The 121321-nt window shown below is 39.8% G+C and overlaps 3 protein-coding genes across 4 annotated transcripts; all 3 read right to left on the bottom strand.

The window, feature by feature from the left end:
- Positions 1-9636: 9636 nt before the first annotated feature.
- kcnj11 (potassium inwardly rectifying channel subfamily J member 11) lies at positions 9637-11473 on the bottom strand. The gene has a single exon (XM_077211388.1). The coding sequence runs from the start codon at positions 11222-11224 to the stop codon at positions 10055-10057; it is 1170 nt and encodes a 389-aa protein (XP_077067503.1). The 5' UTR covers positions 11225-11473; the 3' UTR covers positions 9637-10054.
- Positions 11474-12935: 1462 nt separating this feature from the next.
- On the bottom strand, positions 12936-105166 carry abcc8 (ATP-binding cassette, sub-family C (CFTR/MRP), member 8). The gene is made up of 40 exons (XM_077211307.1): positions 105125-105166; positions 101070-101232; positions 98027-98168; positions 96186-96307; positions 94911-95077; positions 93878-94120; positions 79492-79680; positions 74207-74371; positions 73944-74099; positions 70863-70997; positions 70520-70682; positions 59698-59738; positions 59471-59616; positions 57876-57984; positions 57307-57423; positions 57128-57200; positions 56579-56684; positions 49287-49319; positions 46553-46585; positions 44872-44970; positions 39832-39916; positions 39314-39394; positions 39100-39237; positions 37405-37530; positions 36650-36746; positions 28479-28726; positions 24113-24279; positions 21895-21964; positions 21619-21776; positions 20351-20443; positions 20114-20216; positions 19241-19354; positions 19028-19148; positions 18509-18639; positions 17237-17315; positions 17039-17147; positions 16570-16673; positions 15043-15176; positions 13331-13393; positions 12936-13198 (listed from the first exon to the last, which is right to left on the bottom strand). The coding sequence occupies exons 1-40, from the start codon at positions 105146-105148 to the stop codon at positions 13061-13063; spliced, it is 4785 nt and encodes a 1594-aa protein (XP_077067422.1). The 5' UTR covers positions 105149-105166; the 3' UTR covers positions 12936-13060.
- Positions 105167-110467: 5301 nt separating this feature from the next.
- LOC143721150 (uncharacterized) lies at positions 110468-114323 on the bottom strand. 2 transcript variants are annotated; one of them, XM_077211384.1, is made up of 7 exons: positions 114054-114323; positions 113912-113955; positions 113578-113762; positions 112505-112659; positions 111952-112382; positions 111655-111860; positions 110468-111553 (listed from the first exon to the last, which is right to left on the bottom strand). In XM_077211384.1, exons 2-7 carry the CDS (start codon positions 113943-113945, stop codon positions 111371-111373), a joined length of 1194 nt encoding a protein of 397 aa, XP_077067499.1. In that variant the 5' UTR covers positions 113946-113955; positions 114054-114323; the 3' UTR covers positions 110468-111370. The 2 variants fall into 2 exon arrangements, with proteins under 2 accessions (XP_077067499.1, XP_077067500.1); XM_077211385.1 differs by having other exon boundaries at positions 113912-113975; positions 114054-114138.
- Positions 114324-121321: the final 6998 nt, after the last annotated feature.

Below are 121321 nucleotides of genomic sequence, written 5' to 3'. Positions count from 1 at the left end.
GTAAACCATTTACCAGTGGTTTTGGCACTGTGAGCAGGTGCCAGGTCGTGCTGAAAAATGAAATCTTCATCTCCATAAAGCTTTTCAGCAGATGGAAGCATGAAGTGCTCCAAAATCTCCTGATAGCTAGCTGCATTGACCCTGCCCTTGATAAAACAGTGGACCTACACCAGCAGCTGACATGGCACCCCAGACCATCACTGACTGTGGGTACTTGACACTGGACTTCAGGCATTTTGGCATTTCCTTCTCCCCAGTCTTCTTCCAGACTCTGGCACCTTGATTTCCGAATGACATGCAAAATTGGCTTTCATCCGAAAAAAGTACTTTGGACCACTGAGCAACAGTCCAGTGCTGCTTCTCTGTAGCCCAGGTCAGGCGCTTCTGCCGCTGTTTCTGGTTCAAAAGTGGCTTGACCTGGGGAATGCGGCACCTGTAGCCCATTTCCTGCACACGCCTGTGCACGGTGGCTCTGGATGTTTCTACTCCAGACTCAGTCCACTGCTTCCGCAGGTCCCCCAAGGTCTGGAATCGGTCCTTCTCCACAATCTTCCTCAGGGTCCGGTCACCTCTTCTCGTTGTGCAGCGTTTTTTGCCACACTTTTTCCTTCCCACAGACTTCCCACTGAGGTGCCTTGATACAGCACTCTGGGAAAAGCCTATTTGTTCAGAAATTTCTTTCTGTGTCTTACCCTCTTGCTTGAGGGTGTCAATGATGGCCTTCTGGACAGCAGTCGGGTCGGCAGTCTTACCCATGATTGCGGTTTTGAGTAATGAAACAGGCTGGGAGTTTTTAATAGCCTCATGAATCTTTTGCAGGTATTTAGAGTTAATTAGTTGATTCAGATGATTAGGTTAATAGCTCGTTTAGAGAACCTTTTCATGATATGCTAATTTTTTTAGATTTTTTGAGGAATTTTGGGTTTTCATGAGCTGTATGCCAAAATCATCAGTATTAGAACAATAAAAGACCTGAAACATTTCAGTTGGTGTGCAATGAATCTAAAATATATGAAAGTTTAATTTTTATCATTACATTATGGAAAATAATGAATTTTATCACAATATGCAATTTTTTTGAGAAGGACCTGTACATGGTGTGCTGTTGTTGCAATCAGCCCCACTACCGGTGTAGATTGTAACAATTAGACAAAAGAAGCAAAAACAGGTTTATTAAAACAATCAAAAAGGACAATACGAAACAACTCAGTAGTTTGGACTCAGTAGTTTGTGCATATGTCTGCATTAGTCTAAATTAGTCTACTAGAACAAACTTACTTTGTTCAAAGAACATGTAGATCTAAAAAAAAAAATGTGTAAATTTGTGATTTGCGCATCTTTTGGGATTTTTTTTGTAGATGTCGACAAAAACACATTGTGAAATGACGGCGTTTCCATTAACCGATGCTACTAAAACGATACTCGGTTACTAACGTAACCTCGGTTCTCTCTAGAGAGGGAACGAGTATTGCGTAAGTTTAGCTTACGCTACGGGAAAGATTCATCTTCTCGAGATACTGAAGCCAAAAAATTATCCTTAATTTTGTATTCCTTGTCAACGCAGTGCAGCAGCTAGCAGACCTAGAGCAGGCCATCTCGCGTGCTCATTGGCTGCCCTGCGGGCAACTGCTGCAGCCTACCAGTGAGCCCGGCGTGACGTCACGCCCAATGAAGGGCGCCCGCGCCTTCATAGCGTCACAGCCCGCCAGAATGGGCGTGGCTTAGCGTATAACACTAGGGGCTGTAGGCTGAATTCCCTGGTTTTCGTCGACTGAAGCGAAGTCGCTCGTGGCGCGAGCACGGCCGGTTACGCAATACTCGTTCCCTCTCTAGAGAGAACCGAGGTTACGTTAGTAACCAAGTATCGTTCTCTTACGAGAGGTTCTCTCGTATTGCGTAAGTTTAGCTTACGCTACGGGAACACTTTGTCAACGCCGTGCGCGCCAAGCATCCACATGAGACCCCGAGCTTTCAGGGGAACCCCATAAGTGGAAAAAATAAGGTGGCCAGCCACGCGGGCCATCACTTGTACATAAGCACACATAGGGAATACAGAGCAGCGCGCCGGTCTGTATAGGCACATGGCACATACCCTACTTAGTGCAGCTCAACCAGGAGAGCTGAGTCATGTGAGAGTGATCTGAGCAGGAGATCTGGGCAGAATACACCTCTCCTTCAGACTGACAACAGTTTAGCCTGCAAGGCAGGAACTTCTAGGTTATAAAACCTGACAAAGGTAGACGGGGAGCTCCAGCCCGCCGCTACACATATGTCATGGATAGAAATTCCACTGGACCATGCCCACGAAGAGGCCACGCCTCTCGTGGAATGAGCCCTGATGCCCAGAGGGCATTGCAGACCTTTTGACGCGTAAGCGGCCGCTATAGCGTCTACTATCCATCTGGACAGGCTCTGTTTCGAGGAGGCGAGACCCTTGGTGCGCCCACCAACGAAACAAAAAGCTGTTCCGAACGCCTGAAGGAGGCGGAGCGCGTAATGTAAAACCTCAGCGCTCTGACAGGGCAGAGGAGATTCACATCACCTTCGCTGTCAGATGCTGGGAGAGCTGACAACGAAATAACTTGCGCTCTGAATGGAGTGCCCATCACTTTAGGGACATAGCCATGTCTAGGTCTGAGGATGACTTTAGAGTCATTCGGTCCGAACTCAAGACACGACGCGCTGACAGACAGCACATGCAGGTCCCCTACACGTTTTACTGACGACAGTGCAGTCAGAAAGACGGTTTTCAGTGATAGATATTTCAACCCCACGGTGTCTAGTGGTTCAAATGGAAAAGCTTTCAGGGCCTCGAGGACCAATGAAAGATCCCACATGGGAACCGACGGGGGGCGCGGCGGATTCATCCTTCTAGCTCCTCTAAGGAAGCGGATGGCCAACTCGTGTCTTACCAATGACTGGCCGTGCGTCGATTCTGCGAACGCTGCCACGGCCGCCACGTATACATTGAGCGTGGATGGGGAACTTCCCTTATCCAACAGCTCTTGTAGGAAGGTGAGCAGATGCGCCACCCCGCATGTCCGCGGTTCCAGATCTCTGTCGGTGCACCATCCAGAGAACACCGACCATTTAGACGCGTAGAGCCTTCTCGTGGAAGGGGCTCCAGACTGCGTGATCGTGTTCATCACTCCTTCTGGCAGGGCAACGAGTACCCGTTGATCAACCATAAATGCAGAGACCAGCGCTCTGGATTGGGATGCCAGATCGTGCCGCGAGCCTGAGAGAGGAGATCTGCCCTCACCGGATTCGGCCATGGAGCTGTATGTGACAGCCCTGCTAGTTCCGGGAACCAAATCTGATTCTCCCAACGCGGGGCTATGAGGAGCACCGAGTGGCGCGTTTCCCTGATTCTCTTGATCACCTGTGGCAACAGATAGACCGGAGGGAAAGCATATAGCGGGAGGCTGGGCCAAACCTGGGCCAGCGCATCCTCATCCTTCGAACAGACCGTCGGGCATTGAGCGTTGTCTTTTGACACAAATAGGTCGACTTCCGCTCTGCCGAATAGGCGCCACAGTTTCTGGACCGTTTGGGGTGCAGGGATCATTCCCCTGGGGGAACGTTGTCCCTGGACAGTTTGTCTGGGCCGTCGTTCAAATGGCCAGGCACATGCGCCGCCCTCAGCGAGCGCAGGTGCATCGGAGACCAAATAAGGAGGCGTTCCGTCAGATTGCAGAGATTTCTGGATCTGACACCGCCCTGACGGTTTACATAGGATACCACAGACATGTTGTCCGAGCGGACAAGAACATGCTGGTCCTGTATGAACGGGAGGAAGCACTTCAGCGCGTTCTCGACCGCTATTATTTCCAGACAGTTTATGTGAAAATCCTTCTCCTGGTCTGACCACTGGCCAAAGGCCGGTCTGCCCTCGAACAGTGCGCCCCAACCCGAGTTGGACGTATCTGACGAGATGACTTTACGATAAGAGATGGTTCCCATCATTACTCCCTGCTGGTACCAGTCGGCCACTAACCAGGGCTGCAGAGCTGCTATGCAGGCCTGAGTCACTCTGATTTTCTGGCCGCCAGACACCCGGCGGGACACGCGAGCATTCAACCAGCGTTGGAGCGGGCGCATGCGCAGTAGGCCCAGCTGGAGCACCGCTGAAGCTGATGCCATACAGCCCAACATCCTTTGAAATGTTTTCAAAGGGAGAAAGCTGCCCTTCTGGAAAGATGCGGCTAGGTGGCGAACACGGCGCGCGCGCTGTGTCGATAAACGAGCCGTCATGGTCACCGAGTCCAGTGCTATTCCTAAAAGGAAATTGACTGGCTGGGCAGTAATTAGCTCTTGGTCCAGTTGATCGTGAGGCACAAGCTTTCCAGATGACTGAGAAGCACTGTTCTGTGAGATAGCAGTTCTGTCTCTGACTGTGCCAATATCAGCCAATCGTCCAGATAGTTCATTATTCGCAGCCCCTGACTTCTCAGGGGGGCGAGCGCCGCGTCCATGCACTTCGTAAATGTACAGGGTGCCAGGGACAGGCCGAACGGCAGGACGGTGTAATGATATACCTGACCGTCGAAGGCGAATCTCAAAAATTGCCTGTGACGGGGTACTATCTGAATCTGAAAATAGGCATCCTTCAGATTTAGAGAAATAACCAGTCCCTCGGGCGAACGTGCGTGAGGATTTTCCTGGTCGTAAGCATTTTGAACGGTCTTTTCGCAAGCACTTAGTTCAAATATCTCAGATCTAGGATAGGTCTGAAGGCTCCGTCCTTCTTGGGTACGAGAAAAATATCGGCTGTAAAAGCCTGACTCGGTCAGAGAAGGCGGTACCTTTTCTATAGCCCCTTTGCACAGCAGCTTTGCTATTTCTGCGTGAAGTAGGTGTGCTACTTACGCATTCACAATCGTCGCGGTCCGGGCTTGAAAGCGCGGGGGACGGCGAATGAATTGAAGTGTATAGCCCTGCTTTATTGTGCTCAACACCCATTCTGAAATCCCTGGGATAGTTTCCCACGCAGCTATGTGAGCCGCTAGGGGGGAAATCGCCATTTGCGGGCTTGTGAAACTGAACCGGAGCCGAAAGCGCGGTGCGCGCGCTCTCGGTTCTGGGCAATGGCTGCTCGCTGAAAAGCCGAAACCGGCTGATTTATGTGAGATGTCCCAATCACAAGGGATGGGGAACAGTCTTTTGTCATTTTTTGACGCGCGAGCAGCGCTCCGGGCGGGAAAGCTTCCTGTAAGCGTGAGCGCGTGTGCGCGGGCACGAGACTTACAAGTGTATTTGACGCCCCGATCATAATGGATGGGGAGCGTTTTATTAATGCCCTGCGTTTTGTGATAACACTTAAAACGCGCGGGCGGAGCCCGGGGGGAGGTTTGTGTTAGCAAGCGTGAACGCACTCTGGCGGGCACGAGACTTACATCCATAACCTGCTTTCTTTTGTGAAACTGACCCCTTAGCCGAAAGCGCGGCGCGCGCGCTCTCGGTCCTGGGCAATGGCTGCTCGCTGAAAGCCGAGACCGGCTGATTTATGTGAGATGTCCCAATCATAAGGGATGGGGAACATTCTTTTTTCACTCTTTGACGCGCGAGCAGCGCTCCGGGTGGAAAAGCTTCCTGTAAGCGTGAGCGCGGGCACTAGACTTACAAGTGTATTTGACGCCCCGATCATAATGGATGGGGAACGTTTTATTAATGCCTTGCGTTTTGTGATAACGCTTAAACGCGCGGGCGGAGCCCGGGGGGAGGTTTGTGTTAGCAAGCGTGAACGCACTCTGGCGGGCACGAGACTTACATTCATAACCTGCTTTCTTGATCGTGTAACAGAGCGGGCAGATAGTGGGCACAGACTTGTGGACACATTTCTTACATTCAACACTCGAGCGGCTTTTCTGCGCTTCATGAGATTGTGCTCTGCGAGGTTCGGAGTGCTTATGTGTAGTGGTGAACACTGGGGCGTGGGCACTTTCATTACACTTACAACACCGACGGCATGAGCCGGACCAGACATTTTACTCAATTTGAGATTTTTCTGGGTCGCCGTGAAAACGGCGTTTGTGTGCAGGCGAGAGGGTCAACAGACCGGCTCGTTGGCTGCTAATTGAACCACTGCAGTAGCCTGTTTGAAGGGGACTGACAGGGAATAAACTCAAACACGCACGCCTTTTCGGAGGCGATGTGTCTGTTAGTAAGCGTGAGCGCTCGTGAGCGGGCACGTAACTTACATTCTTAATCTGACATTATACTCACTTGAGATTTCTCTGGGTCGCCGCGAGAACGGCGGATGTGTGCAGGCGAGCGGGTTGCATTACCGGCTCGTTGGCTGCCAAATACACCACTGCAGTAGCCTTATCTAAGGGGACTGACATGGCGAGACATTTCGACGGCGGCGCGCAAGCCCGTCCGGGTCATGCAGAGAGCTCGAGAGGGCTCTGCATGTCGCGCGAACGGGGACGCGAGGGCGGGGTAGCTCTCTTGTAACGTAAAGAGAGCTAGCCGCGTGCTCGGTGGTCGAGCAGAACTGGAACAGTGTTTGTACGAGGGCGCGCACACGAGTAGTGGGCACGGGACCTACATGTAACACAGATGATGCCCGTCTGGGTCATGCAGAGAGCTCGAGAGGGCTCTGCATGACGCGCGAACGGGGACACGAGGGCGGGGTAGCTCTCTTGTAACGTAAAGAGAGCTAGTCGCGTGCTCGTACGTGTCCCTCGGCCTCATTCTCAGATGCGACGGCAGTGAGGCTCGTGAGCGGCAGCTGCGCGTCGGTGAGGAGAGGCGGGGGGTGTTGAAGGCTTCGGGTCGAGCCCGCAGGGTCGACAGCGGAAGCGCTTCACAGCCGGAAGTGCGAGGCGTCTTAAAAAAGACACTCGCTGCTCTTTTAGAATAGGTTTTAGAATAGGTTTTAGCAAGGTAAAGGATACGTCGCCGGATAGCGTAGCTCGCACGGATGGCTGAAGGTGGCGAAGACGGCCGGCTTCCTCAGCGCTCTCCTAAGCTGGCTGTCCGCTGTTCGACGGCGGCGGTGGCTTCTCTCAGATCCAGCGATGCGAAGAGCTCGCTGAAGAGACGAAAATCAGGGAATTCAGCCTACAGCCCCTAGTGTTATACGCTAAGCCACGCCCATTCTGGCGGGCTGTGACGCTATGAAGGCGCGGGCGCCCTTCATTGGGCGTGACGTCACGCCGGGCTCACTGGTAGGCTGCAGCAGTTGCCCGCAGGGCAGCCAATGAGCACGCGAGATGGCCTGCTCTAGGTCTGCTAGCTGCTGCACTGCGTTGACAAGGAATACAAAATTAAGGATAATTTTTTGGCTTCAGTATCTCGAGAAGATGAATCTTTCCCGTAGCGTAAGCTAAACTTACGCAATACGAGAGAACCTCTCGTAAGAGAACGTCATTTTTCCTCTCGCGATAAGTCTTTTCCAAAATCATGGCGACGGATGTTGGTAGGTTTACGAATATCCCAGCCACTGCACCGGCCATTATTAATAATCGAAGGAGACGTAGCCTATGTGTGTGTTATCCAAGCAGTAAAGAAAGAGCCTTATGGACCGACTGGTGTTTCTGGGTGTTTCTGCCTCATATCTGCTTCGAGGTCTTGATTGTGGCATTTCTTTGAGGTTAAGAATCCAGTATTCTCGTATTCTGTCCAAACGTACCGTCCCTTCTACGTCAGGTGACCTGTAAATGCGCAAAAACTGTTTCCATTGCAGTCTTGCGAAATATTTATGGTTCGAATTGGCTGGAAAAACCACCTCATGCGAGCGTCAAAACTTTTTTTTGCGACAAATGGGAGTTTCCATTGGGCGTATTTTCAATTCACAGTTTCAATGTGCGCAATTTGAAGGGTTTTCAACCATATATTTTAATATTTTCTTTCAACTTCCATGTTCTCTAATCAACTATTTACAGACTCTGACTCCTGTTATTTGAGGTTCAGGTTGAAGAGTACACAACACTACAACAGAATCTAACCCCTAACCCACAATTTACCAGCTTTCACTGCCAATTGTAAAGACGTTTCGGCACGACCAATACTCCGACCTGCAGGCATCTCGATACCCAGGGCCCAGTTGTTCAAAACGTTTAATCTGGATCAGAATTATCTAGATTTGGAAATCACATTTTTACTCTCCAGGAACAGGGAATCCATTTTACTTTTGTGCCGGTTTTTCAAATCAAAATAGTATAGGATCATCCATTCCTGATCCAGATACACACATTTTCAGATGATCAAATCTGGATTAGCAGTGCTCCAAATGGCCTTACATTTCACAATGTAGGCTGCTGGCTAGCTAAACAACAACAGGTAGAAGAATGTGGATCACTTTAAATGTTCTATTTGAAAAAAAGAAAACATGAACAAACAAACATCATGTATTTGGTTGTGTTGTGAGTATTTGCAGCGTGTTTCTGTATTTGGTTGTGTTGTGAGTATTTGCAGCACGTGTTGTCAAACTGATGAAGATGCAGTGTGGTTCTGTATCTGGTTTCGTTGTGAGTATTTGCGCAAATTTCTGTATTTGGTTGCATTGGGAAAATTTGCAGAGGGTGTTTCTGTATTTGGTTGTGTTGTGAATATTTGCGGCACGTTTCTGTTTGCATTGGGAGTATTTGCAGCAAATTTCTATATTTGGTTGCATTGGGAATATGTGCAGGATGTTTCTGTATTTGGTTGTTGTGAATATTTCCAGCACGTGTTGTCAAACTGATGAAGATGTTTTCTCATGTACTCATGTGAGCCACAAAAAAAAAAAAAAAAATACACGACCAATAAGGGATTGATTTGTCAGAAACCATACTTTTGACTTTTTCATCTCTGAGGATTGTGCCAATGTAATTTGCAGTGATTAAAAAATACTTTAAATTAAATATATTATTTTTGTTTGATATTGACAGCTGATTCGGGAATTATTTTATGGTGCCTTTGTGGTATCTTTTATGTATCTTTATTGTATCTTTATGGTAACTTTCTACTGAAAAGCTTAAAAGGGTTGCCTAATATGTGCTTTGATACGTTAACGGTTTAAACTTATCAATAGCAAAAGAAAGATATGAATGTGCATATATTGTAGATTATACAAATGTGCATCTATTGTAGATTATATACATTTATTTTTTTATTTTGCACATGATACAAATTATTATTATTATTATTATTATTTATTTTATTTATTTTACCAATTTTAAAGTTTTATTTACATATTTGTTCCTGAAATCCACCCTTCTGCTGGGATCAAAAACAAGATTGGATTATGTGATATAATCCAATTTCAGAATTCTTTTTTTTTTACCCATATTAAAAAATAATTCCGATCCGATAGCCGAAATCCGATCAGATTTCTTTTTCTCAACTGCGCCCAGAACTACTTGTCCACAAGGTGGAAGCATTTCTCAAGTAAGGCGCTGTTACGCATGCATGACAAATTTATTAATTCTGGGGCGGGGCCTTGGCTCATGAATATTGATTAAGATAAGTGACTCCCGAGTCACTTCAGGACGGTTGCCACGCAACATAGTCATGCGCTAATTATATTTTGGTAAATCAGAGTAGGATTCACAACACCGACATGTGGGCCTATCCATTAATATTCAAAGGGTAAACCTTTAGCTATACTGTTGCTATACTGTAAGGTCTGTCCAGTGCACTACAAAGCAATTCAATACAAACAATCTGGTTTATTTATAACAAGGCATACAACAGGGATTGTATTAAACGTCATGCGCTTCTTCATGTGCATAGTCATTCAGTTCCCTGAGACCTAAATTCAAACGTGCATATTTCTCAATAAGAGGTCATTAATATAAAGAAAAAACGTAGTTGCAACAGTGCATCCGTATTTATCCAAACGAACATATTATATAATATGAATATATTATCTCTATTGTTTTTTTTTTTCACTATACATACAAACGTAATATTTCAGCATTAACCTACTGAGACTTACTAAATTATTTTTATCCACTCTAGTGGACATATGGACACCGTTTTGTTTTTTATAAATAGCTATTTGGATGTCAGTACTTTTTATTCCAATACAGTTGTTTGAAATAAATAATAATAATAATAAAACGTCTCAGGAGGTTGACGACACAACAGATGCATGTTTCTTTGGTGTGCTGATCTTGATTCTTCTCCTCACTGATGCGCCTGTTCTGTTGGGCTCCTGCAGTTTAAACCTCTCCAATCCTCCCGCGTCATCCAGAGCTCGCGCGCTGCAGCTCGGCGTAGACACTTTAATGGTGTTCCCAAACTTAGAATAGTCCACAGCATACATCCCATCTTCTTGAGACACCGTAGGCACAAACCTCTGACCCCATAATATCTCCTCGGACAGGTAAGAGGTCCGCGCTTGTGTGGTGATGCCGGTGGTCTCCACAACCCCCTCCAGTACGACGACCACCTCAATGTCCTCGTGCAGCAGATCGGCCGCCGATAGATCATACAGCGGGCTGTTTTTGTCAATGACGTGACTGATGATGAGGGGTGACACCAGAAAGATGCTGTTGGTGCCCACCGGGTTGTCCATCTGGATGTCTATCTGATCCAAAGGCACCATCTCGCCTTCATTGGTGACGGTTTTCCGCACCACCTGCATGTGGATGGCGGCACTGATGATCATGCTCTTCCTCAAGTCCCCGAGGCGAAACATGAAGCACAGCTTGTTGTTTCTGACGGTTATAACCGCGTGTTTGCTGAAGATGAGCGTTTCCGCTCGCCGGTTTGCTTGCGCGGTTTTCATGAAGATGCATCCTAACATGATGGCATTGATCAGCAAACCGACTATGTTCTGAATGATCAGTATCACGATGGCCGATAGGCACTCCTCAGTGACCATCCGTCCGCCAAAACCGATGGTCACTTGGACTTCAATGGAGAACAGAAAGGCTGAGGAGAACGAGTGGATGTCCGTTACACACGGGACAAAGTCGTCACCTTTCGGGTCCAGGTCTCCGTGCGCGAAGGCGATGAGCCACCAGACCATCCCGAACAATAGCCAACTGCACAGGAAGGACATAGTGAAGATCACCAGAGTGTGAAGCCATTTTAGATCCACTAGAGTGGTGAAAACGTCTTGTAGAAACCGTCCTTGTTCGCGTATGTTCGTGTGCGCGACGTTGCACGTTCCGTTCTTGGCGACGAATCGCGCCTTTCTCGATTTAGTCTTATATTTGGGCTGTAACACATTCTCCGCCAACCGAGTCAATAAATAGTCATCGGGAATGAGTCCTTTTCTGGACAACATAGCTGGTCCATACTACAGCTTCGCGGCTGCGCTATTAAGTTGTAACATGACAAGTGCGCTCATCTTCAGCGCGCGCCGCGCTCGGTGTCCGTTCACGCGCTCACATGAGGGTATAGGAGGTCCCGTGGGAAGACGACACATTTAGTGATCCGGCTGCCGCTGCCAGTCAACTGCAACCCGATATTTTCTCGCACATCCTCAGATGTGACTTCAGAAAGACTCATTCAGCACAGGGCATGCGTGCTAAACGCGAACTTTACCACAGTGAGAAGAGAACCCACTCTGCGGGTAACAATTAAAAGACATGGGCTAATGTACACTTCTATACTTATGTCATAGTTAGGGCTCCAGTTCTAAAGAGACAAACTACTAGACATCAATGCTGTAGTATACTATAGCCTGCTACACTTTACTCTGCATAACCAATATAACTTTTTACCTATTAAAAAGAGCATTTTTAAAAAAAAATTATTTCTAACTTCGGTAACACTATTTTAAGGTGTCCTTGTTACACGTTACTGTATTTACTATAGTAATAAGTATATAATTAGGCATAATTGCATGCAATTAATTAGCATAGTGTAGTTCAGTTATAGTATATAGGTTATTATATAGGTAACATCGGTTAGTGTAGTTTGTCTCATGCAAACTTGCACTCACACACTGATTTTTGTTGTTAATGCAGAGTGTAAGATAATATATGAACAAGCTATAGTAGAGAGCAGCTTTGATGTCTATAATATGGTATTCTAATCTTTTAAATAAAAAAAAAATGCAATTTAAAAAAATTGATTAAATTTTATTTTAATGTGTCCCTGTTACAGTGTAATTATACATTTAAGTACTTAGTAATTTTAATTAATTACATGTACTGTAATTAATATAGGGTTGGGGTAGGAATAGAGTTCGGGTTAGGGTCAACTCAATTAGCAACACATTTAGCTTTTAAAGACTACAAACTACAGTATAAAATAAAAAAAGATTAATTTCCTAGCCTACTATACCATACTGTGCTATAATTCACTCTTCATTAACAATAAAAAAAAACATATTTAGTGTTGTGGAGAATAATTATATATAAATAATTCTATAGTATACAAATGCATTAGCATACTACACTACAGAAAACAATTCGGTACTTACTACACTATAGCATAGACTACAATGCTGTGTACTAGGCCTACTATACTATGCTCTTCATTACCAATAAACATTTATCATATGGTTCTAACTACAGTATATTACTACAGCTAACAATACTGTACTAAATACATTACAATAATAGTGAAGTAAGTAATAGAATTCACAAAACATTTATTCATGTTTTTTGGGGGGATATGAAGTACATACTAGGTCCTCGTTCACTTAATTTTCACAACTCACAACTTTTAAAATGTTATTTGTCTACTTAAAGCTTTTTTCGGAAATAAGTTTTGTTAGCTGAACAATCAATATTTTGCCTTGTTTTCATTCCTGTCATAAATTAAATAAGCCGCAACCCTATAAATAAGATCTATACTTCAGTAATGTTGTAATGTAAGGTTGTTAACTCTACAAGATGAACTATAAATATTTCTTTTGTCATATTGCTATTAGTCCACTTTAGGATATAAAAATAATATAAATTATTGTTTAAATTAGAATATATAATATTATTAATATATAATCTATATAAAAATCTGTAATTGTTTATATAAAAAAGGGCATACAGGTTGTTTATATATTTTTATTAATAAATGTTTAAGATTTTATTTACAAATGTGATTATGATAAATACAGTTATAAATAATTTATAATTCACGGTACAAGTGCACTTTCAGTAGAGGGTGTCCGGACTCATTTGTCGGCTCGCACGAACGACGCAAACACACTGTTCTCTTTATTCAGGAGAACCTCTGGTTTATCAAACTCCAGAATGACTCCTCTCTTCATCACAATCACCAGGTCTGCATTCAGGATGGTGTGCACACGATGCTGTGGAAAAACACACACACATAATGATGTTAAATGGCTGAGAGCTTGTTTGATCGGACTTAAATGCCTCTTAATCATTAAAAGCATTGAATGGTCGTCCTGCTGTTGCGCTTTAACCACAGCTAGACTTACGGCGATGGTGACCACAGTTCTGTCGGCGAAGGCAGTCATCACAACTTTCTGTAGAATGCTCTCCTATTAAAAAAAAGAGCATTAATATAATATAATATAAAATATAATAATATACAATAAACTATAAACCTAACATATTAAAAAGAACATTATATTAATTATATATATATATATATATATATATATTATTTTTTTAAACGTTTATAATTTATATATATATATATATATATATATATATATATATTTCATTTTATAACCTTACCTTAACTTTATAACCTTACCTATTTAATAGAGCATTATATAATATAATATTTTATATTTTTATTAATTGAAATTTGTTGTTTATATATAATTTAGTATTATAGAAATGGCAGAAAAATGGCTACATTAAATATAATTTCCATTCTAAAAAAAGTTTTATAATTTCAAACTTTTTAACCCAATCTATTAAAAAGGGCACTATATTATATTATTTTAATAATTAAATTTTTTATTTTATATATAATTTTTTATTATTAAAATGATTTACATTATAATATAATGTAAATTAAAATAATAAAGTTAGAAATTATATAAAATGTATATATAATTTCTAACTTTTTAATCTATAATTTTAGTACTTTTTATCAATAAATGATATTATTGTTATAACAATTTAAGTGAAGGATTTATTAAAAAAAATGAACGAATTTTAGTATATATTACTTTATATATTAGTGTTTAATGATAGCTTACATCGGGTTTTCAAAGTGTGGGGTTAGAGCTGGGCGACATGACAATATCAATCAATAGAGGTTTTCTATATAGTTTATCTGAATGTAAATATTTCCATAAAGCGTAGGACTGCTTAAAAAACGATAGAGCAGCAAAGAAACATGGACGAATGAGAAGAAAGAGCGGGACGTAATTTTTGATGAGTTATTAAAATTACAATAAACCGCGACAGAACTTAATTCGCTACATGTGCTGAATTCAGTTCACTTTCACGGCTTATTGCGCTTATGTGTCAAAATGTCTGATTATGTCTAAAGTGAAATTAAACAGTTGGGCGAAATTTTCATTTTATTGGATCCGTGCATACGCTCTTAAAGTGACAGCAGCCTCATATAAGCCAGTCATTAATGTTAATCAAACAACAAAAGAAAATCATTCATGCCCTTGACTGAATATCTTCCATAGCGTTATTAAGAATCTGTGTACATGTAATTTGACTTTGAAAACCCCTGGCTTACATTCAAGCTGGCAAGGAATTTTTATTTTGAATTCTTTATATCAGAAACACCTGTACTTTTCACACGGATGCTTTCCTTTTTATTTGGAATCCATCAAATTGTCCCTCACTGTGTGTCCATTCCTCTATAAAACCCCAGCCAGTGCATTTAGCACAGCCACGGTTCATTTACTCCAGAGAGATGAAGGCAGAGGAGCAGTCGGAGGAGAAGAGTGTTTGAGAATAGTGAGAAGTGAATCGAGGTCGTGGCCCTGGGGGGTCTTCTTCCACCTCTTAGACTCTCTTACTCTTTATTGTACTTCTAAACACACACACACACACACACACACACACACACACACACACACACACACACACACACACACACACACACACACACACACACACACACACACACACACACACACACACACACACACACACACACACACACACACACACACACACACACACACACACACACACACACACACACACACACCGTAGCCATGTCTATGGAAGCAGTCGCCTCGTCCATAATCAGAATACTGCTCTTCCGCACAAATGCGCGTGCCAGACAGAACAGCTGACGCTGCCCCTGGCTGAAGTTCTCCCCACCCTCGGTTATTATAGCATCTGAAATGCAAGGAAAAAGTACCATCAATCATATTTTTAGATTTTTGTTTAAAATTAAATCTTAACCTTAAAAAGACCTGTTCACACCAAGGATGGTAGCTATAACTATATAAATATAAAGTTTTAATAATCGTTCTAATTCTATGAGAATAGGGAAGTCCATACCGCAACCATAAAGATAACACAGAGGACAATTATTGTTAGAATCACAAAAGATTTTGAAGAGTTTGAGCACTTTGGCAGAAGACAGCACATACTTATAATAAACGGAACATTATTGTGCGTTGTGGACGCTAATATAGTTATTGTTCTTGGTGTGAACATGCCTTAAAGCCTACTGTATCATATTTGATACACACAATTTTAAGGCCTCTAAATGACCAACATGATCAAAACCTTTATTCTTCTGTTGTACACAAGCCTTCTGTCATCTAATTGTTAGTTTCTATTTTTAGCAAGTAAAAGGCCTTTTAAAGTATCGTTCTAAAAACGTCCCTCCTCAGGTCATCATTCATGTGTCTTTTGCTTTGAAAACTTTTATAATAAAGGAAATATTACTAACAATATAAAAGTTGTTTTCAGATTTTAAGGAGAACACTTACTGGGCTGAAGCAAATCCATACTTGGTTATCCTTGTATACAGTATGTATATAATATATATATATTTTTTAAATCATGTTAAAATGTGAGTATCAAATATGATACATCAGACTTTTGAGGAACGTTTATTTGTACATCTGTCAATCATCATTGTATTGCATTGCACAAAAACTACAGAGCTTTGATCATAAAATAAACATTTAAATATCATTATATTAAGACATTAATGGGAGATATAGTGGCAACTGATATCTATGCATTTTATGGAAGTACTACTTTTAAAGATCTCATTTACATTAAAAACGATCAGAATGTATTACTGTTTGGCCATATAAATATCAGCAACAGCACCGAATTGCAAATTGTTCAAAATTCACCAAATATTATTTTCCTTCCTTGAGCTTATACTGAAGATCATACTATATGGGACAAAAACCTGATGCATCAAATATGATACTCAGAAAAGGTGGCATATATGTTTTTTTTTTTTGTCAAAACATTCAATAAACTGTTTTATTGAAATAATATGACAGGGTTAAAGCCATTATATAATTCCAAACCTGTACGAACACTGATGCCCATATAGACTTTTTAATGAAATTTTTTCATATATTCATACATTTCAAATATCATCTTCTATGTTCCACAGAAGGGTGAAAAAACCATACTGTAGGTTTGGAATGGAATGAGAGTGATTAGATTGACAGATTTTTCATTTTATTCCCAACTATCCCTTAAACATGTGATTTCTATCATTCTCTAATCATGTTTTATCATGTCTTAGGTGTCTTACCTAGTCCACCAGGCAGGGTTTTAACTACTGGTTTGAGTTGTGCTATTTCTAACGCCTCCCACAACATGCTGTCTGTGGCCTTCATCTCTGGATCTAGATTAAAACTGAACACAAGAAAATGAGATAGTATAGAACTTCTCATTACCAATCCAGTTTGCCCCAGAAATCCTTCATCTCTACAGCCCATACTGATGTGTTCTGGGGCTTTTAAAAACACTAAAACGGTACAAAACCTAAGGTAGATTCAGAGAGAAAACAGCAATGATTAATAATATATATGAATGCTTGTATATCATCCATTCATAATGTAAATCTGGGGGAGTTTGGCCTATGAAATCACATCTCAAGTGTCAAATTTAAACTGATAATGTTGATCAAAAGATTTTTTTTTTATTGTAAATGAATACAATGTCTAGGATATTGAGAGAATTTTATTCACTCATGCAGTATTCGGTTTTAAGAGACGCACCGGATGGTTCCGCTGAATAAGAAGGGATCTTGTAGAATAATAGAGAAGCGTGACCTCAGCGTCTGAAGAGGCATCTTTGCTATATCGATGTCATCAATGATTATTCGCCCTGTTGGAGTATAGAGGCTTATATTATACTCTGTAAATTAAATTAAATTAGCTTGGCCTTGATAAAAATAAAAAAAAATCGGGAGTCACCCTCAAACGTGTCCACCATCCGGAAAAAGGCCAATGAGAAAGATGACTTGCCACTTCCTGTTCTACCACAGATTCCAAGCTGTAACAGAACAACACAAAGTAAAGGGCTTATGCGTAACCTTTAACAATACGCAATCCAAATAATTTCCTGTGTGTGTATATAGAGGGTATGCATTGACGTCACTTTCCCACCAGGACACGCCCCCTCAGTCAGACTGAGTGGCAAAACATCTTGCAACATAACTGGCTTTAATAGGGGAAACTGTAGTTTGACTCGACTTGAGGGTGTTGGACTCGACAGTGATCCTCACACCTCACCGAAGAGGTGGTCCATGGACATTGACATGAGGCCAAGATTCAGGTTTTCTGTCATTTTTATGTACCTGATTTTGACCCCCTGGAATACAAGCAAAGCCTGTGAATGCTTTACCTGCTAGACAACACTATAAATACAATATAGGTAGATCTAAATCTGTCATCGAGCAGCCCTAAAACTTGTTAAAGCACTAAGGCATTAGGCCAAACATAAAATTGTGACTTTCTGTCAAGCTGCTTGGAAATGATGTGTAATCTAAAGCGCTATACAAATAAATCTGACTTGACGCTTGGTCGTACTTCAAGACAGGATTTGATGGTGAAATTAAAATGATGACGTATGAAACTGACGCGTGAAGTCAACTCTTGCAACTTGGAACCTATTTCAAGGTTTGCGTTCTCGAACCACCAAGTCAAGTCAGGTCATCCTCATTTATATAGCGCTTTTAACAATGTAGATTGTTTCAAAGCAGCTTTACAGAGATAAACATATAATTTAAGGTAACAGAGATTGGTTTGGTTTTATAGTGGCACCAGGCACTGTTGTTGGGCAAATGAGCCGGCCGGAGAGCTTTAAGTGTAAATAACTAATAATCTTTGCAACGGAAGTGAATCAATCAAAACTAACTTTAGCTGGACAATAACTTTATTCTAGAGCTGCTGTAAATCCATGTTTCGCTGCCTGGATTCCAGTTGTTTCTGCGAATGGCTGAGTGATCTGGGGTTCTAGGGATTCTGTAGCTTTCAGCAACCTGTAAAAAGATAGCTCAGATTTCTTGTTGAATCTATTTGTATAGTCATTCGCACAGCTCTTTTGCAGCATTCAATGCCAGTCAGTGGGTGTAACTGCAGTGACTCCGCCTACTGTGCATACCCTCTTTATATTTAAATAAGTTGAATATAATTATTTAACTTTATTAAGAAAATGTACTTTCTTACATATGTGTATAATTGTACCTTTTGTCCTGGGCTGATGTGAGCATTGACCTGTTTGAGGACAGGCTTCAGGGTGCTGTCGTACCTCACACTCAGATTCTGGATCTGAATCTCACCCCGCTGAGGCCAACCTTCTGGAAGCTGAGACGCGGCTGAGAGAGAAACATTTAACCAAAGAGATAAGAGGCGTACGATATACAGAGAAAGATGGACAGCATGTGAGAACACTGGATATAGTAGATCTGTCTACTTCTTTTCCACTTCTTTTCCTGTGTTTAAATCAAGTCAAGTCCCCTTCCTTTATAAAGTGCTTTTAACAATATAGATTGTTTCAAAGCAGCTTTACAGTGATATAATAGGAAATTAAAGTAACAGAGATTGTTTTGGCTTTACAGCAGCTCTAGAATAAAGTGATTTTCCAGCTAAAGTTAGTTTTGATTGATTCACTTCCGTTGCAAAGATCATTAGTTATATACTTGGGGGGCCACTTACACGACACCGTTCTAACAGAAAACCCTTAATGCGTTTACTGATACTCACACAGCAGACCCTCGTAGTTTTCAGGTTCTGTCCTCAGCAGAGCTTTTATTCTCTTCACAGCTCCCAGCTGCACCTCCATGTCTGCCAGATTACGCACCATCCAGTTCAGGTAGTTGGACACCTGAGAGATAAAATATAGAAACAGAAGTTGTCCAATATTGCTGAAGATCAGCATGTAGAAAGTTAGATGTATATGTGTGTGTGTGGTCTTGCCATGAGGGCATATGTAAGTCCCAGCCCCACCAGCCCAGTGGACAGATGATTGTACTGGGAGTTTGTGATGGAGGCCACAGCTGCTATTAGGACAATAAAGGCCCCAATGTACTCCTGCACAAGAGATACAATAGTATAACCATTACTGTTGAGTCGTTCAGTCGTTCAATCTATTTTTGCCAGTATTTGATCAAATAAAAAAAGATTTTTAACTGGAACAAACATCTACAGATGTCACACATAAGGGACTTTCACACCGGGTAGTTCTAGGAACTTAGTTCTAGGAACTAGCCACCAGGGTGGTTCCCTGAGAACTAATGGTTCCCTTAGGAACATTTTCCTGGTTGCATATGCACCGCCAGTAGGAACTCTGAAGTGACGTTAGCTGCGCTTGTTGATGTGACTTTTATTTTGACAGTGCTGAGAACGCCAGAGCCTAAGCACACAGGGCTTTCATTCTCCGTGTTAATTAGTTAACGATCTGTCTAACAGTCCTGTCTAATATGTGATTAGATAGAACTGTTATACATAGAAAATATGAAAATGTATTAGCGTATGCCGTGTGGTTGATGTCCAGTGTTAATTATGTTTCGTTTGTCCCCTTAAAATTGCGTTGGATTTTCGTGTAAGGGTCAAAAGGCTGTTGATATTTTGCATGTGTCCGGCCAATCAGCTTTCACTAACGTCACTGGTTGTTCCTATAGTGCTGGTTTAGACACTACTCTGAAGTAGGAGCTAAATTAGTTCCTCCAAAAGGAGTTCGTGCGGTGCGAACACGCCAAAAAATGGGTACTTCCGCTAATAGTTCTAGGAACTATGAAAAGGTTCCCCCAGTGCGATTTAGTAACTGACTTGTGTGGCTTATAAACTCACCATTCGAACCTCCAGCCAGCGGTTCGCTGCTGTGAGGAAGAGAGAGGCCATGTTATTGGCATCTGTGAACTCTAGAAGTCTCTGTCTGAATCTAGGCTCATACCTAAGAGGGAAAATACAAGGAGAATCTGTTTAATACATTTATATGGAAGGCATTTAGCAGATGCTCCCATCCAGAGTGACTGCCACGGTCAACAGATGAGCAAATAAAGCACTCAAACCCATCGTTTTGCCCACCTGAAGGCTCTAATGGTTGTGAGTCCCTCTACTGTCTCAGAGAAGTGTGAGAGCAGAGGAAGCTGTGTGCTGTCTTCTAGCTGCTGGAGATCTCTGGAAATACAAGCACACAGGTCACTGAACATCTCAATAGAAAATAAAATTCTCTCATCATCTACTCACCCTCATGCCATCATCAAAGGACATGTCTTTTGGTGGTGGCATTGGGATAAGGACACGTTCTTCAGATAAATACAAATTAAGATTTTTAGGGGAAAACCCCACCTCTAATTCTATATGAAGTGAAAAAAATAGAATTTATATATATATATATATATATATATATATATATATATATATATATATATATATATATATGTATATGTATATATATCATGTTAGCTGACGCCTTCGCAAAACCATCACCTGGAGTCTATTGCAGATATAGATATTTGTACATGCATCTAACTATGGTTGTAGACGCACAGTCAACTTGCTCTTGAGTGTTGAGGGACCAGCTTTAACCATTCCAATATGTATAGATTATGTATAGCAGCCCATAGAAACGTCCGATAATGCTCGACAATTGTGGTGTCTGCTGTCAGAGCTCTCTGAGTTGCTTATGTTAGTTATTATTGTAATGTTACATGTTTTGAGACATGGGGTAATTTAACAGAGTCTCGTGACGCTTTGTAGACTCTGCTCTGGCTGTGCGTGTTCATGTGTTTTGAAGGAGGCATGGCTCTGAAGTGAGGGTGGGATCTTATGCTTTCAAAGCTAACTTGCTATTGCTATATATTCTGTATATATATATATATATATATATATATATATATATATATATATATACACTACATACCTACAGAGTATTCATATTTTAGTTGTATCGTTTCAGAAGCCACTGGGTCGTAGGTATTACCGTCATGATGGTTGTTTGTGCTGTTTTGACCGTCAACTTTTGGGAGCCCATTGACTTGCATCATACAGACACAAAGATGGATTATTATTCTAAAAATCTTTGTGTTCATCTGAAGAAAGTAAGTCATACTTCTGGGCTGTGGGAGAGTAAATGATTAGAGAATTTTCGTTTTTGGGTGAAGTATCTCTTAGTAGGAATTTATTTAGTATTGATACATTTGTAGCTATAAAGGCATATTTCTTATTATACAAGATAAAACAAATCTGGACAAAAAGTTGCAATGTAGTAATGGATAATTATATGCAATACTGTGGTTGCAATAGAGAAGTAAATGTCTTCAGATAAGTGATAAATTAATCGGATTGGTTACTTTGAAGCGACTCTGAAGTATTTCTGGATGAAGTAGCAGGTGATGGCCAGTGGTGCTAGTACAATGAGGAAAACCGGCGTGACGTATGAGATCACACCCAGAGCCGACACACACAGCAGCGTGGAGCGACTCAAACACTCCAGGGTAGCGGGAATGTGCTGAAACATAAATAGATAGAAATAAAAATCTATTACTGAATGCTGTGTCTGATATTCATCAAGTGAGTAATGCTGCAACACACAAACATTTTACGATTTGGGTATCGTAACATCCTACCTGATCTATCGTATTGGTATCTGAAGAGAAACGGTTTAATATGCTTCCTAAAGGAGTCGTTTCAAAGAGCCTGAAAAAAAAGAAGGGGGGAACAAATTTGGGGAAAATTTCAATCTATTTCAAAGGTTAAATCACTTGACTCAAAGAAATATACTCAGCAAAAAAAGATAATGAACATCCTCCCACTTTCAAATGCCCACACCCCCCAGCAAATGTCTTATGTGTAAATATTTGTATGAACATAAAAAGATTCAACAACTGAGACAAATGGAACAGATTTCAAAATCATTTGACGAACACAAATGGGACAATTAGTCCCTGAACAGAACAGTCAGTATCTGTTGTGGCCAGCAGCTGCTTTCAGTCCTACAGTGCATCTCATTTTAATGGACTGAGCCGGATTTGCCAGTTTATGCTGTGAGATGTTACTCCACTCTTCCACCTCGGCACTTGCAACTCAAACACATCTAAGGGGAAATATGGTTACAAGTGGTTTGCCACTGCAAGGACGATCAGATGTCTCCCTGTAGCACTGTCTCAGGCGTCTTAAGGGGCTTTCACACTGAAGGAGCGTTTTCATTGTTCCTAGAACTATTGGCGGAAGCATCCACTTTTTGACGTTTTCATACCGCAGGAACTGGGAACGAATTTAGTTATAGGAAAAACTCTTGGAAAAACTAAATTAGCTTCAGAGTAGGGTCTAATCAAGTGGGAATCTTCTGGTCTTTCTCTTGAAACCTACACGGAAGTGACTTAAACTGAAATTCATCAACTGGCCGCTAGAGACAGGTTCCAAAAGAGAATCAATCCCATGTTAATATGCCCAACTTTACAGCAGAAAAAAAATGTCTTCACCCTGGTACAAAAAGTGGTATTGGTCTGTAGCTAATTTTGCCCTTCGTAACTGTGAGGGGGGTGAATTGTTTTATAACTCATCCGTTTAAATTTTATTCAGCCTTAAAGTTCTGCATAATTAAGAGCATGGCCACTTGAGTGACAGGTAGATTGCCGCTGCTGTCACTACTAGCCTTTTTTTCTGCTGTCTGTTAGCCATCACGTCACCTCAGCTAGTCCTGCTTCTATGCACATTTTCGGTTATTTGGGAATGACACGCTGCCAAGATGGCAAAGGCCAGCTCCGCCCACTTTGGGCTTCAGAAATGCTCTTCAGAAACCTACGGGTGACGTCACGGACACTACGTCCATATTTTTTTATAGTCTATGGGTCTAACTCAGCACAATAGGAACTACCAGTGACTTAAGTGTATGCTGATTGGTTGAACGCATGCCATACAAAACAGCACCAGCCATTTTTTTAAAAGCTAATGTTTATGGCATTTAACTGTCGCCTTTGTCTGCGCCATTGTGTTCTTTTCTCACACTCAATGCCATGTAGCACTACAAGTTGTTGTAGGAGATTTCATCTCTTAGCCCTCCTTTCTGCTCTTTCCAGGGGACCGCCCTAATGTCTAGTTCCTAGAACTAAGTTCCTAAAACTACCCGTTGCGAAAGCCCCTTTACATTACAGTTTATTGCTCCGTTTACTTCTGCAGTCCTCATGCCTACTGCAGCAGGTCTATGGCAAGTTAATGCAGGTGATCAGGAACCCTGAGCATCCTTCTCCTAGTGTTTTTCAGTAGAAAGGTCTCTTTAATGTCCTAAATTATTGGAACTGTGACTTTAATTGTCTACTGCCTGTAAACGGTTTGTGTCTTAAGGACTGTTCTACAGGTGAGTGTGCAACAATTGTCTATGGTTTTTTTAAACAAGCATGAAAAACAAACACTTTCCAATTAAGATCTGTAAAGCCTATTTGGATTCTACAAAATGATCTTTCAAATACAGGATGCTGAAAAAAGGATGCTTCTTTTTATTGCTGAGTTTAGTTCATCTGTGAAATGTACACATGAAATGATACTTTTCTGTTCTCTAGGAGTTTGAGAGCTGCAGTTCACATCCACTTCCACTGTATGTAAAAGAGCAACTTATGACATTTAGCTAAATATCTCTTTTGGCATTCCACACAAAATATATTTACACAGGCAAAGAGCAATAAAACAAGACATGCTCACATACATAAACCCTCTCTCTCCTATGCAAACACTTGCCGCCCACCTTGTATTTAATACATACCCACACACACCATGACGCATAACAAATTATACACAACATACCATAATATTCCACATAAACACTTGATATGAAGGTTTAAGATGTACCTCATTGGGGCGAGAATAATATTACTGAGTAGACTGTGGTGCAGTTCTTTGGCCACCCGCAAGCCTGTCCACTCCACGGCCACTGATGTGGCCAGACACAGCACAATACCCAGACAGCACAGCAAACTGAACACCAGCAGGTATGACGAGTGACTGAAACCCACGTCCTGTGGGGAGAACAATGCCGACACTTAAAAAAACACCAACTCACTTGGTATGTAGTTCATGAGTTGAAAGACTGAATATTTCTACACACACAGGAAGGGTTGGTAAGCAATTCGGTCATGCTGATCTCACTCTAACACATGTTGTCATGGTTATACTTTCATAACAGTGCAATAGCTGCATATTTTAAGCATTTATTTGCCAGTATAATTGTTGCAGCCTGTCACAGTATTGTTGCAGAACGATAGCTTAAGAATAACTATATTAACGGCCACAGCAACAGATAATGTTCTGCACATGCTGCAGTTTTGTCATCTGCCACTTTAAATTCTCAAGCTATTTAAATTCAGGTGGATTCTGATTGGCTGTCAATGTTTTTATCGTTTATCAGCTAACGTCCAACAATATGGTTTCTCATGTCGTTATCGCTGTGGTCAGGGGCCTCATTTATAAAACTTTGCGTAGGATTTGCGTCAGAAGTGTATGGTTGAAACATTGGACGTGCGTACGCACAGAAATATTCGGATTTATAAAACCGTTTGTACGCACAAACCCTTACGCAGTTTTCCCTTAATAAATCACAATCAATTCTAAATGTAGCGCAGCTTTTGCGGCTTCATGTCATGCCCATAGTTGCCCATAAATAGTCTGTGAAACGCCCACAAGTTAATATTCATCGATTTCGAAATCATGGTAAACAAAGAGGAAAACCAAGAAATGTAACTTCACTCAATGTGAAGTAGAAATTATCGTTGGAGAGTTGGAAAACAGGATTAAAATGTTGTTTGGAGGGCACAGTGTGGGCATTACTAATGCCAAAAAGGCACTTGAGTGATAAAAGGTTGCATTACGTAATACATCATTACGCATTGTGATGGCATCATGGCATTATATTACCATCCATTTGATTGCATCTGACAAGCTACAGATGTGTTATGAGGATGAATTGCATAACATGCCAATATTATTGCAGAACATTTCACTTCTATTTTTGCAAATATGTGTTAATTTGCATTTCTGCAGCTTCGTTTGACTTTGTTTGTTTTACACTGCAGATCGATCAAACGGGTGTTCGTGTAGGCTGTTAATTGTAAGACTTGCTTTGTGAAGTCTTCATGTTATTTATGAGAGGCAGTATTGCCATTTCTTTTACACAACGGTCTACAGTTTCACACACTTTCACGTGTTTCTTCCATCTGCCGACGGTGTCGCCATTTTTAATTTCACCCGTTTTTATGCGTACTCCTGGGTCAGAGTTTGTGTGAAGGACCGCACATTTTCCCGTCAAGTTTGCTTTTTATAAATACCAATTATTGCGTAGAAAGCGGCGTACGCCGCCTTTTGTGCGTACGTAACGTTTATAAATGAGGCCCCTGGTCTTCCCCGCTCTCATAGAATTATGATTATTAAAACTTTATAGTTATCGTTAGAGTTATCGTCTATGGGGTGAACGAGCCTTAAGTGTATTTAAGTGCACTTAAGTGACTGCAAATAATCCATAACACTGCTAGCAAGCAAATCATTTCAATCACACAGGAAGACTGAGGATTTTCTGACTGATTCTAATTTATGTACTACAACCCTCCAAATGCTAATTGTACACTCTGAAAAAATAACAAAGTGAAAGAAAATCAATCTGGCAATCAAGGTGACTAAAAGGCTATTCATTACCATAGACTTCAGCAGAGGATATCAATAATGTGAACAAACTCAAAAAAATAACTTATTAGTGGAAGTCTAAATCAGGGGTAAAGTCCACTTTACATTCTGTGTGGCGGCAAAGACTGCTGCTTAAAATGCGTTGAGCAATTATCTGAGCAGTGATGGAGGGTAAAGTATTGATCAGAATAAACTGGTTTGTGAAAATACAGAAAAATTGTCTTGTAGTCTCTCTAGAGGAGAATGTGGATTTAAATTTTGTAAAGATTTTTTTGTACTTATTGCACAGAGCAGCTGTGTGCGGAGAGGATATAGAAACAAATCTTTTGAGCTTGACCTGTGTGTCTACAAGAAAGATGGAGATCTGGAGTCCCACTGGCTTCTTCAAAGTAGCACAATTTTAACCATCTGACTGACTCAAGATGAGGTGTAGTAAATAAACTATACCTTGCCTCTAACTCTGAACAACTTGATTCTAGTCTCACTGTATTATCTGAGCTGTCACAACACATACTAGCTCAAGGCTAAGCTCACCACAACATGCTCTTCCTCAGAGGCAGGGTGGTCTATTAATAAACTGAAGTGTTTGTATCTTGTTCTTAACACCTTCTCTTGTATTTTCCTATGTGCCATTCAACATTTACAGTGATGTGAATAAGTTAGGACACCCATGCTAAAGTAGCCTAAAAAGAGGAATAAAAAATAATCTTTTGGAAATTGATCTTAATGCCTTAATTAGAAAAATGAGGAAAAATCCAATCTTTAAGGACACCAATTTTCTTTGTGAATGAATAATGTATCATAAATAAATAAATGTTCTTCCTTAAAATACAGGGTGCATAAGTCAGGACACCCCTATGTTAAATTCCCATAGAGCAAGGCAGATTTGTATTTTTAAAGGCCAGTTATTTCATGGATCCAGGATAATATGCATCCTGATAAAGTTCACATGGCCTTTGGAATTAAAATATCATCTTTCAATGCAAATCAAACCAGCTATTAGGCTAACTGAAATAAAACCATGCCAATCTCTAGGTATGGTGAAGGGAATGTGATGATGTGGGGCTTTTTTAAATCCAAAGGCCAAGGGAACTTTATCAGGATGCATATTATCCTGGATCCATGAAATAACTGGCCTTAAAAAAAAAATCTGCCTGGCTCTATGGGAATTTAACATAGGGGTGTCCTGACTTATGCACCCTGTATTTTAAGGAAGAACATTTATTTATTTATGATACATTATTCATTCACAAAGAAAATTGGTGTCTTAAAAGGTTGGATTTATCCTCATTTTTTTAATTAAAGCATTAAGATCAATTTCCAAAAGATGATTTTTTATTCCTCTTTTTAGGCAACTTAAGCATGGGTGTTTTAACTTATTCACATCACTGTATGTGTCTCCTGGAAATATAAAACTCATTTTTTCTGTAGGATATTACAGTGTGGCATATTTTTCATGGAGAATTTTAATAATCAACCCAAGCAGCCAATGAAATAATGCATCTAAGCTATCTGAGGTTGCAGATGCAAACCATAAATTATGTAAATTGGAGCCAAAATGATTCAAGAGGGGATCCATATGTAGAGTAAATTTTCAAAGTAGAAATCAAATGTGCCAGACGTAAATTTTAGAATTGTTTTCGGTAATTCTGTACAATAAGGGTCCACTTATATGCATTTATTAAGTAAGGGATAATGTACATCCAGCTGGTTGTTTTTAATCTGAAGGGGGTTTATTCTCAGATAACAACCGGCTGGATGTACATTATCCTGCTTATTACACGGCTACTTGCCACGTAAGTAAATAATTAGACACAAAATATTGATCAGAGTCTGAATATTTTATTAGCTCTTTAAATGCAAAGCTCCCGCGGAGAGAGCAGTTGCTAGTGCGGTAAGTTCAAACTAGACATTTAAGGCATACAGTACAGTCAATACCAATTATTATACAGAATTTCTCCACATGTTGATTAGAGATTGAACTGTTTTAAAATTGTACCTGATTCTTATCTTATAGTCCAAAAGTGTACTAAACAATAGACACAAAATGGCAGCAGCTGCTTTTGAATGAAACAAGAGAGAGTGAGTCCATGATACTGGATGGCATAATTAAATAACAACTACACACAATATTGATTCGACTGAGTTTTAATAGTTTGCACCAAAAGCAAAACTTCCACGAAGAAAAAAACGTTCCTAGCAAGCGTATAGCGCTGCTGACATCAGTGACCCAGATGAGCCTGCATTATCTGTTTTGTTTTGGGAATAACATACCGCTGGATGGCGCGATTGACCAATCAGAATCAAGTATTCCACAGAGCCGAGTAATAATGCATATTAGTGCACCCGCATTGTAAAGAATTCAGCTTTTTACATATATCAGAGAAAAAACTAACAACCATCCATAACATTTCTGCAACCTGCATAGCATAATAAGCTCTGACAACCACCCACAATGCAACAGTTTTAGCCACTAACATTTTTCAGAAAGTGTAAAAATCGTGAACTTGATTTTTGTCTATGTATGACTGTCTAACTATACCTGCACTAGAGAGCAGTTGTGTGCAGCAGCGTCGATTTTGGCTGCGATGACTTTGGACGTCCAGTGAGCGAGCCAGTAGTCAATGGCCACCAGAAGGGAGTGTTTGGTGAGCTGGGATAGCAGGAGCAGGAGAAGCAGGAGGAGGCCTGCAGAGCTCAGGTACGTCCCACAGGATCTCCAGGGAATGGTGGCTCTTTGCCTCATCACTTGAGAGAGGTTATCTTCATCATCGCTCTCCACAGACTCTTCTATAGATGGATATATAGAAACATAGACAAACGAACTGAGAGACTGGACGGATGGATGAATAGATTGTCTAACATACGATACATGTGTCAACTTGTCCCATCTATATAAAATATCCTTGTCCCAAGATCACAATTCAATCTTTTGAACACGTGCAAACTTAAATGTGGAGAGCACACACCACTTGCTCTAAATTTAAAAAGAAGCATCACACTGGCATTTTAAAAACACAAGTGTTGGTGGATAGCAAAATAATGGAGAGACACTGAAAGAAGGAATAAACATGAGAATAAAAAACTGTAAAGCCCTGCCAAACACTTGCACCATGCCAAGAATACCCTTGAGTGGCAGAGCAGTAATGCTGTGTGTATACAGTATATAATGTTTAGGTCAGTAGAAGAGCATTTGGACTCAGCACAATCTCAGTGCTGAAGAGACAGAACCATTCCCACATTCATTATTCAGTAATTCCAGCATGGTCTGGACCGTCAGCAGATGTTAAATACTTTTGCTCACTCTACCATGCAACAATTAAAATCAACAATGCTTAGCAAACAAATTACATGTGTATTATGATAGCCATATGCAAGGAGGTCTATAATAGTAAAATGGCCATGCACAGAGAACACAACATGTGAGGTGACATTTACTTTTTCAGGCAAAGCATGGGGTCTATTATTTTGTCAGTCACTGCAGTAAAAAGGCCAATCTTCCAATATAGCTTCAGTACTGGAGCATATTGACATTTGGCCAACTGCCACATTACTGGCACTTGTCTGCCATTTAAAGAATAATCAATTATAAAGGCGAGGGGGTGTAGAAATATAGAACAACTTTGGCCCTGGTGGGTAAAGCTTATACTGCAGTAGGTCAGGCCAGAGCATGCCTGCATACTATGTCCATCTTGCAGGCATACTAGGCCGACCTGCTCAGAGACCTTGATGAAGGCGAGGGGGTGAGCCCAGACGCTATTAAAGAACAGCGCCAGGCCACGGATTTGTCTCTCTGGGCCACCAAGGCTATGGCAGCCCTGGATGTCTTGGAGAGGCCTTTTTGGTTAAATCTTTCTGGTTTTAAGGAGAAGGAAAAAGCTGTTCTTCCAGATGCCCCGCTTTTACTTCTTCTATGCTGTCTTAGTAATTTAGTAATTTCCTACTAATAATTTCAGAAAAAACAGAGATTCTAATTATTGGACAAAAAACTTCCACACGTAATAACCTAGAATACTGTCTAACACTTGATGGCTGCTCTGTTAAGTCTTTGTCGTCATTTAGGAACCTGGGTGTGCTCTTCGATACCAATCTTTCATTTGAAAGTCACGTGTCTAGTATCTGTAAAACCGCATATTTCCATCTTAAAAATATATCCAAATTACGTCATATGCTCTCATTGACAAATGCGGAACAACTAGTTCATGCGTTCATGACATCAAGGCTAGATTATTGTAATGCTCTACTGGGTGGTTGCCCTGCACGCTTAATAAACAAACTACAGCTAGTTCAAAATGCAGCAGCTCGAGTTCTTACCAGAACCAGGAAGTATGACCATATTAGCCCGGTTCTGTCAACACTGCATTGGCTCCCTATTAAACATCGTATAAATTTTAAAATATTGCTGATTACTTACAAAGCTTTAGCTCCCCAGTACTTGAGCGAGCTCTTAACGCATTATAGTCCTTCTCGTCTATTGCGATCTCAAAGTTCCGGCCAGTTGATAATACCTAGAATATCAAAATCGACTGCTTCTATAATTCAATATTAGGCTGCATAGATTAGGTCAGCCGGAACTGGGAACACTTCCCTTAAATCCTGATGTACTCGTTACATCATAAGAAGAATGGCATCTACGCTAATTTTAGTGTCTTTGTTTATCCCGAGGTTTTCCCGCAGCCTGCTGGATCCAGGCCGTTTCCAGATCTGACGAAGGACCTTCGCCTGGACCCGATGACAGTGCAGTGCTGAAATGCCAACTAGCCTCTCCCTATGGAGGATCCCTATACTACTCTACAGATAAAGCATTGTGGAATTTTTCAGTTTGCGTACCTACCCGAAGTTATAAAATAAAATTCTGCATCAAAATTTATAGACAAGACAAGTAGTTTGTTTAGGCATGGTTTGTAAGGAATTACAAACCTGCGCACATATATTCAAACGCCCATAACTATAGAATCAATTCTTAATGCGCATGTGAACACCATCAGCGTCTATCACAGGTTCACGTTTAAAGTCTGTTTAGAGAGAACTGTGTCGTCTTAGCGGCCTCTAATTTAATAACAAATAAACATTTAGACGGAAGTGAATCAATCAAAACTAACTTTAGCTGGAAAAAACATTATTCATCAACCACTATAAAACTAAACCAATCGCTGTTACCTTAAATCATTTGTTTATCTCTGTAAAGCTGCTTTGAAACAATCTACATTGTTAAAAGCGCTATATAAATGAGGATGACTTGACTTGCCTGTCACCTCAGTCATTGAGGGGTTTCAGGAGGCAAAAAACAAGCGGCGGAGAGGTACCTCCCTCGCCGAAGTCAGGTCTCATGGGCTGTGGGATGGGAGCAGCCCCAGATGCCTACAAGATCCTTATACAGGGCACAGCAGGTTGCCTCCTGAGCCCCCACCCCGCAAAAAGAATGGGTGTAGGGTGGCACTTTCAGCCGAAGCCTTCAAGTGGCCTTGACTTTGGCTAAGTGGTCCTTACACTAGTGGTTTCATGCATTTGAGGCTAGGCCCCTCTGGGGTAAGTGATTTACACCTCATCATACAGTTTCCGCTTCTCCTCTGTTCCCTTAGGCGACCGTTCTGCCAACCCTGGCACCCTTGATCCTTCGGGGCACAGCGGTTTCCATGTAATTCAGGTTTCAGTGTCTGCCCAGAGACATTGCCTTGCCATCCTGTTTCCTGTTATCCTATTCAGGGTGCCGAGCTGACTACTCGAAATACACCAGAGACCAGTTTTTCAAGGCTGGTTCCCTTAGTAGACCACCTGGCAGCTTGGAAACTTTTGCCAAATCTGTCTCAGTGGGTCATTCAGACTTTAAAAATGGATGACTAGTAATTTCCTACTACTTAATTCTGAAAAAAACAACAACAAAAAAACAGAGGTTTTAATTATTAGACCAAACACCTCTGCATGTAATAACCTAGAATACTGTCTAACACTTGATGGCTGCTGTCAAGTCTTTGTCATCAGTTAGGAACCTGGGTGTGCTCTGTAATATCAGTCTTTCATTTGAAAGCACATTTCTAGCATCTGTAAAACCAAATTTTTCCATCTTAAAACTATATCTACATTACGACGTGCTCTCCCTGACAAAAGCAGTAAAGTTAGTTCACGCGTTCTTGACCTCAAGGCTAGATTATTGTAAAACTCTACTGGGTGGTTGCTCTGCACGCCTAATTAACAAACTCCAGCTCATCCAAAACACAGCAGCTAGTGTTCTTACTAGAACCAGGAAGTATGGCCATATTTGCCCGGTTCTGTCACTACTACATTGGATCCTTATTAAACATCGTATACATTTTAAAATCTTGCTAATTACTTACAAAGCACTGAATGGTTTAGCTCCTCAGTACTCGAGCAAGCTCTTAACGCATTACAGTCCTTCATGTCTATTGCGATTTAAAAATTCTGGCCTGTTGATAATACATAAAATAACAAAATCATCTGAAAGCAGTAGATAATTTTCCTATTTATAATAATAATAATAATAATAATAATAATAAGTTTATTTTATACAGCGCCTTTCTCAAACACAAGGTTGCTTTACATAGTGGGAAGGCAAGTATACACAACAGCAACAACCAAAACAATACAATAAAGACAAGTTATCTGTATGAAGCTATGAGTTTGGTGTGGAGAAATGATCATTAAACAAAAAAGTCCTGAGATGTGCTTTAAAGAAGGGAAGTGAAGGACAGTCACGAAGAGGTTGTGGGAGGCGGTTATAGAGTTTTGGGGCCAAGGCACTGAAGGACCTGCCACCCAGGGGGGAAATTCTGGAGCGGGGGATAGCCAAGAGATTTTGGTCAGAGGAACTGAGTGGGCCAGATGGAGTGTACGGGATCAGGAGGTCAAGGATGTAGGGGGGAGCAAGGTTGTGGAGCGCTTTGAAGGTGAGTAGTAGTACTTTGTATTTGATCCGGGACGGAACTGGTAGCCAGTGGAGTTGTTGGAGAATGTGGTTGATGTGTGTTGATCGTCTGGTATGGGTGAGGAGCCTGGCTGCCGAGTTTTGAATATATTGTAACCTTTGAAGTGATTTAACAGCGGGTCCAAGGAAAAGTGAGTTGAATTTGTCTAGACTGGACATAATGAAGCAGTTAACCAAAGTCTGTGCATCACTAACAGAGAGGAAGGGTTTGAGGCGAGCAATGTTACGGAGGTGAAAGAAGGCAGTCTTAGTGAGTGATCTGATATGAGGATCAAAGCTAAGGGTTGAGTCAAGCAAAATGCCAAGGTTTTTAACAACAGGGGTAGGGTGGACAAATGAACCATCAATATTGAGAGTGAGACTGGGAGATTTAGATAGGATGCTTTTAGGGCCAATCAGCAGAATTTTGGTTTTATCTGTATTGAGTTTGAGAAAATTGTTATGCATCCATAATTTTAAGTCAGAGAGGCAGTCAGTGAGGGAGCACCCTCACTTAGCACCCAAGACTTCCAGGCCTTGTTCGGGTAGCAGACACATTCTGCCAGTTTAAATATAGACTAAAAACACATCTCTTTAACCTAGCATGCACAAAGGATTGTTAGGCTGCATAAAATTAGGTCATCCGGAACCGGGAACACTTCCCATTACACCCAATGTACTTGTTACATTATGAGCGGAATTGCATCTATGCTAATATTATTATTTCTGTTTATCCCAAGGTTACCGTAGTCAGCCATATCCGGTCCGTATCCAGATCAGATGGTGGACCTGCACATATTAGTACAGTGGAGTGGGTATTAACAGTCCCATAGCCCATGTGTAGACCTACCTGAAAAACGTCCCAGGTTACAACTGTAACCATGATTACCTGAAAGGGAACTAGACGATGCATCGCCCTGCCATACTTCTTGTATGCCTGTGATTGACTTGTTTCGGCCAATCAGAAGCTGACAATGGGCCCTATCATACACCCGGCACACTGCAGCGCCAAGTGCGACACATGTATTATTTGTTAGTTTCATCCCGATGCAGTTATCATTTTCACGTCCTGCGGCATGTTGTTTAAATAGCAAATGCATTTGCGCCCATGGGCGTGCTGTTCAGGCACATTGTTGGCGCATTGCTATTTTGATGTACCTAAAATAGACTGTCATTGACCAACAAAAACCTGGTCTAAAGTCAATGGCGCAGTATTTATTTTTTTGTTATTTAAAGAGCGTGTTAGTAATGTGCGCCTATAGGCGGGTCCAGAACACGCTTACCCTCTGCTTATTACACACATGGAGCGCAGCAACACACAAACATGCCAAATAAAAATAAAATAATTACAATGTAAAAGATTAATATTGTGTATATAAAGATAAGGGTGGAATCCGGCTTGTCCCGTAGATGGTCTGCTTGCGCGCTTCAACCTCGCGCATGAGCAGATCCGTTTGCGCTTTGGGGACACGTTCAGTCTTTACGCTTGCAAATTGCGCCATCTAAATAGCATATCTGCCATGGCGCAAGTGCAACTGGCTTTTAAAGGAAATGGGAAATTACACTCTGTTTTTTTGCACATTACGCCCAAAAAACACCCATTACGACCATTTGTCCCATCGTTAAATTAGCAAAAGTTAATTCGGACACGCCCTCAGTGCACTTGCACCCTGTGCTTTAGACCATGCACTTAGATCGTTAAAATAGGGCCGATTGTTTGGTCCAAGTGTGCTTTATAGCTTCCTGTTCGTGACATCACATGCTACGGGATGACGTCCCACCATGCCATTGAATTGATTACACTTTTTTGATTACCTATCCCTGCTTGCAAAATTTGTAGTTCATAATTCGTAAGTAGTGTGCATTCAGTGTGGTGAGTAATTGATGTCTTATCTTTGTTTTTTCTTAGTTGATAATGATTTTGTCATGCAAACCTGTAAGCTAAAGTGTTCTTAGGATTTCTAAACATAGTAAGGAGGAGTTGCATCGGGAAGGTGAACATCTAGAAACCAACAAGAGCAAAGGATATACACAAGTGCGCCTAGTTACCAAACATTATACTATCACATTTTAAAATGTCAACAAATTATCCTGGTGCTGAGAACAACAAAAACATCATACCAAAAAAATCTGTGATCCTATTCTCTGTACCGGGGTAACCAACCCTGCTCCAGGATGGCTACCTTGTTCGACTTCATACAGCGCTGCACAGTGCGATCGGCGGCTGATATGAAGCAGTCCATGGCGGTTAGAAATTGTGTCCGACGCCACGTGACTGTGACGTAACGGCACCAAAGAACCGCGAGAGCGATTCGAGAGCAGCCAGCGTCCAGAGCTTCTGCACGAGCTCTGATGACGACACAACCGATTGGCCGGATTCACCACATGACAGTGATCACGTTTGTTTTGTGTTTTTTCGAACACCTTCAGTTCCAGTAATGTTCACAAATCTGTTTTTTTATCAAGTCAACTCAAGTCACCTTCATTTATATAGCGCTTTTAACAATATTGTTTCAAAGCAGCTTTACAGTGATAATAGGAAATTAAAGTAACAGATTGTTTTGGCTTTACAGCAGTTCTAGAATAAAGTTAGTTTTGATTGATTCACTTCCGTCGCAATGATCATTAGTTATTAACTTAGGGGCCGCTAACACAAAACCATTGTATTTTTATCAAAATAAAACTGATTAAAAACGTAGACCCCATTGGTATTTCAATAGTATAGGCTTATGTTGAACTTTATTCCTGTACAAACAAATGCTGTATTTAGCAGTAATTAAAGTATTAAATGGAAACGTACCTGAAAAGTCTGTGTATTTGACAAATATTGCATTTATTTCACTTCAGCTCTGGTAAAGTATGCAAAAACACCAAGTGAGCGGCCACTACGGGAAGCAGAAAGTATCTGATTTCACGTCTCTGTTTTCAGCTTCTCCCCGCCTGCATGCGGCGACTCTTACCGATTGGTTACATCCAGCCGATGTCTAACACACCTTTTAGCTCCAACCCTAATCAAAAACACCTGAACCAGCTAATTAGGATTATTTGAAAATTACTGGTTATTGATGCAGGGTTGTAACTGGAGTCTGCAGGAAGGTAGCGGGAGCAGGATTTGCTACCCCTTCTCTATACCAACTGCAATTTGATTATCACAAGTAGAGACCTGGATGATGCCTATACGTTTCTCTGTCCCACTGGGAAGGAGAATTGTGTGAGGATTTCTTAAATACAGCTTCATTACAACACTCCGTTCCAAGACCAGGGAGCTCACCATCTGTCAGTGGATCCTGGACTTCCTGACAGAAGGTGAGGGTGGGCATCCAAACATCTTGGCAAAGACCATTCACATCAACAGCTTGGTCAGGAATGCACAGCAATAACTATATTAAATTAGGAGCCTGAGTAAGTTCAAGATGCCACCACAGGAGATCCTTTCAAGGTGGACTTGAGAAAGCAATCACACAAGACTGCAAGATCTAGTAGAGAGGGCTACAGTCAGATAATAAAAAATAAAAAATTCAATGCTGCAGTCTACAAAGAGGAACAAGTGGGTACTACCCTCTTGTCACCCAAATATTTAATGAAGATTTATGGGGATTCCTACCAGGGGCGTACATAGTTAACAATTCAACAACCCATTGTCCTTTTTTGCAAATAGTTTGCAGAAAAAAACAAAACAAATACACATTATATATATATATATATATTGTACCAGATGAGCATGAGTTATAAACACTGCTAAAACATATATTAGTGTATTAGTGTTTTGCTACATATTTATCTAATCTTACCTTCTACTTCCTCCTCAGTTTTTATAGCCTCTCTGGAGTACATGGCTCGCCTCAAGTTTTTTCTTTCCAGCACCGTCATATTCTCATCTACTGTCTCCTGGAACACAACAAAAACATCATGCCTAAACATTTTCGGTTTTCGGCTTAGCATATTTGGCTAGTTACGCAAAACTAAAAACTTATATCAAAACTCTATTTCATTCTTTTCCAATTAATTCCCTGAGTAGTTGGGTCTCTTAAAAAAGTACACTGGACAATAGTGACATGTTCTGCAAGAATATCCCCCTGCAAATGTTAAAAGATCTGATTCTATCATGAAGGGGTCGTCTGAGAATATCTCCTGAATCCTGATAGTTTGGACCAAATACTGTCCTTGAGGAACTTCAGTGTTGTTTGATCTTCAACACACATTTCTGTAGATTAAATGTATTTTTGTACACAGAGAGACAGTTTAGAGAGTTTATTGACAGCTGTGTTGGCCACTAGATGGCATATAAACACTTGTTCAGAGACTTGAGTTTATTACAGTCACTTTTTTGTCTAAGTCAAAGTCCCACTTAGTGTATCCACTGTGTCCTGTCTTCTTGATTGCCAAGCCATTTTTTTTTTTTTGTAAACCTAGAGAATGGTTTTCCAATCTTTCAAACAAATGTCAACAAAAAGGTCAAGTGAGTATTTGGCTTTACAAAGCTAAACAAATGAACTTGACCTTTAAATCGCTTCCTCTAATATCTCATTAATTTTTTGCAGACTACCTTCTCAAATTCTTTGTCTTGTCTGTGCATCAGACTCTTCCACTGCTTGAAGAGCTCAGGCTGCGAGTTTTGGATATCCTTCAACGTTCCTTCTGCTTGTATGCTGCCGTCTTTCATTGCAATGATCTACAAATAAACAACAAACATTCAATTATTACTTCCTTCTTCTGACAAGCCCCTGACGCCACATAAAAAAGAAGGTGGACATTTTTAATGCCCCATGAGAAGTAAAGCCAATATTTAAAGGCAAGCCTGTCCCTTTCTATCCGTCAGCTTAAAGTGGCTATGTCTAAATAACGGAGTTTAAAAACTCTTCTGACCGCTGGTGGTTTATTGAGTGCCAGGAGGAGGAACACTTTAACAAGGCAATTCATCACCCAGAGGCAGGGTGAGAGAGACAAGGGGCCTCATTCATTTCTAATAAAAACAAGGTTTATGATGATGACAAATTGGCTTGAGATCTGTAAAAATTTCATGAAAATGCACAGTGCCTGTAAGCTTTCCCTGGTTAGGTATGTTGGGTCAAAGCATTTGCAACTACGTATATGTTTTACTGAAACAAAAAAGCAAAAACAATGGAAATGAATTGGGCCCATTTGTAATCATGAAAATACCCACTGTTTCAAAAGTATGACCAAATCTTTTAAATCCTCAAAAAAATGCCACATGTTATGCCACACATGTCCATTTCGCTAAACTTGTACCAAACCTGCAATTTTCCTTAAGTTTTCTATATTATAATGTTCCAGAAATATGTTTTCAGTTAAATAAAATAACTGCAAAAGTCAAGCAGAGTGCTTTCATTCATAAAAAATAAAAAAAATCCATTGAATGGATTAATTGAATCATGTTCCTTTCAATAAAAATATGTAGTACATTTTTTTAAAAATATCTAGTTACTTTTATTAAAATTAATGCTAAAATGTAATGTTACTTTTTAAAAGTAATGTTTCCGCCCACTGCTACTGAGCTTACAATGTAGGAATTTGATGCAGTGGAAGAAGTATTTCCTGAGAGACTGAGTAGTGAAGTGCTTGTGCTGCATCTTGTCTGAATGTTGAACATTTCTTGTCTGTGAAAAACAATATCAGGATAGGTAAAAGAAGATAATTATTTGCTTATTCTAAACCTGGAGTGACCTTATTTTGATTGAATGGCTTTGGTTTGGTCTGCAGTTCGATTCCTGTATTTGCAAACAGTGGCCAAATGGGGATTTAATTATATTTTTTTTCTGCAGACCAGATGGTCTATTTTGCACAATTCGATGTATAATGAATTGTTTTAGTAGGATTTGCAGTTGAAAACATGACAGAAACTAAATTAATTAATCCGTCCTTCACAACAGACTCTTGTTTTGGACTATAAATAAAATTCGTTATGAGGTTCCTCTGAAATAATTTCTATAGGTTCACAGGTAGATGATAGATGATGAATGAAGGTGAATAATTCATAAGTACAACTCAAGCTTTGTGAGATTTGACTTTTAAATTAGGCTTCAACATCTCAGAGCTCACCCATTCAATAATTTCTTTGCGTTTTCACTCTTCTTTTTCCAAATTAACAGAGATGAGTCAGAGGTCCAGGTCTGCTGTTCTGCCTAAGAGCATTTTTAAACCGGATCTATACCCATCAAAAGTATGACCGACTGTTTAATAGGGGAAGAAGTTTGAATAAGTGCGTGTGCATATGAAGTACCCAGTCTGCGTGAGGGAGATACTGCAGTTTGTGTGTCACGAGCACCACCGTTCTTTTCTCCTCTCTCAGTAGTTTAAGAATACCCTCCTGCATCAGGTGATCACTCAGGTGAATATCCAGTGCTGAGAAAGGATCATCCTATGATAAAAAAAAAAAAAAAATGAATTGAAGTCTCACTTTGTTACTTTTTGCGTATAGATGGTTCTGAACTTACCAAAAACACAACATTGGTGGTTTGATAAAGAGCTCGAGCCACACTGATTCGCTGCCTCTGGCCTCCAGAAAGAATAATGCCCTGGAAAGAAGGAATAGGAAGAGGAAAGTTGACAGCAAGGCAGTGCTGATTTAAAACCTCAAAAAGGAAGGTAGTAGAAATTGTTATGGTAACCGTTACACAAACAAATGGGATTTGGATCGATCATGTTGACTTGGCCAACACTCTTTAAATGAGGCTCTTAGTTACAACCTGAAGGTCATTTACAACATCAAGCAGCCTTAAATGTGAACCTGAGCTTAAAACCTGAAGGAGCGAGAGTAAACAATGAGACAGCGGTCTTTTAACGGCTACCCAGCTATTAAATCATGAGAATGTTTCAAACTAAATATGTACGTTTATTAGTGGAATTCAATATGACACATCATAACTGAAACTCAACCATATACAGTTCTAAAACCATTCCAGATGGCTGGTAACGAAATGCGTCAAAAAAGGCACATGCGCAGAACACTGACCCGCTCTCCGATCTCCGTCTGGTCCCCCTGAGCCAGGATGTCAATGTCCGGCTGGAGAGAACATGCTTCAATTACTGCCTTGTACCTGGACACAACAAAAGATGAGACAGAAGCACAGCTGGCTAGACACTTAACACTACGTGGTAATCTATCTTTATTAGTCTTTTAAATATTGATGTTGAAATATAATGTGTGGTTAATAATAAATGACTGATTCTCTGCATGGACTCTGTCATTGATATAATACTGCTTAAAGCATTTGAACCGATATTAAAATTACAGACAAATGCTAAAAAAGCCACCTAAGTATGCCATTTGGGACTGGGCCAAATACCAAAAATGCAAATTTCCATCTGGTCATTTATTGAAATCTCTGTGTCTGAACAATGTGGAAGTCTTTAATAAATTGCATGCCCACAATGTGAAAATTTACATGACACAATCAAAGCCAGTCCGAATATTTGTTATGTTTAGTATATAAAAATACTAAATGGGACAGTTGACTGATAAGATTTCTTTGTGTGTGGGGCTACCCAACAGAAACCGTCTTGGTTATGTATGTAACCCTCGTTCCCTGAGTAGGGAACAGAGACGTTACGTCGTGACTACGAATGGGGTTTCATTATAAAGCCAATCAACTTTGAGTATTACAAAACGAGACAATGGCAAAGAATTACCATGGGTCTGCGGAATTTGCATAGCGTAACTCTGCCCTACCTCATGGTTATATAAGGAAGTAAGCTGGCAACATGCAGATAGTTTTCCTGCTGAGGAGCCGAGACTGAACTCTTGGCCATTCCAGCGAAACAGCGGAAGTGGCAGGGAGATGTAACGTCTCCGTTCCCTACTCAGGGAACGAGGGTTACATAAGTTCCCTTTCGTAGTCACTACGAGTTACGTCGTGACGGCGAATGGGGTTCCCAGTCTAATCACGCCACCTCAGCTGTCTTCCAGTGCCCTGCGTAAGTCTGAGCTCCCTGTCATGAGACTAGCACGGATGAAGGACTCCTACTTAACACAGGAATACCAAGGTACACTGGAAAGCATACCAAGGTAAACTGGGAAGCATATCTCAGAGTAGATATGCAACACAATGCCTGCCCGAAGGGAGGACTTAAAAAATACACATATGACCCGAGAGGGGGTAACATATGGAAAAACACTTGAGTATTCAGCCCGCAGGTTGGAATCTTTCAACTCCAGTGGTGGCACGGTGGCTTGCTAAGGGAAAGACACATGCTCAGAGAGGCTTTAAAGTGGAATATACACGTGGGGGGTCCCCCCCCCCCAACGGGGGAACCATGCACATGGAGGCCCTAGCCAACGCGAAATCTGCCGAAGGCATAACTCTGGAGGAACTCAGGACTTCTCGGGGAAACTCACCAGAGGAGAATTTCGCACGTATCCAGTCCGAGGAGTGGAATGGCGAGCAAGCGATGACACCGAGTGCGTCCTAATACCAGCCAGTGGGGGTGAGTACATGAGAGGACATTGGCTCCACTCTGAGATTGTAGAATCTCGCGAATGTGTGCGGTGTCGGCCAGCCTGGAGCTCTGCAGATGAACTCGGAGATGAACCAGCAGGGTCATGTGAACCACAGACGTACCCAAGATGGGGCAGCGAGGCGTAAAGACCGGCCCGGACCTGGGAGGCGGAGCATCCCGGTGTGGGAGCACGGTCAAAAGCCGTGTCCTGACAGAGGAGACTAGGGAAGGACCAGCGTTTCACAGGGGTCTGCTCTGTCAGGGGTCTGGCAACAGAGGGGGACAAGAGGGGCGAGGCTCGTAAGCGGCGTACACAGTCATCCACGGCCTCTGAGGGCTCAGAGATGAAAAAGTCAGTTCTTTGGAAGAAGAGGTTCTCCCCTGGTCCTCCACCGGGGGAAAGAGTGGCCCTGCAAACACTTCCTGGAAAAAACTGCAACCCATCTCTGAGCTTCCCGTCACATCGCCTGGTGGCAGGCTGCGGTGCTGGTACGGGCTGGGGTGCCTTCCTGCGACTACCTCCACGGCACGGCGGGAGGGGCGGAATTCACAGGAGGGCGCCCTCGGCGGCGAGCGGACTGAGGCGTCTGAGCCGGCGGCTGGGTGGCACACCAGGCGGAGGTCCTGTGGGGACATAGTTGTGTTGCCACAGAACACTCCACGGGGGGAACCCCAGTGTACCCTTTGTCCTCGGCCTCATCAAGGGCAAAGAAGGCGGAAGAGGCTGCTGAGTATTCATGGGAAGTCAAGGGAGACTTCCACGATCTCATGACCTCCTCATGCACGTCCGGGAAGAAAGGTATTGGGGGCGGGTTCTGACGGGTGTCAGCACTCGCCGCCCCCAAAAACCAATCATCCAGCTGCGAGTGCTCGGGACAAGGTGGAAGATTCCAATCCAGCCCGACGCTCACGGCTGCCCCGGAAAGCATGGCCCGAGGAGGAATCGGCGGGGTTCTGTTCCACACCGTAACCCTCAGCTCACCCTGGCCACCAGCCAGTATCGCCTCATGTGGAGGGGATAGAATGGGGTGTGGAAGAGGAGACTCCCCCTCCACGAAGGTCATTGAGTTTTGACCGAAGCACCGCGATGGTCATGTTCCCGCAATGAGAACATGAGTCATCCACAAACGCTGCCTTAGCGTGATCTAAGCCCAAACACGCAAGGCAGCGATTGTGCCCATCAGATGACTAAACAAATCGACTGCACCCAGAAGTGCACGGGCGAGACATCTTTAAAAATACGTGCCACGCGCAAGCTCTTTTTGTGAGAGGAAAAAGCTCAGTAGAGTAATGAAGCGCTCAGGGAGAAGCACACACACTGATGGCAGATCACTGCACATGCGCCGTTACACCAACACACTGGAGAGCTGCTCGTCTCGTAGTATCGAAGATCTCAGATACAGGCTTGCAGAGGAGTGAAGATGCTCTTGGCTACGAAGCAAAAACATATCTGCATGTTACCAGCGTACTTCCTTATATACCCACGAGGTAGGGCGGAGTTACGCTATGCAAATTAAGCAGACCCATGGCATTTTTTTGCCATTGGCTCGTTTTGTAATACTCGAAGTTGATAGGCTTTCTAAGCGAAACCCCATTCGGCGTCACGATGTAACTCATAATGACTACGAAAGGGAACAAGTGAGCAGCAAAATATCTGGTCTCTCATTGTTATCGCAGTTAGCTAAGAGAAAACTTAGAATAAGATGATAATATTGTCAAATTTTACACAGAGATTAGTCAATCATAAGAGAGATCCTTTACATATAAAAGTCAGCATTAAATTAAAAAAATCACCATTTTCTAAATGCACGTCTTTGATTCTGTGTAAAAGATTCAACTTCTTATTATTTTTTTATTTTTTATTTTTTGACCTTGCCATTTTTTAATTAGATGTCATAACTGGATCTTCCGGTCAAACATCAGAATTCTCTGTGGTGACATATGCCAGATTTCTCCAATTATTTGGCCTTCTTTAACCCGCCCCTTTCTTACAATAAACTGCAAGGTCACATTAAGATCTGCTACCATTTTCAATGCAACACTCACATCTCAAAATCCAATCAGTAACCGGTGGATTGAAAAAGTCTCCACCCTACATTTTTTTCCTTTTGCGATATTCAGTTTCTCTAGTCTGTACGGCACAAAAAGAAAGAAAAGTTGCTAACTCCATTTCTACAAGACTTCAAGAATGCCTGTCCAAAATAATGTGAAACTGTACACAACACAATTACAAACAAACAGTCAATTTGTGATGTTTGAGGGGCTGTTTACACAACACCGTTTCCAACAAAAAATTAAAGTCAAACTTTGTATGCGTTTTGCTCGTTCATTTACACGACAACAGCGTTTTGGGTGCCTGAAAACTCGAACTTTTGAAAACGGGTTTCAAAGTGCAAGTTTTTGAAACCGGACTCCATGTAAACAATAAAAACGTGAATCTCTGAAGACGATGATATCATTCACATGCGTATTACGTGTTCAATCAAGTGTTTCATCGGTATCTAATGGCCTGGCAGCAGAATACAGCGTTTTCCGTTTAAATGGGGATCGTTTTGACAACCTGTACGAGGAAAACTCAAAGGAAAAACGTCTCAGTTTTAAGCATGTCGTTGTCAGGTAAACCTACCCTAATTTACAGCAATATTATATTGGACTGTCGACTAATTAGATTTCTTTGTGGGCAGAGCTACCCAATAGACCGGCAAAATATCCTTTAGCTCATCGTGATCGCATTTGTTAGGACAAAACTTACAATAAAATTATAATAGTGTAAAATACTCTTATATGTAAATGATCTCTATGATAGAGCTAATTTAATTGGAAAGTGGAAAACTCATGAAAAAATTTGTGCAAAAAACCAAAGGTGCGGTTACATTGAACATTACTCGCCAAAATTTTCCTGGCAAAATACTGTATTTTTTTATTGGAAGCTGCATGATCCTTTTCCCCACGCAGTTTTCACATTGTGTTTAATTTGTCATGCAAATTTGTGCATTGACCAACAGAATGCTACTTATGTGTGAAAGGTGCTTCATACACCACTACATTATCAACAGTTTACTTTTTCGCCAGACAATTTCACAAAAATGTTGCTAAGGGGACCGCACGTCAACAATATAAGCGGACTGTAAACATAGATTGTGTCCTCGTGTACTTTGAGTACAGACACCTCAGCCAGCTGCTGAGGCTCCATGGAAGGTGAATATACAACAGAGATCATGAGAAGTGTCGACTCAAAGAGAAACACTTACTCAGGGCTACATCTGTCTCATGACTGTTAATATGTATACTAACATTTAAAGAGGCAGGAATGATTGCATGTCAGATGGAGAAAGAGGATGCATTTCTATTGACAAATGAACACTGGGGAATATAAACGAGACAAAAAAAGGATAGTAAACACTTGACTTTTGTACATCACCAGGGCGACAGGGTGCTAGACATGGGTTAATGGGTTTCGGAAGGCACATTTGGCACAAATGTTGTACCCAGTCGGCATATGGTGGCGTTTTTGTTATTTTATTGTGTGGGCAGAAAGTACATGAAGTTCATTTACCTTTGCTTTATTAAAGGCATCTCAAAAGTGATGTTCTCCGCTAGTGTGGTGTTTAGGAGCCATGGCTTCTGGGAAGCATATGCCACAGCACCTCTTTTCCTGTCAGAGGGGTTGCCATAACATCAGTGATCTCCTTCACAACACCAATGTTGCTCTTAAATATAAAAGAAAGGCTTGTTCAAGCTTTTTTTTTTTTAATCTACACTAAGAATTATAATTTAAAGGTCACCAAAAAATTATAATTCTGTTATAATTGACCTTATGTTGTTCCAAACCCTAATAATGTTGTTTATAAACCCATGGCATGAACTCTAGATCTCAAGTCAAGCTCAACCTGCACCATATTTAATTTGAGAGCTAGAAGGGACATATTTTTTTCAGTAAATGATCTTCTACACTTACACAAAGCTTAAATATGGCACAAAAGTAGTAACTTTTATGGAATTAATGTTTTTCCCCCCTTATTGGTGGTCACTATGAATTGTTGTTTGGTGTGGTGATTATTAGTATTATTAGGTTGTTTTAGTGTTATTTATATACTATTAAAATGTGTTATATTTAGTGTCAGTATTTATTAATATTTTGAATTAGCTTTTACTTTTATAGTTTTCATTTTCATTTTAGATTTATTTTAAGTTTTAGTAATTTTGTCATGTACTTTTGTGATTTTTATACACATTTCTAGCTTTCATTTATTTTTATTTCAGTTTTAGATTTTTTAAATAACAATAACATACTGTAAAAAGTGGCTCGTTAGATTTTTTCCAAAAAATAATAACATTTTAGTTGAATTGTGGCCACTAATTAAGAATTCTTTTCCACGACTTATTAATCCGTTCAATTTAGTAAATCGTGGCCACGTTGTTCTAGTTTGTTCCCTTGTTTTGATTAAACTAAAATATGGGAACGAATTATTACAATGTGGCCACAAATTGTAAAACGAGAGGCGGAATTAACTCTGAATTTTGCGTTTCTATGTCAACACTATCAACATCGAAATTAATCTTCAGTATTCAGGTGGTACAGGTCAGATCTCTGCAAGTTGTTTATGTTCATAATTATTGTAATGTTATGTGCTTTAAGACATGAGGTAATTTAACGCAGTCCCTCGTGATGCTTTGCAGACTTTGCTCTGGCTGTCGCTTTTATGAGTTTTGAAGAAGGCGTGGCTTTGGAGAAGCTCTGAAGCGAGGGTGGGATCTTGTGCTTTCAATGCTAGCTTACAAGCCTCTCCAAAATTGCCTATCTTACCTTTAAAAAGAGGGATATAATTAGTAAAACGTGCCGACGTATTAGGAATTTGTGGCCAGTGGCCACGATATACATTTCCCCCCCCCCACATGTTAGTACATATAAGTTTGGAACGACATGAGTTAAAATTATAATTTTTAGTGAACTGTTTCTTTAAAATGTACTGTGTGCTCTAACAAACAGTTAGATGTCAGTCTCCATGTCCTATGGTAAAACATTAACCTTTCTGATTGCTTCGTTTTTTGATATGTCAGAAAAATTACAAATGAAGTCAATAAACATTTTCACTTTAGAATACAGAAACAGCTGTGTGTGTGTGTGTGTGTGTGTGTGTGTGTGTGTGTGTGTGTGTGTGTGTGTGTGTGTGTGTGTGTGTGTGTGTGTGTGTGTGTGTGTGTGTGTGTGTGTGTGCGCGCGCTTGTTTACACACCTGATATCCTCCTCCGCAGCTGCATCTGTGGGGCTGAAAAAACACAAATACATAAATACTTTCCTAAAGCATCATAAAAATGACATTTACACACACAAGCATTGGGGAGCATATCACAGTGACCTCTGCCGTACATCTCTCTCAGCACCACCGGGCTTCACATTAGACATGAAGCACTGCTGCTGATGCCATGTAATAGGAGGCTGAAAAAGTGCTGTGTAATCATGTATGGGTGAATCGCAATGCAGTGCAGCTGACCCAATGAACGTTTAGGGATGAGTACAGTGAGAAAGACTCTTAATGGATTTGTCTATTGAGCATTCGGGCTTGTAATGTCATGTTGTCCTTGAGAACATGTAGAAAGCAGAAAAAGACCAAGTTTTATAGGAGTATTTATATGGAGAGTTATATCTGAAAACGATTCAAGGCTATGTTTGAAATGGCACACTACAATTTCTGCATACTGCACACTGTGCACTATAACTATATTATAACAAAGTGCACTGCATATAGTACTGTGTAATACACTGTGCTTAATAGGGGTGTAATGATACCCTCATGTCACGATTTGATACATATCACGATACTGAAGTCACAATACGATATTATTGCGATACTCCCAAGACAAAGGTTACCAAAAATGTACTGTTGATTAAAATACTAAATTTGATTTTACATTGTGGGTGTAAATGAACAGGATTGGACTTGGTGCTGATAACCTAATGCACAGGGCAATAGTGACACCAGAATAAAAATATTCATGACTCTGGAGCTGAAAACAGAATTTTTTTAGACGATGTTAACAGAAGACATTTGGCATTATCAGGACCCATATATATCCCCCATTGCATTATTATACATTATTCAACATTAAAGTTTAATGTAGTACTGACTAAAACACTAAAACTATGAAAACTTGAAATTTTTCCTACACAGTATTTTTTATTTTAGGTGAGCTATACACGATAGCCTACTAGATGGGAGGAAAAATAATAAGTCCATGCTTTTGCGTTCTCTCGCAAATGTTTTGCGTTCCCCCGTGAAACTTTGCGTTCACTCGCAAAACCTCTTTAAATACAGTTTAAAATGCTTTGCATAATGCATACTGTTTCACATACATTTTTAAATAGTAAACAAATAAGAGTGTATACTGCACAGTATGCATAATGCTAGTATTCCATTCCAAACATAACCATTTTCTAGTTGAGCTGTGACAAGAATGGATTGTAATTGGTTGTCAAGCTTTTTGGAAAAACTTTCCATAAAGAAGGCTCGGAAATAACACATTTTTCCAAAAAAAATTATAAACCATGTTTGATTTTTTAAGTATTCACTTTTTCATTTCAGTGAATGAAATGATATAACAGATGTCTCATGTTCGGTAATAATACACCTTGGCTTTGTAATATATGACATAGTGATTGCTGCCAACAGTAATAAGAGACGTCTATTCTTAGCTGTCATTCCAGCTCAATTGCCAAGAAAAGGACAGACACCTACACACTCTCACACACCCACGCCGTGACAGCGCGTGTTGTTTTATTGATGACCAGTGGGACGGTAGCACATTTTATCACCAGCACCAACTGTCGACTTTAAAGTAAAATGCTCTTTAATAGCTATTCCCTACAGAGTTTATGTGCTTAACAGACAAACCAAATGAGTCCACCCATTACAGTAGATAAGAGAACCATTAAAATTGCAGCTGTCCCTTTTGGAGCCATGGCTTAGCGGTAAGTGTAAATGCTAACATGTTGTGCACATACAAGCCACACAAATCCAGCTGGTGTCATTTCCCAATCTGGTTTTCTCATCATTTTCTGTCCTTGCTCGGCTTACCATATAAAAAAGGGCCAAAAACAACAATTGTCTCAAAACCTAGTGAGCAGCCTGACTAGACTGATTATATTCATTTCCTACGATCTGAGACAAGCTTTGTCTCTGCAGCATGCCTACCATGTCCAAAAATGCTGTTTAGGTAGCTTGAGGTTTCGATACACAGCTATCGACTTGTAAGATTAGCTAATATGCTAACATTAGAATGAACTGAGCATTAATACCAGGGGACATCATTATGGAAAAAATACAAGAGGGAGGAACAAATTCCAGTGCTTTTGCATTTTTTCACATTCCCAAGAAACTTTCGCTGGCAAAAATATGTTCTTGCAAAAGTTTTGCACTCTCCAAGAATTTTGCATTCATTTGCAAAAAAAATTGTGTTCTCTCTTGAAAGTTTTCAATTCCCCAAGAAACGTGTCGGTTACATATGTAACACTCATTCACTGAATGAGGTAACAGAGAGGTAATTCGAACGTGACCGACTGAAAGGGTACTTTGTTTACTCACAAAAAACATTTCTCATGCAAAATTGTTTCTAACCAAAATAAAGCCACATAATTTGCAGGCATACCATTCCAAACAACCTTTGCATCAAAAACTACAGTAATGAATGTACAGCTACAATAATGGCAAATATATTATAATATATTATGAATCATAACATTACAAAGACCTCATAAAGTAGCTGAGGGTTACTGAGGAAATACACAGACCAGAAGAGCAAAGCCGAGGGATTATGCCAACAAACCACAGAGAAAAGGATCAGCGCTGCACAGCATGACGGGACACATCCACACACCCTCATCGAGTGTACACAATAATTAACAGGCTCTCTGCGTGTTGGGGTAAATGGTAATGCTTGTTTTTTGCAGCTTTGTAATAAAACAGAACCTACCTTTCACTTCCATCTCTATCCAGAGTGGGCAATCTGCAAAATAATACACAGAAAATTAATAACTCGAGGAGAAATTAACATGACAAAGATGGTGATGTGAATAGATTTAGATAAACTGTGCTAAAAAAAACAGTCAAGGACTGTGAACATGAATCGGAGCTAAAATCAGTTATAAATAAATTCAACAATTTATCTTATTTTTTAATTGCTATTTAACATTTCTAAGAGATTCCAGTGAATTATAAACATGGCGCTATAATATTGCAAGGATTCTGAAAGGCAAGATACAATGGCGTGCAAAATAAAATCTGTAAAGTGCCACTGCTATAGCTCTGCGGAGAAACATGTCCTTGAAAAGTCAACCGGAATATAAATAAGAGCTTTTCTGCTTCCTGAAGGCATTAGCTGGAGTTGTAGCTCTTATGCTCTGTCCTTTCAAAACTGGAAAAAAAGAAAAAGAAAGAAAAAATACTAAGGCACATTTAAAGCCATAATATACTGTAGAGTACTCTTTAATGTTTTCCCATGTTGGCTTTGGAGTTAATCTATGACTCAACATGTCAATTTAAAGGAGGCTGAAGTCTTTCTGCAATGGGTTTTAAATATTTTCACCTTCATTATATCTGCTTAGTCATTGTATTAATGGTAATGTATTGTAAACTGTCAATCCACATGATGGACAACTGTAGAATGCAGATGACGTATGCGGTTCCAGGAGAGTGATTTTTTTACACACCATACTGAGATGTAATTAGCCACTGTGTGCCAATATATACTGTAATTACTGACATTTTTAAAATCATGACATTGCATTTGTAGAGGTGCTAAACGGTGCCAGTCCTAGACTTCTGGGGGCCCCTGTCAGTGCATTCATAAACCCCCTAAATGACCCTCAACCCCTTCATCCGTTTTTATTTTTATTTTATTTTTTATTTCAGAGCAGTTTCACTGTCAACAAACAACAGCGAGTTGAAACAGTAATACAATAAAAATGAATTACAAATACAATAGAAAAAATGGATACATTTTTACAAACATAGAAAATAAATAAAACAATTTAGCCTACTAAAAACAATAGCCTATACAGACATTGAATAAAGCAATCAAATGTATAAATAAAACACTGTATAGTCTCAACGTATGAATTAAATATACATTGATTCTTATTAAAGTTACTAAAGTTATTCAGTGAAGAGCAGTGAATGATTCTCTTTGGTTTTCTTTTGTTGTTTCATTAACATTAAATGACAGATAGCAGCAGGTTTATGAGGCTGCTGTCACTTTAAGACCGAATGCACAGATCTAATATACTGACAAGCATTCAATTACTTTCCCAACTGTTTATGTTCACTTAAGACATAACTGAATGTCTGAATGTTACGTAAGAATGATGACAACACACCCCTTGGAATGCAGAATGGTGTTTTCATAATCGTTGGAAATCAAAATCAAAAACGAAACTAAAATTCAATTAATCACAGAGCCCTAGTCATTAAATCATCTTTGAGAGCAAGTTCAGGGGCCTTACATAACTTGCATACTTTGCGTATAGGGAGGACTTATGCTAAGCACCATGTCACTATATGTCAGGCAAAACGATAAAATAAAATCAAAGTCAAGTAATTTATAAAATACTTGTATTATCAGAATTTTACAAACTTTAATAATACAGAAAATTATGGAATATTGAATTATTTATGAAATAAATTCTTAATTGTTTTTATAATATTTAAATATCTTTATATAATATAAATATATTTAAATATATACATTAAATATGAAACACTATATTAAAATATAATCTTTACAGAAAAAAAATCTGGAAAAAAATTATTTAAAAAGATATTTGCTTGTTGATTTACTACTTCTAAAATAATGACAGCTAACTTCGCTACATTGTGTCACAGACTTGTGTAAAGGACATGTTGACATTTATAGCTGTTTTAAAGTAATCGTTTGTGCAGATAACAGTTGTTTGATAAATGATCAAGATAAAAGAGATGTTGATACTCTCGTGGCCTTGTTTGTAAAACAATACAGAAAATTCTGCAATCGTGTGTTCTTTAGCTGTTAAAAAACACAATTATTAGCGTGTAGAGTAATCCGTCTGTGATCTCTTTATTACAAAGCAAAGTAGTTTACTAAAAATAAAAATAAAACCAGTAAATGTTTACATGCAACAACTGTCAGGGATCAAAGACTATTTACCTTATCTATTACTTACCGCAAAGTCTTATTTCTGATGTTTAGGAGATGACATGTTGAGATCAGAAGCTTTGAGAGTCATTTATGTGGACATTTGTGTGATAAACGATTCAGATAAAAGAGAACTTTTCTTGTCACAGCGCCTTATATTCTTTGATCATCAGCCAAAAGATGTTGAACCCAGCATTAACATTCACACGTAAAAACCATTTCCTTTAGACAACAATTAGACAACACCCAGTCAACGCAGTCATTTTACTGTTTGTATAAACATTGGCATTTCAAGACTCGAAGATTTGACGACTGTTCAAGGAGACATTTTGAAAACAGAAGCTTCACCCTCAGCTTGCATAGCCACACTGGGCACACATACCATGTAAACTAGGGGTCGGCAACAGGCGGCCCGCGGGCCAAAACTAGCCCGCCAGCAATAATATCTGGCCCGCACCGCAGCCAGATTATTTTGATAGCGGCTGGTTCTGAAAAAGATCCGTCATGACAGCAACAGTTACTCACAATCACTTCGTCTTTAATGATTTTGCCTTCAAAATAAAAGTAGCCTACGAGAAGTTTTATGCAGCAAGGTTTTATTTTGAGATGAATTGAGAGCTTTTAATTTGTAAAGTCCTGAAAGACATTCAAAAGAGTCTGTGGATCGCTAGACACACCTCTAAAATAGCCTTCATGAAATGACAACTTCGTTGCAGATAAGACACACTGGCTCTGGCTTTGCCTTTACAAAACTTGGTAGGATGAACACACAGTTGTCTTTTCATTCTTCTTTGTATGGCTATTTTCGCTGTCAACTCTCCTCTTTAGACTCTTTGATAATGCCATTTTCTCTCACCAGCTAGCTTAAATGTTAATATCACTCTGCACACGACTAATAGCGTACCTCCAGCACACAAACAATTTCAAAAAATGCAGTTTAGTATGTGAGGATGCCAAAGAATAATCCTAAGTTTAAAAGTAGGCTACGTCAAATAATTATTACAGTAAGTTAGGCTCCATTGTGTAACAAGCAAATTAAAATGATACACATTTATTAGCCACAATATGGAAAGAGGAAATAAAACATATTTCGTTAAGAGCATGACTCAAAAATGCCATTAATGGGCTTATTCAAGTCCTCTTTTATTGTTTTAGTTATTTTTATCCATTCCGCATCTCCCACATGTGTTTTAGCAAGGCGGGATGTGTTGCAAGATGCCGCAATATATCAGGAGGCATGTGGGTCAGACATGATTTTGACCACTTCATTAAGTTTTGTTTTGTAGAAAGCCTTTCTAAAAAGTGAATTTCGTATTGTTTCACTTGTATCTTAATTTTAATCAATGTTTCATCAACCAATTGCCTGGATTTAATAAATAAGAAGTAAATATAGCAGACAATATAATCTGGACGTGGAGGCAGCGGCGCAATTGCATTGCTAGTGAACTGGAGCTCACAGACATGAGAAATATAATTATATAGAAAGCTTGAAATGTCTAATTTTAAACAAAACAATTCAAAACGAAAAGAAACCGACAACTCTCTGCTTATGTAATCCATATAAAATGTGCATTTCTCGTTAATTTATCCAATGTAAAACCCGAACACCGCCACAAAAATGTGGCTTTTTGTTAATGACTGTCTACTACAGGATTTAGCACAGAGTAACAGCTCACTACCGGTTACAATAGACACTGTAACCGTCTGTCACAGGCTATTCTAGTTGGATTTTTCATCAATTAATTTCTTAAATTATCCTCTGACTATGTCCTGGCCCGCCATCTAGTGGCAATAATTTTTGGCCCTATGCCAAACTTACTTGCCGACCCCTAATGTAAACCATCTGAATATTGGAGATGATTCTCATAGCGTTTTCAAATATCACATGTGGAAAATTAATCTTATTGGTCATTGTGCATGTAGAAAAATAAACTTTAAATGCAGATTTAACACATTTAAAGAGTGCTTGTTTGGGGTCAAAGGGGTAATTTGTTTCGGGCAGCTCAAATGGGCAACCTTTCACTGACTGACCCCTTTCATTTCACTGACTGCTTCTATCCTATTGATGCATCTATCCTACAGGTTTATATTTTATATATTTAAATCTAAAATACTTTAAGTGGTTCCACATTGTCTGTCTAATCCCATTGTTATCTTAAGTAGGCCCTTTGATTTGGGCTCAATTGCTTTGTTGTTGCCAGGCACTGGCAATTGAACAAACACCCATCTGCGTTGTGCTTGACCCAGTATGTGTTTAATAAAAGGGCGTGTAAACATCAAAACACGAGCCCCAAATCAACATTGTAATCACTAATAGTCTGTAGGACAGCACAGGCTGAAGAACAGGTGACTGATTTGTGAAGAGGGCTTGACATGGAGGTGGATGGGTACATCACAGCCTCTGTTTGACCCAAGGTCAGGTGTGCGCTCTAATGTTGATGTATTTCTGAAATGGCCTTGTTACCCTTGATCTGCTGACATTTGAGGCATTGTGGGATGCAGTAACATATTTTGACCTTTTCTTTGCGTGACCTTTGATTTAAGACATTTTTGAGGTGACTAGGGATTGTTTCACTGGGATCAAATTGGTGAAAAGTGCAGCTTGAGTGTGAATGGCCAGTTGCATCAATGTTTGATACTTAGGGTCATGTGATGCATCTGTATAAACTTAAAGTTCAGAGGTCGGATTTACCAAGGTCTGGAACTGCTTACAATGTAACAGAAACAATCTTAAGAATGTAATTCTTTAAAACTATTAAATAACTACTTTTTAAAATGCAAGAAGTATTTAAATCCTGTAAATAATCTCTCGATGCAAGGATAGCCTCACACTTAAATCCCAAAAGGTAAGATGTTTAATAAAATTAAGCATTACAACAAATACATAAAACTTAATTAATATTTTTTATATAAAACTTAATTAATAAAATAATAATAATAAAACATGTAAATGTAAAAAAATAAAAAAAAATAACAATTAACAAATAATAATAATGATAAAAAAGGTTCATAAGAGATCTCCTAAGAACCTTTTTTTTAAAGAATTGTTTTCTTAAGATTGTTTATTATTATTATCAAATTAGGCCCCTTTTTGCCTCTTATTTTCAAAAAATTTTCCTTTTTCTTGCCTGGCTAGGAAGTTTTGAATTCTGAAAGAGTCAAAATAGCAAGAAAATGTGATTCCTCATGATGACTCACATAAATCATCACACCCAAAATTGATTCTTTGTGGGTCCACTGATCCCGATTTTGGCTCTCAAAATTGGGAATCAATCCCAGCGGCAGTCCAATTTTTCCTTTTATAAGCGCTTGCTAAGTCTTGGGACTGCAAGCCTGGAACTGAACAGCCACATAAGTTCAGATCTTCTTTGAAAAGTTAACAAGAGCTGGTAGCACGATAAGAAACTTTTATATTACCTAGAGATTGAGGATAATAGAGTTATATAAGCGTACAAAACAGAACTGCACTTAACAGGCCCTTATCAAAAAAATTCTTTATATAATAGGAACTCCAAAAATTACCAATCCCCAAAACATCCACAGCACCATTAAAGCAATTACAAGCTGTATATGAAAGGCATTACTCATTACATTGTATTCTCTGCACACAATGTTCTCCGTGTACGCTCTGATTCAAAGAGCTCTCGTCCGCAAATGGGATTCCATCCAGTGAACACACCAAACACTTCAACCAGTCCTGAGAAGGAAATTAGGGTGACCAGTTCAGTCATCGATTAGAGCTTTTCAATTCCCATCTGGAGCTTGTTTGGCCTGGACGCAGCACCCCCCGCCCCTCACTGGTATCACTGATATTAATATAGCTACTGATGTCTCGATTAAAAGGATTTATCCCCCCAAATTTGAAACATTTATTAGGCTTCAAAAATATACCAACTTTTAATTTAAGTGAGCTTTAAACAATCCTCACATAAACCCATAATAAATCTCATATTCACCTGTGCCCTTCCTGTCTAACAGGTAGGAAAATATACAGAAATTGAATAAGGTTTTCAAATAGTCTGCACTGCATACATTATAAATTAAATATAGATTAATCCTTATTAAAGCTACAAACGTTCTTTAGTCAAGAGCAGTGAGTACTTTGCTCTGTTCCCCTTTGTTTTTTTTTTGTTTAACTTTACTGATAGACAGAATTGGCTGCTGTCCCTTTAAGATCTGACGCTGATGACAGGATCTTACGCATTTTATTTTCTCATTTACTCTTGACTTTCCTTTAAGATTTTATTTAACTCATTTAAGACTGTTCTTGTGAGGATACAATTGACAAAACGGAAATTTTTGCATAAATGTTTGTGTTATTATTCAAGTGGGAAAGAGCACTGGATTCTGGCGCACTGTCTGTGAATGCCCTGACTCACACGCACACGACGCACAGACAGCGCATCAGAATCCAGTTCCCTTTCACGCTTGAATAAGCGCGATACCTGTTCACTAGAACTTTCAGTGAGCTAATTTTAGGGTGTGGACTATGGTGTGGACGCGGCGTACCTGGACGCGGATGCGCGCATCGGCACAGGCTATCGGTGCTGATCCACTTGTCCGTGCGACACTTCTGTCGCGCCGCGCTCCGCTTTATTCCTATGGGTGACGTCACGCGACTTTGTTGTTCATTTTGAAAATTGTCGCGCGTCAAGAAGCTGGCCGATGCCCATCTTTATGCAAATGAAGTCCTTTGAACGCGAGGCGTCTATCCAATATAAGTAGAGCATATGGAGACGGAGGGATGTCTCTCGCAGGTCCTCTGTTCTAATACGCAAACATTTCCCGCTTGGTCAAAACCACGCCCATAGCGAACAGATGAACGCCCATCAACGTACAAATGTGGGGAGGCGTCGCGACACCACGCGACAGTCGTGTCGGACAAGTGGATCAGCACTGTTTCTCCTGCTCCTCCGTGGCGATGACGGCGTGCGGTTAAAAAAAATCATAATAAACGAACTCGAAAGTGGGGGGGACAAAAATTTTCAAGATTTTGAAAAGTGTGTGTGGGGGGGGGGGGGGGGGGGGGGGGTATCGTCCTTGGTGTGAATGGGCCTTTAGTTTCCAACACTGTCAAGCGCTCCAGAAGTTCTCACCTGTTCCATATAACTGTGCCAGAGATCTTCTGCATCTCGCCGAGTGCAGCCAGCAGCAGGGATGATTTCCCACAACCCACCTGGCCCACTATCATAGTTAACTGGCCTGCAGAGAGAATGAATCAAGAAACGTGGATTTCATGGAGCAACAAAACACATCTGTGTGTCAAGTAATGTCATCCAAACTGAAGATTATGTGGTGAAAGGGATAGTTTTCCACAAAAACGGTTTAAATTTCCTTCTTTTCCACACAAAAAATGATCACTTGGAGTATATTGTATAAGTCATATGGATTACTTTTATGATACTTAATGTCCTTTTGGAGCTTAACAGCATAAGCAATCATCAATTTGTTTCTTGTAAAAGAGCAGACTGCACATTATTGAAAATGTCTTCAATTGTGTTCCAAATGAGTTTGGAAGGTCGAATATCCATTTATGGTTGAAGTTAATAGATCAGGTGAAAGCACAAGCCAGATTCGAAAACAAATAAGCGCCATGGCTCAACATTGCCAGCACATGTAGATTTAGTATTTTTGACCGGACTTACCGAAAGGAATCTTAATATCCACATTGGACAACGTTGCGGTTCCATCAGTCCAGCTGAAATATCCACTTGTTATCTAGAATGGACATAATGGAGACTGACAGTTATTCTTATTCTCAAAGGGTTCTTCACATAGTTGAAAGTCTTATTTACTGCCCGAGTGCAGAAATAACCCATCTCACCTTGATGCAGGTATCTTCATCCTCCACAGCCAGCGGCTCGTCCTCTTGCTCGCTCTGAAGGGCAAAGTTGTTCCAGTCCTCTCTGACTGGGTGCTTACGGTTCACCACCTTCAGAGGCTTTACAGAGGTGAGAAAAACATCATATCTAATAAAGCCCAGCATGAACATCCTCTTCAACAGTGATGACCTCTCCAGGCCTACCAGGATTGTGATATTACAAACATAAATAATGTATAGTCATATGGCTGGATTACTGAAAGCGTGGCAGTATAAGATTTAAGGCCTATTCATAATGAGAACAAATATTCTACTTTTAATCAAAATAATGCACTTCATTACGACCTATTCATTATTTATTAAATAAAAACATACATTTATTTATTGGTAAATATTTTATTTAATAACAAATAAATAATAATTTATTTATTTAAATTTATTTGTATTATTCACATCAAGAATGCAACCAATTTCAGACAAAAAGTCACATTTTCATTAACCAACTAACATTTATCTATTTATTAAACAAGCTTTATATCATGGTGCTTTTATGGTGAACTGCCTGGACTTACCAGGGCTTGATACTTGTTGTGATTGGTTGAATTGAGTAGGATAGTTGCTCTGGGCTCGTGTTCACTTCCAATCTCATCACAGGAGAAAAACTCGCTGAGCTTCTGAACACTGGCCAAAAGAAAACAATACAGTATGTCATGTGATATTAACATCAACTGCCAAAATTCTTATTTGCCAATTATTTGTTCACATATTAAGAAATAAGTGACATTCTGAGATGACTAATACCCTTCCTAGAAAATAACCCTTCCAAATCATATACTTCTGTTTAACTAATAGTTCTATTTACTGAAAGGGAATCATTTTTTGTGAGAAAATCTGCACTGCCTATTGTGTGCCAGTCAATTCCACTCTGAAATATTATCACCACGATCCAACATGCAGAAAAACAGCACTGATTTATGACCTGTTTGTACACTATATATACAGCCTGCACTCTCTAAAAGGTGTTCCACATCATTGGGTTGATGAGATTGAACCCGAGGCGCACAGACAGACACACATTTCCATCTTCAGAGGAGAGTCTATCGGCGATGACAAAGGAAACAGCGCACACAGCGCACTGCCGATCTGAAGTGATTTATGCCACACTGACATCAGAATCACACAGAAATGATTCATAATATTCCTGGGTGGTTAATTAAAACCTGTAAAACCTGAACCCATGTTGTGGGCTGTATATCAGATTTGCTATCACACAACACTGCACAGAAATTAAGCAGTAAATTGTACTATAATTGGTTCAGCAGAAGGAGGCTGTTATAAAAAAGGAAAATATAAATAATAATTTGAATGTTAAACCATATAAAGCCAACTTGATACACATATTTCTAAGGCCTCTAAATTATCAACATGATCAAAACTGCTGAAAAACCCGTAGTACACAATCTAAAGCATGCCTTCTGTTATGTGATTGATAGTTTATTATTTTTTACTGGCAAGTAAAAGGCCTTTTAGCATAATTCTACAAACGTCCCCCTTTTCTCATGGTTCACGTCTTTTTGCTGTGAAATTTTTACAGATTTTTATAAAGTAAACATAAGAATAAATGTTATATTGGTTAGTAATATTTCAAGATGTACACTTACTAGACTAAATTCAACTTGATTATCCATTCACAATTAAAAAAAAAATGTATGGTGAAACATGAGTATCATATATGATACATGAGATTTTTGAAGAATATTTCATCATTGTATTACATTCTTGTCTCCGTTTTGAAACTTCAGAGCTTTGATCATAAAACTAAACATTTAAATCATTTATTAGAGTGACAACTGATATTTATATGCAATTTATATAAATAGTCTGTATACTGTTTTAAAGATCTCGTTGATTTACATAACAAGCTATCAGAATTTCACCCATATAGATATCAAAAACAGCAGCAAATTGCAAAACAAACTTTGTTTTATTTTAGATTTTTGTCTAAAGGTTCAATAAACTGTTAAAAAAAATTTTTTAAATACTATAGTTACACAAAATCTACAGAGTTTACAGGATTAAAGAATCTTTTTTCAAAACCTACTGTGGCGGCTTTTAATACAATTTTCATGTAATTTTCCTCATCCAGTACCAATAGCATGCGACTGACCTGACCAGGGCTTTGACGGTGGAGCGCACGACACTGGACAGCAGGAAGAGAGGAGTGACCAGGATATGGAACAGCGAGAGGGAGGCGAAGGCCACAGCGGGGGACAGGTCCGCATCATCCGACAGATGCACATGGGCCACGAACGTCTGAAACAAAGGTGATCTTTTCATCTGCCGTGTTTACAGTTTCAATATGAACAGATATCAGACTAAATGTTGTATACTTACAACGAGAACCGCTGCAATGGGAATAGCAGTGTTCATAAATACTGTGAAGACAAACAAAAAACACTGTTGCTCATTCATTTGCAAAAAAAGATGCAGATGGGTATAAAAATGTCAGTGAACACACGGATCTGTCTATCTGTTCATGTGCTCTAACTTAATATACTAGTACCTAGTAATTTCCCAGTAGAATATAGATTGAGTAATATACATCTATTCAGTAAAGACATATTGAGATGTATAGTACAGCTTCTCCGCCATTTCTCCAGCGCCCAGGTGAGCATGCGATTTCAATAAAGAACATACGAACATTGACAATGATCTATCAGTGTTGTAAGCTGGGATACATGGCTCGGCAGATACCCGTAAGCATGATTTACTTCTCCATTATCTTGGAACCAAAGCTCAGAGGATTTTCTACATGCTTTCAAATACTTGTACAGCTCATGCATTTACTCTGACAGCTCTGATAGCTAAATCAAATGTTAATTGTTACCTGACATTAAGGGCCAGATTTACTAACAGTTGCGACAGTGCAAACCCTCTTTTGTTTTAAAAAAACTACTGTCAAGATGTACTAAAGACACGCAGTGAAAAATTAGCGTTGAAAAGGCGTAGACAGTTATTTTTGCGGCTGAGCTTATTGCATATGCATTTGTAGGAGTTTCCCTTTCAGACACAAATTTATAGTAGGACATTATTTCACTGAATCACGCAAGGTGATTTACTATGGTTTGTGCTCGTCATTTACTGGTATTTGCACCATTATTTACCGCCCAAAACAAGCACGTCTTAAACCAGACACTAATTGGAGCTGCTCCTGGTAGATTACGTTGGTTATTATGGAAATGACCCTGCTGCGTCAGTAGATCACACAACCTTCTTCTCCCATCAGCACTATTTTGGAACACACTAATTTGCCCTGTTTAGTAAATATGGCCATATATGTCATTGATAAATAAACTGCACAATAAATATATATAGTATCTCACTATGCTACATAAATGTTGGAGATCAACTTTGGATATCTTATGCTGTCAGATTGAAAAGTGCATTATGACACGAATGTGTATAATTCCATCTTGTCACAAATGTATTTCTGTAAAATTTTCTTTGTTAAGAACGGACGGAATGACGGACGGATACAACTTTTTTCTGATTGAGTCCTGAATACAGAACTGCCTGACTTCCAGCTTCCAACCTGCATTGTGAAAAGTGCAATTCCATTAATGCTCTTGCTCTTCTAAACTGCTTGAGTTGGAAGTGCCACAGTTGAGTGAATCCTACATTTGGCTTCATACAAAAAGTGCACATTCAAGAAGCTGCTGATTATTGAGGGATGCTGTATCTGCAGAACGTGTTTGCCAGCTGGCTGCTGACATAATTGAATCAATCTTGATAATTAATGAACAAAATTGGTCGAAAGTAAATGAACAAATACCAGAATCTGATTAGATAATTGCTATTAAGTAATTGCTGATAAGTGCTAATAGCTGCAAACCCTGAGTACCCAATATGACTGAGAGGTTTAAGCATGTTTCCCGCTATCGTTCACACAAATTTACACCTTCAATTTCCATTAAATTAGACTTGACTGCATTCATAACTCATGAATGTCTGTTCAGGTCTTAATTAGTACCCTATGGACTATCTTAAATCCTTACAATCCCTCATAGCTGACAACTATAAATCTCAAAGGTATTTCATGTCATGCTGCACAATAACGTGTTGACACATTTCTGCACCAGCACACATTGATTCAGCACCACGTACTATTCTTTGAGATGGTTTAGATTCAGTTACACGTGTTTTTGACCCAGTTTCCTCCAGATTCATGCTGAAAGAGTTGTTGTTTTTGGCTCTAGGACTCTGACAGCTACTGAAAGCTATTTTTCACTTCTTATATTGTACATGCATAAATACATACCACTCAAAAGTTTGGGGTTTTCGAAAGAAGTCTCTTATGCTCACCAAGGCTGCATTTATTTAAAAACAGCTGCATTTATTTAAAACCAGTAATATTGCAAAATATTATTACACCTGGTCAATATAACTGTTTTCTATTTGAATATATTTTTAAATATAATTTTTTACAGTAAATCCAACAATATTAATCCAGAACAAATGAAACGAGTGAGTGAGGGAACTCGGGTTTGTGTGTCAACTACCTGTCGGAAAGATTAGAGAGCGAAAACGTATCAGATATTTCAGTATCGATATGTATCGAAATGTCTATATTTTTGGCAACACTATTGCACTTAGTTTATTATTTCAGATGCCTTTTTAAAAGATTACAATTAAAAAATATTTATATTATATAAAATTCAACCCGCCAAAGTGGCTAGTAGGATTGACTGTGTTACACGCCACCGCTGAAATCCACCCACATTTGGCGGGTTTTAATGTCAAGCTCTGTATATAATATATATGCACCACAATCATCAAAAATATAGAAAATAATACAAAGTGAAAATAAAGTGGTATTTTGGGTTAGAAAAGGTTAGAAAAGCTACATTTACTATGGTAAATACACAAGTCTAACATTGACTTTTAATAAAACATATGGACACTGATCCTGATTAAAATAAACATGCAAATCCTTTCCAGTTAATGCACAATGTACAACTTTTGCAATTTATTGGCATAGACCTGGTTTCACAGACAAGGCTTAGACTAAGCCAGAATTAGGCCTTAGTTCAATTAGAACATTTAAGTAGCTTTTATAAACATGCCTTAGAAAAAAAACATTACTGATGTGCATCTTTAGACAAAACAATGGCACTATATTTTAAGATATGTCAGTGCAAGTTGCCTTTAGTTAAAACAGCCCAAACATGCATTTTAGTCTGGGACTAGGCTTAGGCCTTGTCTGTGAAACTGAGGGATAATTTCATGACTTATTAACTGACAGTGTAACTATGACATTGCATGCTTTTTATACATAGTGAACTGATATACCACAATTAAAAAAAACAAAGCCTGACAACATCTCATCTGACCGCACCTGATACTGAATCAGGAGAAAGCGGTTTTCTCAAAAACATTTTACTTAAACTGTGTCTGACAGAAGACCCAACAGCGTTCATGCATGTCTTTCAAAATAAAAGTCTCGCATCAGAAGAACATGTAGAATTTTTTTGTTGTTGTCATTGTTATTTCTTTGACTACACACTCTGCGACCCACTCAAAATTATCTTGTGGCCCACCAATTGAGAAACACTGCTTCAGAGTCTAGGAAGTACATAGGAGTACGCATTAACTTCAGGCTATTAATAACCCTGGAGCAAGTGGTTTCTATGGAATTGTTCAAAATCATTATTTCTATTGAAAAAAATGAATGGGAATTTTGCTCTATAGAAACTGAACTGCCCCTGACATTTTACCAGAGACTGTAGTAGCTATCATCATCCCTCGCCTCTGAGCAAGTTCCCTCATTGCCTCCGAACCAAACTAGTATATAGCAGTGTGTATAGAAGGAATTGCCTGGAGTCATACCTGATGACTTGGTCAATTTCTCTGCTGTGAGGGATGAGACACCTATATGACCTTTATGTGTTGGGAAGGACTGATGACACCCAGAAATGCCATTAGAACTAAATTTCATTTGTGTCTACAATGGGTTGACAAGTTCAATCGACTACTACATTTTCAGAAAAAAAGAAATAACTTTGATCACAGTACCTACAGGGTCCGTGGGATGATACTTTCCAAGTGATTGTTTCCTTTGAGTTCTGCTTTATCAAGCTATCAGCTAATTTATTTTATTTTACTGCTATGTACTGCTGTGGGTCTACAATTTAATCACACTGATGGGACTTATTTCCCCAACCGAGTTTGCTGTCTGCCAGGGTTTGCCCATTTTCTGCTGAAAATGTGAGAATTGGGTTTTTGGTGTCCTCTATTGGCCTCCAGGTTAGTATTTTCTGCTATATTATTGTTGAGTTCACTTGTGATTCTTTAACTTAACGGTTGTTCATTGAAGAATATGTGTTGACTTGAAATCTGTAGATATTTTAAAAGAGCAATAGAAATTGCGTAATCCTCTGCAAAAATACCAGTTGGGAAGAATATTGATTCAAATTGAATGTTACATGAACCTGGTGTCTCTTGGCACCACTGCATGCAGAATGTTTTCCTGCTGAGCAACACAGTCCTTCTCCTATTGCCAGTGTCGGATAAAACATGCAGTGAAAAAAAGATCAGAGAACAAACAGGTCTTATGCACTGTAAAATCTAACATTGTTCTTACTAACTATTGTTTAGTTAACTTTAATTAATCTCCGACAATGTGTTGAACTTACTTAAAAAAAATTAGTAATCTGTACTGTTTGCATGCTATGCCTTCATTACTCAGAAAACCCTATTAAACATTACTTGACTGGTTTTATTAAACATTACTTGACTGATATTTGTTACACACTCATTTTCCAGTCTTGTTTAATGTTATTGTCAATACAACTAAACATTTTGGGAGAACGTCACATAAGTTGACTTCATAAATTCATGTTGATTTCCTAAAATCAACCTAAAAGTCCTCACCATTATTGTGATTAGTGTTCCCTTTGGTTGGGCACTTGGAACTTAATTTATATCATTCTGATTCTTTTCCAATTGATGCAGTGATGCAACATGAAATCACAGTTATTTGATTTCAAAGGAAGTGAAGTAATAAATATTATTTATACTTAAATTATTTCCATGTTCTTAATGAATGCATTTATGATGTATAACATGATTATCATGTTAAATAATGATCGTTTTACATTTTAATTGCAAATACTTATGGCATAAACTTTTAATTGGGTTGATATGATCCCTCTATATTTGTGACAATATCTTGCAATTTTGCTTGAGTCACACACAGACTTCAACATTCAGCATGCAAACCACAACAATGGTAAAGAGTTTTTTTTTTAAATTACTTTAATTAGACCATTGCAATTTTATTTGCTGTCTCTTGTCAGTATAACCTCAATAACGATAGTAAATACAATTTTATTGGTTAAGGCGAGACACTACAGGTGAATAGGGTATTTTTTTTTAACTAGCAGATATCACCATGAAACTTTGCCAGTTGATTACCTACATTAAGATGAGAAAAAAATGTATTACAAGTTTTCTGTAATTTAATGTTTAACTATGCAAATTAGACATTATCTAATTAAATATGCGCGTATCTGCATATATTTTAAAAAACGAAATCTGAGTATTGGATAAAGCCAGGTTCAAAATTATTTTTCCATTGTGTTCACATATTAGATGGGAAAAGAATTACAGAGGGATTTATGGATATCTACTTTTGTTATCCTGTAAATCAGAATATACTGCCAATAGCCTTAAAAAAATGATTTTCGACATGTTTTTTGGAATAAAATGTTATGTAAATCAGGCTAAGAATAATATATTTACAAATCCCTCTGTAAATGTCTTCATAATATAACTAGGTACAAGACTGGAAAGTTTGGTGTATATAGGTGCTACTGACGTGGAGATTTCGGACTTGGAGTGAGAGAGAAAAGTCATTTTGAGAAAACGGGCTTTAAAGAATTAGCATCAGCCAATGAGATCGCGCATTTAGAGTAAAATCCCCCCTTTTACTTTCGCGATTGGTTGCTGATAAAAAGGAAATGACCATATTTGGATCCGGCAGTATTGTACAGCAGAGAGCAAGCTTTCTAACGGTGTGTGTGATGACAGAGTGCAGATCGCGATCGCGGAGCAGAAGGATGATTTATAACGACAACTTTTGATGAGTTTATGAGAAATCTACAGACGCAAACAGGCAAAGTGTAGTAAAATAAAGACCTAAATGTGTATTTCTGACTTTTTTTCACCACAAGTCTGAAAGAAGACATGTTATTGAAGACAAATATCCTAAAATCTCAAAATTGACCAGTGAAAAAAAAACGATGTTTTTGCCTACCGTGTCTCGCCTTAAATAAAGGCAAAAATGGTAAAACAAAGCAATTAATTTATTCATGCCGCAATGCACTCTGGGAGTACACTTCCTCAGATCACAGATAGAATTAAGTTGACAAAACTTAAATAGATTAAGTAAGAAGAACTTTATGTAATTAAGTTATGCTTACTTAATTAAGGCAACGAGTTTGCACAATTTAATTAAGTAAACTGAACTAATTAGTTTTTACGGTGTGGTTGAAAGACTGCGTAACCTTGACATAAAATCAAAACAACTTTAAAGAGCAACACTGTTAAAGAGTCATATTCGACTTAAGAACTCAGTTCTTTTTTTTGTAGTTTTCAGTTTCAGCTACATTTTTTTCATCCATTTATTAGGTTGTTTAGCGTTCTTTTTTCAAAAGTTAGTTTATGTTTTGTTTGCAATTTCAAGCTTGAAAAAAAACACCCATGCATGGAAATTGATGTATTTTCTTTTTTCCTTCTCTTAAACTGTTTTTGATAAGAATCATATAATAAAATTATTATTTTTATGCATAATGTGTTTTGACTTCCCAGAAAACTATTGTCATGGGTTGAGTTATGTTAACGCACACAAACACGAAAATGAAGGTAGTAGGCAGTCTTTTAATTAATCCACAGGTAAATCCATAAGAGGAGAACAGCAAACCAACACAATCATACAACAGACGAGACCCGAAAGGGAAGAACAGAAACAAGGGAAATTAAATACACAGGCAAACAAGGATGATTAGACACGCTTGAGTGTCGAATTCAAATCTGTAACTATGACAACAAACAAGGCAGGGGAAACGGTAAGAACAAAAACAAAGTCCAAACTGATGTGACTGTGACATTATGCCTCCTCCTCAAAAGGCGTGGTCTCATGACAGCAGATAAATGGAGGAGGACAGGTGGACAACGAGAGTCCGAGAGAGGGATCAAAGGGAAAGTTGAGGCTGGTACTAGCGGTGTGATCCAATGTATAGCCTTCAACAGGGACAGGGAGGAAGGCAACCAGACAGTACCATGGGTGTGACCAGAGGCAGTGGCAACATAGGAGGTGGAGCCCACCAAGCAGCCAAAGAGCCGATGTAGCAAAGAGACACCGAAGACCTTGGAGGCAACAACTGAGCCACAACGACGACCCCCCAAGATGGAAGCAGGGATCCAGAGGGGAGAGGTGGAGCTGGAGCGACCAGGGGCAGAGGTGGAGCCTGAGGGAGGGTGGACCTAGCCGAAGCTGTAGGGGTGGAGGGCCGGAGAACAGTAGATGGCCCGCAGGTCCATGTCGAAGGTGGTGCGATGTCTGACCCAGGTGGAGCCAGTGGTCCCAGGGAGCCTGACGAGGTCAAATGCCCAATGGTCCTTGCTGGAGTCAAGGGAGGAAGAAGCGCAGGTGCAGGAGCCAAGGCAATGGGTCAAGGTTAAATGGAGCATTCTGAGGCTGAAGGTGGAGCGACGGACTCCCCATGCCCAGGAGGAGGTGGCTCACAGCAAGCACAAGGTATTGCCACACCACTGAGATCCTGGAGTCGTACTGAGGGACTGATGGGAGACAGTAATGACTGGGTGGCAGGAGTGGCTGATGACTGGAGAGGAGATTGAAGAGAAGCACTGGGATTGACAATAGATATTAATTCCAAGGTTGTTGTTTGGAGAGGAGGTGGGAGAGGGAGGTTAGGCAGGACCAGCAGGTCTCATGATGACGATTAGACCTTGGGCAGGATTAGAGGAGACAAGGGATCCAACTCTCCAAACACAAAGCAACAGTACATTAAAGCAAATAGACTCTCACTCTCAGAGGCGGAAGGATGGACGGGGCTCGCTTCCATACCCTCGAACTCCACAAGGTCTCCCGTGGTGATGGATGGTGCAGCCGGCTCACACACCTGGTCAGATGCGGCTAGCTCAGGCTCCGGTAAATCCTGCTCAATAGCTCTTCTTGGCACAGGCTCAAACATTGCAGCTTGTGTGTTTGCTCCTCGTAGCGGGATGGTCTCTGCCTCGGCACTGGGTTGTGAGTGGGGCTGGCATCATCGTAAGCTGGTCCGATGGTCGGCGATGATCCACAGGATACCAGCACCCACTCCACCTAATCGATAACGCACCCCCAAGGGCCCTCCCCGGACAATTGCTCTTTTTGTGTGGTGTTCAGGCCGGCATGAAGAAATGTGCAGAGGCAGTCATATGGGAAGTTTGAAAAAGATGAAATCCGCCAGGTATTCCATGAGGGAACAGTTCCCGCATTCAAGGCATATTAACAAAAAGGAGAGATTGCCCTTGGTGAAAAAAACGAAAAATTAAAAAAGCCAAAAATCAAACGAAAACATCTAAAAATCTTTAACTCGTAGCGTAGATCACTTCTAGGTTGGGTCTTCTGTCTCGAGTTATGCTATGGTCACAAACACAAAGATTAAAGTAGAAGGCAGTCTTTTAATAAATCCACTGGAAAATCTACACAAGGAGAACAGAAAACCAACACAACCATACAATAGACGAGACCAGACAGTGATTAACAGAAACAAGGGAATTTAAATACACAGGAATACAACGATGATTAAACACACACCAGAACTAAGTGACAAAATAAAATCTGTAACTATGACAACAAACAAGGCAGGGGAAACGGTGAGAATGAAAACAAAGTCCAAACTGAGGTGACTGACAGCTATGAGGCAGAAATATGAAAATGTTGATCTCAAAGGAACCCTCACAACTTGTTGAAAATCATTTGGAATATTTATCTATCTATGATTTATCGATAGGCTATTAGTGTTAAAATAGCAATAAAATAAATAATCAATAAATAATCAAAGTGTCAAATAATGAAAAAATATTAAAAATATTAATTTAAATAAATATATAAATAAATATACATTATATATATATATATAGAGGCATTTATATCTGTGTTTTATTCAGTTCATTATCAGTTCTCTCAGGTGTCTTGATTTTATTGTTTTGTTTTAATAAAGGAATGTTTTCTGCTGCACCTAGATCCATTCCTCGCCATTATTGCAACCGATTGTGACATATGAACTGAACTAGCATGGTTCTAGCAGCAGTGAATCTTCCCAGGGAGATTCATCCGAGCCCATTAACAGAAGTACCTGGTCCCCTTAGTTATCTTCGATGACGGGTCGGGTTTAAATCAACAAACTCATGCATGCCTGCCCGTAGAGGGACCTCAGGGGAGCCTCCAGATTTGCGTTGACTGGATATTGCTACACTGTGGATCCCCCTACAACATTGTGGACACCAACAACAGCCAACAATCCGGTAACAACTAAGCCAGAGGCCACCGCATATGAGAAGCTTTAGCTACGATGCACGATCTGACCATGTGCGAGAGCTGGCTACATCATTAGTACCTGAGGGAGTTCTTGTGGATTTTGAGGGGATGGAATGGAGCCCTACCCCCTCTACTGTGATTAAGGAGCTATTAATGGAATTTGAGAGCAAGTGTAACCTGACGGTATTGCCACCCTGCATTAAACTTGTTACCTCACCCAGCACTGAATTGTTAATGTTGTGTTCCAGCCCTGCCTCCGACTCTAGCAGATACTTCACATTAATCAGAAACAGGCAGATGAGCCCAGTCCAATGTCGGCCAAGATGGTCGTTCAGTGAAAATTTGCCTGTTCCGTGTCTGTCAAGAGTGATATCCTTGAGTAATGTGACTGTCCAGTGTCATCCTAAAGAATTCATTTGAAAGTTCTCGTCTGCACCGCCCAATCCTGCCCTGCCTGCACTGTCTCCTCTCAGCCCTTCAGCTCTTCCCATGCTGGCTCCGCCACTACGCCTGGTGCTTCGAGTTCACCAGTTCAGCCCGAGAGCGTTGACTGCATTGATCTTCCAGATCTTCCTTACCCCTCACTCCATTTCAGTTAGTTGACCAGTCGGCTCTGTCTGGGCACCTCACCCCTTAGGCTCCATCTGGGACCGTCGTCCCTAAAGCTTGGCCAGGCTCCCGCCGGCTCCACATTGGTCAGTCTTTGGTTTGCCTACGCCACAGACTTCTGATACACTTCGTCCCTCTACCCCTTCGGCTCTGTCTGGCTTCTCTTTCCCCCTGACTCCACCTTGGTCCTCAGTAGCACCCCCTTCGCCTCAGGCCTCTACCGCCCCGGCTCCACCTCAGTCGCTCGTATCTGCGGCTCCGCCCTGCCCTCCAGGACCTTCGATGTTGCCGGGTCCCATCAGCTCTTCAGCTCTGCTTGGGTCTCCACCACCATGGGCTCAGTCTCATCAATCGTCTCGTGAAAAAGTTGACCAAGCCTTCTACATGGCTCCTCCTGTCCTTGACTTTGCTGTGGGCCGTCGTCCTGCGACTGCTGTTGGGGGTTCCACCCTGGTTCCTCCCACCTTCTTCTCCGCCCTGGCCCTGCTTGACCCATGACCCTGTGTCCCCCACATAGGCCTCCTTCCTTCCTACTCAGTTGGAGGACTGTTTACTGCTGCACCTAGATCCTTTCCTTACCATTATTGCAACTGATTATGATATATGTATATATATATATATATATATATATATATATATATATATATTTGATTAACAGAAATATAATGTATGATGTTTACAATTTACATTAAACATGTTAATTGTCTTAAATGAGATGACTACATTTTGTCCAACACCATTTGCAATGATGCCAGTAGACAATGACCATGTTGTGACCATGCAAGGTAGGAGATTCAAGTTTTACGTTTCTGACAAAATTGTTGCTGATAAGAGTGCAAGCTGCTATTATACACAGTCTTAACCATTATTTAGGGAAAAATAGGTGTTATTGTGGTTTTAATAATAAGAACCCTGTATGACATCTCTAACCCCACGTAACAAACATGTTTGCTCTCTGTCCTATTAATCTGTGAGGTAACTGTGAAAGCTACGGTGTCTTACTGGAAATGGAGGTGTACAGGGCAAAGGTCTGCAGGCTAGTGAGCTCCTTGCTGCGGGTCTCCTCCACACTTGAGCAGAAGATGTGTTCCCAGGCATACAGCTTCAAGAGTTTGATACCCCGCAGCAATTCATTGGTCTTCTTCAGCCGCTCGCTGGAATACTCCTGAGGCCATCACATAAATTATACATTAGTTACAATACATTAGAATCTCTATATTTGACAGGCTTATCATTTGGACAAGCTATGGCTTAACTGCACAAATATCATTTGTATTTGAACAAAATCTGTATTTGCACAGTCACTTGACTGCATGTTATCAAGAAAATAAACAAAGTAGCTCACCAATGTGCTTTTCTGTGCATCTGATAACTTGGTGGCCACAAAGTACTGCACAGGAGCCAGGAGAGTGATGACCGTGGCCCCTATCAAGGCACTTATTCCCAGGAGGTAGTAAAGGAGGATGACTCCCACTATGATCTGAAACCAATAGAAATGTACTTCTGATATCAATTTTACATTCAGTAGCACTTTTGTCCCAGCAAGTGATAAAGATGTGCCAGGTATTTTTATCATCAAGAACCCACAAGTATGATGATCCCCCTTTCTAAAATGTAAAAGAAGCTATATATTTTCATGCAAAAAAGACACATTTAACTACCTGGAAAATGTTTACTTTGTATTTCGTTGACACAGAAATATCATTAATAAATATCAAGGCAGTTTTACAGAGGTTTCTTTCATTTAATAAAATGCAGATTTATACTTTATTATTTCTGTTAAAACTACGGCTGTCAAAATAATGGCAATTAATCACATAATTTAAAATGTAACTTTATCAAATTCTGTAAATGTGCTTAATTATTGAGTTAAACATAATAAACACGTTTAAAACATAATAAAACATCTTTAATTGTTTAATTATAAACATTTAATTAAAGTAACATTTTAACTTTGAACATTCGCAAAAAAAAAAAAATTGACTCAAATTTTTCCCAGACACCCTTGTGGACCCCTGGACCCCAGTTGGAAAACATCTACTTTTGTGTTGTGAAAAAGAAGAAAAAGGTGAAAAGTTATGATGAATATTACATAATTAATAGTCTTACTATGGAGAAGCTGAGCATGTGGTTTAAACTACATATATGCAGCAATAAAAAAAAAGAAAAAAGTTTACTAAAAATAAAGTAAGAGCCTTAGGGAACTAATCAAGGTTTGCACAAAGGCAGCCAGAAGTAACCCCAAGAGCGGTGTACGTGCCGTGCTCAACGTACGGACTGACTTCCTAGGCTTACTTGATACTTCCTGCTTGTAAGAGTCTATATATATATATATTTCGTCGTTGTCGGGCGGAAACCTTGAATCTCCAAAAAAGCTAGTTTTCTGGAAATGAAAAAAAAAACACCTGCTATTTGGGCGCTCAGTTTGTGGTCGGTCTAAGTGGGCGGTCATTTGGCCAAACCTTGTGTTTATTAAAGAGGAAGTGCTACACACATTCTATTTAAGGCAGTACTGGCTTTGACTCAAGTGTATTAGTCATGCATTTGTTGTCTTCTCCGCTCCTCAAATACATAAAACATTAACCTTTATAAATATAGTGTTTCTTGAGTAAAGAAAAAGCTGTACTTATTCAAACGACCAGTTCTTTTTTTTTTACCCTTGCATTGCAAATAAGCAGAGACGGTCCAAACTGTGTGCGGCACTTCATTCACGCTAGAAGTGTGTGGAGTTATGAAGTTTGACTGACAGTTTGAGGAGCCAATGGAGTTACAAGGTTTAGTCAAAAGCTCTTTTGAATACGTTTCATTGGTTAAATATTTGCAGAACCCACAGACAGACGTTAAGGGTGACCAATAATAATAATCTAAGAGAAAAAATTAAAATGACAAATTGGAGATAACGATAACTCCCGACAGCGATGATACAGACAGACAGACAGACACACACACACACACACACACACACACACACACACACACACACACACACACACACACACACACACACACACACACACACACACACACACACACACACACACACACACACACACACACACACACACACACAGAGACAGACAGACACACAATCTGTTTTACAACAAAAGTTCTCTAGGACTCTCATTATTATCTCATGAGTAATCAGATGACTTAATTGTTGGTGTTGTTGAATTTTTGCTCTGCCACAAATTAGTGTATTTTTATTTAAATTAGGACACTAATATCTTCATTCAAGAGCCAAAAAAACAAAACAAAAAAACGTTTCAACAAGTGGCACTATACATTTTACAAGACGAGAATTTCGAGGACAAAAATACTGCCATACACGGACTAAAAATAGATCCTGATATTTCACACTGTCTAACCTCATGCGATGCATTCTATAGCAGAAGCAGTGAGAGGAATACTGAGTGGGTTTGCAACATTTTTACATTTTGTTTTCTTCAGCTCAGAATCTGTGTATCCAGCTCATGTCCTGCCATTCAAAGGTAGGTAAGAGTGAGCTTGTTTATGGGGTAACAAACGTAAAAACAATTGAAAATAAATTATTGGAAATGTTTTTTTACATATGTAAGGTTACATCTATAAAGTGTAGAGGAAGTTCTTTTTATTATTGAATTATTGAATATATGCATTGAGTTCTGTTTGCATTCCCTTCGCATTCTGATACAGATAGAGAAAACAGAACATGTTTTTTTTTTATGTGTGTGAATGAAAGAAAGAACATTCTTGTATAAATTTGCATTAATAATGGTATCTACACAAATTACCAAATCCAATAATTTAAGAAAGGAGAGAAAAAAAAATCCTCTAAACTTGAATGAAGTGAAAACCGAATGTGTTTTCAAAAAAAAGAAAATGTTAATCACAATTACATGTATTAATTAACGGACCTAAATCAGGCGTAATATAAATGTATATGTATAAATACCAGGGTAGTTATAAAATAAAGCAAAGACAAAAAAAAAAAAAAAAGCAACAACAATAATAAAAAAAAAAACATGCAAAGCAAAACACAAAACAAAATCTATTTTGCTACAATGTTTGGTTGTCATTAGATATTCAGAATCTCTGATCTAAATAAAAGAAAAGGGCACCACCTATACATCATCCATTGATACAGGGAAACAGATTAATAAGTCTCTAAAATAGTCTAGTTAAAATCAGATTATACTTCAGAATTAATTGACTCTTGCTGGGATTAGACATGTTAGACACAAAATCTCTTCCTTTCTGGGTCAAATACAGATAACATCAAAGATAACAAATCATGTGATGGAATACCACATTCGCCAAGACAGCAGAAGGTTTCAAAACCCATAATTACACGAGGAGGTCACACGGTATGGTTGCAATCATATCATGCATTCTGAACGGATGTAATATATACAGTTCCATGATTAAAATACTAGAACCTCAGGCTTACCTGAACTGGCATTGCGAACAGGTTGGGACACAGGAAGAAGAACCACATCAGTTGGTTAGTGTCTATGGCGACGAGGTTGCAAATCTGGCCCACCGTCATTCCCCCCATGGACATGTTGGAGGTGCAGAGACGCATTATTTTATTGAAAATCTTTGTCTGGAAGTAAACATGAATATCATATTATTTTACATGACTTGGACAGTCAAAAGTTCTGAATTCATTGACTGTTTTTTGCTGATAGATTGATAGAACGTTGTGCTGACCTGAATGGCTCCTCTCAAATTGATTCCAGTCTCAATGGCAACGAAGTAGGAGGCCTGGAGGAAAGTTCTCTGGAGGAGCAGGGCGAAGAAGAGGAGCACGGCGAGGACATAAGCATTGGCGAGGAACTCCTGGGAGGAGATGAAATACATTCCAAGATGCTTCACCTGCAACACACCAAACCACTTAGCTTAACAAGCCATGGCAATGCCCCTGTAAATTTAGTTTTCATTTCTACATCTTACATGCTAAATCAGTTTTTTAAGCTGCAGTCCGTAACTTTTTGCGCTCTAGCGGTTAATAAACAGAACTGCATGCTTCTTGCGGAAGACCATTGTAGCCGGAGCTACTTCTCTGTGTTTATGTCTATGACGAGTCACGCAGGTACTTGGCTACTCTGCAGTGGTACCAGTCTAAAAAAGTCCCAATATAAATACTTATTATAGTTGTAATGTATTGATTCAGGATAAGACAAAAACACGGTTTGGAAAATGGATTTATGATGTACTTGCTTATTATATAAATTTTGTACATTTTAAACAGAAAAAAAATTAAGGATTGTAGCTTTAATGATAATAGTACTTGTCTTTGCCTACAATGGCACTATCCTGTCACCAACAATCTTCCTCTAAAGAGAAAGTACAGAAAAATAATTATAACACTATTATGTAAATATATAATGTAATTATAGATTAGAGCAGCAACACATAAGTCAATTAAACCAGCAACACATAAGTCAATTAAACCAATGGAAAAGCAACACTGCGGACAGAACAATTAGTCTTTAGACAACTTGTTTGCTCTATTGGAAGCCATCTTTGAATATGACATTTATAATTGAATCCAGACATTCAGTTATTACTTTCAGAAGTGCATCCCCTCAAATAGGATTTAAAATTGTGTTCTTGAAACCTTTGTTGAAAACGATTCTTTCTTAATATCTACTACATTAACTGTTATTATAAATACTTGAGTTTAGGGTCAACTAGTTGCTTATTAGTGTAATGATGCAGCAGACACAAGGGGATCCATTCGCAGCATTTATTAGAGTAGTCAAACAGACAGAGATCAACAACAGCAAACAGGGCAACGGAGAGACAAACCAGATTACAAGCAAAGGGTCGAGGCAGGCAAAGAGAATCAGAGTCCAGTAAAACAGTCCAGGGTAAGGGCAGGCAGAGAAGGGTCAGCAACGATAAACAATCCAAAGGTCAAACACAGAAATCAAACTCGGGAAATAACGCTCAGGAATCATATCCAGGAAAGTCAAGACTTCGCACTGGTGTGGTGTGTGGAAATGGTTTATACACTCACCTAAAGGATTATTAGGAACACCATACTAATACTGTGTTTGACCCCCTTTCTCCTTCAGAACTGCCTTAATTCTATGTGGCATTGATTCAACAAGGTGCTGAAAGCATTCTTTAGAAATGTTGGCCCATATTGATAGGATAGCATCTTCCAGTTGATGGAGATTTGTGGGATGCACATCCAGGGCACGAAGCTCCCGTTCCACCACATCCCAAAGATGCTCTATTGGGTTGAGATCTGGTGACTGTGGGGGCCATTTTAGTACAGTGAACTCATTGTTCATTGTCATGTTCAAGAAACCAATTTGAAATGATTCGAGCTTTGTGACATGGTGCATTATCTTGCTGGAAGTAGCCATCAGAGGATGGGTACATGGTGGCCATAAAGGGATGGACATGGTCAGAAACAATGCTCAGGTAGGCCGTGGCATTTAAACGATGCCCAATCAAGGTTGTGCGTATTGTGGCTTCACAAATGCTTTGCTGCATACCTCGGTTGTAACGAGTGGTTATTTCAGTCAAAGTTGCTCTTCTATCAGCTTGAATCAGTCGGCCCATTCTCCTCTGACCTCTAGCATCAACAAGGCATTTTTGCCCACAGGACTGCCGCATACTGGATGTTTTTCCCTTTTCACACCATTCTTTGTAAACCTTAGAAATGGTTTTGTCTGAAAATCCCAGTAACTGAGCAGATTGTGAAATACTCAGACCGGCCCATCTGGCACCAACAACCAAGCCGCGCTCAAAATTGCTTAATGCTTTCTGTACACCTAAAGACTTTGAAAAGATTTAGAAAAGACTTTATAAGATTATCAGCTCACATCTAAAGACTTGGGTTCACAGTTTTTAGTCTCAGACTAAAGACTTGTGATAATATCAAACATGTTTGATATGAAAGACTAAAGAAAGACTGGCATAAATCCGGTCGCCGACTGCAGATTATCACCTCACATTTAACGATCGAGACGACGGGAGCGCGCCGAGACTCCAGTAAGATTCCTAAAGACTGCCGGTCTTTAGTCAGGGACTGTGAAAATCCTTTGGTGTACGCCCGGCAGAAATCACCTTTCTTTCCCATTCTGTCATTCAGTTTGGAGTTCAGGAGATTGTCTTGACCAGGACCACACCCCTAAATGCATTGAAGCAACTGCCATGTGATTGGTTGATTAGATAATTGCATTAATGCGAAATTGAACAGGTGTTCCTAATAATCCTTTAGGTGAGTGTATGTGTGTGTGAATGAGATGCAGGTGTGTGTAATCAACACAGTGCAGGTGTCTGGTGTTTGGTGTAATCAGTCCAGGGAGGTGCATGATGGGAAATGTAGTCCAACTTAACCCAGGAAGTGCGTGGCTAATCGTGACAATTAGCATGCATATTACTACTAGGATATTGGCTGTTTTATTAGTACTTATAAAGCACATATTAATGCCTTATTCTCAATGACCATATTCTACATTCCTAATCCTACCCAATACCTAAATTTAACCCCCTGGGGTCGGCTATCGCGATAGCCTCGCTTTTTTTCTTATCAGTGCAAAAGAGACTCAAAATACTCTGTTGATTTTGATCTTACATATAAATGTTATACATCATTCGATCCTGTTAAGTGTCAATTTTTTTGTGTATACTCACAATTAAAAAAAAGTATTGTGCTTTATGTCAAATAAAGAAAAATAAACGATGCGAGTTTTGCCTTCTCCCGGTCAATGAAGTCCATTCTGAAACGTGTCTGAAAATTAACTGTAACTCCGCGAATACTTGTCATTCAGGAACAAGTGTTTTTCCATAATGAAGCTTGAACTCTCTTCTTTTAAATTAAGCAATTTATATTAAAAAAAACTAATATTCTCAGTCTATGTAATCTGTACAAAAAGAGAGAGAGGTCAGTCATTTTCTTTTCAGCTCATTATACTTGATTAATGTGCCACGCCCACGGAGAGCGCGTGCTATTCAAACGCAAATGATCTAAGGCAAGCCATGCAAACATACCAACGCCCACATCAGCTGGATTATAAAACACATCAAGTTTAATAAGAAGTGTACTTTACCTTGTCTTGCTGTGCTGTGAGGAATAATACTATCTAATAATACTGGAAAATGTACTAGAAGTGCTGGTAGTTTCATTTCAAGGAGCAACGGATCCAGCTGACGTAGTAAGTTATTTATTCTTAAGTGCTTTGTTCTAATCGCGATATTGAATAGGGTCTGTAAACCGCAAAAATACTGTTTAAATATGAATTGCGTGTCTGTGTGTAAATGATGAATGAACGGCACAGGCGCGTGCACCGTTTACTACAGTTATACAGTGCATGTCTGCATTCATTCATACTCGCACCTACATTAGTAAACATGTTATTTTTACATGAACACATCCAAACTATATTGCTATAGCCTACTGAGATGATTAAAAAATAGACTGAAATATGTTGAAATAAAATGTCTGTATAAGCAACAAACTGCAAATTAACATGTATGCTAATATATAATAAACACTATATGTTACAGACTAAATATGAATGTTTAGACAAGATTTCGTTGATTAGTTTTGGATAGATTATAAAGTTTTTAGGCTACTGTAAAAAAAAAAAAGACTACTGCCACATCAAATAAGCTTTTGTTCGCCAATTTCTGCTCATATGTTATGATATATGATATATTGAATTATCAACTAAGATGTTGCTATAGTGTTTGTTCCAATATTCAAACTAATGAATAATTACCTTTGAAGTACGTACGATAAAATTTATACTTTTTACAAAGAAAGAATACACTTGAAATATTGCTAAAATTGTAATTATTGTTGTAATTGTAACCTATTTGTAATTGGTTACAATTTCTAATTGTAATATATATATATATAATTTATTTTATCCTCGCATTCTTTGGTACCCCCTTACACAACTGTGTGAAAGGCTCATTGTGCAGCTCATTATGCGGCACATGTCATTGTTTTCTCAGGTGTGAACACGCCTCCACACATACTGCCTTTCCAAACAAAAAGTGTCTTAAAAAATGTATATCAATGTATTGTTTTATGTAAATGATTAGGCAGGATGATTTTCAGATCATTTTGAAGCAAAAATTCTAGGCGACAACACCCATTAGTCAAAAGTATTGTGGACACGTATTTAGTATGTGTTTGTGGCCTTATTTCAGAAACTTTAAGTTTTAGTTTTTTCAATAACCATGCATAAACAATATTCTCTCAAAAATCCAAACATGTACATACATGTTGCTCACATATTACGGTACCCCTGTTTGTGCTTAATAGAGTGTAATGACATCTTTGCCATAGATATGTTTATAAGCAACTGAAAAAAGCACAAATGTCAGGGCATGTCAAAACATCTCAAGGACCCCAAAAACACCTTAGACCCCAGAGGGTTAACAAGTACCTTACTAACTGTTAATAAGCAGACATTAGGAGTTTATTGAGGCAAGAGTCCTAGTTAATAGTGAGAACTAGACCCTAATCTAAAGTGTAACCATATATATATATATATATATATATATATATATATATATATATATATATATATATATATATAAATAATGGCAGATTTTCTCATCATCACTAACTCTGAAGTAGATTACATCATACAAAGACGTCCAAACAGGCCAACATCAGACATCCGAGAGCCAGACATAAGGCTGTTCAACATTTTAATAATTGACAACAGAAAGCATTGCGATAAACCACTTTGTAACACAAGATGAAAATGTTACATGAAAAGATGCAGCCATGACCTGAAGTCAGTCCCTCACTGCAACGGTTTCTAATTTTACCTTCAAAATACCTGTGAGAAAAAAACGGCATGTTCTTGACTACCAAGTATACAACACAAATACTGAAAACCACCTCATCAATTTCAGCGTCAGTGGTGCTTATGTTTTGGGACCGATAAAAATTCTGTGCAAATTCTTGGTTGTTTTAATGTGGCTTGGATGGGTTTAAAAAATAGAAATGCTCTTACCGGTGGCTGAATGGTGTGGTTCTCTTTACTGAGATGGTGCACGATGCCTGAGATGCAGAGCGGGCCAGCAAAGCCAAGAAGATCCGCCAAGAAACGGTAGGTGATGCTGAGGAGCAGAGGTCTTCCGAAAGCCTGTCGCAGAGCCGTCCAGATCCACTTGGAGCCCAGCGGCTGAGAGCCATGGGGCCTCTATAGGTAACAGAAAAATAGTCAGATCAGCATTATTACATTTTTATTCATGTTTGTTATTTCCAGGTGAGTTTACATTTTAATTTTAGTTTGTTTTTTTAAATTTTGTTATGTTAGTGCTTCAGTTAATCAATCTTATTTCAGTAAGTTGCCAAAACAACCATTTTTTCCATAAAATATTTATACTTTATTTTATTTCCGCCTTATCTCAATTAACAAAAATGTTTTTAACAGTTTTACTTTTAGTTAATGATTATAACCCGGAGACATATGAATAGAATCAAGATTTTCTTGAATGCATCTAAATTATTCACTGGACTACACAGGTGGAAGACATAATATCTCTGTTTGAAAACCTAGTGAATGTGACGCAGGCGAATTCGGAAATGAGGGAGAGATGGATCAAAATCTGTAGGTTTATTAGAGTAGCAAGAGAATACAAATAACTCCAAACGCTACAAAACAAAAATGCAGGTAAACAGAACTGAATGTAACAACAGCTATAGAAAGATAATACCCGACAAACCACATGGGAAATACAATGTCTATATATACAGACAAGCTAGACAAGCTAACAAAGGTATCAACACACCTCTGGATACAATCAAATGAAACAAAAGTACTACAAAAGGTACTATAAAACTAAATCACAGGGAAAAGGAAACTAGAAATACAACATAAAAGTCTTGAAAAACAGGGAACATGCAACAGTGAACTTGATAAATAATTCTTCTACATAGTCAGCTACCTTCTAAGACAAGACTAATCAATGTTATACATAGGAAGTAACTCAAGCCATTGTTCTTGTTGATCTGGATGCCATGATGTGAGTTAGCATATTGCTAATCTAACTATGGGCTTCTTGAAGCATAAAACATATAAATCACACACAAATACAGAGTTGCCAACTTTTGAGTTTTGCTCAGGGTGAGATTTGTTGACGTTGGGGTTGCTACTGTATCACTTGCCGTTTGAACTCACGTGCTACAGCGATCTGCCACATTTAAAAGCGCCAAAACATTGGAAAAATATAGACAAAATCTGAAAGCTGAGAATTTGTTCGATATCAAAAGTAACCTTCTCTGTCTAGTCTGTCGGTGTCAGTGTCCTCTTTGTCCACGATTCGGAATTCGCAATTCGGAAATTAGTGCACATGAGTGAAAAAAAAAAAACAGCACAGAATAATGTCTAATTTAGCGTGAGATTTCTTTGTTGAGCGTGAGACCGTGAGATTGAGGCTGAATGCGTGAGTGTCACGCCATATGCGTGAGAGTTGGCAACCCTGCAAATACAGGGTAAAACTGACCTATTTTTTATTAAACTAAACAATTATATCAATATGTTTTTGTATTGAATGAGATACAAGTACATTTATAGACATATCTCTCGACTATAATTACTTTAATTATACTTTATAGACATATCTCTCGACTATAATTACTTTAATTATACTTTAAAGGCAAACATAATGCAATGTTTTCAGAGAGTTAATGTTAAATTGCATGTTAATTGCTTTTAAATGAAAACGTGTTATAGTTGAAATTTATATTAAATGCAATTAGCTAATAAGAGCACTTTTTTAATCTTTATTTGTAATTTCTTAATTACTTCTATTGTCAAATTGAAATTTGATTAAAGTGTACTGACGAATTTACAGACAATAATTTTTGGTAAACTAAAATATATTTTAGTTATATTTTATATGTGCTTTGTTATGATAGTCAACTTATCAAAATAAGTGTAGGCTACTTCTTTAAGGCAAAACTAAATTATACTTAAAACTTAAATGTATTTAAAGAGAGTAGACTGTTTCTTTACACATTTATTTCATTGTTATAACATTACCTGCAAGTACAGTTTAAAAAAAAAAAATACTTTAAGATCTGATACAAACGTACATTGACATTCAATTCAAGCGCACTTCTTTTCTTTTTTTTTTTACAAAGGTGAGTTTGTCGCAATACACAAGGACCTTGCATGCTTTATCAGCAAATGATATGCAAATTTGCAATTTAGACAAAATTAGGTATCACAGAAGGCATTTATTACGGTACTGCCTACATTTAGTAGCAATCTTTGCTTTGAAGTCACTACAAATTAAAATGCTGTTTAGATAGGCAGCTGTCTAGCTTTTTTCCTCTTACTAAACAGCTGCTTATGGATTATGATTAAAAAACTGAGAAATTAGGAACGTCCTTGTGTTTTGTTATCTTTGTGCTTAAGGAAATGTCACACCTTGTATGCAGTAACTAAGTCAATGTAAAACCCCATTTATAACATCTACACAAGTGTATTTCAGAAACATGTAGGACATGGATTGATTTTATCATTTGGGAATTGATTGGATGGTGAAAAGTGGGCGTTATATACCAAACCGTGAACTATTGCACCAGAGGATGGAATCAATCATATGTAGCATTTATCATGTCCTTTACTAATGGAGCGCATCACATGACATGTGACAGATGTCACAACGCACTCGCACGTGACAACTGTCACGTTACGAACTCTCACAAAATCCTTTTACCTGGAGCTTAACACATAAACTGCTAACTGCATACATCACATGCACTTTATTCCCATGAACACAAAGATACAAAGGTCTTTGACTCAGCGGAGGGTCAAAATGTCACTATGTTCACAAGCCCAAATAAAGATTATTGGATCATCTTTCATCCTCTATGCTCATTTAAGTAGTATTCCACATCTGTCTTGCTGTGGTTTGTGACGTACATGACTTTTCACTTCATCCTCATCATCATCAAAGAGAGAGCAGCAATCCCCAAATCCACAGAGAATAGACTACCGAATATGTGTGTGTGTGTGTGTGTGTGTGTGTGTGTGTGTGTGTGTGTGTGTGTGTGTGTGTGTGTGTGTGTGTGTGTGTGTGTGAAAGAGAAATCATTTAATCATTAACTTATGAGTCTTTGATTAGAGGAAGTATGACTATTTATGAAATACTGAAGTACTTCAGCATTATTTCTGCAGTAGGTATACTATGCACAGCATGTGATTTTTAATATTTGTTTTTTCAAAGTTATCTGGTCTTTAATAATGTTCCCAAAATGTTAGCACAAAAACGTCTCAGGTTACGCATGTAACCCTGGTTCCCTGAATAGGGAACGAGATGCTGCGTCGAGACGTAGTGGGAACGCCATTGCATGATTGCGTCGTGAATTGAAAAGATTATAATGTCCGCAACACTGCTACTTACTCCCATATTTTAATAAAAAAGGCAACGTTTCGACCCTACTGGGTCTTCTTCAGGCAATTCAATTGCTGATTGCGTCGTGAAGCACGTGTATTATCAGTCCAATGGAAAGACGTCGGTGGGTGACGTCATCGACCAGGAAACTATAAAGCACACCTGAAAACAAACCGCGCTATCTTCTGAAAAAGCCGATGCAAGTCGATCACAGGCATGCAGGGAGTATGGCAGGGCGATGCTGTGTCTCGTTCCCTCTTCAGGGAACCAGGGTTACATATGTAACCTGAGACGTTCGTAATAACAAATGCCTGTTCTGTGTGAAATCCATGCGCACACTAAGAAGCAAGCACCCTAGACCCTGGAGTGGAGCCTAGATCCAAGTTAGGGCTGCACGATTTGGGGAAAATATCATATTGCGATTATTGAGGTCAATATAGCGATTGCGATATACGATTGCGATATAATAAACAAATGATTTCATGAGTCAACTTGCTTGGTTCTAAAGCGAAATGCACACACAGATTAGTGATAATTCTGAAATGTGTATTTCTCAACAACTAAATGATTGATAACACCTATAAGGATCAATAAGCCATTGATGTCTGGATAAAAATGCCCCCCTCTGTGACTCACAGAAAAACTTTCTGTGAGTCAGTCAAAACATTCACATGCAGCGCGCTCTCTTTTGACTTGCCGTGCATGAATGGTTTAAAAGCATTTGCACGAATAAGAGCGGGATCATGTAACAATAGCCAAAGGATGACAGAAAAATAACAGAGGTTGCGTTAATTGCGTTAACAGCCCTAATTGATTTATTCCTGGTAGAATGGGCCTGGACAACCAAAGGTGAAGGCTGACCAGCCGCTTCATAAGCAAGTGAGATAGCCTCGACTATCCACTTGCTTATCCTCTGTTTAGATGCAGGGTAACCTTTTCTAGGTGAACCGAAACAGACAAATAGTTGATCCGATTTATGCCACAGGGCAGCTCTGTGTATGTAAGCATCAAAAGCCCGAACAGGGCACAGCAGATTAAATTAGATTACTCTGGGGTCGCTGGCATGTTTTGCTCGATTTTTTTCATATAGCAGCAAAATAGACCTAAAATACTCCATCATTTTTGGTCATACAGACTTGAGAAATATGAAAAAATAAACTGTGAAATGTCTACTTTTTTATGTGTCCACTTACAATCGAAATAAAACATTGTGCTTTTGTAAAATAAAGAAAATAAACAGGATGTGCTGTCTGGCTCTCTGTCACCGTGGACTAAGGCTGGGCGATAAATCGATTTTATCGATTAACTCGAATGTGTAGTTTACGCCGTTTTTTTTAATGAAAATCGTTTTTCTCTTTAACAACCGCCGACGCTCCCATCTGGGCTTCCGTAGTTCTGACCGGGCTCAGCGCTTGCCATAATAGAGATACACAAACAACATGGCAAATGAGCAAGACCTGCAGGGCTGCCAACTCTCATGAGTTCACTGTGAGAGACGCAATTTTGTCACTTTTTACACGCTCTCATGCCACACATCCATTTTCTCACGCAGAGAAAAAATCGCGAAGCAAAGAGGACACTGACAGACAAGATTACTATCGATATAAAACAGATTCTCACCTCTCAGATTCTGTCAATTTTATTACGAAATTCCAACAATAAACACCGCTTTGGCGCTTGTAAATGTGACGTGAAAGAACGCTGGCAGATCTCAGTTCAAGCGGCACGTGAACCGATCATCTGTTACTCTTACTACTAACTTACCGAAATTTAATAAAATCGATCGATCAGTGTTTTTCAACCACGGAAAGATGTCCATAAAATAGCTGGAGAACAACATATGTCACGTAACGTTACATTTATTTACTCCCGACAAGGAGACGGGAGTCGATAAACAGTCACAGCTCAATACACGGGGAATCAAAAGACAGTAGATAAACGCTTGGTAATGTTAGCCGGGGCAGAACAAGACTTCGCAAAGTTTGTGAGTCAGAAGGCAGTTTATATAGAGGAGAGAAGTGGGAACACCTGTGCAGATAATTAGACCTAGGTACGGGGCTTGTGGGAAATGCAGTTCAATAGTCTGGTGAAGGTGTTCTAGGATGAGCGGAGAGAGCCACAGAGGTGCGATCTATGACAGAGCCCCCCTCCTGCGAGCGGCTCCGGAAGCGAGGACCAGTGCGGCACCGAGGTCTTCCACGGGGTCTTGGGGCAGGTCTTGTGGGGTGGTTTTGATGAAACTCGGTGGTAAGTGCGGGATCCAGTATATCCTGTGATTTAACCCAGGAGCTTTCTTCTGGACCATACCCCTCCCAGTCGATCAGGTACTGTAGCTCCCTGCCTCGGCGTCTTGAGTCGAGAATCTCCTTAACTCGGAAAGCCTCCTCGCCCTCGATGATTATAGGAGGGGAGCTTGCCTCCGCAGCCTCGTCCTGGTCCCTCTCTCCACTCGGAACTCCGGCAGGTTTGAGCAATGAAACATGAAAAGTGGGAGATATGCGGTAAGTGGATGGCAATGCTAGACGGTATGAGACTGGTGTAATTTGTCTAAGAATCTTAAAATGGACCCACGTACCTAGGACTTAGCTTCTTGCTGGGAAGACGAAGACGGAGGTCCCTGGATGACAGCCATACCCATTTTCCCGGAAGGTAGTTAGGTCCCCCTCTCCGGTGACGATCAGCCTGTTCTCTGACTCTGCGAACTGCTCGTTGAAGGTGTACGTGAGCATTATTCCAGGTCTCCTCACTTCTCTGTAGCCAAGCGTTAATGGCCGGGAGATCCGTGGGTTCCCCAGACCAGGGAAACAGAGGGGGTTGATAACCTAGCACACATTGGAAGGGGGTGAGGCCAGTAGAAGGTTTGCACAATGAATTCTGGGCGTACTCGGCCCACATGAGAAAACGGCTCCAATCCTGCTGATTTTGATGACAGTATGTACGTAGGAAGCGGGTGAGCTTCTGATTTAACCTCTCTACTTGCCCGTTGGACCGTGGGTGATAGCCAGACGTCAAACTGACATTAATGTTCAGCTGAACACATAACGCATGCCAAACCCGAGAGGTGAACTGGGGACCCCTATCTGATACGATATCCTCAGGTAATCAGTACAGTCTGAAAACCTGTTGCACTAAAGCCTCTGCTGTTTGTAAAACTGTGGGTAGTTTGGCCAACAGAATGAATCTGCAAGCCTTCGAGAATCGATCAACCACGGTCAGAATGGTCGTATAATTCTGTGAGGGAGGTAGATCAGTTATAAAGTCAATAGCAATGTGCGACCACGGACGTTGTGGTACAGTTACGGTGGTCAGTTAGTACCGTGAAGGGCAGATGAGCTCCCTCCAACCAATGCCGCCATTCTTCCAATGCTGCCTTCATTGCCAGAAGTTCCCTGTCACCTACATCACAGTTGCGTTCAGCTGGAGTAAGTTTGCGAGAATAATAGGCGCAGGGGAAAAGTTTAGCTGGATTACCATGCCGTTGTGACAATATAGCCCCGATTCCTGTATTGGAAGCGTATACTTCCACAATAAACTCTCATTCAGGATCTGGGTGGTGCAGAAGGGGGGCTGTAGTGAATTTCTCCTTGAGCTGTTGAAATGCTGCAATACTCTTGGATGACCACTTTAACTGATGTCCTCCACCTTGAAGTAGGGATGTGAGAGGTGCTGCGGTGATGCTGAAATTTCTAATGAACCGACGATAGAAGTTGGCAAAGCCCAGGAAACGTTGTCAATCTTTCACATTGGTGGGCTGTGGCCAATTTACAACTGCTCGTACCTTGCCGCTGTCCATGGTTACCCCCTCAGCACTGATGATGTAACCCAAGAAGGTAATCTGTGTTTGGTGAAACTCACATTTTTGTAGTTTGGCGTACAGTTGGTTCTCAATGAGGCGTTGCAGCACTGCTCTTACATCTCACACGTGATCTTCAAAAGTCTCAGAATAGATAAGTATATGATCAATGTAGACGATGAGGTTCTGATTGAGCATGTCTCGGAAGACCTCGTTGACAAAGGACTGGAATACGGAAGGACTGTTGGCCAGCCCGAACGGCATAAAGTAATATTCATAGTGCCCAGTAGTGGTTGAAAAAGCTGTTTTCCACTCGTCTCCCTCTCTGATCCGAATGAGATTATAGGCGTTTCGCAAATCCAACTTTGTGTAGTACTTTGCGGTACGTAGCTGTTCGAGAGCAGCTGGAACTAAAATGCAAAGGATAGCGAAACTTAACGGTGATATCATTGAGGCTGCGGTAATCAACACAAGGACGCAATCCTCCATCTTTCTTTTTCACGAAGAAGAATCCGGCTGAAGCAGGAGAGGTGGATGGTTTTATGAATCCTCTGGAAAGCTGTTCCTCTATGTAAGTTTTCATGGCTTCGGATTCGGGCTTTGAGAGAGGGAAAATTCTTCCTCGTGTGGGAGTGGCTCCTGGGATGAGATCAATAGCACAATCATGGGATCGATGAGGACGAAGTTGAGTGGCTCGGCTCTCACTGAAGGCTAGAGAAAGATTGTGATACTGAACAGGAATCTTCGGCAGATCGGGACTCTCAGAGTGGATGGAATTTGGAGTGATTTTGGTAAGAGAGTGCAGACATTCTTCTTGACAGGCTTTAGACCATTGGGTTATCTGCTTCTCGGTCCATGAAATTACGGGATTGTGCTTCTCCATCCAGGGTAAACCAAGAATGATGGGGTGTCGTGGGGATTCAATCGTGAATAGTTGAATGAGTTCAGCATGAAGAGTACTGGTGTGTAAGATGACTTCTTGAGAGATGTATTGGATCTCTCCTGTTCCCAACGGGCGCCTGTCTAACGCTGCCACAGCCACCCGGGATTTACATGGAAGAAGAGAAAGATGATGAGTTCTCGCGAAAGACAGATCAATGAAATTACCTGCAGCTCCAGAGTCTACTAAAGCGGTGGTATCAACAGTCTCATTATCAAAACACATAGTAACATCAAGTTCAAAGGATTTTGAAGAACTGAAATGAGAACTCACCGCAGCAGAATCTTGGGAGATGGGTCGTTTAGGACAGGTTGCCCTCATGTGCCCGGATTGTCCACAGTACAAGCATAAGTGATTGCGTAATCTTCTCTTTCTCTTCGGGCGTTAGGCGAGTGTAGCCGATCTGCATGGGTTCGGTTTCTTGACTAACGGCTGGATATTCAGTGATTCTGTGCATCTGCGGAGCTCGCCGAGCTCGCATCAAATTGTCAAGACGAATGGACAGATCCATGAGCTGATTGAGTGATTTCCCCTCATCCCGACATGCCTGTTCCTCCGCTCGCCATGACCACGCTGTGTGTGGACATGCGCACAACTTTTTTTTTTCATAAATAAATCCGCGGATCACGTGTGTGCCGAAACGAAGATACCACTACATAGGACAGTGCGTTGAATCTGACGATGCGAAAAGGTCAACTTGAGCTTGACTGAATTTCTCACAAAGGAACTTCACCACCTCGGGTTTAAGTCTCCATTCCCCGGACCTTAGCCCCTGCCTTGACAGAATATCCTCTCCCTGGTTTTGATGCCCCGTAATATAAACTGACCTGAGAGACAGTAATTCCCCTTGGGCCCATAGGAGGATCTGATGAGCCAGTTTGCAAAGGTGACGTGACCTCAGATCCCCCTGATGAATGATATAAGAGGCAACCGATGTGTTGTCCGTGCGGACAAGCACATGTTGACCTATCAGGTCTGGCAGGAAGTGCTTGAGAGCACTAAACACTGCCATCATTTCTAGTCGATTTATGTGCCAGGAAAGTAGATGGTCCTGCCATAGACCTTTCGCCGAGCGACCACTCGTGATCGCCCCCCAACATGTGAGGGAAGCATCCGTCGATAGCGTCATGCGTTAACAAGAAGCCCCCAACACTGGGCCTTTGGTGAGGAACCAAGGTTTGTTCCACATGACTAAGGCACGTAGGCATCTCCGTGTGACCTTGATCATGGGAAACAGATTTCCCCTCGGAGAAAACCCCTTGGTTCTGAGCCACCACTGCAGGGGTCTCATGTACAGAAGGCTAAAAGTTATTACGTTGGATGCAGCTGCCATGAGACCGAACAGTATTTGAAACTGTTTCACATTGAGTGACTGGCCAAGTTTTACCCCATTTATGGCTGAGAGAATTGAAGTGCTGGTGACAATTGTGCGACAATCGTCGAATCCCATACCACACCTAGAAAAGTGGTTCTCTGAGACGGGAGGAGCACACTCTTCTTGGTGTTGAGCCTCAACCCCAGCATCTTCATGTTAGACAGAACAACATCTTGATGCCGAACTGCCATCTGCTCGGACTGAGCTAAAATCAACCAATTGTTGATATAATTCAACACGCGGATGCCCTGGAGTCTCAGGGGAGCCAGAGCTGCATCCACGCATTTCGTAAAAGTGCGGGGTTATAAACCTAGGCGGAATGGAAGTACCCGATATAGGAATGCTTCGCCCCCGGAAGCAAACCTCAGGAACTTCCTGTGATGTGGATGAATGGATACTTGGTAGTACGTGTCCTTCAAGTCTATTGTGACAAACCAGTCCTCAGACTGAATCTGTGACACAATATTATTTGAGTGTAAGCATTTTGAACTTGAGTTTCTGAACCCTGCGGTTTAGTTCGCGCAGATCTAGAATAGGACGCAACTCCCCATACTTTTTTGGAACAATGAAGTAATGGCTGTAAAACCCTGACTCCCTGCTTGGAGGAGGAACCTTTTCTATAGCCCCCTTTTGTAGAAGAGTCTGTACTTCCTGCTCCATAACCAGAGCCTGCTCGGGGTCCACTATCGTAGGGAGGACCCCTATAAATCTGGGTAGACGAGAACCAAACAGAATTCTGTAACCCTTTTCTATTGTATGCTGGAACCAATGTGATGTATTTGGCAGTAGTTTCCACACTGCCAGAAATTCTACTAAGGGAAACAGTCTCTTGAGACTGGTCTCTGGATTTGGTCGAACAGCCACTTCGGTGTTCTGTAATGGCGAACCGGCAGGGAACAACCGAACTGACTGTTCTACCACCCTCCTGGGAGGATCGTTGAGATGTGCAGACACCTTGGCGCCCTGAAGTGGCGAACCGGCAGGGAACAACCGAACTGACTGCTTTACGACCCTCCTCTGAGGATTGTTTGGGGACGCTGACACCTCGGTGCCCTGAAACGTCGAACTGGCAGGGAACAACCGAACTGGCAGCGCTGCGACCCTCCTCAGAGACTCACCCCCCCGAGTGTGCCGAGGAGACATGGATTGTCGAACCCGTGCCCTCCCGGAGGAGACCACCCTCAGAAGTCTGATAGCCTTGGCGTCAAGACGACTTTTTCGAAGCATTTTTAGAGATAATGACAGTCCTCAGATCTTGTCTACCTCTAACAGGCTTCGACTGCGACCTTCACCCAGGCCCCCTGATTGTGGAGGAGCCCGAGTGGCGACAATTTGCTTTTGCTGCACTCTGTGCTGCGAGGAGCTTGTAGACGGCCGAGACTGCCCCCGCCCAGCAGTCTCAGGGACATTAGTTCGGCGGGAAAGAAACTTCTGGAACGGCGTTGATTGCTTTTTTGGCTCCTTAGATCGATCAATGATAGACTTAGACTTACTAGCCGAATAGACTTGAAGGCGAAAGCGGAGCGTCCAAAAGAACAGATCTGTCTCTCTCTTAAATATCAGATAAATTCAACCATAAGTGTCGCTTTGTGGCCACCAGGGCTACCATAGAACGGCCAACTGATTTGGCCGTCTCCTTGGTGGCCCGGAGAGACAGATCTGTTGCACAACGCAATTCTCGAATTGCGTCAGCGCTGACTTTCCTCACAATCAGCCATGTCCCTAAGCAGATCACCCTGGTATGCTTGCAAAATAGACATAGTATGCAAGCATGCAGCAGCATGACCTGCTGCCGAATACGCTTTACCCACCAGCACTGAAGTAGCTTTTAATGGCTTGGTGGGCCTTTAACACCGGGCCTTTTAATGATGACTCTGACTCGGGAGAGAGATAGCTCACAAGCGTCTCTTCGGCCCGAGGCATTGTCATATAACCAAAATCTTTAATCCCCATAACATTGCTATAATTAGATGTCTGAGGATTAAAAACTCGAAATGAAATCGGTTTATTCCACAATTTCGACACCTCAGTGTGGAGATCGGGAAAAAATGGCAGACCCAGGCGAGGAGGCTGTGATCTAGATGGTAAATACCTTTCATCTAGTAAACTGTTTATAATCACACTGTTCCTCGACTGAGTAAATCTAATGTGATTGACTCAGTCAATTGTTTAATTTGGCAACAGCGCGAGTCACAACCTCCATAATCTCCTCAACAACAAGGGTATGAGATGGCGAACTCTGATAATCCCCTGCATCAATGCTGACGACATCCAATTCCTCAGAACTGGATAAACGCAGCATTGGTGTCTTATCCCGGGGAGAAGAAACCACAGCGCTCGCTCCTCCCTGAGATAAGACACTGGATCTGGCAGGTGAAGGCTGAGATAGGGCTGGGCCCATCTCAAACCCCGCTGTCAGATCCATTTGCAAACCCCAAGATGTGCGTCGCTGCTGTGCCTCGGCAGCAGCGGGACCCACACCCCGGGGAGCGCGCACCGAACCGTCCTCCTCAAAGAATGCTCGGTAGGAGTGGAGCATCTTCACGGACATCTTCTTGCAATGCTCACAGTCAGCTACCTCGAGAACTGACTAAGCAAGCTCCACTTCCAAACAAGCAACACAAAGCAGATGTGTGTCCCCACCCATGATAAAACGAGGGCAGGGAACAACACAGCGCTTAAAATCTTGCTTGTATGCCATATACATATATATATATATATTACTGTGAAATATTGTGCTTGCAATGACAGACAACAATAAATAGACAGGTACAGTATACAGAGAGAGCTTGTTGAAGCCACAGAAGCTAGCGCGGTCTGTTTTCAGGTGTGCCTTATCATCGACCAGGAAACTATGTCTCGTCTTTCCATTGGACTGATTATACATGCTTCACGACGCAATCACGTAGGGGTGTTCCCACCACATCTCGACGCAGCTCGAGTTCCCTTGAAAGGTAACATTATTTATACATAGTTAATGGAACGTTTGTCTAACGGTTTTTAAATGTTACTATTGTTTTAGAACTTTCAGAGAAAATTAAAAAATAACTTTCCCATAATGTTTGCAAAATAATAAAATGGAATGTTCCCTTATGCCTGGCTCACACTACAGGAGTTTTAAAATCCTAACCGATTTTGAAATCTGGTTGCACCACACACTTAAGGAGAATCTTTGCAGATTTTCTTCCCTCAAATCTTAAACATGCTCACACTACAAGATTTGAAAATCGTGGCGCATCACACACTACAAAATGTTAATAAGATTATCATGCCAGATATGATTCCACCATGATCACGTGATCTCACGCAACAGATAGGAAGCGGAAAAGTGGATGTAAACTAAATATCTGTCCTTCAGATCAAGTCATATTTGAAAAATATGCCGTGACCAAGGAAAGCGAAATCTTTAAAAAAAAATCATGCTTTTAACATTTAAGGATATTTCTAATGAATGGCGTCATCTCTATGAGGTGACGTGTAAGCTTCAGCGTTGCCTTGCCCATGCGCCGGAATGGGCAGCTGAGCCTTATAAAGTGGAGCTCAAAGTTAAAATTAAATGTTAAAATAATTAACAGCTTGTTTCGTTACATATATATTAGAATGAATCCGAATTTCTTTGTTAATTCAACGGAAATGTATGACTCACTCAAAGGCAGTCTCTTGCCGCCACCTAGTGGCCTAACTGTGTAACTGGACTGAGTGACAGCCTGTCTATAATACGCAGAGACGAGCATTGACGATACTGGTGAAATATCAGCAGAAAGCCTCTTGTTTGGTGAGATTACAGGATCGTAACTAACTGTTATATAACAATGATCTAACAAGCTTGTGTCAGGTTTATGTTCTGTTATACTATGTGGACCCTTATTTTCACACTGTTTACTCCACTTTCTTTTGTTTCGGTTTCATTACTGAACATGTACTATTCTTCGTGCCTGCTGACAACAGTGTAACACTTTTATTTAGCAATACATAAATAAATAAAGATAATAAATAAAGATAATACCGCATTTCCTTTTTTACAGTCTATGCGCATATCACGCTGATGAGTCACTCAAAATTACCTCATTCCTTCACCACGACAGCCCTACTTGTTTCTTATTGGCTATTGTGACAGTACTGACGTAATCACAATCTTGCTCATCCCGATAAATATCAAACATGTTTGATATGATCGGGGCGAGCCCGATTTGTGTGAGAGCAGATCAGGAGGTGCAAGATTCGATCTGTGAACGCCTCACATTACCAGATAATCTGCGCCGAACATCGGAACCGATCGAGGTCCTCGACAAGATATTTTCTCCGATTCTCGGGAGGGGGAAATCGGGCATAAATCGGCCTAAAACTCCTGTAGTGTGAGCCAGACATTAATGTTCACATAACCAAGATTTTTTGTTTTGTTTTGAACATTCAGAAATAATTTTCATAATGTTAACAAAACATTCTTAGAACATATTTTCATCAGCTGGGATGGGACTACACAGAATGTCTGGGACATTAAACAACATCACAGCGAACAGGGAAATCTACATTTTAATCGTGCCTTTGCAAACTATTATAACTCAAATTTTCAGTGAAAATGTTATACAGAATGAAAAAGTTGTCGGAAGCTTAATGACTGTGACACTGACTTCATGCGACCATGGCATACTTTTTTTTTCTACGTTTAGCTTTTTTTTTTTTTTTTTTTTTTTTTTTTTTTTTTTTTACTTCTGGTGGTTTTATGATTAACAAAATGTGTAAGAACCATAAACTTTCTTTGGTCCAAGAGTCTCTTATCCTATATACCCTTGTAACAAAAAAAACTGATATTTTGCCTGAAAATAGTAAAAGTAAAAATATAAAAAAATATATAAAAAAATATGACAGTTTCTTAAAATGTACCTTCTGGGTTTCAAAGGCTTCGCGGAGCCTCAGGTAGTTTGTTAGAGCTCTCATAGCGATTGGAAGCCTGCCAATGACCTTCAGGTCGATGGGGCGTCTGTGTGCTGAAGTGATGAAGGTGTTCATCCACCAGTATGTGCTTTTGGACAGCAGGTTTACAAACGGCTGCAGGAATCGAACCCCCAGGTCCTGTAAATCTTCTGGGGGTTTCACTTCAGGGGCGTATGCGAAACACATATAACGCTGTAGAAAAATGTGAGAAAACCTTGTCAAGTCTCAACATTAAAGTACAGAAATTAAAGGGGTCATGTCATCATGACTAATCAAATCAAATTTGCCTTGATCTTTTGACATATAAAAAGGCCTTTGTACCATTAAAACATCCTGCAAGTTTCATAGCTTAAAACACCCTCATTATAAACAAAGCATTTATTTAATCAAACTCCAAAAAAAACTCCACATGCTTGCGTCTGCTGACAACAGGACAAATGGAAGAATCAATGAAAGCATAAAGCAACATTTGCTTTGCAAACAATGTGATCCAGAGATAATCCACAAAAAAATACTCATGGAGAAATATGTTATCCATATTATGTAATTTCAAAACACAGCTCTCTGCACCATCATACTGCAGTTATTATGAGATGCATTTTCATCTGTCATTAATAAATAGGAAATATTTAAGCCTATAAAATATCAGTCATATGCCTTCACAGGACCAGATTTATGCAGCTTGAAAATTCTACCAAATATCACCTTTTGTGTTTCACAGAAATAAGTCAAGTTGGAAAGACCTAAGGGAGAGTACATAGTCTGTATTTCAGACAGATACAACTTTAAAACCCAGATTTAAGTTCGGACTGCATTAAGAGCTTCCCGAATTCCCTGCAGTCTGTCAGGCTGACAAAGCAGACTTTTGTATTATCCGAGACTGTAATAAGAGTATATTGCAAGAAGATGAAAGCCAGAGGCTGAAGAATAAGAATGGATAATCAATGACTAAGAATACAAATCACAGACACACAATCATTACCCTCGTCATGATGACATTGATCTCCACGGCCAACAGCAGACCGTATAGCAGGGTGAGTAAGCCAGTGATCCCGAACCGCAGCTGTCTCAGCCCAATCCCATGCTCCGTGTACTTGGCAAACTTGATCGTTTTAGAGACAAATGCCAGAACCCAGTAAATGAGCAAAGCTGTGAAAGCAAAATAAAACAAAGTAAATATAATGTGTAAATAAAATATATCACATTCTCTACACACGTCAGTACAAAAGGCATCAGTCTCTGCTGGTTTTGCTCAACACGCAAAACTTTAAAGTGCCGTTATTAAGCTATTTTAACAGTTCCTAATTTTGTTTTGGAGATCTCCTACAATACGTTTACATGCATTCATAACATGCAGTGCAGCATCGGCTCTTTTCTCACAGTGTCTGAAACTGTTCGATAAAGGATTCCGTCTCTCTAAACCCCGCCTTTTTGAGAGCTTCCTCTGCTCTGATTGGTCAGATGACCCAGTCTGTAGTGATCGGTTTACCGTATTAATTTGAGCCCTCATCCCTTGGAAGTGAAACAAAGTATATTTGCTTTTGCAGCGCAGAAAACAGCGTCTTCTTGACATGTCGACAACACGAACCAAACTCTTCAGGGCTCAGCTACAACTACAGTGTTGGAGGGTCAATGTAGAGTAGTTTGTTGGTAGGCAATGAAGACCATAGGTCGGCATTATGCACATTTGTTACAAACCAATGTAGGTTTGTGCAGGAAGTAAGAATTAGTTCTTTCTTTTGGGAGACAAAAATTTCATTTATCTGCCCTTTCATTTTTTAAACTTCGCAGGCCTTTACAAAAAGCTGTATTACACAGTATATAAAAGGGTAATATCCAAAAAAAGCATAATTGGGGCACTTTAAAACGGCTTCACACTCCAGATGTTCAATGACGGGATGATAGATAAGGTCAGAGACTTTAAAGAGGCCCTGCCATTCTCAGAAATAGTACAGTCAAGGAATGGGATTGTAGGGCTGAAACTTCAATCTCGAGACGTTCAGATGATTTGAAGTCATTGTGACAAACTATTTTACTCTGGAAATGATATTTTAGTTAGAAAATAGCATTAAACCCACCAAGTCTGTAGCACTGCAATGCAGTCTGATTTCTAGAAATATGGGATCTGTGTGAATGTAGCTGTTGCAATTCAAAACATATTCCAAAGTACTCATACTTCTTAAATGTACATGCCACATCCAAATAAAAGAAAAGTTAATCCTTAAAAAGCAAAACACACTATAAAGTCGACACATACTAATGAGTAGTTTGGGGAAGTTGGAGGTCTCGATGTTGTGGTAGTAGATGATTGATGTAATGGCAGCCATGAAGGCCAGACATGATGGCATATAGAGGTGCAGGTGGACCGACTGATTAAACCTGAAAGAGAGAGACCGTATTAGATATAGAACAACATTTCCAATTCCATGAAAAAATAGGCTATATGATACAGTCTGGTGTACACAGTACACGAAAAAATTAATTATATACATACTGTATTTATAGATATTTTTGCATTAAAAAATTATATTTTACACATCTTTTGGAGTGTGACATTTTAATTACAGTCAAGTTGATTTGGTTTATACTTTATTCTCCAGATTTTCCTTTATACTTAAAGTAACACCAGGTAACTTTTGCTCTCGGGGTCCCCCTACAGTTGGGAAACAGTATTGTCCTCTACTACTGTCATCGTGGATTAGTTGACAACCATGATAGCCCTGAACACTGTAGGAGGAGGTCACATGCAGGTGTTCTGCTTGCGTCGCGTGTGAAATGTCTTCATCCCAGGTACAGTGGCATATATTTCAGCATGTCATATGAATATAATTTCATGGGTTTTATTTTTTTTCTAACGAAAAATGATCGCGATGATCACGTTTACAAGCCAGTGTCATTATAGTAGCCTAGTCTATTGGTTACCGTTTTACTGAATCTATATGATACTTCAATGCAATGTTTGAGTGGTAGATAATAACCATATATCGTCAATATTATAATATCAAGCTACCATAAATAAATCTGCAAATTTAACAAATCGATTTGCATTATAGCTTGAGGCAAGACAAATAATCATTACCTGATTCATGAAGATAAACGGAGGATAAGATAGCTTCCGTAACATAGTCAGGCAGACAAAAAAACACCCCAGACTACGGAGTTTCATTGGTTGTTGCGTTAAATGTTACCCAGATACAATAGTGCTATTTTCTGATTGGCTAACAACACCAGACGAACAACACCAGAGGAGACGCGCTTGAATTCATGCCTGTTCCACAGTGAGAGCGGCGCGGCCAGAGTTTTGGGCGCTGCGGCATATTAAATATATTACAAATAGTTTTTCAGCGTGAGAAATACAATGTGTGGCGGGAGAGCGTGACAAAAGACCGAAATGAGTGACTGTCACGCTCAATGCGTGACACTTGACAGACCTGCGATTTTAAGGAAGTGGGGGTGCCTTTTTTAAAGAAATCAATACTTTTATTCAGCTAGGACACATTAGATTGATCAAAAGTGACAGCAAAGCATTTAAAATGTTACTTTCTTTTTCACGAGTTCACACTTACATCAATTAAACAGAGTAAAGATTATGCGTATTTGGTGTGCTGTCCGGGGGGAGAGCTCCGAGCTCGGAATTTTTGCCCGAATCCAGAGTGCTCCCCCCGTTGTTGTAAGAGTATTAGGACTAGAAGTGAGGAGATGGAGTGGTGGAGGAGGGATGGTGTTAAACTGTCAACGAACAGAGGTAAGTTTGCTGTATATATACACCGCTTAACTGGTTGATTGGGTTGATTAACAGAGTGTGCTCCACTCGTGTCTATAGGTTTGATCATCTGAATGTGCTCCACGTGTGTTTAATTAGGTTTAATTATCTGAACGTGCTCCTCCCGAAATGAGACATTTTTGTAAACCGCTTGAGAGCGCTAGTATGGACTGAGAGCGTTTTGAAACGAAATACCGGTTTCAAATGTATCCAGATTAATGAAGACATAGCCTTAATTGTCATAAAAATCTGTCATTTGAGCCTATGTCTAGGGCATGTTCTTGACAGGCGTAATGAGATTCACACAGACTGACAGAAAGACAGATAGATCTCACCCATCAGACACGATGCCCTCTGCTATTTCACACACGACGACGAAGAGCAGGATGAAGGTGAGGATCCAGCGGAGGTTGTGTCCGGGGAAGTGCAGCCAAGTGCTGTGATGGATGTGCACCTTGGAGCTCTGACTCCCCCAACCTACAATACAATGATTAATAATCTGTTCGTGACTTACAGCAATATATTTCTCTATGTCGGGAAGTGATGTAAACTATCCTCGAGGAATAAATTGTTTGTCCATATATCATCATCTCAACTAAAGAACATCACATACGCATTTGGCCGGTGCTTTTGCGATTTTGCACAGCTCCTTTGAGCAGCCCTAATGCTCCATGTACTTTTTTGTCTTTTTAACGGTCTTATTGTTGTGCTTTTGTGGTGTGTCTATGTTGTAACTCTTGTAGCAATCTCTCTAGATCCAAAACAAATTTCACCTTGGGGAGACAAATAAAGTTACTTTTGACTTTGACTTTTATGCAAACTTTTTATGTGGGGCAATTTACCATGTGGCAAAGGGAATAGCTTGTTCCACATCCAAATCAGTCTGATTTGTTGCAATAACTGGGAGAGATTTTAATCTTTGATATCCAGAAGAACTGGATATTAGGGAAATGGAGAAGCTGATTTGAAACAAACAACAACAAAAACATGTATTGTATATTTTTGGGAATATCATGCATAAAATGTCAATTTGAGACGGGAATTGTATAGATTTAATGATTCACTACCAATTGTTTTGCTAACTTATTGTATTTATTCTGTTGAGATTCAAACAGAACAGATAACAAGATCAAAAAAATCAGAAATACGTTTAATTCTTTCAAAAATTACTTTAAACAGACTGCTCCAACTGATTAATAAGTGTTTTTGATTCACTAAAAAGAAACAAACCATAAGAGATATTTCTTTTGGAATCGGACTATTGAATCGCTGTTTATTTTGCAACATTGCAGCTGTCAGTGGGATTAAAGTTGTAAAAATCAATCAATAGAGGTGAAATAGAACCGTTTCTGAATAATAAGTGATTCTTGGCTAGCAAGCCTAATGTCTGTATTGATAGATATCACTGAAATAGGCGTTCTGAAAAAGTCAGGGTTGTTGTGCCCTTATGAAAATAAACCATGGTTTTATTATAGTAAAAGTGTAGTAACCATGTTTTTCGGCAGATTGATAACCATTTGTATAACCACAGTTTTACTACAAATACCTCAAATATCATGGTTAAACTATGTTTGTTTGTTTTTTGTAGTAAAACTACTGTATGGTTAATTTTTGTAGCGCAAAAGTGTTAGCCAATCAGCTCTTGGAGTGAATAGGGACGGGGCTTCTTGTTTGACCAAACAATGGGCCCTTTTCACAGACTGATGACACGTTTCCACAGTTATATTTGAATAACTGTGGAAACACAGTTACACAAAAGAATTTATAACACTATACATATAATTTTACTTTGTAATGTGTTAAATATGAATATTTTTGTTACACAAACTCATCACTTCAGAAGTCCTTTATTAACCCCCCCGGAGCAGTGTGGAGCACTTTTATTATGGATTGATGCACTTTTATGGACTTCCAAACAGAAATTGCCATTCACTGCCATTATAAAGCTTGGAAGAGCCAGGACATTTTAAATATAACTCCGATTGTATTATTCAGGAAGAAGAATGTCATATACAGCTAGGATGATTTGAGGGTGAGTAAATCATGGGCTAATTTTCATTTTTGGATGAACTAACCATGGATTTTTTTCTTTTGCTATAAGAGCAAATGGGAACACAGAAACATATATTTGCGGTCATCTCCCATTCAAAGCTATTGCAGTTTACCTATCTATAAAGACTACAGCTTCTGAGAACACTGGAAACTTGGCGCAAGGTGGCAGAATGCAAATAAATCATTTAGAATCAGTTGGAAAATTAATAATAAAGTATGTGAGTAGGTGTCAGGTTAGCTCACTCTAACATTAGTGGGATTCTTGAATGTTGCTCTGACTCTTCTGGTATGGCAAAACGAACAGCGACCTTCATGTAACTCGACTCTCTGACTCTCTTCAGCTCTACATTCCACCACTGAGGTCACATTTGATTGTCTAAAATTGTTTTACACAGGGGAATGACAAACTCTATCCCGGTCTCCCCATGTGGTTCGCCAAATCACATTTTCTGGCGAATGGCTACTTGACTGCAAATCAATTATGCAGTGTTTATCTCATAATGAATGAGCCAAATGTTCAGAAATGATTTTCAATGAGCTCATTAATCATTTCCTGTCTGTTTCTCTTATCCTTAAACAAACAAAACACTACCCTTAATGGTGCAGTACAGTCAAAACAAAAATTATATAATTATAATACTTTTTTTACTATAGTGCAGGACACTATAGTTCATTAATGTAAGTGAGGATAGCAAAATAAAGTAAACCGTGACATATTATACCCAAACATTTATCAATACAATTATATCAATTACAATTTATAAAAATTTGGGACCAAAAATTATTCAGACACATTGACCTGACCATGTTTTGCTTGCGTGTTTTTTCTTCAATTGCCAATGCGACCTTTTTACACCACAGACTGAACAACATGAAGCATTGCTTGGAAATTGGTTGACCTAAATTGGTATTATCGAATTGTGTACTTATATTTAACAGCTGACAGATAACCTAATTCATCTGTGAGACAGTCTAACAGAATGATGGACAAAACTCTGAGTTCTTGTCAAATTATATTACCATTTTCTAAACTACAGTGAATAAACTGAGAAATGCTGAAGCTGTCTGAATACATTTTGGTTTGACTATATATAAACCTGCATATAGATCTATCTATCTATCTATCTATCTATCTATCTATCTATCTATCTATCTATCTATCTATCTATCTATCTATCTATCTATCTATCTATCTATCTATCTATCTATCTATCTATCTATCTTAAAGTTAGAGTATGTAGTTAAGTTACAGTGAGTTCAGTCTCTCCAGCCTTCCAGTATTGTGACACAAACATGCACTAGTTCTCACCTGTCTCTGACACTCACCGATGAAGAGGATAGGAAATGTGATGAAGAGCAGGAAGACGTGCGGCACCACTGTGAGGGCGTCCAGGAAGCAGCCGTTGTTGAGGACACCGGCATCCACATTGTAAGTGGCTGAGTTGTTGTCGTTGCCGCAGAATGCCAAGGACATAGTGGTATCGGGTCTCTGAGGTGATCCGGCAGAAGAAAGACAGAGGCAGGAGGAGAAAGAGGACAAGAAGAGGGTTAAAGATAAAAGAGATCCTCTAGGAGCATAATCAGTCCACAGAGGAGCCGTTACATCCTTGCTGTAGGTGGAGGAAATCAGCCGAAGTGAATCACTGCACAGGTAGAGAGCAACAACGGCTCCGGTCCGGCATGGGATGAGCACATCCAAACAGCTTCATTTCGACAGGGGGGCGCCTGCATCGGATTCCACCCACATGCATGCTTTTAAACACCGCCGCGGCTTAATGGCATTAAAAAACAAAAAGCATCTCAGTGCGTGACCAGACTCACGCGTGTGCTCGGAAAGCGATCTTCCTGTGATCAAAAGCTCAGAGTTGACCTTGTGGGAGGAAAGCTGGATGGCGGAGTGTGTGCATGAGAGTATGACGAGGAGAGAGAGAAGGAGCGAGAGACAGTATGACGGAGGGGAGAGGGAGGAAGGGAGGGGGAGAATTGCATAGCAGGGCGGCATTGAAAAACCGGCACACATGTCACAGCGAGGTTCACGCTATGAAACATCAAACATAATGACTGGTGAACTGACTTCACAGAAAACAAAGTCTGCTTTGGTTGAATTGTCAGGAAATTCAAAAACCAAAGCGAGTCTATGAGACGGTTGAAGGACGAAAGGCCTTGTAACGAGGACAAACAGATTTTTCAGGTTTACTGATATGGTTTGTTCTGTGGCAGATGCTGAAATCTAGAAAGCCGTGTGGCTGATGAAATGTCAATATATAACAATTTAAGGACAGTAAATTAGATTTAGATTACATAATATTTCAGTATTTGGAAAGGACATTGAATTCTGTTTCAATCTGTTTCTGTCTATAATCTGCTTATTCTTCCACTAGGCATTCAACAACTCAGGCGTAATCACAAAACGAAACAAACGAAAAACTGAATGAAAACAAAACAAAAATAAAAACAAACAAAAACACAGAAAAGACCAACAAAACAAAAACAGAAAAAAAACTTAAATATAAAACGATATGAAAGGAAAAACAAAAAAAACCCAACGGAAAACAAAAATGAAAACAAAAAATAAAATAAAACACTAAAAACAAAATGATATGAGATTTTATCAAACTATTGCTACTGCTACACTGCATGCCTATGGAGCATTATATTTAACCCTTATGTTGTGTTCGGGTCATTTTAACCAGGAGTGGATATTCTTTTTCTCGAAAATGTTAGTTCATGTTTTTGCATTGGACTAAAACTTACTGACTTTCCTCACACATGGTATAACTCCTGTACTTACCCAAATGTTTTGGATATTTGTTGTCATTTTTTGGGACTTTTCCCCACCTTTTTACACTTGGGGTGTTGCAGTCAAAAAGGACCAGCCTACAAAAAGGTAGCTTATAAATCGCTCATTAGGTTATATTATAAACATTGATTTCAATATTTTTGTCAACTTGATTTTGTATTCTTATTTTTGAAACTGACTGATTGTGGGCCTCATTGATATGAGCTTATATTGGTCAAAAAATACCATCCTTATGGATACATGCACAAACACGCTACCACACACATTCATGTACACAAACAAACTATTTTGAGTATTGCATGCTTTCTTTTTCAGAGATGAACTTTGACATCAGGTCAATGAGGTTTAGTCCAATGAGGCTTACGATCAATCAGCTTCAAAATTAAGCACAAACCCTGTCCTAATTGAAAGAAATCAAGTTGATAAAAAAGACTGCATCCAGTAGTTGGTGTTAATGTTGCATAACGAGAGATTTAAAAGCAATTTTTTGTAGGCCGGTAATTTGTGTGACTTTGTTCCGTTTCGTCCAAAAAAAAAAAAAAGCATTTCAAAACAAACTTCCTGTTTAACTATTAAAGCACACTAGAGTCATAAACAGTGCAATTTTTAAAAAAATGATCCATAAATAATGCTTTTATCACTCAAAAACTGAGGTGCAGGAGTTCCGATCAATGAGGCATACGATCAATCAGTTCCAAAAAGAAATACAAAACCAGTCCTAATTGAAAGAAAACAAACTGGCAAAATATTGAATCCAATATTTAGTGATAATAATATAGCATAATGAGAGATTTACAAGTAATTTTCAAAAGAACCCCAAAGGTGTTACAGGGTTTTCAACACATAAGGGTTAAATGTGGAAGCGAATAAAAAAATATTGAAGGCAGTGTCAAAATTTTTGTCAATTCAATAGTGCAGTTTGAAGAATCTGTGACTAAACAAGCTATACCTGACCCATGCTGATATTAGATCTAGAGTGTCTATGGACTGTGACACTTATTACTCTCCAGAACTAAAACAACCACTTATTATCATAGTGTGATGGCCTTATGAAATAGTGGTGAGAAGACAACATTGATCTATTACTCAAAGGTGTCAAGTAGATGACCAGCAGATGCAGCAAGGCAACAGTTAAAATTCACCAGCACTAAATCATAATTTAATTCCCTTAAAAGAAGCATTTCCTGAAGATTAAATGAGTAGCAATCTGCAATACATGGCAGGTCAAATCAAAAGTGGGCCTAAAGGTATATTATGTAATTCAAAATGCCTTCAATTCTATTTGCACTGTAGTTTTCATCAAGAGTCCTTTAATAATCATCTATATTAAAGATCAGGTTATATAGAGTCTGTGTACTGTATAACACTGGACATGGGTGAATCTCGAAAAGCTACATGTTTAAGAAATGTTCTCCTTATTTACCACCCCAAATATAAATCATATAAAATATAAATAAGAGGTTAAAGTTAACTTCATATTTAAAAAGCAAACCGTTAAATAAATACACTGTAAAAAGTGATCAGTTGACTTGAAAATACGTTGCCTTAAAATTATGTAACCTAAATAAACTTCATGAACTTCAACAACACTTTTTACAGACATTGGGTATGTATATTAATAAAACATGTCGCAGAAAATGTATCTATTTTCAGGACGATTTCGAAAACTAGGCATATTTCCTTAATTTCATTCTCATTTATAATTTAAATAGCTAATTATTATATTATTAGGTCAGAGAGGTATTTGTTGTACAGTGCAGTATGCCTGCATGTCATTTGATTTTGATTAAAAATGTAATTAAATTGAATAGATCTAATCAGAATGCATATAAAGAGTTTCCTTTTACTCCAACTGATACTAGACCCTGAAAAGATTAAGGCCAATCACATTAACTGACTTTTGTAAAGATGAGACATCCTTGTGCATTTGCAAAAAGATAATAAAAAAATAAGTAAATAATAAAAAATAACCCTATATGTATCTTTATTGAGCTCTGACACACACACACACACACACACACACACACACACACACACACACACACACACACACACACACACACACACACACACACACACACACACACACACACACACACACCAAATAAATGATTACTGTGGAGAGCTGGTTGTAGTATATCGATTTTTTTATGATTATGTTTTGAGCTTCATCCCATTGAACAAGGATCCCTTTCAAAACAACTGCGCATGCGCAAAACATTTCCGTTTACCGGCAGCCGCTGAATTCTATCGCATCACAAGCAAAAACGTGTTAAAATGGTAAAGGTGTCAAAATCTGGTCTAAAGCGACATCAGGTTCATATGTGGAAAATGTTTCATAAAAAGTTACAGCATCTTTCCTTAATGTAGTTGCGTCTATGGTGAAAAGCTTATGGTTTTCCTGACAACGTAGCCTACTCACTGGAAAATAGTCGAAAAATGTATCAATATTCACACTTCACTACATCACTTCGTGTTTAAAGGCAATTTACAACATGTATGTAGAACTCTACAATCATGAACATTTCTAATTGAAAACACTTTTCCCATTAATAAAAACATAAATTTAGGCGATACATACCGGTCTGTAGCGCGTGAACATCATCCTGAAATTCCAGTTGTTCCCAAAACTGCGACCTCATATGATTATTTTCAATCCAGTCCAGAAACCTCGCCGTCAAATAGAAGCGCAACTCACACGGGATTATGTTAAGAATAAAAAATAACTGAAATGTGTTCGTTTCTTTGCCATATGGTCCGAGTTTTTCCCCAGAGGAACTAACCAGGGTGCTGAAAAGAGCCCTTACAGAATCTGACAGTTTCACATTCCCAAACATCGATTTTAAAGTTGGTCGATGAATCCAGTTCTTCCAGTTGTCACTCGTCACGTACACACGCGCGACGCGAGCAATCAATCACAATCAATGATGCAACAGGACAAAGAGACTGGTCAATCAATCACACAATAGAAGAATACTGTAACCGATGCAGCTGATTTTACAGCGCGCAGCGGCATTTAACGATAAACCAAGAGGATACAATTATAATAGTACTTTCTATTAATTGTAATCACCTTGGTTAATAGGCTACATAGGCCTATTTGTTTCTGGTTGAGACAAAAAGGACAAAATTACTGCCTTCCTTCCTACAAGAAAGTGACCGACTGATCATTCGCTACGCGTAAGCTATTATGGCAAATTCGACAGGTGCTGAAGATGAAAACAAGCCAATCAGGACGTCAGCAGATGTTGTCGTCATCACAGCACAGTATACCGCCTCTTTATGGTTCAAAACAAAGCATAATATAACATTAGAAATCATATAAAACAAAAAGAGCTTTTGTTAATGCATATTTGTTGCTTTGCAAACGACAGCATGTCTTAAAGAATGTAGGCCTATTTCTAAAACATTGTGCTGGATATATAAAGCATAGGGGAATAACTGCATTTTCTTATTGCCTAACCGTTAGTCTAAATCTATAGCCTACTAAATTATGTGCTTTTTACAAAATGAATAGCCTACTTAGGAATGGCCTGTGGTCAGTTTTAAAATAACGTTCTGCAATAAGACCTACAGAAATATAAAAAGTCTATAGATATTTAAAGAGGAATGGAATCTTACATCCACACATGAGGGGTGAAGGAAAAAGGTAGCACACTTAATAAGGAAAAGGAAATCAACAGCAAAGACTTAAATGATCAGTTAGGCTATGGAATGGGCAACATCAGTCCTGAAATGCCGCTGTGCTGCAGAGTTTAGCTCCAACCCTAATTAAACATATGAACAAGCTTCAGGATTACTACGATTTTTTTTATTTTTATTTTTTATCTGGGTTGGAGCTAACCTGTGCAGGACAGCGCACTTCAGGATCGACGTCCATCCCTGAGATACAGCCTAAAACCTATAAATAAACATTAAAGAGAATACGATACGCCACTGCAAAAAGTAGGCTACACTCTAACTGATGTATAAAATAATATCATCTTTTTTCCCTTTCTTCTCATATTTTTTCCTTTGTTATTTTTCCTTTTTTTTTAAGCAAATAATTGTTAACTTTTTTTTCCTCCTGTATATGCAGACGACATTGAACATATTGTTGATATATTTTGTGTATTGTATATAAAGTTGTTTACAAAGTTGTATATCATTAATGTCATCTCTGTACGGTTTGCAATCACCATAAAAGTAAAAAAAAAAGTTAAAAAAAAACAAACAAACAAACAAAAACTGAAAAAATGCTTAAAGGCACAATTACTCTCTGCTGTAACCAGCAGGCTATTATTGTAGTGCATGAACAAGAGCCTTCAAGCACAGATAGGCTATTGTAGGCCTACGTTTCCAACGGTTTCATCATGTCAGCTCTAAAGAACCAATGACATTCATAATTTCACACACAGTAGTGCTGTAGACATTTATAGAGACATGCAGTAGCAAAAGGACATATCAAAGCTGCAATAATAATGCAGGAGTCATGCCATGTCCCTTACCAAATCAACCAGCACGACAGTAGGGCCGCAGCTTAATGAATCCTGGAAGAAGAACATGTTGTGATATCTAAAGCCTATTCCCAAGACATCATGCTTTGGTAAGTAATTGTGATTTTTTTTTATTACTACAAAAATAAATAATAAATAATTATGACATAGGCTACTTTAGTGTCATGTCTAGTTTTGGTTTTATTTCATGTTCATTTATTTTATTTTGTTGTCATGGCTTCTTTATCTCCTGGTTTGTCGTGTGATTCCTTTATCCCGTCATGGGATCTTGTCATGCGCTTCCCTTGGTTCATGTGTTACATTCTCATTGGTTCATGTGTTATATTCTCATTGGTTCTTGTATCATCAGTTCTGTTTTCTCATTGGTTAATTGTTTGATTGTTCTCAGGTGTTCCTTCTAAGTCAGTAGGTGTATACAGCCCTCATGTTTCCATTGTTCCTTTTTAATGTATTGCAGTATGAATGCGGTTCCATGTTTCAATGTGCCAGGTCTGTTCATAGTCAAGTTTTGTTTATTAGGGCCCGACCACCGATGGTGAGAGTACCCTCTTGGAATTGCTCTGTTTTACTTTGGTTTATGTTTTTGGATCTTCGAAATTATGACATACTAAGTAGTGGTGGGCAATCGAGGCTTTTTGGAACACTGAAACAGTTTAAGCAAATGTGCCATGTTGTGTCAAGGCTTCGAAACAACCCGACACTCATTTCCACGGGGACCCCTAGTGGTCAGAACAGTGTAAATGCAACAAAAACCTGGGCCAAACATGCATAAAAACCCCTATTAAAAAATCGAATGCATTTTTTTTATTGAAAGTAAAATATTTCAAATGCAATTATCTAATAAGATTAACAAGTGTCTATATGTTTTTTTTTTTTTTATCAATTGTCAGGGTTTGTTTTGTTTGTTCTATGAATGGCTCAGCTAAACAGGCCAATAAGAAACTAACCACCATTATTCATTTTAATTTGACTAATCTTTAATTAAAACGCTAAAATGCATAAAACTGATCAGAGATCAGGGCTGCGTTCAGTTCTGACAAAAAATTGCAAAATGTTTTTTAAACTGAAACGGTGGTGCGTTGAACACCCTGTTCTGATGACACAAGAGTTGCAACTATGGCAGCTGAGAAGGCCATTCTTTGTGTTCTTTTTGAAGAATTTTCGGAGCCTGATGAAATTGGTATAAATATGTGTTTAATACTGCAAAATACGCTCGATGTTACGGTCACTGCCCTTGGTGTCAAGAATAAAAGAGAACATCCCAATCGAATGAAGGGATATGTGTAAACTGTGGTTCCTAATTATTGTGATCCAACATTTGCCTCGCATTTCAGGATAAAAAGACAAACATTTCAGGTGAAGGATAATCCACTTCTTACCTCCGAGACTGTGTTATGATCTATATTACCTTATTATTTTTATTGTATTAGGCTTATCATTATTGCTGATCACTGTTGTTATACTATATTTTTACTATAAAACTCTTACCACAAACATGTCTTCTAATGTCTTCAATTGTTGCGTATACCGAGCTTCAGCGGACACATTTGTAAACGACTTTACTTGGCCCCATTGTGCGAGCTGTCTCTTTAATACCGCGTGGTTTATATGCATGTTGCTGCTGATTGGGCTGACATTTTTGACACACCCACCAAAGAGAAAACTATCTCAAACCCCGTTGCACACCGTTTCCGGGAAACATGTCATTCAACCCAGAAACCGTAGCAAAATGTTGCTACGAAAGTTCAGACTCGTAGGAAGACCGCAAGTGTTTAGGGGTGCCATTTGGGACAGGGCCAGAGACGAGAGAGGTAAAAAAAAAATCTCTTGGTCACATTTTCCGGACACACTGCCACTGGGTCCTCAACCAGCCGAGAGGCCCTCATTTGCGGTGCCATACGATGGTACCTCCGCCTCCTGGCGGGCGACAACGGCTCCTCCGTTATAGGCGTCCGACAGAGAGCTTCCCGTTCCCTCGGTCTGCCTGCTCCTCCCCCATCATGGCGAACGGCAGCAACTCCTCCGTCCCCTAGCGGGTGGCAGCCACCCCTCCTCGACCCAGGTGCACGGCAGCGAGCTCTCTGTCCCACCTGTTGTTTAATCGCTCCAGCAACACCGCCTCGGCCTGCCACTGCCGGTCATCGCTCCTTTGTGCTGTCGACCTCCTAAGCACCGTGATCCCCCTTAGCAGAAAGGGCTCTCCGACAGCGTGTCCCTCCTTCCTCCGGGGTTTCGGCACCAGTGTAACACAGTTAATCGTTCAGGGAAGAAGGTGGTGGGAATCATCAATCATACAATGAATCTTTAAACATAAAATAAATGAGCACAAAATGAAAGTAAAGTGGCAGTCCCTCGCGAACGACTGCCGCACAAACATAAACCGAACTCATTGTAAAGTCCAGGCTTGATCCTCTCTCGTCCTTCCATGAGACTCGAGACCGCTGGAGCAGGTGACCGGCCTCGCTCCGTTCCCACTCCTCTTGGCCTCGCACTACTTGCCACACTCATTATGCTATTTAAAAGAAGACTTAAAGTCGGCATGAAACAGAAGTTGTGTGACACCCTGTACGGCAGCGAGCTCTCTGTACTGTGTATAGTCACATGAATAATATTTTTTTCCAAGTATATAATTATTTTATTGTGTTTATGATTTTGTGTACGATTGTTATATGAATGCTGGATTGATGGCAAGGAGTGCCCTGGATGAACAGTAGGGGGAGAGAATGCACTATTGGGAGTGTGTAAGGTTAGCTGTGAGCCAGTTAGAAAAGACTACCATTACAAGAGCTCCATTGTGAACAACAGCACATCTTGGGATGAGCTCACCTAATGTCTAAAGGTGGAGTTAAACACAGCCCTAATCGCAACGTCAGGAGGCGGCAGCTTGCACTCTGATTGGCTCATGACATGAGAAACCAAATTTTTCTTTGATCTTTCGAAATATAGTGTAAAAGGTCCCTTTCACATCCTGCAAGTTTCATAGCTTAAAATGTCCTTATTATAAACAAAGCTCTAAAAAGGGGTTGCTTGGATATACATCACATAAACAATCCATTTGCATATGACTGCTTTTAGAGAAAGACATCAACAAATGTATTTAAATCATTGCACCACATGCAATGCATTGCCCACTGAAGTTCAGATAGGTGTGTTTGACTTCGGTTGGATGTAACCTCTCGGCGAGAGTTGACGCGTACAGTCGGGGAGGAGCTGAAAACAGAGCCGTCAAGTCTGACTATTTCTGCTTCCCATGGAGTCGCTTGTGCTATAATTGCTTACTTTATCACAGCTGAAATAAAATCAATGCAATATTTGACAAATACACCGATGTTTCAGAGACATTTCCATCATGTGTTTATACAAGTATAATGTTGAACATAAGCCTATACATTTTAAATACCAATGAAGTTGAAGTTAAAGAAGATGAATGCAATAAGGAAATATTTAATAAATCCAACTGGTAATTTGAACTGGAGCAGAGTTACATACAACACTATTCATATATGTGAACCTCATGGAACATATCCAAAATGGGGTTGTTGTTTTTTTGGTCCGTTTATTATAATAATTTTTTACACATACACACACAAACACGCATTTCAAAATTATACAATATTAATCAAGATTTTGGGTTTACTATTTTTGGTAACACTTTATTTCGGTAGTCCACTTTAGACATTCTACTAACTAAAAGTAACTTTGCAACTACATGTCAATGAACTGCCATTAGAGTATTAGTAGACTGTATGCTTAATATCTGCTAACTCTTTATTGTGTTGGTCCCCCAACAGATATTCTACTAACTATAAGTAACTTTGCAACTACAAGTCAACTTATTCTCCTAACCCGAACCCTAACACCTAACCATAACCTAACAGTCTACTGACAGTCTACTAATACTCTAATGACAGTTAGTTGACGTACTTATAGTTAGTAGAATGTCTAAAGTGGACTATCAAAATAAAGTGGAACCCTATTTTTACATAAATGTATATTATAGTACCACAGCAATTCTATAAATCTAAAGATGCTAATTCCAAATAAATGTATTTTCAAAAAACATATGTATGTTGTTTCTCTTTTATATTATACATGTGCTGATTATATAATCTTTTTTCCCTCCAAAATGTTTAATATAAAGAAAATGGATTCCAGAAAAAAAGAAAAGATGTCCTCAAGATGGAATGACATCTATGAATGTCATTCATAAACTTTACGAGGACCACAGCACTAGCCAGCGACAGTTTGAACGCAGCTTTGTGTTAAAACATTATAAATGTGTAATTTGTATGTACTTCTATGTACTGTAAAGTAATGGCAGCCATCATTGGCTAATGTGCACCGATGGCAGTATCTATTTTGGTAAGATCTGCTTTGACAATGTCATACCGCCTTTTCCATTGCTCTGGTGACAATGAAGATGGGTTGAACTCCAGGAACTTATACGCATCCTTATTCTGCAAGCCAAAGGCCCTCTTTGCCGTCTGACAGGATTCACCAAAGGCCTTCCAATGCTGAAAAATGTGAGATACAAAATGAATCACAACATAGAATATGCAATGACATTAACTTTCATTAACTGCAACTGAACGTTTACTCAGTGTGTGAAAGTTACCTCTTGCGCTAAATCAATATGCATCAGAACAATCTCCTTCAGTTCATTCTCCTCAATGAAGTGTTCATTAGAAAAGGTCTCGCTTTTGAGAGATTCCAGAAATACTAGCACTGATTTCCAGAACATATTATGTTTAAGCAGAGTTTGTTGGATTTGATAAAGGTGCTTTTGGACATCACTCAGATGGACAGTTTCGGGTATTGAACCTTGCAAAACAATATGAAGCACACATTAATTATGAGAGTTCACTCTGAGGTTTTTGACCATTGGCACACAGAGATCTTGAAAGAATCTCACCCTTTTTCGTCTTCATGTTTGCCAACTGCAGCTGAAAATCAGTCAGCCTGACTTGGATATTGTACTCCCGGCTTTTCAGGTTTGACTTCTGAGCAACGAGTCGAGCTTTTTCATTAGTGAGAGCCTGGTTTTGTGCAGGTTTAGCTTGAAAAATGGATTTAAGAATGTGTCCAACAAATGGTACAATGACAGCCAGGAAACTGAAACCAAACATTCTTCCACGAGCAAATCTGGCATGACTCCGGTTTATCTTTGACTCAATTTGTCCGATTTCCTCTAAGGTTTTCCTCAGGTCCATCTGAAGATCTCTCACCACCTTCTCTAGAGCCTCTATCTCCTTAGTAGTTTGTGCAAATTTTTTTTCTGTCTCAGTCTTTTCAAGAATCACATCACTGGTGCAGGAAGCCACACTGCGGTTGTGTTTCTCATATCTGATAATGACAGATTTCAGATAAACCATCCGTTCAACCATAGTAAACTTTGTTCTGTATGGGTTCATATATCATAATGCTTTTTGATGTGTAACACTTTAAAACATTTCCTAAAAATTTACCTGTCCACCGTCTCTTCCACTCTGTTAACAATTTCTGCGATCCATTCTCTTGCTTTTTCCAAAGAATTTGTAGTCTGAATGTTTTCATTGTTTTCAACAGCGAGTTTCAGTTGAGGGAACAATGTGGAAACCATTTGGTTACTTGTGTCCACACACTAAAAGACAGCAAGATGTTTACATGTTATGTCCTTGCATATGCCCCATCAGATTTTTGAGCCAACTTAAATAAATAATTGTATATTAGATAATTAAGTTCCATTATAGATCATTAAGTTATTCTATGTTCAAACTTAATCATCCACCAAAGTCATCTCCTTTTAATTAATTTAGCTGATTTTAAACCAAAATATGCAGTTGGATGGGGAATCTGTCATTTTTTACAAAATATTAATTTATCAACACAACCAGAAGGTTTTAGCATGTATTGAGATGTGTACTGTATATCACGTTCAACTGCATCAGATACTACAACAATATGTAATTTCAAACATTTATCATAAATATTTTATAACTATCATTCCCCTTATCTCCATCAGAAGACTTTATTTTGCATATCAGACCTGTATTAAATTCAATGGACATTGTTTTTCTGCTGCTGATAGCTAATACTGGGCCAACTGAAAATTGGAGAAATTATGTAAAATTTCCAAAAAGGTATCTTTTTCTCTTATCCCAAAAGTACAAAAATCTATAAAACTCATGAAAGCCTGTGTGAAATTAAAATGAAATGTTCTCCTCCAATGGTGCATCAAATGAAAATTAAGTTGAAATATATACATTTCAGACATTAATGTTTTAAACAAAAATATCCCCATTGTTGTGTGCAAGATAACACAATAATGAGTAACTCATGCAGACAGATCAAATGCATTATTACAAGCTACACTGACAACATTTCTATTAATTTCAATGCATTTCAGTTCTACTTCTTGAAATTCTTATTGTTTTGTACCTGAATTAAAATTAAAAACAAATCTATCCTTGATTTCTACTGTTGATAGTATTAGCTTATTTTAATCTGACTCTTTAGTTTGACTTCAATAAGAGAAAGGTCAGAAGAACATTGACTTTACCTTCTCCAGAAGAGCCTCAGAGGAGGCAAAGAGATTCTGGGTTTCAAGAGCACACTCTCTGAGAACCCTCTCCAACTTGGGGAACTTAGCCAAACAGAGATAGGAGAGATGGTAGAGCAAAGCTGTACGCTCAGCCGATGGAAGAAGCTCCTGAAAGAAGCTGAGTTGATTTTCTTCCATCACTTCTGTAGAATTACAAATGTAATACTTATTATATAATGGTTTTGCACATGCTTGTGTCAAATACCACAACATTAAGCATGTAAATTCTTGAAGACTGAGAGATTTTGATTACATTTTATTGATCAAAAACTGTTCCTATACTTTTACTCACCTCCGGGGACTGGTCTTCTGCAAGCCATGTTCATTGTTCTTAGCCTGTAAAGAAATTACTGTGGCTGAAAAACAACAAAAAAGTAACAAAATGGCAAGAATCATTACATCAACGATGGATGAAGCATGTCAGTAAAAGTTACCTGTAAGAGGAATGGATCTCTAAGCAATGCAGTTGTTGGTATCAGCATAGGGAATTTATACTCTATGGCACCTCCTTAAAAATGTTTTGAACGAAGATACATAAAACTGCTTTAGAACAGAGGGAGTAGTATTTGGGGGATTAACAGGCGCCCTTAAAGGAACAGTTCACCAAAAAAAAATATATATTTAGTAGATTTAATGACAATGAACATTGGATCTTTCTGTATGTTGTATCTACCTTTATGTCTGTGAGAAAACTGATTGGGTGTGCTTTAGACATATAATAACTAGATTGTTTTTCTGCCAGCGGTTTTCTACCAGCGGTTTCTCTACGGGCCTGTTGATGACACACTTGGTTTATCTACACTTTACAAACCTCACAAACCTGCACAAACTTGTCTTGCTTTAGGCTAGTTCAGTGGTTCCCAAACTTTTTCTGCCGGGCCACCATTTTGTAGAGAAAAATATTTTCCAAACGCCCCCACAACAAGGCTGTAACGAGTGCTGCGTCTCAATTCGCCTACTTATGCCCTAAAAGTATGTACTATTTTTGTGAAGAAAAAGTAGATACTGTTGAGTGGGAAGCAAAAGAGTAAACAAGCTTTGGGACATTCTATCACATCATACAATTGACTCTTTAATGGTTGCTCTCTGTCGCATCCTGTCACCGTAAACTGGCCTGTCAATCATATTCAACATTTTATCATATTTATTTCACAGTTAAAATCCTCCACATTTCTTTTCATTTCCTACAGAATTGGAGAGAAATGCAGTTGCACGTTGATCTGCAGTCGCGGGTCTTTTATGCGGAGAACTCTCCTCATATTAATGCATAATGATGCATTTAAAAGTTAATGGCCAAACGGATTGTGGCGAACAGGACGGCCGAGGGACGTGAGAGAACGGCGCGAGGCCGGTGGTGCGATTGCTAATGAGCAACACCTGTGAAGCATCTCTCACGGAGGAGTGGAAGCATAAAGGAGGAGCGATGACGTTGATGATCGAGAGAGGAACAGGCCTGTATTTTAGTTGAGTTTTGTTTTTTGTATTTGTGTTTTATTTTAGCCAGCAGTCGTCCGCGAGGGGCTGCTGGCCGTTATGTTTATTTTAGGTAAGCCAGCAGTCGTCCGCGAGGGGCCGCTGGCGGTATTTTAGTTTGGTTTTTTTTATTTTAATAAAGTTTATTTGAATGTTCGCCGGTTCCCGCCTCCTTCTTCCCTGAACATTTCTACACTGGTGCCGAAACCCGGGAAGAGGGAGGAACGCGCTGTCAGAGAGTCCTCGCCGCTGTGGGGAATCCGCGGTGCCATCGAGCATGGTGCGCGAGTCGCCGCCGCTCGCCGTGGGCCGGAGCCTGCTGCCATCCGCCAGAAGGGGAGGAGCAGGGAGCGGGGGACTCGCGGCCATGGACGCTCGAGGCGGTGCGCTGGAGTGAGTTGCCGGTGGGACGGTCGAGCTCGCTGCCGGCCGCCTGGGTATTGGAGGGGCGGCTGCCATCCGGGAGGGAGAGGAGGAGTCGCCGCCGCTCGCCGTGGGCCGGAGCCTGCTGCCGTCCACCAATGGAGGGGAGGAGCAGGGAGCGGGGGACTCCTACCGTCTGCCCAAGGCACCCGAGGAGCCGTCGGCGTCCACCGGGCGGCGGAGGAGTGTCGAGCCGTCCACCGAGAGCTACCCAGCGTCACCGCCAGGCACCGTGGAGAAGATCACCCAGCTGGTGGAGGACCAGATGGCAGCGCGTTGTGGGAACCGGCCCAATTTTTTTTTTCTCTCTCCCCTCTCTCGATCTGTCGCTCCTCATGCTTCCGTCTCCGTTTCCCTCGGCTTGTCGGTCCATACCCCCCAGGGATCGCCGCCGCCGGGGGTAGTAGGCACAGGCTCGTGGGTACCCCCCGGCCTGTGAGGGGCGATGGGGGTATGTGGCGAACAGGACGGCCGAGGGACGTACGAGAACGGCGCGAGGCCGGTGGTGCAATTGCTAATGAGCAACACCTGTGAAGCACCGGTCTCGCATCTCTCACGGAGGAGCGGAAGCATAAAGGAAGAGCGACGACGTTGATGATCGAGAGAGGAACAGGCCTGTATTTTAGTTGAGTTTTGTTTTTTGTATTTGTGTTTTATTTTAGCCAGCAGTCGTCCGCGAGGGGCTGCTGGCCATTATGTTTATTTTAGGTAAGCCAGCAGTCATTGGCGGTATTTTAGTTTGGTTTGTTTTTTTTAATAAAGTTTATTTGAATGTTCGTCGGTTCCCGCCTCCTTCTTCCCTGAACATTGCTACACGGATCTTTCTAAAAGTCCACATTGCTATTGCAGATGAAATATAACACGGATAGCATTAAATTAGGGCTGGGAAAAGATTAACCGCGATTAATCGCATCCAAAATAAAAGTTTGTGTTTACATAATATATGTGTGTGCACTGTGTATAATTATTTTGTATATATATAAATACACACACATGCATGTATATATTTAAGAAATATTTGCATGTATATACTGTATATATTTATTTATAATTTATATTATATATAAATATATTTTTTTTATATATAAATAAAAAAAATTCTTATATATATATATATATACATGCATGTGTGTGTATTTATATATACAAAATGATTATACACAGTGCACACACATATATTATGTAAACACAAACTTTTATTTTGGATGCGATTAATCGCGATTAATCTTTCCCAGCCCTACATTAAATACATATTTTTTATCAGGTTAAACTTTGATTAGTCACTCAAACCTTTTTCTAAACCTCTAACTGTTGGTTGCGCATATCCGCCATGTTTTGTAGTTTTTTAACACTTTTTACTCGTGTTTGTAGTTCCTCCTCCAAAGCGCAATGGGTTGTGAGCAATATTAGCTGTTATAGTGAGCACGGATCCACACTTTGAAAATCTACCGGAAATAGTAGTCCAACTGGGGACTTTTAACATACTCTTTTCAACATACTATGCTTTGGGATACACTTATTCTAATCTCACATACTATTTAGAGCTAATCGAAACACATCTGAACCAGCTAATCAAGAGTATAAGGATCAACGAAATCGTCCAGGCAGGTGTGGTGGTGCTAAACTCTGCATAAAGAGTAAAAAACACCTATGAGCTATGACCATTATATCTCAGTTCATTTTCCATGAAACTACATAGCATATGGCATTCAAATGATACGTTTGTCTAGTAAAGTTTTTTTTTTCAATTAACATTTCTTTAAAGCTGTAGTTTCACCGTATTTAGACCTTGCTCTCTTTAAATATCACAAAATGACCATGTCAGTCACTTTCTCATAAACACAAAGTGTATTTTTTTTTTGTAATTGTGTTTTAACGGGAATATGCTAAACATCTCGGGTTACGACTGTAACCCTTGTTACCTGAGAAGGGAACTAGACACAGGCGTCGACGATGACACTTTGGGGAACGCTCTTGGCGTAACGTATCTGAAGTATGAATGAAACTGATCCAATCCTGATTGGTGGTGCATCATGACGTAACGTGTGACGGCATACATGGAAGCTACAAAGGCACAGAAGCCAGGCAGGGGACGCGTGGCAAAGGGACGCAGTGTCTCGTTCCCATCTCAGGGAACAAAGGTTACAGTTGTAAACCGAGAAGTTTCCTTTCGAGGGAATTCACACTGCCTCGATGACGACACTTTGGGGAACGAGTTCCCACTATGCAACAACGAGCCCTGCCTGTCCCAGTATGAAGCTGCACACAGGCACACCTAGGACGAGAACACTAGAGTGCCTGGTGTAGAAGGAATGTCCAGGCTATAAAATCTGATAAAAGTATGAGGGGTGGCCCATCCTGCTGCATCGCACACTTCCTGGATCGGGGCCCCTGAAAGGAGGGCTCTAGAGGACGCCATGCCTCTGGTTGAATGAGCCCTCACGGCCAAAGGTGAAGGCAAGCTGTGCACCTGATAGGCCATGATAGCCTGAACGATCCAGTTGCTGATGGTCTGTTTGGATGCGGGAAGCCCCTTCTTGGGCGAACCGAAGCACACCAGCAACTAGTCTGACTTTCGCCATGAAGAAATCCTTTGGACATAAATTGTGAGAGCTCGGAAAGGGCCAGAGCAAATTAAGTCTTCCTTCATCCACCGTCATGTGAGGTGGAGGATGAAAAGCCTTCAGAACCGTAGGCTGTGCCACATTAAATGGCACTTTAGGCACATATCCCAGCCTGGGATGCAAGATAGCCTTAATATCGCCTGGAGCAAATTCGAAGCACCCTTGAGATATACAGTAGAAAGTGCCTGAAGATCTCCTAATCTCCTCAGAAAAGTAATGGCTAATGAAAAAGCTACCTTGAAGGAAATGTTCTTGGCCTCAGCCGACTCCAGAGGTTCGAAGAAGGCCTCGACAAGCCCTTCGAGAACCACTGCCAGGTCCCATCTGAGAACTCTGGTACGAGTCGCAGGTCCTATCCTCCAAGCCCCACCGAGGAAACGTACGGCCAACTGATGTCTCCCCAGTGGCCCATCGCCCAGAGCAACGTGGAAAGCCGCAATGGCAGCCACGTACACTTTGAGTGGGGTGTACCACACCACAGTTTCAATAACTCTAGCAGAGGGTGAATGATTGAGCAGCAGGTCGCTCCTGATGGGTATCTCCCAAGGAGGGCCATCTATGAGCGATATTATGTCAGAGAACCATACACGGCCGCAGGTCTTATCCTCCAAGCCCCACAGAGGAAACGTACAACCAACTGATGTTTCAATTTTAACTGTCTATCCTCATCTGCCTTCAGTAAAGGAAAGACGACAAGGTGCTCTACAAGATTTGAGTAATAGATGCAATACGTGGGCTTTGTGTAAAGTATGACAATGTTTTTTTGTTTTGCAATGTACACAAGATATCCTTTGAAACAGAAGACAAATCCATTGAAACATTTTACCTGTCTGAATGTTTTCTTTGTTATTCAAAACTTCAGATGACATTGGTCAATAACGTAATCTTATCTAAAACAATTTAAATTTTCCACTTTTAACAGAGGGTGCAAAATAAATAGTTGCTGTTGTTGTAACTGCTGTTGGTGTGTCTTATGTTTCATGTTTGCCAAGCATGCCAAGTCTTTGTTTTGTATTTTTTTTTATGTTTTGGATGTGTTATTTTATGTTATGTTTTTAAGCAACATTGTCTAGTTGTTAGTCTTGTGTATTTAAGCCCTCGTGTTTGCCCTGTGTCTTTGTCTAGTTTTGATTGTTGTAATCAAAACTAGACAAAAACACAGGGCAAACACGAGGGCTTAAATACACAAGACTAACAACTAGAAAAGAGACACCTGTGAACAATGAAACAATGAACCAATTGACAACATGACACATCAGACGAGGGAACACATGGCAAGATCACATGACTAGAACAAGGGATCACATGACATACAGAGACAGAAACAAGGAACAAACCCAAAACGTGACAGCATTGTGGTCGTGTCTAAGCTCAGGTCCACTATCTGGATACGGCCCGGATCCGGCTGATTAAAGTAAACCTCGGAATAAACAGAAAGACTAAAATTATCATAGATGCCATTCTTTTTGTGAAGTAACGAGTACATCAGGTGTTTAACTGATTTGAATAATCGGAACGTATAGTGTTCTATGTGTATGCCAGGTTGAAGAGATGTGTTTTTAATCTATATTTAAACTGACAGAGTGTGACTGCTTCCCGGACAATGTTAGGAAGACTGTTCCAAAGTTTAGGTGCTAAATAGGAAAAGGATCTACCGCCAGCAGTCGATTTTGATATTCTAGGTATTATCAACTGGCCGGAATTTTGAGATCGCAATAGACGTGAAGGACTATAATGTGTTAAGAGCTCGCTCAAGTACTGGGGAGCTAAACCATTGAGTGCTTTGTAAGAAATCAGCAATATTTTAAAATGTATACGATGTTTAATAGGGAGCCAATGCATTGTTCACAGAACCGGGCTAATATGGTCATACTTCCTGGTTCTGGTAAGAACTCTAGCGTCTGCGTTTTGGACCAGCTGTAGTTTGTTTATGAAGCGTGCAGGGCAACCACCCATAATAGCTTTACAATAATCTTGCCTTGATGTCATGAACAGATGAACTAATTGTTCTGCATTTGTCATTGAGAACATATGATGTAATTTAGATATATTTTTAAGATGAAAAAATGCGGTTTTACAGATACTACACATGTGACTTTCAAATGAAAGAGCACACCCAAAGAGCACAAACACTTGACAGAGCAGCCATCAAGTGTTTTGTATGCATGCAAATTGTATAATATCCGAGGTAAACATTTTTAGTAATTGTGCAGTTTATTCTCATACTGTATTTTCAGAAAGTTTTGGAATATGTATCCTCTCCCCAAATTTGTCACTAATAAAACACAATAAAAAAAGGTTACAATTACAACAACAATTAAAATTGTAACAATATTTCAAGTGTAATCTTTCTTTGTAAAAAGTATACATTTTATCATACGTATTTCAAAGGTAAGGATTCATTAGTTTGAATATTGGAACAAACACTAGAATAACATCTTAGTTGATGATTCAATATACCTACTTTATTTTTGACAAAACATCCCATACTATATGTTTAACATATAGTATGGTTAGCTGGCGAACAAAAGCTTATTTGATGTGGGAGTAGTCTTTTTTTTACAGTAAAAACTTCATAATCTATCTAAAACTAATCAATGAAGTCTTGTCTAAACATTCATATTTAGTCTGTAACATATGGTGTTTATTTTATATTAGCATATAAATGTTAATTTGCAGTTTGGTGCTTATACAAAGACATTTTATTTCAACATATTTCAATCTATTTTTACTCATCTCAGTAGACTATAGCAATATAGTTTGGACGTGTCCATGTAAAAATAACATGTTTACTAATGTAGGTTCGCTGTACAGCTGTAGTAAACAACAGTCTATTTAAACATTTTTTTTTGCTGTTTACAGACACTATTCCATATCGCGATTAGAACAAAGCACTTAAGAATAAACTTAGTATTCACATCAGCTTGATCTGTTGCTCCTCGACATGAAACTGCCAGCACTTCTGAGGTAAATTTTCCAGGATTATTACGACAGTATTATTCCTCACAGCGTAGCAAGACGACGTAAAGTACATGATTCTTATTAAACTTGATGTGTTTTATCCAGCTGATGTGGGCGTTAGCATGTTTGCATGGCTTTCCTCATATCAGTTACGTTTGAATATTGGCACTCTCAGTGGGCGTGGTCACATTAGCACTTAATGAGCTATAATGAGCTGCAAA

Source organism: Siphateles boraxobius, unplaced genomic scaffold, assembly GCF_051911475.1.
Source record: "Siphateles boraxobius isolate OS27281-9 unplaced genomic scaffold, OSU_SipBor_1 65, whole genome shotgun sequence".
Classification (NCBI taxonomy): Eukaryota; Metazoa; Chordata; class Actinopteri; order Cypriniformes; family Leuciscidae; genus Siphateles; species Siphateles boraxobius.
The sequence above is the reverse complement of the archived record's forward strand: the minus strand, read 5'-3'. Positions and strand labels throughout refer to the sequence as shown.

Excerpts from the sequence above, each read along its gene's own strand:
- LOC143721150 (XM_077211384.1), bottom strand. The coding sequence starts at position 113,945 with ATGAACATGGCTTGCAGAAGACCAGTCCCCGGAG. Across the intron at positions 113,763-113,911 it reads CAGAAGACCAGTCCCCGGAG|AAGTGATGGAAGAAAATCAA; the intron begins GTGAGTAAAAGT and ends GTAATTCTACAG. Across the intron at positions 111,861-111,951 it reads AAACATGAAGACGAAAAAGG|GTTCAATACCCGAAACTGTC; the intron begins GTGAGATTCTTT and ends TTGTTTTGCAAG.
- kcnj11 (XM_077211388.1), bottom strand. The coding sequence starts at position 11,224 with ATGTTGTCCAGAAAAGGACTCATTCCCGATGACTATTTATTGACTCGG.
- abcc8 (XM_077211307.1), bottom strand. The coding sequence starts at position 105,148 with ATGATGTTCACGCGCTACAGACCG. Across the intron at positions 94,121-94,910 it reads TCAATGTCATCATGACGAGG|CGTTATATGTGTTTCGCATA; the intron begins GTAATGATTGTG and ends ATTTTTCTACAG. Across the intron at positions 39,917-44,871 it reads ATGCCTTTAATAAAGCAAAG|GTACAAGGCAGTAATTGAAG; the intron begins GTAAATGAACTT and ends TGTTGTGTCCAG.